The sequence below is a fragment of the Eulemur rufifrons genome, chromosome 28 (assembly GCF_041146395.1).
Source record: "Eulemur rufifrons isolate Redbay chromosome 28, OSU_ERuf_1, whole genome shotgun sequence".
Classification (NCBI taxonomy): Eukaryota; Metazoa; Chordata; class Mammalia; order Primates; family Lemuridae; genus Eulemur; species Eulemur rufifrons.
The window spans coordinates 55,901,490-56,022,312 of NC_091010.1; the positions used below are offsets into that span (position 1 = coordinate 55,901,490).

At 44.7% G+C, this 120,823-nt stretch overlaps 1 protein-coding gene across 5 annotated transcripts; it reads right to left on the reverse strand.

The window, feature by feature from the left end:
* Positions 1-26,935: 26,935 nt before the first annotated feature.
* Positions 26,936-86,353, reverse strand: GPAM (glycerol-3-phosphate acyltransferase, mitochondrial). 5 transcript variants are annotated; one of them, XR_011231659.1, is made up of 23 exons: positions 86,138-86,353; positions 57,230-57,329; positions 55,819-55,949; positions 54,367-54,489; positions 51,226-51,299; positions 48,788-48,901; positions 47,719-47,865; positions 46,997-47,093; positions 46,278-46,414; positions 43,486-43,585; positions 42,967-43,179; positions 41,043-41,156; positions 39,543-39,628; positions 38,700-38,815; positions 36,670-36,740; positions 35,598-35,862; positions 34,911-35,053; positions 33,652-33,729; positions 32,890-33,030; positions 31,378-31,567; positions 30,245-30,303; positions 28,918-29,275; positions 26,936-28,684 (listed from the first exon to the last, which is right to left on the reverse strand). XR_011231659.1 is itself a non-coding variant. In XM_069460629.1 (22 exons), exons 3-22 carry the CDS (start codon positions 55,918-55,920, stop codon positions 29,159-29,161), a joined length of 2,487 nt encoding a protein of 828 aa, XP_069316730.1. In that variant the 5' UTR covers positions 55,921-55,949; positions 57,230-57,329; positions 86,138-86,353; the 3' UTR covers positions 26,936-29,158. The 5 variants fall into 5 exon arrangements, 4 of the variants coding, with proteins under 4 accessions (XP_069316730.1, XP_069316733.1, XP_069316732.1 ...); XM_069460629.1 differs by having other exon boundaries at positions 26,936-29,275; XM_069460632.1 differs by lacking the exon at positions 86,138-86,353 and adding an exon at positions 62,524-62,611 and having other exon boundaries at positions 26,936-29,275.
* Positions 86,354-120,823: the final 34,470 nt, after the last annotated feature.

The following is a 120,823-nucleotide window of genomic DNA, read 5'->3' on the forward strand; positions in this document are numbered from 1 at the left end:
TTCCCTCTTGCTGTTTCCCTGACTGAGCTGTAAGACTACAGAGGGTTAACACTGGAAGCTGCTTTAGGCACTGACACATCCCTTTGCCAAGTTCCAGAAATGCACGCAGGAGACTGGGGGTGAGGAGGGCAGGGGGATGTAATCAATGCCAAAGCCAGAAGGGCTCTGTAACCACTCAGTCCACCCCCTTCTTTTTGCAAAGGAGGATAAGAGGGAAAAAACTCACACTTGGCAAAACTCCAGAGTCAGTTACTATTGTGTTTTGCTTTTTGACTTTTTTGTTATCTTAATCAAAAGCACACAAAGAGAGAAGTGGGAGGAAAGCTGTATGGAAGGAGGGGAAGGTGAAGGCCCCGGTAGCTGGACAGGTGAGGCTAATATGCCTTCCTCCATCGCTGGGGGCGGGGGGGATGTGGCAAGAGGAGAAATTTTAGGCTCTGAACTCCCAGCAGTGAATGACAAGCCTTTGACCCCTTCCTGCGTGATCTCAAAGCACCCGTGGCTCCTGCATAGTTCACTGGCCTGAAGGAACTGCAGCTGGCAGGGCCACCAGTCATGAGAAACCAGGAAAATGTCATTGGCTATGTTCTACCCTTCATTTTAAAAAGGAAAAACAAAAGTGTTATTTGCTTGGATTATCACACGAAAGGGCAGATATATTTTATATGTCTTTTACTCAGCAAGACCACCACCCAGGCAAAAGAACATATATTCCAGACATGCACACAGAGACACATACATACATACACGTTCACACACACAGAGGCATGCAGACACACACATACATATATACATACACACTAGCACACACATGCGTGCACACAACCACACATGCACACAAACACATACATGTGCAGTCCTGCTAAAGACATGGAAAGGGCCAGACGTGGCATCTCTAACACAACCCATAAGGCTTGCTGGAAATAGAAATCACAGTCTCTGCCCTCAAGAGATTTTAAATCTGGGAAGACGGGAGTGCAGTCTCCATGAGGAAGACATAAGTATCTCTAAACATAAGGACAAAGCCACATGAAATAAAGGTGGACAAGATGCTATGTGCGTTGGGTATCTGTGTAAGGAGGGCCACCCTTTATTTCTCTTCCTCTTTCCAGCCTTCCTGACCCACCGGGGCTTTAAGTGAGTCCCAGAGCTCCCACCCCAGGGAGACACTGACACACTGTTAACTTTAAGGAACCCAGAAAGATTCATTCCCTCTTCCTGTGCCCACTCCTCCACACCAATACCCCAGATGCCTTCAACAGGGGGACACTGTCCTTGCAAGCCACAGCCAGAGCCTGGATTAGACTATAATCATCCCTGGGAAAGGGAAACTTTGAATTGAAATTTACTCTTCTTAAGAAGGCGGCAGCATATTCCACTCCACGTGAGTGCTCTGCCAAAGTGGAACAGGTCCATAGGGGAGGATGGAGTAATTTCCCTGTCACCAGAGGGGCTCTGGGTCCACCAGATTGACCGCGTGCCCAGAAGACATATGGCGGAAGTGTTCACACAGTGCTACAGCAGCAACCGGGAGAACCATGGGCTTTGGAGTCAATTAGAATCTGGTTCAAATTCTGTCACTTGCCACTTAATAGTTGTAAGAAATTATTCCCATTATTTAAAGTCACTGAAGTAGATACCTGCCTTCTTGGTTTCTTGACCTGTACAGCATCCTTTTTCTCTTCTCCAGGTAACAACAGAACGATGATTTTCCTCCAAGCTGAGTGTACCCAACTGCACACCCCTGCTCTAGAGGTGGCATGTGGCCCAAGAGTACAACCGGCATATTCCATCCTCTCAACCACAGCAGCTAATCAGCATGGCCCGTGACTCACACTAGACCAGAGAGACGCAATCCTGGGATTTGAGCTGGGAGCCCCAAGAAGGAAAAGCTCTCTAGTGCACTTGAAACTGAGAAGGTATAAACCTGAAACTGGCGGAGCTTCTTACACCAAGGAAGTTCCGCAACACAGTGAAAAACAGAACCAAGGGAATCTTGATGACATCATTAAGACCCTAGATCTAGCTGTTCCCGAAGCCCTAAAATTTCTGTTTACTGACTCAATTCCCCTTTTTTGAATTTGTGATTCTTTTCTTAATTTCATTTTTATGGATATATAATAGATGTACCTATTTTCAGAGCACATGTATAATTTAATACATTCATATAATTTATAAATATCAAACCAGTGTGACTAGAATATCCATCACCTTAAATATTTGTCTTTTCTTCATGGCAGAAACATTCAAATTATTCTCTTCTAGCTATTTTTAAATATACAATAGATTATTGTAAACTGTAGCCACCCTACTGATCTATCAAAGATTAAGGCCTGAATTCTTAACACTTGCAACCACAAGTCCCAAATCACATGTTCTCCAAGTCTGTTTCTTCAGAGTAAATGGAGATAATATTAGTATTTACCTCATAGAGTTATGGAAAAGCTTAACCAAGATAGGGAGACAAGCATAAAGTGCCGGCCTAAATGCCAGTTTCTCTTAAGGTAAGCTATTGGACTAGAATTTAGAAATAATGGATATCAGATGTGGCAGACATCATGCTCACCTACATTTCCATGAGCTCACCTACATTTCCCAGCCCTCTCCCATTTAAGTACGGCTGAGTGACCAAGGGGCTGTGCCCAGCCAACATGGAAGTGTGGAGCTTCGTCCTCCATCTGGCTCTTCTCTTGCCACAGTGACCCAGGAGCCTCAGGAAGAAACGGTGGCACCATGAGATCAACACAGCCATAATTGCTGAGTCACTGCACGGAGGACAGCTGCCCTGGAGCACTGCGAGACTCCTCTGCTGGGTTAATCCGCTGAGATTTGGAGGTTGTTAGTGACTATGGCATGGTTTATCCCGTGCTGGCTAATACAGATGTTTTGCCAAGAACGGCTTCCACAGCCAGGCCAATGAGTGCAGTGAGCATTTGCGCCCCCGTGGAGGGCAGCTCATCCACGTGGGTAGAAGCTCCACCCCCCGAGACAGACTTCACCCACGTCCTGACTTCTCAGAGGGGCTGCCCATCCCAGCTCCCAAGGCTCTACCTCAAATTTCTGAAGTGCTAGGGCAGGCCAGGCCGGGATGCACCCAGAGAGAAGCCACAACTGGGAGGAAGGCCCAGCGCGGGCCATGCTCTGCCAGTGCTCCTGGTGTTAAATGTCAGACACGCTGGGAAGCCCACTGTGACCTGGCTCCTGTAGACTCTGCGCTGCGTCCCCACCCAGGCCCCCCAGCCACCATAGCCCCACCCCGCTGGCCTCCAACAACTCCGGGAGCACGCCTACCTCATTGCTTCCTCCGGGGTCATGCACGTGCCGCTCCCTCTGTTTAATGCACTCTTCAAGCGGTCGGCTCCTTTTCGGTTTTCAGCTCTCAACTTTCATGGCAGGGCCTTAGAGGGGCCTTCTTGACCTCCATCAAAATCAAGGCCCCTCACTACTGTCCCTCTCCACTTCCTACCTGTTTGCTCCTCCTCCTTCCCTCCCCCATACCATCTTCCTCTTCCTCCTCCTCCACCTTCTCTTCCTCCTTATTCGTCTCAACCTTAACACAGCTGACCCTGATCTGTTGTTCCCAACGTGCTGGGTGGAACTCCCAGTTTTCTACATGGATTATCATATTTGATCTGTCAAGAACCCAATTGTCTGATATGCACCAATCAGGATTTTTGATTTCACACAACAGAAATCAGAATGGTTTAAGCAGAAAGTACATTGGAAGGATATTGAGTAGCTCCCAAAATCGTTGGAACAGCTAAAACCAATCAAGACTGGATGTCCTGAATCTCAGCAGGTCGAACCATAGGCAAGACCTGGCTAAGAACAGCTGCCACCCTGGACATGGGTCACCACTGTCTTCACCACCACCGCTAGGCCACTCACTGCTGCCTATACCAGCCCTGAGGGTCCCTGCATCTCTGAGGCACTTAATCAAGCCAAAGTCTCAGGCAGAAGCTAAGGCCAAACGTCCTTCCAAGGCTGCCGGAGATGTCACGTGGCAGGAGGCCACATGCTGAAATGGGCACAGTGGCCACTTCCTGAAGCATAAGAAAGAGCTTACGACACTGTCCAGCTCCAAAAGTGACAAATGCCCAAGGGACATTCAAGTCACAAGTTTTAAAACATTTGAGCGGCCAATACCAATGCCACTCCTACTAAAGAAAAGTTGAACAGATATTTAAAGACCGTGGATTCGAAGAGAGGCCAGACTGTCAGGCTGACTGGAGCACTGACACGTCCCAGTGTCATTCTGCTGATGGCGGTGGGCCCAGAAGTTTCCCGACGGAGGTCTGCAGCCGGAGTGTCTCTCGGACTTGCAGTTTGTGACCGCAGAGCCAGAAGCCTGAGCCTCCCAAGTCCCGCTGCACAGCGTTGGCAGGGGGCCAGCAGCGGCTGCACCAGGGAGCTTGTCAGACGTGCTGAGTCTCGGGCCCCACTGCTGCCCTCCTGAATCCGAATCTGCATTTTCACAAGATCCCCGGTGCTGTATGTGCCCGTGGAAACTCGAGACGCGCTGTTCTAGAGCTGTCGTTCTCCACCTCCTCCTCACACTGAAATCACATGGGCAGCGTTTACAGAGTATGGATGCCTCCGCAGCCCACTCCCAGAAAGTCTGCTGCAGTTGTTCCTAGGTGTGGCCTGGGCATCAAAATTTTGAAAATCCCCCCAGACAACTCTAATGAGAAACCAAGGTCTTACTCAGAAAGACGTGATTACAGGCAGTCCAGAACACCCTTGGAGTGAAAGAATATTCCTATAAAAACTGTCAATCCAGGGAGTCATTTCTCAACACTGTCTCTCCGAAGGGGTCACAGAGCTCCGTCACTCACTCAAGGTCTATTTCTGGAGAAGTAATTTTTAAAAACCAAAGGACATTGACTGGTCACCACCATTCTGAGCTGCTTACCATAGATCTTAGCTGTTTTATTTTTTCCTACAAGCATTCAAGTCTGATAAAGCAGCAAAAGGGGTCCAGGAGGTTGTAGGGTCTAATCCTCTCGTTTTACAGATGAGGAAACTGAGGCAGAGAGGAGCTGAGCGTTCAAGCATAATCAAGGACCTGAACGCCAAGCTGTCTGCCACACGCTGCCTCGCAGATGAAGAGTGCTTGCGAGGAAAGCATCCTGGGTGAGTGCGTGGTCAAAAGCCCATCACCAAAATGTTTAGTATTAAGAATGAGCTTAAAGCTTCAAAGCCAATCCAGCCGTGCCAGTGGCTCCCATGAAAGCCATTTTTTCAGTTTGTTCTCATCTAATTATGGGTAGGTACAGTAATTGGAAACAGACTATCTCCGACGGGCAGGGTTTCAGGAAGTGGAAACCTCTAATACAATTCTGCCTGGGTAGAGTCAGCTCCACCATGTGCAGCTGGGAGGAGGGAAAGGGAGCACATTCCAGAAGTGGGAAAAAGAGGCTTAAAAGACAAGACCACCAAGGTTTGGGAGAGTTATGGCCCCACCTGGGTAGCCGAGCACTGGTCCCTCTGTGACGCACCAGTGCTCCAAGGGCTCTTGCTATGACAGGGGTTGTTATGCGAGACCCACATGGGCACGGTGGTCTTGAAGTTACCTCCCTGAGTAGGTACTGGGTACTAGGTGCCAGGTACTGCACTAAGTACTCTGTTTACATTATCCTATTTAATCCTTAAAACCATTCTATGAAGTGGGTACCCCCATTTGACAGAGTAGGAAACTGAGGCTTAAAGTGGTTTGAGTTACTTGCACATAACCCTACCGAGAGGGGAGGAGCCAGCAGCAGGGTGCAAGACCATCTGAGCCCAGAGCTCTCCTAACCATGATGCCTACCCCTTCCCATTGCAACAGCCTCAGTTCCTAATAAGGACCAGCCCCATCCTGGCAGGTGGAGGTAAGCAGAAGACCAGGCCCCATTGCAGAAGGGCGGATGCTGGTCAGAGGAAGGTGGATGCCGGAAGGAAGGAAATGGACACACAGAATGAGCAGATGCCACTCTTGACTGCTCGGGGAGTGCCAGCAACAGGAGTTCAGTTGCCCCCAGAGCTGCAAACCCAGGCATCTGCTGCAACGCGTGTTCCCTGTGATGGGGCCCTGGGCCCATCACCGCTATTTGCACCATCTGGCCTTCCAGTTGCAGAGATTCCACCACCACGTGCACCACTTGCAGATGAGCATGAGCGGAGCCGGTCTCCAGCGGCTACCATTTAACAAGTTCATGGCTCAGTGGCTCCCGAGATGGATTACTCGAAGCCTCAGGCTCTGGTGCCAGGTTTTCTGCAAAGTCGGCTGCAGGTGGCTCCTCATGGTTGGCATCAGCCTTGTTAATAGAACCTGATCTATAGATCATCGTTTTCCCATCTGAGCCCACCAGCTGGGCTGCTGGAGATTAGGGGATCGATTTCTCTCTCTCTCTGCCCCTCCTTCTCTCTCTTTCCCTCCCTCTCTTGCTCCTTCTCCACTTCTGCATTTTATTCTGAAGCAACTTTCTCATCAGTTCAATATTCCCTTTGCCCCCATTTTTAAGCCCAACCTCACATTTGCTCTACCCTCTACCACATAAAAATGACATTAACGAAGGGTGAACGTTCTCTTCGTTGTCTGATCAGAGTGGGGGAGCTACATCAGCCAATTCAGGTCCACCCTCCTTTTCCCCTGAGGTTGCCTAGAAGGTTCAGGAAGGCCAATGCCATGCCGGGGTTTGGTGGGGGCAGAGAGATGACAAGGCCATCTGGACTCCGATGCCCTGTGCCCATGCTGGTCACTGGACTCTGAGCCAGCCCCATTCCTGCCCCTGAGGCCCCCTGTGGCCTCACAGCCTTTTGGGAGTCACCTGCCATGCCTTTTTCATGTTGGGTAAACTGAGGCTATCCAGGAAATTCTTTACCAGGACTCACTAGGAAGCCATTCTTTCCCTAAAGTCCTGCTGGAACTGGTCCTGTCTGGACACAGGCACAGTCTCCTCTGCCCTCAGCTCCCACAGACATGTCTGGGGGTGTCTCAGGGCTTAGCCCGGGGAGCAGGGAGCCAAGCTGCTCCCTGGGGTCTCTCCGTGTCTTCATCGTCCCTGCTTTCCTTGGACGCATATCCCTGCCTGCAGACCTGAGAATCATGTTCTGGTCAAAGAGAGGGAAGACAGTCCTTCTGTCCTCCTGAGGGTCTAAACTATGGAAACTCCAAAGCCAACAGGAGAGTTCCTTTTCCACTCCTTTCTGCTATCACAGGGAGGGACTGGGAGAGAGGCCAGGCTCTCACCAATGAATGGAAGGAAGGGCTCTAAGAGGGAAAAAGCAATAGTGAGAATATCAGCTAATATTTTAAAAGTATGATTCTGCCACGGTTAGGAGGCTAGGGCTCAGAGACGTGAGGCATCCTGCCCAAAGACACACAGCAAATGCTTGTGGAAGAACTTGAACCAGAAATCAGCCTCAGGGATGGGAGACATGGGAGAGAATTTAGTTGGGTGGGTCCAGTGTGAATCAGAATCACCTAGTCTCACATGGGGGCTCTGACTTTAACAAGAGGCCCAGGAAATTGTACTTTCTAGAAAGTATAGATGAAGAAGCTGAGGCCAGAGAGCGTGCACTCTCACAGTTAGTTATAATTTAGAATCCACCTACTTCCAGAAATTGAGGCCTTTGTAACAAGTCCGTGGTGTCAAGACTAGAAGAGATGCCCAGCTCAGGGTCCTTCTTCCAGAAACCAGCCTGATGTTCATTCTCCACCCTGCCCACCCTGTCAAGGGAAAGGTTTTATCCATTTTTAAACACTTGTAACCAATTCGTTCATGCTCCAAAATCTATCCAGAAGGCCAGTATGGTTGGGAGAGAAATAGACAAAGAACCTGTGCCCAGGTGAGACTGCATGAGCAGGAAGTGATATAAACACATGGTGGACATTCATCTGTCTGGCCCAGGGTGTGTGTGTGTGTGTATGTGTGTTTGGGGCAAACAGGCCAAGCAAGGATAATCCCAAAATACCAACCTGGCGAGTAATTACTCTGTTAGTCCTAGGAAAGTATTGGACATAACATCATGATTTTTTTTTTTTATCGACACCTAGAGGCTGGAGATACAGTTGGGGATGTCATAGAAGGCTATACCCTCAGGAATTTACATTTTCACGGGAAGACATCCAAAAAAAAAATAATAAAATATAGAAAATAATTACATGTGAAAAATGGCATGAGGAAAGCAAACAAGAGGCTGGGCTAGGACAGAGGTTGGCAAACTTTTTCTAAGAAGGGCCAGATAGTAAATATTTCAGGCTCTGTCAACCATACGGTCTCTGTCACAGTTACTCAGCTCTGCCAGGGTCACCCAACAGCAGCCAAAGTCCACAGGTAAAGTAATGAATACCGCCGTGTTCCAATAGCTTTATTTACAAAATCAGGCTGTGGCCAGATTTGGCCTGCAGTTTGCCGGAATTCAGAGCTACAGTATAACATGTGTGTGGAGGGGGCAGGTGACCTGCGTTACAGGGGTGGCCGCAGAGGACATCCCTGAGGAGCTGCCGTGCCAGCTGAGTCTTGAAGGGTGAGGAGATGCACCACGTGAAGCCAGGGCGAGAGCCTCCCGGCCCAGGGAGCATCCAAGGCGGGGACGAGCTTAGCCAGGCTGGGCACCGGGCGGCAGGACAGAGGGCAGGGCCTGGTGAGCGAGGGGTGCTGAAGTGGCTGTGGGAAGTGGCAGGGACCCAAGCGCTCGCACAGCCCGTGGCCCTGCAAAGAATCCGAATTTTATTCCAAGTGCAACGGAAAGCTAAGGACAGTCTCAAGCAGGGGATGGGCAGAATGTGGGTGACTTTTGTCTTAAAAGTCTGTCCCCTCTGAAAGCTGCTGTGTAAAATATGGACTGCCTGGGAGACGAGGGTGACCGCGAGGGCCAGTCATCAGGCCCTATGCAGCAGCTGGGCAGGTAGCAGCCTGATGACTGAGGGGTGGCAGGGGAGGTGGCCTTTAAGCCATGGCAGAGGTCAAGCCACAGCTCCTGCAGAGGACGGGGTGGGGTGGGGGAGGGGAGACTCCAGATGATCGTGGGGTTTTCGGGCTGAGCAGGTGGGTGGGCTGGGGAGGGGACACAGTTCTATGAGTGAGGAGAGACTCCCATGCCACCATGCCATGGCAGATGGGGCAAGTCACAAAAAGGGTGGGCCCAATGTCAGGCACTGAAACAATCTGTGGGTGTTCATTGCATCAATCAGCCTTAATTAATTAAGCACCAAGTGGGTGCCCAGCACAAAGCCGGGTTGCAAGGCCCCGCTTGAATGGCGTGGACGGTCCAATGAGGAGTCCCGGCAGGTAAAGGAGGTCACAAGCCTCCTCTCCATCCTCACCGCCATTCCCCCTCCCACCCCCAGGCTGTCGCAGGCTCCCAGACACCACAGAATCCGGAGGGCGGAGAGGGCAGTGGTGAGGCCGCAGAGACAGCAGTGACTTATCCTGCACTGGCGGAGTTGTTGAAAAAGCTGGAAAGTTTTCAAAAGTTTAACTTTTCAATAAAGTAGAACTGTCACCTTCATGAGCTTTGAGTAAAAGCTGAGCCAGATGACGTTATTGATATGTCAGACAGCCAGGAGCGGGAGGTGAGGTTCTCTGCTCAGTTTCTGCTGTTTTTCTGGAGGAAAAGCCTGGGGGGAGGCATGAACAACCCAAGGATTCGGGCCCTGCACGGGAAAGACCCCCATGGTGGCCCCGGGCAAGTCTCGTGCCCCCAGGGCCCCAGGGGGCCCACCTGTAAGCTCAGAGCCGAGGCACCTGCTCCCTGAGGCCTTTCTTACCCCGACACCCACCTCTGGGTGGTAAATTCGCACTGTTGGGTGATGTCATTCACCACAGTTGTGGCCCGGAGGGTCTGTGGCCCTTGTAAATCATGCTCAGCTGCCCTCTGCTTGGGAACCATGAATCACAGCACGGAGAGCGCAAAGGCCTTTCCTGCTCAAATTCAGGGCCTCTTTTCCAGCGAGCAGAGCCACGTCCTGCCCGTTTGGCAGAGGAATCTGGCACATGGTGACAGCAGTCAGCACCCCCAAGTTTACAAAGAGACACAGGGAGCTGGCACTGACCCCCAGGGACATGGATGGCATCATTTCTGATCTCCCCTCTTCCCCGTGTCCCACCAACCCTGCATGGGACCCTCTGTGCAGCCTCAACCCAGGAAATATTTTCACTTGCGTATATGTTGAGTTCCTCTATTCTGCACCTACCATGTGCCAGACATGGCATGAAGAGCTGTGGGTACAGGATGGGCAAGACAGAGACACCCGTGCCCGCAAAAAGCCCATGATCTGGAAACAGGCCTCACGATTTATTAAAAATGAAAACTTGTAAGAAGTGCTATCCAGGAAGTTAAAAACAGATCGATGGGAGGGAGAATCCAGGGGGACCTGGTTTTGATTAGAGCAGAGCCAGGGAAGGCCTCTCTGGGGGACCCGCAGGGGCAGTAGGAGGACAAATGGGGACGTGAGCACAGGGAGAGGAGAATGCTGGATCCTCGGGCCTCTTAAGGGTCCCGACAGCAAAGACCCCAAACTCAAAATGTGAGCGACAGAAGGAGGCAGCAGGAGGAAACCAAAGTGAGACGTCCACAGGAACTTTGTTCTCACTGAAGGCTTCTTTAAAGCAGTTCCCGTGTACTAAGTTGACGGCAGGGGCACTTTCTATGTGCTCCCTGCATGCTCTCTGACACGTAGACTTGAAGCGGATTTGTAACCTTGAGGGGAGCCTGTGGCCGCCGGAGAGTGGACAGCAGTGGCTTCTGGACAGTGGCCAAAGGGAGAAGAGAACAGCCCACAGGCACATGTACATGCGTGTGCACACACATGGCGCACACATACACGTGACACACACACGCACACCACTCGGCAGGCTGCCTTTTGGTTTGTGCTTTGAATTCTGGTGCTACAAAAACTCAAACCTGAGTGTGCCCAAGCCTCCAGATTCAAGTTCCAGGTTGCAGGAAGGACAGGGACAGAGGAACATGTTAAACAGGGCCCCCGGGCCGCAAACAGCAAGTGCCAGGCGTAGGAAACCACCACAGAAGAGATGACCGGATGTCTTAAACAAATACATCGCAGTGAAAAAAAAGAGGGAGAAAGAGATTGCATCTCAAAGGAAACTTAAAAGACTTAACTACATACAACGTGTGGATCTTATTTGGATCCTGACTTGAACAAACCAACTGTCAAAAAAAAAAAAAAAAATTGAGGCAATTGAACATAGAACACTGACTAGAACTACTGCTGATGTTTTTAGGTGTGATGATGAGATTGTGATTATGTTTTTTTAAAAAGAGTCATTATCCTTTAGAGCTGCCTGCTGAAATATTTATGCAGGAAATGATGTGATGTCAGAGATTTTCTCTGAATTAATCCAGTGGTGGGGAGTGGAGGGGGCGTAGATGGAACGACATTGGCCTTGGGTTGGCAATTGCTGAAGCCGGGTGATGAGAGCGTGGGATTCTGCTGTGCTGTTCTCTCCACTTTCGTACCTGTTTGGAATTTTCCATGATGAACAGGAATCAAAAAAACAAAAAATACCTCTGCCCAGCAGACTCCCAGCTCTACCCCTGCCCGGCTGGGGCCCCCGGGACATTCCTGACTCTGCTCAGGGATAAAGGTTGCAAGGACTTGTGTCTAGCAAGAGCCCATCACTGTTATTTCTGTCATTTATTTGTTTGCTTATTAGCGTTTACTGTTTCTCTTGAGACATTCTCAGTGGGGCATCAAATTGGTGGGTTATCCTCCAACAAGGCTTGGCTACTTTATGCTTCCTCCGGGAAGGCTTCCTTGGTAGCCCCCCTCAGCTGAAATGGGCCCCCCTCTGGATCGCCCTGCACACTGGCTGGGCACCCCCCAGTAGAGGCCGAGCTGTCCTCAGCACCTAGCATGCAGTAAGCACTCAGTAAATGTATTTGACCCACCAAAGGAATGAACTCTGGACTCCAGGCATTTCAGGGTCCCCTTTTGGAGAAAGAACCCAAAAAATGTGATGCAGAAATTTGCCTTCTGAGCTTCAGGATGTCTCAGGTTTGCTGTGTGGCCCTGGGCAAGAATCTCAACCTCTCTGAGCCTCTCCTCCTCTCTAAATCACACGACTTATGGTCACGCTGTGATACAGACTGGATGGAAGTCTGGCCTTGCCCACTGCTCCCCAGTTTTGGGTGAACCTTCCCTGTTTGGGGCTGATGCCAGTACTGACAGGACCCACCCAAATACCAGCCCAAAGCAGCCCCCACCACCTGCACTTCAGGGGCGCTCACGCCCAGCCGCCAGTCCTGCCTCTCTGGGAGATCCCGCCAAGCCCCACACTGATGCTGCACAAAGTCCCAGGCTCTGGACAGCTTTCATCACAAAGGCTCTCGGCATGATAGAAATCACCCACCAGTGGCATTTAGGAACAAATATATTAACATATCAGGTAAGCCCATGACACAACTAACCCAATGTCGTATTCAGACCAGAGAACTGGCTGCCAGAGACCAAGTAAGCAGTGTCCTCTGGCAGCCGGAATAGCAGCTTTAGCCACTGGGAGAAGACAATGTTTTGCAAGCAGTCCCGCATGCCTATAACCCATGTTAGTAATGCTGAAAACCCACATGCGAACTTTGGGCAGCCCATAGCCAGGTGAGCAACATTCAGAGACCTTGGCAGTGACAATCACAGCAACGGTGAGCTCTGCAGAACCTGACACCTGCACCTGCGGCTGTCAAGACCTTCATGGGGCCCGAGGGGCACAAAGGCCCAGCAGCTCTGGTCCTTGGCCCAGGACCCAGAGGAAAGGCCCGAACAGCATGTGGACAGAGAGTCACAGCTATTGGGAAATTTGACAGTCACTGGTCCCCTGGCTCCTCCAGAGAGCTTGGCAGGTGACACCACAGCTGAAAGTCAGGACGGGATACAGGAAACATTCCCCTTGGTTCCCTGGCCCAGCACAGCTCAGAGGAGAGGGCTTTGGAAGCCAGGAGTAGAGCTGGCCACATGATTGGGTTCCTAGTTCTGGAACAGAGCAGCCCAGGTAACTAGCAGGCCAAACCCTTCTCTAATGTGACTCCTCTCTGCCTGTCTGAATCCTCCCCCATGCTGCCAAGAACTACCTGCTGTTCACCCTTCCTCCTCCTCCTCACCCTCCTCTCCCTTCCCCCAACCCTGCACCCCAGCCTTCCAGTCCCATTTCTGGGTGCCTTCTGCATACCAGCCGAGCTTCATTGTCCCCAAGGTGCCCCCCGCCCCCCTGCTGCCATGCTGGCCAGCAGGTGGACAGAACCAACACCCAGCAGGCACAAAGGCCCAGTGGATTTGGGGAGCTCCTACGGAGCACAGGATCCAGCTAGGACTAGGGGGACAGGGAAAGGAAGAAATATGCAAAGACAAGTTCCCTTCCCCTGGGAAACTCCCCCTCTAGGAGGGCGGCCACAGGGACCTGCAGGCTCCTGGGCAGGCAGACCCAGCTACACACATTGGGACCAGCTTTGGGGCTCCCTCTGGAGTACATCACGGCTGCCCAAAGCCCCCAGACCCTAGCCAAAGGTCCTACTCCCCACCCAGAGCTCATGCTGGCAATGTGGGGCCTGAGCTGGTCTGTAAGATGCCCAAGGAAACAGCAGCCACATAGGAGCAGCAGAGGGCAAAAGGGGGTGCAGGGGGTGCAAGGCAGGAGGTTGCAGGCATATGTTACTACAGAGGTCTCTGAGACACCCCAAACCTCTCCCACTCTCAGCTGCCTTTGGAGCCAGCGCCAGCCACTCCAGGTTGCATTGCAGGGTGCGGGCGCCCTCTCGTGGACACAACTGCTCATCTCCACGGACTCCGCGTGGAGCTGTCAGCCTTAGCTCCTCTTCCTGCGCAGAGGGGAGGGTTCAAGTCCCCCCCGCCCCCCCACTCCGTTCTCCTCTCCGCCCCCCCCCCACCCCCAGGCACCAGCCCGGGGCAAAACCGTGCAGTGCAGGACACCTGCCTCCATCCCCAGCGTCCCTCCCCTTCCACCTCCTCAGCGTTTGCCCCTCCCAGGCGCGAAGTTACACGTTCTCCCTCCCGCCCTTCCCCAGCTGGCTCTGCTGGTCTCATTCCCACCAATGTGCAAAATGTACACTGTAAATGAAAACACGACTTAACGTGGTAGCCTTACCAGGAGGAAGTCAGCTTATAGCTGGCAATGACTTTACTAGACGTGAAGTTCTGATGTGGTGATCTGGGCATCTAGGAGGCATTTCCGGGTGGCATGGGAGGCACCCACTCTCCCCTGTGCAAGGAAGAAGGACTGTGTACCGTACGGCGTGAAAGCAGCAGCAGCCCACTTCTCAGAGGGAAAGAGGCATCCGGTGCACCCAGGAAGCCAGAGGGACCCTGAGCTCACTGCCTCCACGACAGCTGTGAGGACCACGTGGGTCGAGTCCCCTGGACACAGTGCAGCGGAGGGCAGAGGAGAGCAACGACCACCAGCATTGCTAAGTGCTCCTACGACGCAGCCATCTCACACTGCCCCTCCTGGGCCTGCACTAGAGCTGGCTGCTCAGTGGCATCTCTCTGCCTCTAGACTGCACGTGGCCCCAGAGCCCCTCCCTCCCATGCCCCAGGAGGCAGCGCCCCCACCCCACCCCACGCCATTGGCATTTACCTTGACAGTCCACCTCATTCCCGTGTGATGGGGAAGACCTGCCCGTCAGAATGCCCAGATCTGCCCACGTCTCCGTCTCCCCGCCCAAGCATCTCTTTCTGAACTGTGATTTCCTTTCTTCCCCTTCCCCCAGGCCGTTGTGCACAGATCAGCAAAGATACTCTTTAGAAAGCCTAAACCTCGATGCCTTCCCTTCCGCGGCTTCCCTGCCTGGGGGGCCCTGGCTCCCCTCTCGGCTCAGACGCGGCTTCATTCTCCTCTGGTCCCAGCCCAGCCTCTTCCCGCCGTAGGCCCACTCGTGCCCTTCCCTCCCCTCCCCCAGGAACTGCCCGCGCCTGCCCCACCCTTCGCAAAGTGGGCTCTGTCTCAGCCTTGGGCTCAGCCTCAATGTCACCTTGCTCAGAGAAGCTTCCCCAGCCCACGGCCCCGATGACACTCTCCACAGCACCCATCGGTTCCGTGCGCCGCACTTACCGCAGTCTGTGGTTTTATTTTCACTCCTGCTTCCTTTTAGGCCCATCTCAGCGGCGGCACGTTAGCTCCAGCAGGGCCGAGATGTTGGTATCGACCACCAGCGTGTGCCCAGCACCTTGCCGCACGTAGTAGGTGCTCAGTGAACACTGGGATGGATGAATAAAGGGAAGGGCCAGCGCCACAGGAGGGCGCAGCGAGGTTCAGAAGAGGAAGCGATCACTTCCAGGTGACCTGGGGGAGGACGGTGGGCGGATAAGATTTGCACGTGCAGAGGTGATGGGACCAGAACCGCAGAAACAAAGGCACAGAGGAGGAGGGAAGCGTGAGTGCAGCGAGCAGCAAGAGCCAGGGCAAGGGAGGTGGCCCTCTAGGATCTGAGGGCAAGTGAGTCCCAGAGGAGCAGGAGGGCTCATGAAGATGCAAGACGGACGGAGGAGGAAGACCCAAGAGGAGCTAATAAAATCGTGCAGGAGAGAGTGACGCAGAGTGCCCAGAGCCTGACCGGCATAGGGCGATGCCAAGGAGCATCCCAGGAGGCACCTCCCTAGTGCCCTGGCACTTTTTTCCCAGCCCTGGGCCAAGCACCCCCGATGAGGGCCTAGCGCCACCTAGTGGGCAGAGCTGGTGTGCGCGGCGCGGCTGCACCGGCGTTCTGGTCCAGGTGGGGCCTGGTTCAAGCAAATCAGCACCTAAAAATTCACGACCATCAGGATGGCCGAGGAGGCGGGTGAACCCCAAAGCACTAGTCCTGTACGCGATGCCCCTGTTCCCCCGGGGGCTTGAATACGCCGGCTGAGGGAGCCAGTGGGTGGTCGTAGAGAAAACAGAGGCTCTTGCAGAAAGTTTGCTGAATCATCTGGAAAGGGGCAGAGCCCTTAGCAGACCTAACGTTTAAGAAGCATTTACTGTGTGCCAGGCCGGTGCTCAGTGCTTCAGGCACGTGCGTCACTCCATTTTATCCCCTGCCAGGTGGAGGGAGTTAACCAAGAACCAGGCGCAAGGCCCGCGTGGCGGGTAAGTGCAGAGCCAGGATTCGAACCCAGGCAGCCTTGGCCAGGTTCTGGACGCTGAATCATAAAGCTATAAACGCCTGGGCAGCAGTCACATCCCAACAGTTCAGCCAGAGCCTTCTTGGACATGAAGCTGCTCCCACACCGTGCGCTTGTTCAGAACGCTAGTTCGTTGGCAGTTCGGGGCTCTGGACCGGAAGACAGCGGTGAAAAGACTCGCGTCGCCTTCCAAGTCGTGGCCTTCTGATCCCGAGGCCCCAGCGTGACATTGGCCCACCCATCAAACTGAAGGCAGTGTGGACTTAACACCCCACCCCACCCCCGCCGCCACAGCTGCAGCCCCTTTGTCCTGGAGTGGGTGGACGGGTTCAACTCCTGAGGCAGACACATGTCCTGGGCTTTACATTTTCTTGGCAATAATAAAGTCCCACTTCCCAGGGCAGGCCTTCTCCCTCCCCTACCGCCATCCCTGTCCCACACCCACCTGTGGTGACAGGGGACTCAGCACCGCCACGCATGAAATCCGACATCCAGGAAGGTTTTGAAAGCCAAGCAAACCCAGGTGCAGTGGGAAGACCCGGCGTTTGAGGCCCACGGACCACGCTTCTCTGAGGACCTCGTGGAGTTCCCCACGACTTTCTCATTTCGCTTCTTCATCTGTGGAGCGGGAAGCGGCTGGCCGGGCCTGTGAAGCCGTTAGCTCCATGACTGGCAATGGGTTCTGGCTCAATATGTCATACTCTTCTTCTCCCCTAAACAAAATCAAATTGCCCATCTGCAGACCCAAATGGCTTTTTCCCATTTTAAAGAAAGACGCACATTCAGCGACATTTCTGTTTTGGAAAAACAAAGCTGTGTAAGTCCAGTGAGTAAATGACCCCTGACCCTTGGCCTCAGAGCCCAGTGGGGAGTGTGGCTGGTGAAAAGGCGGATGCCCAACCAAATGGACTCCGCTCACTTCCAACCCCTCACTCCATGCGGAAAGGCAGACCCAGGGCTGCCAGATCTTCTCATAGCCTTAACAAAAGCTAGAATTTTACAGAAAAATCTTCTGACATCTGAAACATTGACTCCATTTATTTGAAAATTCAGACTTACCTAAGTAGGCTGGTTTGCCTGCAGCCCACCAGTCACCAGTGTGTGTGGCCATCGCGGGGTCCGCTGGAGGGGCCATGGAAGGTTCCCTGAAAAACGAACTCACAAGAGGCAGGTTAGTTGGAGAAAAGACAGGCACATTTATTTAACATGTATACACCACGGCAGCCACTGATACAGGGAAATTGTCTATTTTTATGCTGAGATCCAACAAAGTGTGGACAGCCATGTAGAAATACGACTGGACAAGAAGGGTATGACCTACTGCTCGCAGACTGAGTGGGGAAACCCAGCAAGGCCTGTCTGTCTAGATTCTTCCTGGCCTCTCTGAGCCACATTCTTCCTTCCGGCTCTGTGCTCTCTGGAATGGGAGTCTTATGACCCACAGTCAAACAAGGTAGGCCAGATAATTTCTTTATGGCCAGTCTTTACACAGAAAGGCAGAGGGAAAGTTAAGAGTAATATTTTTAGACTTTACGGCTGGCTTTGGAGAAAAAAGGTTCTGGTTTCTACGACCCGCCTAGGGGAAAAGGGATTCTAGTTTCTGTGGCTAACCTCAGGGGAGACTGGGACCAAGAGACAGGAGGACAGGAGAAGGTCAGAGGAAAACTTTTGCTCCTGAGGCCTTCATTTTGGGGTATTGCTTTCTTGTTTTGTTTTGTTTTGTTGTTGTTGTTGTTAAGACAGAGTCTTGCTCTGTCACCTGAGCTAGAGTGCAGTGGGATCAGCCTAGCTCACAGAAACCTCAAACTCCTGGGCTCAAGCGATCCTCTTGCCTCAGCCTCCTGAGTAGCTGAGACTACAGGTATGTGCCACCATGCCCAGCTAATTTTTAGTAGAGATGTAGTTTCACTCTTGCTCAGGCTGGTCCCGAACTCCTGACCTCAAGCGATCCTCCCGCCTCAGCCTCCCAGAGTACTAGGATTACAGGTGTGAGCCACCGCGCCCGACCTTGGGTATTTCTTCTGAACCCCAACACCATGCACGGGTCTTGCATGTGAGCAATTAATAGTTTTGTTAAATTTAACTGCCAGGTGAGCTTTTGAAGACAGTCCTGTTCCCACTATCTGGTTCTTGCCCTTCCTTCAAGGATCAATTAAGGCTGACTCTGCCATGAGACCCCGTTGGCCACCACCCAGATCTCCCACAGCAGGCTCTGTATCGGCCCAACCAACTACGATACTGCAGGTAACTTTTCTTGGAAACGGTCATGTGTTGCCTAAGAGACAAAGGGCTGCTCCAGGTGAGGAACACATTTTGTACCCTCTCCCCTGCCTACTCTAGGCTCTGTCAATACTGGTTATTGGTAATAATAACACTCCCTGAACATTTACCACCCTGGATTCTAAATTCTCTAACCACAGATGTCAATGATCCTTTTTACTGGCCACAAGCAAAGGAGCCAGGACAATGTTTACAGATCATTCCTTATCACCATCTTCTAACAGATTGCAAATTGGGAATTAGAAATGTCAGGTTCTCTCTGTCTCTCTCTAACTGCTCTGCAACCTGGTGTGACACTGCATTGGTGAGTCCAACCGAACAGTCTTTGGAAACACTAGCTGTTGACATGGCTTTGCAGCTCAGCGTCTAGTCTAACGAGTGGTCATAAGGACTGTCTTAGTTGGGTTTTCCTAAAAGCAGCGCCAGAGAACAGAGTTTGGCTACAAGGCATTTACATGTGAGTTGTCACCAGGAAGGCCCGGGAAGGGACAGGCAAAGGCAGACAGAGAAGGGAAAGGCCTAGAAAGGGGTGTTGATGAGGGTCACTGCTGTGGGCAACTGGAGCATAACCCCTGGGACCCTCCACATTGTTCCACTGGGGGCAAAGAAGATGGGCTATTGATCCCCTCTGTTCCCACTCTGGGGTGTTGGCTCCAGAACAATCTCCACAGAGAGATCCAGGAAAAGGAGAGATGCAGGAACATCCACGGGTGACCTCCAGGGTGGCCGAGGGCGTACAGGTAGGGACCAACAGAACCTACTGTGAAATACTGCCTTGAGAAAATGCAACACAAAGGCCGAAGCCCATCTTTGCACTTAATCACCCTCCAAAGCACTTCCCACTGGCTCAGCTGGTTTTCCCAACACTCCCGTGATAGACGTGGAGTCATTATTATTGGCCCTAATTTACAAAAGGGAGAAAGCAAGTGTGTGCCCAAAGTCATATAGCCAATGACTAACTCTCACTTTCAGACCTGATGAACTTCATGTTGTTAAAGACCTTGCCAGGGGGCTACTTTAAATAGCAAAGCATTTAATCCTTTAAAATTATTTTGTAACTTTTGAAGTTGATTTTTCTTACAGCTTTTGGGGAATTCATCTGGGGTGTGGCATCTCCTGTCTTTGCATGCTTGGCTTGGCTACAGAAACCCCATACTCAGCATCCACCACGTTTCTGACAATTACTCTTTCAACCTCCACATTTCACTTTTACGTGAAATAATTTCCTGAGCACTAAGATTTTATTGTTAACAACAATGAATAAAAGCAGCAAACAATCCCCAGTTACTGGAAAGGCTGGGGTGGGAGGATCACTTGAGCCCAGCCTGGGCAACATAGCGAGATCCTATCTCTTAAAAAATAAAATAAAATGAACATTTCTTTAGAAAAGATGACCAAAAAAAAAAAAAAAAAAAACCCCAGCAACCACAGACACACCATTTAAGTTGACCCTCCTGGCTCAATAGCTCAGAGAGGTACAATGAATTTTTATAGAGAAAGACCTCTTGCTGCTTGAGCCTCAAATTGAAATAAAAAAAAAAAAAAAAAAGAAAGACCTCAATGCAAGGTTGTTGCCAATAAAAATTAAGTTTCATCCGGACCAAAAAGAAAGATTGTGTTCCATTGCCCATTTTAGATATACTTTCCAAATTAATTCTCCTGCTTTGTGCCTGCGGTGAGAGGGAACGTCTACAGGGGAAAGTTAAGGAGGGTGGACGGCTCCTACCAAACAGTTTCTGTAAAAATTCCCAAACTGGAGGTGGAAACAAACTTTCTGTAAAAAATGGCTTGCCGTTTAGAGCCTTAGAGCATTGTGTGCCTGTGGCCCTGGGAATACCATTGTTACAGCCTTACCAGGTTCATTGCCCATTGCTCAAGAGGAAGCCAATGCTCTGAGATAGCAGGGGTTACAGTGGACAAAGAGTTTAACATCACAGGAGCCATTCAAGGAGACAGGAGGAAGTTCTCAAATCTGTCTCCCTGAGAATTTGGGAGAATGGGTTTTTAAAGATAGTTTGGCAGGCAAAGGGCCAGGCAATTGGGTCTGCTAATTGGCTGGGTTCAGGGTGGAACCATGGAGGTGTAGAAATTGTCTTCTTGCTGAGTTACTTCTTGGATGGGGTAGCAAGACTAGTTGAGTCAGTTCCTTGGTATGGGCCACTGGTCTGGGTGGGCTGGTCATTCCACTGGAATGCAGAGCCTGGAAAATATCTCAAAAACTAGCCTTAGGTTTCACAACGGTGTCATTATCTATGGGAGCAATGAAGAAAGCTAAGAATCTTTATGACCATCAGCTACACAACTCCTGAGTAGTGAGCAATTATAGGAAAGCAAGGGAACAAGGGCTGGTTATATTAATATATATATATATATATATATATTTCCCCTATCACCGTTCCCACCTTGTGGCCCTTTATTAATTTCATAAAGGGTGCTTTCACCATTACTGTCCCAGGATTACAGGTTTGGAGGTGATTCACTCAGTGCCTTGGAGGGGAGAGGTCACTCCTGACTGCAGACAGAGGGGCCAGGACTGCAGCCTGCATGGTGTGGGAGAAAGGGGTGGAACTGCCACCTCTTCCCTTAACTACAAGAGACAGTGAATTTTCCAGCCCAGTGAGCACAGTGGGAGACTTCAAAGTGAGCCCAGCTCAAGCCTGCCTTGTGCTCAGAGCACCTCCCAAATGAATGCCATCTCCAGATTCTGTTCGCATGTTAATGTTCTCCCTTCCAGACACGGACCCACCAGGGATGACGAGTGACTCCACTGAGCCTTTGTTAAACACAATGGAAGATCAGGTCAGCATGACCTTGAGTAATTGCTCACATTCCGTTTCCTCCTAGGGTTGTGTAGCAGCATCATCAAGTCATCAGCATGGTGCCTGGCACCTAGGATAATAAAAATATGATCCCGTGCTAATTGTTGAGTTTGGCTCTGTGCCATCACAAACGCAATAAATGGTAGCATGTTCTAGCCTTTTTCAACCTCAGACTCTCCTCCTGCTCAACTCTGCAAGGAGCACAGTCTAAGAGAGCCTCTGCTTTTCCTCCTGTCCTGAGGCGTACTGCTTTCCACCCTCATGCTCACTGTGCTTCCGGCAATCGCTCCAAGATGGAGGCAGAGTTTGCAAACCCCAGGAAGCAGCATGTCACAGTGATGGAGAGCAAATATGAACTGTGCCTTACCAGCCTTCAGCAAACTACTCCACCCCTGAGCCTCAGTTGCATCACTTTAAGATGGGGCTAATGGTACCCATCCCAGGGGCTTGAGACGAAACCTATGGAGAGCTTAGCACAGTGCTGACTACAGAAGCACAAGTAAGTCCTAGATAGGAGTATGTCTGGCACATTGTTTTGCTGGAGCCAATTAACTTCCTTCCAGTTCCACATCGTTATGTAATTTGGCGAGCTCCACATCAAACTCATGAGCCATCTTGCCTTCGCTGCATAAGACCTCAGTCATTTTGCTTACTTGTTCACGTTCTGTTTGGCTGGCGTTCACTAAACTGAGTCAAACGATGCTGCTTCTGGCCTAGATTCTATTAACTCACTGTGTGACCATGGCAATTTTCTCTTCTGTAAAACTTGGGGGCTGAATACTAGGTGACCCTTAATTTCCCCTTCCAAGCTGAATTTTTCTGTCCCATGATTCTTTGGCATCTTAAAAAGGCTTTCTGGCTGGAGAGGGACTGTCCTTCTCAGCCCTCGCCAATTCTTAGGGACAGCCAAGGGCTCAGCCTGGAGTGTGCCTTTGATACACACACTAACCAGTCCAGAGCCACATTCTCCATCTGGCCCATGCACCCCAGGAAGCAATATTTCTCTGCCATAATCATCCCAGGGACCTGTACCAGACAACTTGAGACCTCCCTATAGCTAGGGCCCAGTGACGTTACTCAGCCTAGGTGGTCCTAAACAGTTCATCCCGCCCTGCCTTCTTTTCCCATGGAACCCCCTATAAAGGCTCTGACCTGAACCTACCTCTCACTCCTGGTCATCTGCCTCCCAGCCACCCCTGTGTCTTTCCCATGTGGCCTGTGTGGTGCGTCCATGCCTCCTGTCTCCAGGATCTGTGAGTGTAAAAAACTGTGTCTCTTCTGTGGCCACACCTGACTGACCACCACGTAAAAGGATACAAAGCAAGCACCTGGTTGTGTAACACTTTCAAGCCTACAGAACACTTCCACTCTCATTACCCCTAATTTCATCTTCAAAGCCCCATTGTGAGGTTGTCCCTGTGCCATATAAAGAACCATGCTCACTGAAGTGTCGCGACCAGGTCAAACTCTTCTGCATGTGCCCGACAAAGCCAGACTCAGTCCAGGGATTGCCAACCCCTAAAGGAATCAGTAAAGGTTCTTTCTGCTGTATTCCTTTTATTAGAAATAAAAACTGATTTGAAAGACTATGTAAACTCACACACAGAACTAAACTTGGGCAAGCCTTCCTTTGCGTAGATTGAGGGCTGAGAAGTAGCCAGATGACAAGCCTTGTGGTATAAGTTGCCCCAAAATACAGGAGCTTTGCTGTCATCTACAGAGATGTCTAAGCAATGACGAGGCTCACAGCCACCATTGCCCATTGTAGAAACGTCTCAATGTGCAGAGGGTCCAAGCAGTTCCCTGAAAGCCCAGTTCTGTCGAGTTTCTTGGCAGCAGTAATACTACCTAGAGGAGAAGCCACTTTGGAAAGACGCAGCAGTTAGATGTTTATAGTTTATAAACATTCCTTTTGAGTAAACTTAAAGATTGCTAAAATTCTCAGGTGATAAAAGTTTGAGTATATTTTTCTAAGCTAGCTTTCTCAATTCCAGTCGGATCCCCCGTCACTGGCAGCTCCATGTCCAATGGATACGGCAGCCATATAACCTGCTATGCACACTGGACTCTTCCAAGACTCTTGCAAGGGGGCATTATTAATAATTACAAAGGGGCTGCTGGCAGCAAAGGGTATGGGTATAGAATCGGCCAGTAAGAACCCAGGAGCAAGGGGACACCCTGGTATGGCACACTGCTCTCACCTTATGTTGCCACCTCACTTCTAGTGAGTCCTGTGTCTTGGCCATGTAAGTTGAGAACTTTTGGCAGGTATTTGAGGGTGTGTCTGTGTTTTCTTTCCCTTCTAATCTTTAACCAACCTGCAAGATGAAGGTGGCAAGATGTTTTCCCAGAAGGCTGGGAGTTGAGCTTGTTTACTCGCTTACTCTAATCACTTCATGCCATAGTGATAGGTAGCTTTTACACTCGTGCCAAGCCCACTGCCAGCGGCCAACACCAGCTTGTTTCCACAAGTACTTTGTCTGACATGGGCAAAGCAGCGAGTCAGACATCAACGGCTGACTCAGATGCCCATTGACTGGTTAAACATCACCAGTGTCATCCAAGACTTGCCTCAAGCCTCCATTCCTGTCTAAGTCAGACGACCAAAGCTAAACTTCCCCCGCTGTCGATTGCCTTCTGGCTCCTAGAAGGGGTACCTTGGACTGGTCCTTTCCGGCCTTTTTCCCAGGCCAAATATGTGAACCGGCAGCTGGCAAGATAGAAATGGCTCAGAAAGGCAATTTATTATATTTGATCCCTAGGTGTTGTTGGACCAATTTGTAAAAATTGAGTATTTTCACATAAAAAATACAAATCTCAGATAAAATTGTAAATTTTTTTTTTTAAAAAAATCAGAGAAACTGGAACCACCACCAGGACTGTCTTGTCAAGGACTGGACAAGGAAGAGCTGGAGGAGAATGGAGTCGTGGAAATAGACAGGAAACTCACGGAGCAAGCAGGGTCTTGGTGAGAGAGGCCAGGCAGCCGTGCTGACGCCACAGACGCCGTGGAGGGCTTAAGAAAATGCCTTTTATTTGTCAAGGAGGTGTGTTAGGATTTTACTAGCTAGGTGTGTAGAAGGCAGCAATGGGTTAAAAGGGAATGAACAGGACTAAAATTAGTGAGTACACTAAACATCAAGAGATTAGGCTTCAAAATTATCGTCTACTTACCGAGTGGCTATAAAAGTTAGAATTCAGCTACTATAAAGGGAAGGTAACGTGTGGCTGCAGCAAGAGAGCTGCTGGTGCAAAGGAAAAAGATGAATGTGCCGAAGAGTGGGGACATCGTCACAGCAACAACATCCCAGAGGAGATCAGAGATTCAAGTAGAAAGCTCCGGTCGAGGGGCTGGCTGGACAGCGATGGGATGGTCGTGGGGATCAGTTCCTCTCGCAGCCACATCAAGCATCCAAAGGGCACGGATGTCATCAGCAGGCGCACGTTTGCCACCATGTCAGGGCGCACACTCCGGAGGTCAGGCTGTATTTGAGGTTTTCAAAGGATCCACAAAATATAGCTGTGCTCTGATAAAATATTAATACTTATTTGTCAAAAAAGTAAACTACTATTGTTTGAGCATTTATGATAAACTACTAGGGAAAACCTAACACTTCAGTGCACACTTTTTATTAACTTAAATATATGAAAATAAGGTCAGGCGCGGTGGCTCATGCCTGTAATTCTAGCACACTGGGAGGCCAAGGCAGGAGGATCACTTGAGGCCAGGAGTTCAAGATCACCCTAAGCAAGAGTAAGACCTGGTCTCTACAAAAAAAAAAAAAAACAGAAAAAATTAGCCGGATGTGGTGGCTCAAGCCTGTAGTCCCAGCTACTGGGGAGGCTGAGGCAGGAAGATCCCTTGAGCCCAGGAGTTCGCGGTTGCAGTGAGCTGTGATGAGGCCACCGCACTGTAGCCTAGGCAACAGAGCGAGACCCGGTCTCAAAACAATATATACATACATATACACACACACATAAAAATATGACAAAGCACCAAGCTTAAAGGAATGTTTACATAAACCAAAGAATATCTCTGTGATGTGAATATTCACTAAATAAAAGCAATTGCTAACATGTAGATCCACATCTTAAAATGCTTGATCAAATTTGAAGAGATGTGGTTCAGTACAAAATCATGAACTGTAGGTTCATAAATTTATGAAAGATTGTATCTTTAACCATTTAAGTAAGGTTCTATGTAAAATCAAACAAGAACAATTGTTTGTATAAGGAATTATGTAGGAAAACTTAACTACAAATCCAAGACAACAAAGAATATGTTCATTTTTTGGTTTATTAAAACGAAACTACATTTCTGTGCTTCTTGCAGTACATTAACAGGCATAAAAATCAATCAACATTTCCACGTAAGTTTCGGTCACAAAATCACACAGTGTTATTTTACAGTACTTTATAGTAATTCTTTTTATAACAATCTTAACATTTCTTTGTACCACCGGCAAATAGTGTAACACTTCCCATCAAGACATCTCAGAGCTTTAGATGTTTAGAAATAAGGTCAAGAGTCTCTTTCAAATGCAATCATTAGTTTGTATTAAACTAAAATGCCAGATGGCAAGTCTCAGATTCCTAAAAAGAGTATTTTAAAAAACAGATTTACATCCCATAGTAAGTTTTATAAACCTCAGTGATAGGTCTTATCATTTCTAAACACTAGTGCTATCTATGGATAAAAATTCGCACACAGTTGTGCAATGTTTCCTTCTAGATTTCAATAAAGACCCTTTTTACCCCAATTAATCTTGGTATGAATTCTGCTACTTTCAGTGAAGAAGCCAGGATCATTGACAACTGAGCTTTTCCATCAGAGGAAAGAGCTCCGACCACCTCTATTACAGTTTTCTGTGCTTATTCTCTCCGGGGATGAAATATACATCTATTCAATGCAATATGTGATAGTAGAAAATGCATGCACTGCCATCTGTTCCTTACTGTTTTGTCTCCTTAAAGAACTACTTAACAGTGTTTCCCAAAATGTTTCCCCTGGGACACTAGTGAGAGATACATAGGTGTCCCAAAGGGAGAAAAGGTCCTGGGGTCAAAATAGTGTGGGCAACGCTGAGTTAAACGGGTTTTCACTGCCAGACGCTGAGCCCCTACCGTGCTACAGTGCGCTGTAAGTTTCCATGTGCAAACTTCATTTGTCAGCAACACTTTTTCTACAACATACCGCTGAGCATCTCACAGAGCACTCCTAATGCATGGAGCACTATGGGAAATGCTTTTTCCCCTCCAGGTTACCGAAAATTCCAGAATCTGAGCTTACATTCATTGTAATCCCGGAAATAGTTTCTCCACTCACCCTCATGACTTCATGAGACTTAATCGATCTGAAAAGGAAGACTCAATGCTTTCTCAGTTCTATACACGTCACACTAGCTTTTGCCTTTATTTTTCTTGAAACTTTAAGAGAGCAAAAAATTCCTTCCTCTCTTCTGAATTACTTAGCACATTATTTTAAAAAACAGAGTGCAGTTTTATATTGCTTATTATTGTTTGTTTGTTTTTTAACGTGACTCACAGTCTTCCCCCGGAAGGCATGCATTTCATTTTATAGAAATGCAATAGAGTAAACTGTAATAAATTATTTACAAGCACCTAGTTTCTTTCACCTTACATGGAAGCCATGGCTGTTGGAAAACAATGAGAATGTATCTTTTAGCAAAATAGTGTTATCTGGAAGCCTTATTGTGATGATGCATTTTCAGTCATGAGGCACTGAAGAATGAGTTGTGCTGAAATTAACTCAAAGGTCAGCTTGTCTGGATGAGCGTAACTTTGGTTGAGATTTTTCTTCCTTAAAAAAGATTTTCAAAGCACCAGTTAATTACAAAAAGCATGCATATTTATACTCACAGTGAGTTAAGTGGCGAGAGAGCTAGCGAATCATACATTGCATTCCGCAAAGCATCTGACTGAACGTCTGGAAAGCAAACCAACCAAGATGGAAAATAAAGCAAGAGACGCTATAGCGTCTCTGCCCAGGCTGGCAAAGCAGCAGCTCTTTGCAGGGGTGGCAGGCAGGGCAGCAGTGTCCACTGGGAAGTCGGGGCCAACCTTGACTTTCCAGCTAAGACTTTGAGTAATCCTTAAACTACAATTTAGAGGATGAAAAAAACGAGATTAGTGAAATGTTTGATCCCCAATAAGGAACACCCGAGGAAATAAATAAGACTCTCTGGGTACTTCCCAAATGCAGCCAAGAAGTGTTCTTCTGCCCTAGTTAGTAAAATGGAATGCTAGAAAGTGACATCTCATTCCACACCAGAGCCCCCACAACTGACAATGACTTAATGGTATGTGAGTTCCTATAAAGACAAAGAAAAAATATATTTTAAATGCAGAATTTGAGAAGAGTGAACATAGCATTATTGCTATGAGTTTCAAACAAGATATTTCATACAACATGAAATACCAATCAGTATCCCTCCCTCTCCCAAAACACATATATTATTCACGAGACACTAGTAGTGTTTAAAATCCAAGTTTATGAAAGTACAAACTTAATTCTCAGTACTTTTATACTAAATTCAAAAAATCTACGCAATACTCATCTGGAAAAATTCCTGATTCCACAATATCATGGAGATAAGGGACAGTAAATTGTTAGAAAATATTTTAACTACATGATCTTTAAGAAATCGCCATAATTACCACAATGAACTAACAACTATGCTCCCTGCTCACAAAAAGGCACCTACCCATGAGAACAGACAATTCTTCATAATTACTGGCCACTATGTGGCATCAGGGTTTAGGTATATAGCCATGAAAATTTTTAAAGAACCGTGGTTTTTCCTCAAAGCTAAAAATCCATAAATGCCTCTGACCACTTACCAGTCAGGAGGGCCACCACGTATATCGCACAGGTTGTACACAGCACAACTCCAGTGGGTACCTGTCACCCAGACAAGGGGTCTGGTGTGCAACCTGTGTGCAGTACATGAAAGCCCTGGGCCAGCAGTCTGCAGCCAGAGCACCGTATGAGTCTGTCAGGCCAAGCTAATCGAGTGAGGACAGTTGCTAACGGGTTCGAGGATTTCCAAGAAACAGCTGTACCTGTGAGAAGCAGGTCCCACCTGAGGGGTAAGAAGGGATAGAGACATAAACAGGAGGAGTTTCTAAATACTTGCTGGTCATTTAAAACTCAATGGCACTTTTTTTATACAAGCATAAGTTTTCAATGCCAAGTTTTCTTGGCAGTCTACCTCGAATTTTGCCAGCCAAATGAACTTCCTGATGTTAGCTCTTTAGTCATAATATCTCAATTTCTGAACTAAACTAATATTATGTGTTTTCATGTAGCTCTTAAAAATACTTTTTAAATCTGACTGCGAAGGACAGCACAGTAATACCTGGGTATGATGTATATCTGCCCGTTCATTTGTAAAGCACTTTGGGGTGAAAGGTGCTCCCATTTAAAATGTAGCTACTATTGACAAAGATAAAACTGAAAGAGAGAGAATAGATGACTCAATTACTCTTAAAGAAAGGATTACCCATGAATCAGAAAATATACCATTGAATTACCCGACAGCATTAAGTATAGCATACGAGATTCGGTTCTAGAATACAACTACATGTCTGTGTCTATCACAGTAATTAGTCCTTAAAAGTTGTACTTAAAATGTAAATCTTTAATAAACTGCAAAATAATTTATTGAGATTCATCTTGTAACCTACTGATTATGAATTGCAAACAGAGGCTGAGGTCCCCCCAAGTGTTTTCTGTAGGCCGCTGTGCCGTCTCGGAGTCAGGAAAACCACAGCTGCGCGGAGGGGAGAAGGCACTTGTCTTCCGGGAGATCACCTGGGGACAGGGCAGGCCTGACCACGCGACGGCACCTTCAACTCTCGAGCCAGAGCCTGGAGCCCAGGAGGGACTCATCTCATCCCTTCACTTGCCAGAGGTGCCACTCGTGACCTACAGCACCACAAAACTCAGAATATATTCTAGGAGTTTTTGCCGGTTGCCTTGAGGTAGAAAAGTGCTGCTCAGTTCTAAAACGGACACTCTCTTTTGTTTGGTCTCTTTGAAAACCTGAAGAGAAAGTTTAGGTGAAATTAAATGCAAAAAAAAAAAACAAAAAAAAAACAAACCCAAAGAAGATATTTCTGTCAACCCTGACCTGTGTCCTAGACCCCAAAAGGCAGTAAGGGCACGTAGAACCGTACCCTGGCGTTAAGCAAATGCACACGTGGGTGTGTGTGAGGTGGGAGGTCATGGGTGCCAGCATGGTGTTTTGGGGGAGGAGGTCCACCCAGTGCACTATACTGTAACACTTGTGTTAGAATAAAGTCACAGATAGTCCCTTACGAAAGGCACTCATATCTCCATGGAACTCAAGTTCCACATGACATGTGAAGGTAAAGGACACCTGAGGACACTTCTAGCAATACTGGTAAAAATACAAGAAAATAACTGAAAATCATATGGAATCATTAACAGCCAAGACTGTGGTACATTGGCAGGGGAATTTTATTAAAAAAAAAAAAAAAAAAAAAAAAAGACTGTGGTACAAGATGAGCATCCCTAATGCAAAAATCCAAAATCCAAAATGCTCCAAAATCTAAAATTTTTTGAGTGCTGACATGAAGCTCAAAGGAAATTGTTCATTAGAGTATTTAGGATTTTGGATTTCAAATGTTCAGATTAGGAATACTCAACCGGTGAGTATAATGCAAATATTCCAAAAATCTGAAAAAATCTTGAAATCCAAAATATTTCTGGTCCTAACATTTCAGATAAGAGATACTCAACCTGTAGTATTTTAAAACATACTGATGGCCTGTTATATAAAAGCAGTTTGGGAATGAATGTGAAATGAGCAAAATTCTGGAACATTCAAAAAATCTACTGATGGGCCTCACCTTCAACATATCCCTGCCCACTCCCACCCCCATTCCCAGAAACTCCTTCTCTAGGGTCCACTCCACCACAAAGGTTGTCTAGATCTAAAGAGAACAGAAGTTGACACAAGCTTTTATATCATAAACGGGAGACACTTACTCCAATATCCTTAAACATTTTCACAGCATTCTTCACAAGACAGTATGTGGCACTCTCAGCTGTAGAGAAAGAATAAAACCCTGTCAAATGTTCATGCCCAGCAAAACATGCAAACCCCAGCATCCACAGTAAGAAAGTATGGGAGCTAGAAAGAGGGCTCGGGCGAGTCAGCTGACTGGGGCAGGCTCCATTTCTGCCACTGGCAACCTGCGAGGTCTCAAATGATTTGCTTTAACCCTATTTTGTCATCTGTTAAGGGAGCGGGGAGAGAAAGGGGGATAGAGAGAGAAATAAAGAAGGAAGGAAGAAAGGAGGAAGGGAACGAAAGAGAGAAGGGAGGGGAAATACCCCAAACACCCATCTTGCAGGATTTCTGTGAGAATCAAACAGGATAGTGTGCAAATATTCCTTTAAACTACACATGATGCACAGATGATTCCTACATCCCTGCACCCAGAAAAAGCACAATCCTAGAGGTCACAAAACAAGCATTCTAAACCTAGGTTGACCCATTAACTATCTTTGTAATCTTGGGTAGTTTTCTCAGCTATAAGGGAGGTGATTGGATCAGATTATCTCTAGATCCCTCTGGCTCTAAAAATTGATTCAAAGCAGTTTCAGTTCCAAACCATAACTGTGTAAAATGCTACTCCCACCCCAATCACATCTCTTATAAAAAGATGACATAGCAAACAATACCAAGTGCTGGCCAGGGCGTGGAGCAACTGAAACACACTGTTGGTGGGAGTGCGAGCTGGCACAACCACTCAGAAACTTGCCGGTACTGACCAAAGCTGAATATACCTAGAACTGAAATTCGAACAACCCAAATATCCACCAACAGCAGAACGAATAAATAAAATGTAGTAAATAGTTATACAATGGAACACTACACAACAAGAACTACTACACGCAACACGTATGAATGTCACAAATGGTAAGTGAAAAAAGCCCGCCATAAGAACATACACATTGTAACATTCAATGTATATAACATACCAAAGCAGTTAATAATAGTACTTTATAGAGGTCAGGATAAATTTGCATTTTTCCAATTTTCTACAATTAGCAGACTTCTTAATCCAAAAAAACATAGTTTTTAAAAGAAGGCCAAATAGTAAAACTAAACATACCATATACTGCAACATTTCTTTCTGTTCTGGTTATTAGGTATTTGTGCAACTTTTGCAGGTATTCAGGCTCTGGAATAGGACCGCTGAAGTTGTGAACGAAGATGGCGGCAGAGCTATAGGCCTCCAGCAAAGGCCCGAGGAGTCTCTGTAAGAAGGTGATGAACTGCTGGTGCTCCTTGGATTGGCTCACCTGAGAGTGCAAGAGACGAAGCCATGGGGAAGGGACAAGAGACACAGAGAACTTTCTTTGAAGAACCAGTAACTTAAGAAGATGGCCACTCACACTAACATGACACGAAAGCAGCCCACTGCGCTCCTCAGGCAGCGAATCTCTGCTAGAAGCAACTGCTGGTTTTGAAATGCATGCTTTATTGTAATCACTCACTTTTACAGTATTTGAGGGTTGTGTTCATTGAACAGCAGCCTAGGAGAAACCTTCATAACTATGACATATTGCCATCACTGAAAATGGCTGGTCCTGAGGCTGGGCCCTCCAGGGTCTGAAGCCTGAGTTCAACAATTATTCAAGCGCCAAAAAGGCTATAATGTGAGACCACCAAGATCATCGCAGTCCTTCCTTGGCCCCCCACTTCCTGCTTTCCCGACATGGCCTTCACCCACACACAGCACTGTGGGGAGCTTTGGCCACGGCGAAGGGTGCTTCGTGGCAAGGGAGGCTCTAACTATATCTACCGAAAACACACAGGTTTAGTTGAGCCCCTCTGGAGTATGAAAGCAAGATCACTGCCCAATCTTGAAACTACTATCAAAAAACAGAGGATTTTTGAATATCATGTGGAATCTTCAGAAGCTACACCTCTTAACTGACTCTGTGTGTGTGTGTGTGTGTGTGTGTGTGTGTGTACTAAGAGTGCTATCCCACTGCAAAGAGAATAATCCACTTAGGGTATTCAGAAAAGATAGGTCATTATTACTAATTTCTAAAATTATAAATTAGACAAAATTGATTTTTCTAAATCAGGAATAATCTTTTAAAAATCCAAATTTTCTCCTTTAATAGGATTTCTCTGAACTGAAGGCAAAGAGCTGAATGCATGAAATTTGGAGAGGGATGCAAGAGTGACTCTCAAAAATAAAAACCAGGCCAATGACAGCTCAGAATTAACTTCCCTACCATACCTGCCACGTACTGCCTTACTTTGGTGATGGCTGAACAAAAATGCTACCTCATGAGGAGTAGGTACCCACGTGTGCAAACAGGTATGTACCTGTGTATGTCCTGAGGGTAGCAAATGGTATCCATCACCTATCATGTCCACCTTCCGAACTTTTCACATTCTTGTTTCCTTTTCCACTTACTCATACCCAAACTAAACAACGTATTAACTCAACTCGAACAGTTTGAGTAGTATCTTTACTATGTAGAAGGTACCAGAGCTAGTTAGTGGGTGCTTCAGATACAAGTAAGTCATCAGAGTCCCAGTTTATCTAGTTGCAACCTAACCCTTAACATATCACTGTAACGTCCACCAGAATCCTTCACCAAAGTACCTTCAGGTAGCAGTCTCGCTGCTCCTCACCAAAATCACTGTCTTCATCTTCCTCGTCACTTCTCCAGGATAAAGGTTCAGGAAGCTTCTTATCCCACTGCTGCTCAGCAAGACCTGGACTTATATCTTCCTGGTCATCTTGCTAGGCCAAGGAGACAACCAACGGTGAATAAGTATGCACAGGCACACGAACAACTGCCCGGCTGGAGCCCAGACAGAACAGTCCTCTTCAAAGTCCCTTCCCGACTCTTTGTTCAGCCATTCATCACGTCAATCCATTTCCCTTCCAAACTCAATTCGCTCAGGAGACAGCAGAGGAGAAAAGAAAGGGAGGATGGGAAGCGAGAGCTACCACACAGATCAAATAAAAACACCCTCACGTGGTCTAAATGGATATCCACTTTCCTAAGCCACACCCTTTACACTAAATCTACCAAAATTAAAACAAAATCTCCAAAAAGAAAAATTCAGATGTGCAAACTATAAGCACACCGATACATACAACATCACTTCTCAGAATCAAACTTCTGGACATCACGGAATCAAGTGAAGGTGTGTTTTAGGCAACGCCACTTACACAAAAGGAGCCAAAATAGTAAATAAACTCAAAAGACATTTATTCTTCCCTTTCTTATTTTTCTCTTCATCTGAATGTGACTATATAGCAAATGTAATTATTGGTTTAAATAACTGGCAGAAAAGATAAGGAAATAAAGAGTAAGTAACTAAATAAAGACAAATCCAATAAAGCTCTTCCTCTTACCTCTGCCACTGTAAGAATGCCATACTTGATAAACTTTCCTACAGTTTCATGGCAGACTTGGTAAAATGTCTGGCAGGGCTGAAAAGAAAAGTCATTCAATTGTAAATGTCACTGTCTTTGTACTTCTTTTTTTAAAGGCAAAAAAATGCTATACAAGGTAGCTGCCAGACTACCATTCTTTCACCTACCTCCCAAGCAATTGATCAAAGGGCTACTGCTCCTTTGATCTCTGACGCCCACCCCGATAATCGCAAGATCGTGGGCAAAGTCCAAGAAGAGGCCTCTTGCACCTGACTGCCAGAGCACCAATGTGACACAGCCCGCAAAGGGCGCTCCTGAGCTCACTTCTCGGCCCAGCGGAGCAAGCCCGCGGAAGGGCTGCTTGCCAGGCCACCACCCCTGCTCCTCTTTCTTCATAAGACAATTGCAGAAGCTATCTTACAATGAAAATTGCACCCAAAGTGGTGAATGAGGAGACACAACATACGAATAACTCAAGAAAGCCCCAGGAATGAACAAGGTCAATCCTAGGAGCCTTATTTGCCCCCAACCCCTCCCCTCCCGCCACCCAAAGTTCATACAAAACAGATTCCCCAGTAGCGCCACTGATGCACCCCACGCAAAGAAGGACATGCGCAAGGGCTGTACTCTGAACACATGTACTCATAAATGTCTCAAGACATAGCCAGTAAAAGAGAATATCTGAATTCAAATAAAATATGAATTCTATTTGTTTATGATTTCAAGGGGGGAAATCCTTTTATTGCTTAATACATATGCCTCATTATAAATGTCTGAAAGTGCTTAGATAATATAAACGCTCATTAGTACTGCTGGGCCTTAAATGCCTCCTTTGTAAATCGAGAGGGTTGAGCAGATGATTTTTAAGGCTGTTTCTGGCCCTTATCATCTGTGGTTCCTTCATCTGCGGGTGGGTGCATTAATTATTTACGAACCGCTGACCCAGCGCCGTATGCGCAATAGTGCCGAGCGGCTTTGGATCTGACAGTCTGAGAACACCGAGCAGTCTGTCCCATCATGCCCCGTAGCTGCACGAAGGATTCGCCAGAGCAGCGAGCCAGAGAGCAAACCGAGAGAGTAAACAACATATTGGTTTGGCGGTCACTAAAACCCAAGAGTGGGATATAAAGCATCAATGATAGGCCAAAAATTCTCTAAGAGAAAAACATAAGTGGGTTATGTCGTCGTGAAAATGCTCAAGAAAAAGAGAACAGGAACTCGGAAGAGTCTTCACTCACCAGCGAGATGGTGCCTTCGAAGGAGAGCAGGTAGCACAGGCTGGCCGCCTTCCGCACCAGCTGCTCCTGGCTGATCAAGTTGGGGGGGCTGCCGGCCGGGCCCCCCGAGCCCCTCTTGTTCAGAACTGCATAAAGGCTGCAGGCTGAGAAAGGAAAGCAACAATGAAGTTGCCAGCTCTAAGTCTCCAAGAAAAACTTCACCTAGCTTGGATACTTTGGATTACCTTAAGAGATTGTTAATATATCAAAAATAATAGCCTGTATTTGCTGAAGAAATTGAAATAAATCCCACAAGTTTCAAATTTTAGGATTCCATGCAACCCTGACTCTATCAAAAGCCTTCGTTCCCCTTCCTTACTGTTTTCTCTACTCACAAATGAGGCCCACCCCCCTCACTTTACTGCCCTGTGTATGTGTCGCCTCATTAAATTTTCAGCTCCTGGCTAGCAAGACACCTCATCTCTCCTTAGTAGTAAGCATAATACGATGCAGACGGTAATTCAGTAACTACTCATTGTAGTTATAAATAGTGATATAACAGCAGATTACATTTTCATTTGAAAACTATAAACATAGCCATGCATTCCCTCAAACGGGGGACTATCACCCAAATTAGGTACCGCTAATGTGTTCTGGCCCTTTTACTTTCCATGAAAATCTCTGAAAATATTCCAGGCCCTGACATACCTATGACGGCCTCCATGATGAAGACGTGGAGGACCCCATTGCTGTAGAAGTTGAGTTCAAAGACTGACGGGACAGTTGTGCTGGGAGTAATGAAAAACTCATCGTTCCTGCTGGTGTGGGTGATCGTGACACAATTTCCCAGCAGCTGTATGGCATGCATGACTACATCTTCTGAATTTCCTGAGAACCCCAGGTCAAAATCACGAGCCAGGACTTCCTCCTTCATCACAAAGAAGTCTTCCACCAATGTAGAGAGATCAATTCCCTAAAAAAAGAGACAGAAATGGTCTCGTGATAAACGAAAACCTCCTTTCCAAAGGCCGAGAGGCCACTATTCCAAGATTTTCTCCTTGCTTTGGCTTTGCTGCAGCTCACTGTTGGCACAGACAGAAACGGAGCCAGGACAGCAATGCAGAGCAAGTCAGACAGCGGCTTAAAAAGCTGGTTCCCCGGGAATGTCAAGGTATTCCACAGGCCGGAGAACACTCAAACAAGGACATGTGATGTGAGCGTGTAAGATCACAAAGGGAAAGGAAAGCCACCTGAAAGTAAGAAGTGCTTCTTTTTCAGCAAGAATTTCCTGCATTCTAAATATTTCCCTGACAAATATTAATATTTGCTTGGTGCCTATATATTGACACCACGTCTGGTTTGAGAACACAACTGTGAACAAGACACACATGGTCTCTCCCCTCATAGAGCTTAGATAGGTATATTGTGAGAGGGTAGAGGGTGGCTTCTAAAATACAAATCAATTCCCTCGGAAAGTGTTCATTGCCTACATACATACTGCATGTCAATGAAATGTACCTTATTTACATTAACAATATTGATCAAAGAATGTCTTATTACTACATATATTAAGCAATCTGAGCAGTTTGGTGGGTTTTCACGCAAAATTTTCCCCCATCAGGTTGATAAGCTCCTTTGGACAGGGTCCTCAGCTTATTTTACTGCTTACCTCATAGTACTAGCCAGGAGGAGGCCAAATCTATCCCTGAACAGGTATTTAAACAGCTGACAAAACATTCCCCTGCTTCCTACTTCACCGCAGGCGACACTGTAGACATACCTGCCTGTGTCTGTAGAGGAGCAGGCAGGCCACAATGTGTGTTGACATAATGGCACAGGACTTGCTAGCAGCTGGAAGGCAAACACAAAACCTTAGTTGCGCTTTTCTTCAATACAGCTGAAACTTTTTAAAAGTACCTAAATTTTAAACAGAATATTTAAAACTATAAAAGTCCCCTACCACATTCCCATAAGTGTGATGTACCGAAAATAACATTACCCGATGTTGTCTACACTGGTACAATGGAACTTCATTAGAAATCACTATTAATCATATAACAGGCTAAGACAGGTCCATCTTCAATCCAAGCCAATGGAATTGAGTTAATGCATGAACAAGACACCTTCATTAAAATACCAAGACCCAAAATACAAGCCTGTTTTAGTTTCACAGGATATCCCATTTTCATATTCCTGGACTTGTTCCTGGCTGCAGTCTTCTCTCACTACAACTCTACTTCACTCTTCTTAAAGGTTTGCCACATTAAAATGAAGGCGGAGTGGGGTGGGGAGAGAGTGGATTTGAAGTCAGAAAAATCTAGGCTCAAATCCTAACTTCTTCACTAATTTCATAACTTGGGGAAATTACTTAAATCCCTGAGCCTCAGTTTCCTCATTGGTAAAATAGAAATACTACCTAGCTCACTAGGCTGTGTGAGCATAACATGATTGGGCTGACACAAGGCCCATGGTAATGGACACCCAGTACATTTGCATTTCCTCTTCCAATCTGGCCAGAGCGGGGAGAAAGGGCACAGAAATACATTGGAGAATGACTGTCATGCATAACCTAACACTTTGAATTTGCAGAAAGTTATATAAATCAAATCTAAGAATATTCATGGAATGATCTGAAATAAAGATAACATTTCTGAGTTTTCTGAGATGATAATGGACTCATGAACAGTTCATAACTCACAACTGAAGTTGTCTCCAGTGTTTACAAAAAAAGTACTCAGTACTATATGGCCATTTAAAAGGATATTTATAGAGAGTTTTTAAAAACATGAATAAATGTTTGTGTTATAAGTGGCAAACAGCACAACACAAAACTTTAAAAAAAAATATTTTTAGAGCCTACACAGTAACACCACTGGTTATTTGGGTCATGGGTTTTTGCTATCTATGTTATCTTTATTTTCCAACTTTTCAACAGTAAGAATGTATTATATTTTGTGTCCAGAGTTGAAGCAAGGGAGAGACACAATCAAATGTGCTTCAGAAAGAATCCTCTGGCCCAAAGTCAAGTAGGAATGGAAGTGGCCAGAGTGGAAGGAGCGAGATGAGGGGAGAAATCCTCCCCCACAGCACTGGCAGAAAGTGCTGAGAAGCTGGCCAGGATTCTGGCCCAGAGAACAGTGACAAGGAAATCCCAACAGGGCTGAGCACCAAGGGACACGGTGCTGCCTCAGGATTTTAAAGCAGCCTCTGCAAAAGTGCACAACTCTGCAACCCGTAACTTAAGGAAGGCCAGTTCTGCAGTCAACTCACGCTCCACTCCGGGTTCACTCCCGCTTGAATTATTTGTGTACAACCATCCCACTGGGAAGGGCGTAAGCTCTTTGAGTACAGAACCATTAATTATTCAATTTTTATTCTCCACAGCCAAAACAAAGCTTTGTACATAATGGCCACTCAATATTTGCCGAATTAAAAAAACTCATGGGGTCCAAGGAGGAAGGGACATGCAACTATAAACCTAGACGTCATATCACAAATTAGTTAAAAAAAAAAAAAAACCACTTTCATAAGCAAAAGAGGCAACAAATCATTTTAACAATGCTATTTTTTAAAAAGCACAAGAGCTACCACATGAACACCTACTAATTACCAGACACTGTGTGAGCTGTTTTACTGATATTATCTCAAGTCCCCACAGGATTACTTCCTTTCTAATAACTGACCCACAGCCACCTGTGAATTGGAACCAGAAGTGGAAACTAACCTCAGCAGATTCTAAAACCTGTATGGTTTGCCCCACACCATGCTGAATCTAAATTGTAGAATTAAAGAGTTTGGCATTTTACTTACTGAACAGAATATGCTCGGCCAGATTTGTAATCACCCTTCTTCGCAGGGATTCATCTGTTGCATTTCTGGACTCATTAATGGACGTGTCTCTATCTTTGTCAGCAGCATCACTGGGTCTGAAAAGTTTTTTGAAAATCAACCTACAACCCTACTCTTTTACAAGGCAAACTATGCGGGACTAACCTATAAATGAATTGGATACTTGAAATTACTATCTATTTGAAATTTAAACCACAAATAGAGTATTTCTCTGGGGTTTTTGTCCTCTATAACGTACTTTATGTCTAATACACTCCCTTGGCCAAGACATGTTATTCAGTTATGACTAAATAATCTGTTGGTACATCACTTCCAAAACCCACTGGCAAAAAGAATGCATAAAGCAAGATGCTTCATTTTAAAACATTTCTGAAAATTCAACACTTCCACATACTAAAGGAAGGGCTTCATATTCAATTTCCCTAAGTTACAGTTCAATTTGAATTCTACAAAATTCAAATAGCAAAACTTTTTTATATATTTCACTTATGTACAATATGCATAACCTAATCTACCAAAACAGATTCAGCTCAAACATTCAAAAAGCACAAATCAAGTAAGAATTCCTCCATGATTCACAAAATCAAAAAGATTTTATATGCAAATAATCAAAAACCTCCAAACTAATATGAAAACATGCCCTTTCAATATCCTTTATTAGACCAAGAGAAAAGTTACTGGAGTGAGGAAATGAAAACAGGAAGCTGGACATTCTTAATAAAGTTAACCTACTTTTCTATGCAATATAAGAAATAACAGATATTTGATAGTTTAGTTAGTATAAAAAATTTCCACAAATCTTACCTTGAAGGAAGTATAGCTGGTAACAATGCTTGCTCCAGAGAAAGTGGAGCGGACACAGGTTTTTGACTTTGGCTTTCTAAATATTCCTGGTGGGGGAGAAAGAAACAATAGGATCATTTACTCTCACTTTCACATCAATATATAAAGTATAATTTGATCTTCCAAAGGTTAAGAGGGAGGTGTTCATAAAATGAGCCCCCCTGTGGAGCATGGGAAATACTTCCTACATCCTAAACCATCCTCAGAAGTTGAGAATGGTTCATAGAATGTTGTTAAGCATGAAATTTAAGAACTAAAGATGCAAAGAACAGAAGTGATGCTTAAGTTCTGCCTCGGGGGGGATGGGGGTGGGGGGAGGGGATGGGTGCACACCTACATGATGAGTGTGATGAGCACTGTCTAGGGAATGGACACACTTGAAGCTCAGACTCGGGGGGATGGGGAGGCAATGGGCAATATATATAACCTGAACTTTTGTACCCCCATAATGAGCTGAAATTAAAAAAAAAAAAAATTACAAAATACAATGTAGAAACAATGGTCATGAATGTTTACATACTAAATCACATAGTAAAAACAAAGCAAATTTTAAGACAAATAAGAGGAAAATTAAAATAATAGAGAATTTGAAAGTTAAAAAAAAATTAAGGGAAAATTTTTAACTCTTCTCACATCTTCATAAAATTATTTGACATTCCCAATACTAATAATACCTGATACAATCATACTTTTTAAAGAAATCTGGCAACCCAAGGGTTACATAATGTTCAAAAGAACCTCAATCCAAAAGCAAATCATAGCAAGATAGAGAAGCTGTGCAGCAGTTTAAAAATAAAGTGAAAGAAAAGTGGTAAGAAATGATGAGGTTCCCAAAAGCCGAAAGCCAGAAAGCATCTGGCACCGCAGTTAGAATCTTTTAAAGTTAAGCCAAGAAGTGAAACATAAGAAGAAGCAGGACTTCTGGTCCTTATCTCTGGGTTCCCTACTTCCTCACCCAACCTTCTCTTTCTCCTTTACTAATTTGAAAATCTCAAGCATTTAAAACAGCAAAAAACTCGAGGACCTGCCAGTCCCAGACTTTCGATGAAGGTGGCGCTAACCCTCGGCACGTGTGGATGCTGGACTCCACTCGACAGGACACAGCATCATCCTGTCAAGTTTACCCAGTTTTGAGGGGAGACGTTTTGAAAATTTTCCCCTAATGTCAATTGTAAAACAAAATATAAAATACCAATACATATTATAAAGCACCATGTAAGACTCCCATGAATTTTCTTAAAAATAGCAATAAATATTGAGCCTGATATCTCCCCAAAATAAATATTCATTCTGCTTTGTCAATAGGAAAACTTGGTAGAAAAAATTTAGGAAACACTACTCTTGTCATAGTCCTCATTTTATAGGAGAGGAAACTGTGGCCCCACACAGAGAGGTGCCAGGAGAGCCAGCACTAGAGCCCAAATCTTCTGACTCCAGGCCAATGATTTATTTCACACTCACCTTTAGGGAAAACGGCTGTGCAAAATCCACTCTGACACACCCATAGTTTTTTCGTAACATTCTAATAACGCCTCTTGCTATACTCCAAAGGCTCTCATTCTTCTTAGGTTTGCCCTAAATTATGATAGTGAGAACGACATGGTAAGAAATAAAGCTAGCACATACACAAACATTCTGTTACCCAAAGAATAACTTTTTTTAATGGAAACTCGAGGTTCATCTTGAAAAAGACAACATTGAATGAAGAAGGAAAGTAAGTATTCATCAACTGAGACCTGCCAAAAAATGTTTAGTATTCAAAGATGTTAAAAGATATAATCATATCATTAGGAGAGGTAATTCAGTCAATGGAAAACAAAACACAACACTGTTTCATTTAGTACAATATTCATATAGTTCACAAAAACAACTGTAAACTAGTGACTGATAAAAGGGCATAACGGCCTGAAAAACGGTTCTGTGGTTCTCAGATAAAAATAAGACATCAAAGGGGCCACTTACTGAGGTCTGCTGATCACCAGAGTCTAAATACCAAACATTAGGCAACTGAATGCCAAATCCTGCCTCATGGTGGCCTTTGAGCCGATTATTCATTTGGTAAGCACTACTATTTATTATACACGAGGCACAATGACAAGCCTAACGGACACAAGGACCCAGATATGACCTTTGAGACACAGGATGAGTAGGGTACACGTAGAGGACGGACTCACAGCACAAGGAGAAGAGTGCCATGCAGAGAGAATCCAACATTTAATTCTAAAGCCTTAGGATGGCAAGTGTCTTTGACCTTCTGACATGTTTAGAGGCATAAACTTGAAACCAGTTTCTTGCCCAAGACTTCCACCCTAAGTAAGAACAAAACTAAATTCCTCTGGAACTGTCAGACTGCTGATAAGAATTACAGTAGATTGGTAAAACCATTTTGATAAACTATCTGACAGTATCAACTAAAGCTTAACATACATTTTCTTTATGACCCATCAGTTCCACTCCTAGGTACATACACAACAAAATGAATATATATGGTCATTAAGAGAAATGTACAAGAATGATCATAGCCAAACTTTGTTTCAACAGAATAAATTGTGGTATATTGATATACTAGAATGCTACACAGCCATGAGAATGAACCAACTATAACATAACTACATGTAATAACATGGATGAATCTCACAAACCACTGCTTGAACAAAGGAAACCAGATGCAAAAAGACCACATACTATATTCTCCCATTTACATAAAGTTCAAAAACAGGCGAAACTAGTCTGTTCTGTAAAAAGTCAAGATAAGTGGTTATCCTTGAGGAGACCGTGGCAGGGGAGACCAAAGGGGGTTTCTAGGTCCTGGTAATGTTATTCCCTGATCTGGATGCTGGTTACTTGGGTATGTTCACTTTGTGATCATTTAAGATGCATGCTTATGATTTATGAACTCTTTTGTAGGTATTACACTTGTATAAAAAGTTTTCTGAAAAAATTACCACCACTTCTCATATTAACTTGTAGTTGCTTGCCAACATGACCCTACCTGTTCTTCAGACCTACCTTAAAATCTGCACATAAGCAGTAAACCGCGGAGAGAACCAATCACAGATAACCTCCCACAGTAGAAATGGCAACTCAGGAGCAAGTGTTCTCTCATTTCCCAATCCCATGACCAAGGTCTGCACTGACAAATCTAACCATATCATTTCCATCGAGCACAGGAAAACAGCTTATGTGCACTACCAATCAAGTTGACACAGAATATGAAAGCTACTCACTTTGCCTACCCAGCCATGTTTCATACAGTGCTTTAAAATTAGGGAGTATCAGAAAAATATTCTTCGTTAACTCTAAATGCAAATCTAAATTCTAAAGGTTAAATCAAAAAGCAAGACTTGAAAAGTGAAGACAACTTTTGTGAAGGCAGTTCCCTTACCAGTTGTTCGCCACTGTAGTGACCCTCGATAATCCGATCATAGGAGATTCCAACAGGTATTATCAAGATGTCGGGGATGGTATTGGTAGACAGGGTATCTACCACAACTGACAAAAGTCCCGCCCGAGCACAGGAGGTTTTTCCACTCCTAGAGCGTGTGCCTTCCAGAAAAATCTCCAAGAATTGCTGCTGGCGAAGTAGTTCGACTATATGCTGGGATATAAAGGAAAGTAACACATGAATTCAAGACCACCCAACTTAGAATGAGCTTAGAAAAACTAAATCTTACAAAACAAAAACTCTAACTTCACTACTGACAAAATATTTTATTCACACCAATAATAGCAAAACAGCTCCTCCAAGGCAACATTTTGGTGATAAAAAAAAAATCATCAAATTCATACCCAAGCAATAATCACTCTGCAACTCTTTAAAAATGTCAGGTCAATCAAATATCTTTTTCCTTCCACTTTGATAACTGACATAATGGCTTTAAGGATAATTAGAGATCATACATACCCCATTAAGCAAAGCTCTATAGAGAATATCTTTCCGTCCATCTGGTGTTTCATCTAGCCTCCGTCGTATGAAAAAGCCCCCAAGATTATGGATCAGGGTACTATAAATTCAAAAATGCATGAATTATTTACAAAGAAAAATGTAAAAAGAATATTCAAATTCCAAGTTACTTAAAAACATTTGCCAAGTGGATGTAAGCCGCATGTGCTGTTTGAGCCACTAACAATAAAAATGCAGACATTTTTTCATTTTCCATTGTATTGTCATATTTTAGTCATTTACATTATTCATCAGCCTTTGGAATATCACTGTATATGATGAAGCTCTATTACAGCTGTTCTAAGCCAAAGAAGTTTGTGTGATATATCCTCTGTAAAAGTGATAGTATAGATTTTAAGAGGATATGGAACACTTTTAAATTTTAAAACCCTGCACAGGGTCTCAAGACACTGACCCTTAGCCATCCTGAAATCTTCCCGTAGCATGTTTACTACAAAATGAATGTGATGTTACAAAAGCTTCTCAGGGGAAATTTTCTTAAATAACTATTTCTTAGAGAAGGTCCCTGTGAGACAAAGATAATTTTATCCAACTAAAACCAAGCAAAACCATTTTTCTAAAACATGAAACAAAAATCTGCAATATTTGCACATACATAGGCTGGAAACAATTCTTTTTCCAATCTCATGTCTCTTTCTACAACACTAATGAATTCTGATACGAAGTTGAAATTTTCCAGGTCAACATTTCCAAACTCACAGCCTCTTCCTATTCTTTTCCAATAGAATAATACTGACATTAATATATATTTTTGGTATCCTCTAGTCAGTACAAGGAGGCCACAGGAAGATGTTACCAAAGCTTAATATTACTCTTTCAGAGTAAAACTCTGCAGAATAAATTCATGAGTGAGATGAGCCGTCTGCAAAAATAACATGCCCTGAGAAGTGGGGTATGAATGTGTAGGCTGGGATGTAACAAAAGAAAGCTGCAAATAAATAAGTGAGGTTATCTACAGTCTGCTGCGTCTCAAGGAAAGATGAGCTATGCAATAACTGGCATAGAGCTCATGAAAAGGAAAGTTGGATTATAAGAAATTATCAGTGTGTATTAAGCACTTCCAAGAGATCCTAGTTGAGGACCAGACATGGAAGGAGTGAGTACACGAGTTATTTTGATTACAAGAAAGGCAAACTATTCAGTTTACAAGAGGCAAGCTCTCTCTAGAGCCCCAGTGGAATGAATAGTCCTCCTTGCTCTAAGTCTATCCTCACCAGAAACTTTCCCCTGACTTTCTAATTCAGCTTCCGAGGTTCTTTGATCCGTAGCGAGTAAACATAGTCTAATCCCTGGAAAAGCATGTCTACCCTGTAGGGTCACATCACACTGTATTACAGCTAGCTCTTTGTCTGCCTTCCCCATTAGATCATAAGCTACTTGAAGGCAAGGACTATGTATCTTGTTCACTCTTGTCTAAAGCAAAACTGGGTAAATATCACTGACTACATGAATGAATGGCTTCTCTGCAGTTGGCCACATGAGGCTAGTTAGCTATAGAACTCTGAACCAAGAGAATAGGAAAGAGCTCCTTGGGTTGTGAGGCTGAAGACCAGACTTCACAGGACGAATGCCATCTTGCGAGACTCTACCTGCACAAGCTGCCAGGCCAATTCCCTTCCAGTCTCTTTCCAAATTCATCCTCCTCTTACCCACTCACAGAGCTGACCTCAGAGATGCTTTGTGCTTTGAAATTTGAAACTTCAATTTCCCAAAGCAACTCAACCGACTCCTCACCAATTCCTTGTTATTGATCAGATCCACCAACTACCCAGTTTTTTAGGTGGTGAACACCTGCGAGTCTTCCTCCCTCCTCCCCTCTCTGTTGAGCCCTATTAAGCTAGACTAGCACTGGGTCTTGTAAGTTCAACCTACTAAATATTTTTCAAATCTATACCCTCCTCTCCAAGAGCACTACTACACTTTTAGTTTAAGCCTTCATTAACTTTTGCCTGAACTACTGTAATAGAATCAGAATTGATCTAACTCTTTCTAACCTAGAATAACCTTTCAAAATACAAATCCAAACATGTCATTTCTCAAGTACAGGATAGATTATAAACTATCAGCTTAGAAATTGTTTTGATCTAACTCTCACTCCCTAGGCAGCTACCACCTCCAGTCTCTGACCCTTCCTCATGTATCCTATATTCTAACCTCACCTAATTGTCCACCACTTCCTGACCATACCATGCTGTTGAATCTCTTTGCCTTTGTACATACTATTTCCTCTGAATGGATTGCACTGCATTCCCCTGAAAACCTCCAAAAGATACCTTTCACATTATATTGTACTTCTTACATGGGTCTAGCTCCACTAAATCATGAGGTCAAAGTGACAGGTATGGTTATTCGTATTTACCTTTATACCATACCACAACCGCCATGCCCACCTCACCCCCCAAAAAATACAACTCCCTACTGCTGAGCCTGGTAAGATAATTTGCTATCTTGCCTTTCTAATTGCCTTTTATCCATTTGATAAACATTGCTCATAAAGTCTAGGTATTCACAGTTCACCAAGCATTCCATATAAAATACATAAATAATAGCGATAGTCTCAATGCTTTTTTGTATTCTCCAAATTTTAAACAATAAACATGTATTACTTTTATAATAAAAGAAAAATGCCAATGTCATTTTACAATGACATGTATCAAAAGGTATAACAAAAAACCAAAAATTCAAAACACAATCTTTTTAATACCTTATATGTCAAAATCAGCTGATCTTACCTGAAGATTGGGATGTTGAGATTATTGCCTGAAGCAATGTATGGCGCTTTGATGTTATGGCAGAAGAGAACGAAAGTGAGCAGCAGATAGTCAATATGGGATCTATGAACTGGTAGAAATATAAGCGGCAAATTCGTCTAGCAAAGGGAAAAATGCCACATTTAAAATCCGAATGTAAAGTTCAATCACACTTTGTAACTGCATGTTTGGTTAGAGTCACTCAAACACTGGCTAATCATTGCCTCGATCTTTAAAAACATTTTCCAATAGTATGAACTTCTTTCAATTTAACACTTAGCTAAAAACAAGAACAACTATGACAACAGAAATAAATTGGGGAAAAAGAATAATCCATAGTAATCAAGTTGACCCTATAAATATGCATATATATATCCCTTCCATGAGGCAGACCTACTCTCGTAAAAAGAGCATAGGTTTTGGAGTCAAGATTGGTTTGGTTTGAAATCTGTGGCAAGTTACTTTTTATCTGGGACCAGACAATTTATTTCTCTACCTGTGCCTCTATTTTCTCATCTATGAAATAAAGATTATTCTACCAAATTTTTAGGGTTGCTGCAGGTAACTTACAACAGGAATCCTGTTTATTGCTGGCAGATCCTCCCTTACTCCACTTCTCCCCAGATACACAGTTACCCAAGTTATAAAATCACTCTACAAATGTGAGAAAAATGAAAGGACAGATTCACAGAAATTCTTGCCTCGGTTGCCGCTTTAACCATCTCAAGTTGACCCTTGTGAATTTGAATGTTCCAAAAGAAGCTGTTGAACAGTTTTAGCAGCACCCACCCAGACAGTCTGAAAGTAAAAAGAAAAAAATTTTTGATGTGCATACATATATTTACATATACAAATATATATATAGTTGACTTTTGTCTACTTAAGTTTCTGAACAACCTAAGAGTACTTATAAATTACTTTGTGTGTGCACGCACACATGTGTACTCATGTATCTGAAGTACAGAATTAGAGAACTTTATATATGTGCTACTTACAGAAGTATCCATTCATTATGGACTAAAATCACATTTCACACTAATAACACTTTATACTTCAGAGGTGAATGATCAAGGCGAATGAGTATTTAGTGAGCAGAATGACCCCTCTAATGCACACAAACCACTCCCTTTAGGACGTGGATACGTGAGACTCTATTCACAACTGTCTAGGAGAGCAGATGTCGGCAGTAATACACTGGCTGCTATCAACTGGCAGAGAGGGAGACACCTTCAAGCCTACACGGTGCTACTCACATGGAAGTTGAATAAGAACATAAAGAAGAGTTGAATTCAACATCGGAATATATTAAAACATCTTTTGGACAAAGAGCACTGTGCTAGGAGAGGAAGATCCAATGATTCAGTTCCATTTGTTCAAAATGGGATGACTCTTATTGAAAGCTTTATGCCTCGCCTTTTAATACCTGATCATTAACGGTGAGACAGTGGCAACCATTTCTTGAAGGATCCTTTTGGCTTTCTTTTTCACTTTATTGATGGCTTTTGACTGCTGCTGGGGAGAACCATCAGGGTTTAATTCAGCAGCCACTTCTGCAATTGCCTCTTGTACTCTGGTTTGAAAAGGTAAAGACAGACAATGTGACTGGCTCTATTCTACGGTCTGTATTAAGCATTTCCCAAACCACAGCTGTGAATCACAAAACAAAATGCACATTCTCTTTAATATGTGATGAGAGAATGAGCTCAAGTTAGAAGTGCTCTTTCTGGCTGTCTATTAAATATTAAGGATATTATATTCCTAAATCAATGAATCTCTGAGGAATCTGGACAGCAGACTCAAGAATTTAATTCAAATTCACTGGGTGTCAACTATGTGAATTTCTATGTTTCAGTTATGCTGTGAGGAACACAAAGTTGAACTGTAGCAGAAGAAAGAAAAATAAGGTTATCCCCTTAGGCATATAATTCAGAAGTATCAAAAAGCCCACTGCCAAAGTAATGTGTGACAATTTTTTTTTTTGAAGACCTAATTTACTATTGATTTTATTGTGACCCCATTAGTAGAATTATATATAAAACTCTCTGGGTGGGATCAAAGAGAGACATAAATATTTATAAATTTTTTTCAAATCAAACCAGTAATTTTAAAAAGACACAGTTCAAGATCAAAACATCACAGCATAGAGCAAAAAACAGTGAAAGGAAAAATTTAATCCAGTTTCATAAATCTTCCACTCAATTTATGGGAGAAAGGATGAGGTTAAACCCCCTTAAACCACTCATGTTTTAGAAACTCATTCAATATTAATCCATAAAACAAGACTGCTATTCCCACAGGGCACAGTTCACCAAAACCATCTGTTCCCCTGCCTTTCCTTGGTTTCCTTTGGAGCTTTAATGTGTGGAAATGCAAACACTTACTGAGACAGGGTCCCAGACAAACTACAAGTTACTAAAGGGAATTACTCCCCCTCCCACTCCCACCACCCACCCCTGCCTCTGCCCACCGTCACCCCAGTGCCCAGCCCTCACCTACTGCTATTCAGCACGTTTTCGACCACATTGGTGGCAAACATGCCCTTATGGGCATCTCGCTCCTGAACAAAAAGAACATACGAAAGGCGTCTCGCAAGCCATCCCCGGTGCCTGCAACGTGAAAACGAGTTAGCAGAGAAGTACCCTAGGCACACCTAAAACAAGTTGCTTACATTAAACACTGGTTTTCTGCCCATAAAAACAAAGCTTAATGTCATCTATTCCTAAGATTTAGGGTTCTCCCATAGCATATCATCCTTAGTAGTTCAGGATGCTGTGCAGCCAATTTTATTCATAATTTCTTACATGTACTCTCAGCTAAAAGTAAAACTTGGAATTTGTGTATTAATGCTTCAATAGTGCTAACTGTGATGAAGAATAACCCTACTATAAAAACAAAAGAAACAAAACACCTGACTTTATTAATATCATTAAAAAGGCAAATATGTTGAATGGTATATATATATTAGATATAAATAAGCTACATAGCTTAGAGTTATAGCTATGGGCTATAAAAAGATAAATTTGGAAGTCTTTCCTTACCATGAAGGACTAATTATTTTATTATTATAGTTTTTTTCCTAGATAATCACTCACTCTCCAATTGAATTGACAAGGCTGATCATTTGAGAGAAGTCAAGCATAATTGGTCTATGATCTAAATATTTGTACTTTGGGCTCACAAAGCCAGAAGTTCTTTTTTTCTTCTTCACACTTTTAATATACCTAAGGGATAAGATGTACTCCTGTCAGTGAGAGTGACTATGTGGTGTTTAAATGAGGGGATAGAGAGATGGAGTTCAGAATAAGAAATAAGAATGATACAAGCCTTCATTACGTAATGATTTGAAACCATTTGTAATGCTTACATAATGCTGCATTGTCATTTCCTCCATAATGATATAGACAGTAGCAGATTTCAAATATAAATCCCCTAACTCTGAAAAGATCCAAAAAGCCCTCAACTGACAAAAACTAATTTAAGAAAGAGCTGTTTATGAATCACCTGTTCCTTCATCTCTCCTTCCTGCCATTCTCTTTTTCTTCCTCCTTTCTTTTATCTCAATCTTCTAAAAATGTGCCGAATATGTTGTGTTAATTCCTTCAGCGAACATTTTCAGAAGTATTACTGTAATGTACAAAGTCCAAGTTCTCTATGAAATCCCTTTGCAATTGACTGAAAGCATTGTTTTTATGAGTGTGTGTATGTGTGAGCATGAGTGAGTAGAAATATTTAGGCTTTGCTTCATATATCACGTAGGAGGGCTAGACAGCTACACAGGAAGCTTATTTCATGGAATAGTTTCACATGGCCTAGTCAATACAGCAAATGCTCTTTCTCTTAACTGCCTCTAACTGACAGGAACAAACAAACCTTTTGGCTTTGTATATAAAACGTCTACTTACACAAAGAAGAGACTCTAGGAGATCCTCTTTCTTAGGATCTTAATCACATCAACCAAGAAAAGGAAAAAAAAAAAAAAAATCAATGGACCAGAGTCTCATCTCTCTCCTTTAAAATGAAAAGAGAGAGAGAACAGTAGCCTGGGATTGAGAAAAATATGTCCCATGTCTTTGACTTTAGTTCTTTGTTAAAAAAATTTACCACATATGCAGGCATTATCATTGTCATATGTGATCTCATCATCAAATTATGAGAAGTAACAGAAAAGTTTCAGCTTTAAGTATTTGACTTCTTAGATCAATTTTTCATAGAATTTCAAGTATTTCTCATCAGCTGAGCCTACCCGCTTGCCCACTCCAGGCATCTACTCTCCGAATTACAAGGACTGGCAGCATTTTTGGCTACTGCTTCTCCTGCCTCACAGACATTCCCACAGCCTTACAACCCTCCTTTCTTGTCCCCTAGCCTGGATTCAGATAAAACAAAGGCCCTTTTCTCTCACTCTGGTACCTACTAGTCCATCCCCATATGCCTGGAATTTGGAAGTAAGAATTCTAAGAAAAGTCTTGGGTGAATAATAAATCAAAGAACATTTGCTCAATAGAGAAAAATACCTTCTAATACCCTTAGGTATTAGATTTTAGGCAGATTTTAATCGGGCATACTTTTTTCAAGTATAAAATAGTCATAATAGATCCTAAGACACTGAAACCTGCATGTCCCTTCAGATAAATATTTTCCACATTTTGACACACTTCATATGCAAAATCAGTATATGAATAAGTCAAAGAGCACTACAAGTGACATCTACACTCCCATGAAAATATTTATAATTACAGCGTGGTAACAATAATAATAGGTCTCTCTGGTGGCTGTACTGCTTCCAATTTTTAGATAAAGCCTCTTATGCAGAAGCTCATATTCTATTAACTGTCAAAAACATAAAGAAATTCATCTTAAAGTGTGTTAATTGATTATCATGGAGTCTTCTTTTTTAGATTTATTAGAAGCAGAAGAAATTTCTTTTTACCTTGTGTGAGTTTCATTGATATAAATAACATTCCGCAAACCCAGAGACGGAATACTGGGGTTGAAAAATTTATCCTATATAAAACAAAGTAAATGTAGACATAAATACACAACTGGATTGATGGTGACGATCTCACATTATTAGTTCTCAACGACTTTTAAAATTCAAGCATAAAGTTAGGCATTGCTTCAAAAATCTAAGTGATGAAGAAAAAATACACTTCGTTGAAAAATACTTTTCAGCCTTCTAAGAAAGTTATAAACTCAAAATTCATCCTTAAAACCTTAAAATCAAAGGAAATATATGAAGGAAATTGAGGAGGAAAGAGATTTAAAAAAAAAAATCAGAGGAAATAGTGCTTCTCCTCTTCCCACCCCACTCCTCATCTCCACAGTGAAGGAGCTGAAGCTATAGAACTGTCAGAGATTTCAGTATTCCCAAAATACAAAAAGACTATGCTAAGTACCATGTAATTATTGTTAAATTACTAAATCTTCCAATAATCCTGACACATAAGAATTATCCTCATTCTATAGGTGAGAAAATTGAGGCTGACAGGGGTTTAGGAGTCCATCTCAGATCTTGCTCCAAAGAGTATGGTCTTTCTATTCCCCTAAAATAACTGTCCACTTAATGAGAAAAGGTACAGGTCCCCCTCTTTACAGGTGATCTTGAAGGATAATGCAGAGAACAGAGAAAATCTATAGCTTTATCCATGTGGGCAAAAGGTAACTGTTCCACAAATACATGCTGGAAAAAATATAATGTATCCTCAACAAAAGATGTAAAAATTCTTTTTTTTTTTTTTTCTGGAGACAGAGTCTCACTCCGTTGCCCTGAGTAGAGTGCCGTGGCATCAGCCTAGCTCACAGCAACCTCAAACTCCTGGGCTCAAGCGATCCTCCTGCCTCAGCCTCCTGAGTAGCTGGGACTACAGGTGCTGGCCACCACGCCTGGCTAATTTTTTGTTTCTATTTTTAGTTGCTCGGCTAATTTTTCTGTTTTTGGTAGAGACAGGGTCTCGCTCTTGCTCAGGCTCGTCTTGAGCTCCTGAGCTCAAGCAATCCTCCCAACTTGTCCTCCCAGAGTGCTAGGATTACAGGCATGAGCCATTGCGCCCAGCCTAATGTAAAAATACTTAAGTGAAATCTCCTTAAAGAAAAGGAAAATAGGATTTCAGAGAAAGGATAACAAATATCAAAAAGTTACTATAAAACTATTTTTAAACAAATTTTTTTTTTTTGTAGCAACAGGATTGTTTTGGCTGGTCTCAAATTCCTAGCCTCAAGTGATTCTCCAGCCTCAGCCTCCCAAAGTGCTGGGATTACAGGCATGAGCCATCATACCCAGTGGAAACAAATTATTTTAATGAACATGCCATGGAAGAAATTCAAAATCAAGTTCAGCTTCATCAGGTACTATATTTAAGCAAAAATCAATTATCTGTTACTCTATCTATCACTCCAAACCATCACAATCACCACATAATTTTCTATGTCCTCTGACTTAAGAATACATTGTAGTTAAGGTATTATTTTGATAAGCATCCAAAAATTAGAATTAGATGAGATGCCAGATCTAAAAAGAAAAGCCACATGACCTTCTAATTAAATATTTATTTCTGCTAACCTATTAATCTGAACTGGCCTTACTCCTAGACTAGAAATTTCCACAATCCTTCAATTTTATTAATACCAAATTCTCGCAACAAGGCACTTGTGGTTTAAGAGAAGCAGTATTAATGACAAAAACGTTCTTGAGCAGACCTGAACATTTAACATAAACTGCTTGGATTCCACTATATTTTCTCCCATGTTAAAAAATCCCTTTGTATCAGACTCAGAATTCTACTTCCTGCCAAGCCAACCAAGAGTAAAAAATTCACACAGTACAGTTAACTATTCACACGGGTTTTAAGCAACCTCTATAAATGCCAAGCACTTCAATGGCAGAATTTCTACATCCTAGTAACTAGTCCATCTCAGGGAGAGTTTAACATCCAGATATACCTTTTAAAAGGTAACTCTACTGCCTTAGGACACAGCCACATGAAATTCGACATTCCTGTGCTCATTCATCCCTCACTCCCATGGCCGTCAGAAGCATACCTCTCACCTAATCAACTCTCTTAAATACTAACTACACCATAATATGGAAGATACTGCAAGGCTTGTGTTTCTTCACCAAAATACAAATAACAAACCCATACACTCTCATTCTTAAATCCTCATTTAACATGGACATTTCAGTGACCATCCTTCACTATCACAAAGTCAAAACACCCCAGGAACAGAAATTTAGCAAAAGCTAAGAGTAAAGTCACAGCTTTAACTTCTTATTTTGAACTACTCTCTCTCTCTCTCTCTCTCTCTCTCTCTCATCTTGCTAGGATTTTAATTTTAAGTGCTAAACTTCAACACCCAGAAGGTACACAAAAGTTCCCACCAACTCTTTCGAAGAGTTAACTGAAAGTAAGATCTACTATCCTGCTAAAATCATATTAAAACTACAAAAGAACTATCAATTGATACTAAGAAAGTATCGATTGTGGGACCAATATTTACTGAATAAATGAATGAAAAGAAAAATTGAGTTGACATCTTTATTTGGAATATTTGGTTTATAAACATGGGCCTCAGTTCTAAAAGTGAATTAAGTCCATTAATACTACCTGCTCTGGGCATGGTGGCTCACTCCTGTAACCCTAGCAGCACTCTGGGACGCCGAAGTGGGAGGATTCTTGAGCTCAGGAGTTCAAGACCAGCCTGAGCAAGAGCCAGACCCTGTCTCTACTAAAAAGAGAAAAATTAGCCAAGCAACTAAAAGTAGAAACAAAAAATTAGCCGGACATGGTGACGTGCACCTATACTCCCAGCTACTAAGGAGGCTGAGGCAGGAGGATCACTTGACCCCAGGAGTTTGAGGTTGCTGTGAACTAGGCTGACAACATGGCACTCTACTCTGGGCCATGGAGTGAGACTGTATCAAAAAAAAAAAAAAAAAGACTACCTGCTATATTCTTTCAGAGTAAAGGAGGGGAAAGGGGGAACAAAACTACATACTACAAATTCACACAAAGTTGGAAATCTATGTCACATATTTCACTGTTTATGAAAGGTCAACAAGCAGTAATGTTCTCACCCAGCTCTGGGGAGTGCAGGAATAACAACATCTTCCAACAAATGGCCTTTTCCTGCTCATTAGGCTTTCTTTCCATTTTAAAGTGGCAGATCTGAAGATGGTAGGTCCAAAACCACACTCACCCTAATAAATGTTAAGGAAAAAACAGTGTATAAATGGCAAGAGAATCAGACTTGTCTACTTGATCTCTAAAACTAAGATATTTCAGATAGAAGAGAAACCTATGGCATATTTTTCTTTTGGAAGTGTATCTATGTGTGTCTCACATAGTGGTTTTCATTTAAGTGTTCCCTCCATGGCCAACACTTGGAAAAAAGCTTGGCACATAAGCAAAAGTTGAGCATTTAAGAATAGTAATAGCTAATAATGATTGCTACATACTAAAGGCAGCAAAGGTTTTAAAACTAAGGTGCAAAGGTTTAAACTAAGTTGTAGAAGGTCAAAGGTCAAATGGACTTCTGACAGAGCAAGAGGATTAAGTTCAGGCTCCTGGATCCCTGTGCTAACAGTTAACTTTACTCCCTTTTAAATCACACACTTCCACAATAGAACGCTAGAGGCCTTATATAGTGAGCAAGTTGTTACACTACAGCTTAAAATATTTTACTTTAAATAAAAATAAGGTAAACATACAAAATCCCTTTATCTTATCAAGACAGTTTAAAGCCTGGAATTTAAATTACAGCCAGACTGAAGTAGGGTCAAACCTTGCTCTTCCGCTCTAAAAAATTTTTCTTAACTCATCAGTTGCTCAAATTTCACAGATATAATGTTCTCAAAACTAAGTGCAATAATACCATTTTTATATAAAGCAGATAGTGTTTGAGATAATTTTTTTTTGTCTTTTTTACAGAGAAGAGTATTTCATCTTTTTCTCTTTTTTTTGTATTTCAGAATATTACAGGGGTACAAACATTTTAGTTACACAATTTACTTTTGTACAGTTTAACATTTAAAACATATTGTGTCATATTGAAACATTTAAAACATACTGTGTTATATTGAAACAGGGAAAACAACACAAGAAAAATCCATGTTATTTGGATTGAATTTATACTATAATTTCCTATTTTAATTTTTTAAAAGTTTACTTCCATTATAAAATTCATGCTCTTTAATTATGGGAAATGGATACCAAGAGAAAGGAAAACACAATCTCTTACACCACCCAAAACTACTAGGGGTTTTTTTCTATGCAAAAATGTCTTTGCTTTTTAACATAATCACCGTAACTACATTTTCTACCCAGTTTTTTGCTTCCTAATTAAAATGATACCATAAAATGTTTAAAAACATTATTACACTTAAGAAACACACCTTCTAACAGAGGCAGTTTCTGCAGCTATTAACCTCTAGTTGGCATTATGTTGCTGCCAGCATTTCTACCTTCATAAACAACACTGAAATGAATATTTTTAGGTTGAATGCTTTTAACACTTATCTTAAACTTACCCATTCCTCACTTGTGTGCTTACATCGACCAACACTGTATTCTGATGAATTTGGTAGACAAGAAACATCTATTGTGCCAAGGGTCACTGCAGATTCATCCATGTCACCAAGTGTAACTCCCAAATCATGTGCTATAAAAAATATATGTCATTTCAGTTCACGAGAAATCCAGAGAGTACATACCAAAACTTAAAATTCTGACTTCTACATAATTTTGCTCTATAATGGAATATCAAAGGAACTACTGGTAGACTTCTACCCTGTTAAGTCACAGTGTAAAAAGTGGCTTTGATGTGTTTATATGAACTCAGGCTGCCTTGATGGAAAAAAAACAAAAAACCCAACATTTGTATCCTAAGACTTCCTAAATATGTAAGAATACAACATTTGTATCCTTATGCTTTCCAAACAAAACAGCTATGAATAGTCATTTGCAAGTGTAAGTAAGAGCTTATTTCAGGTATTTTTGTTAATAATTGAACAGCTTAAAAATGAAGGCATGCATTTAATGAAATATATGTTATATGGAAGCATACAAATAGATAATTTTTTAAGTTATATACTGGAAATATTTGCTCATACATACTTGTGCAATGTAAAATACACAGAGGCAACTAGGGTACCCCTAAAGTTTCACACTTAAACTGAATTAAACCTTTAATTTTCTTGTGATGCCCTAAATGATATTTGCACTTTTAATACATCTACAATGCTCTAAAAGAAAAGTACGCTACTTTGAAATATCTGTTATGTTTTCATCCTTTTCGATAAGCCTTTTTCAGGCCAGGTGTGGTGGCTAACACCTGTAATCCCAGCACTCTGGGAGGCAGAGGCGGGAGGATCACTTGAGCTCAGGAGTTGAGACCAGCCTGAGGAAGAGTGAGGGATCCTGTCTCTACAAAAAAAATAAAAAAATTAGCTGAGTGTTGTGGCTCATGCCTGTAGTCCCAGCTACTCGGGAGGCTGAGGCAAGAGCATCACTCGAACCCAGGAGTTTGAGGTTGCTGTGAGCTAGGCTGAGGCCACAGCACCCTAGCCTGGGCAACAGAGCGAGACTCTGTCTCAAAATAATAATAATAATAATTTTTCTACCCTAAGGGAAAATAAGAGTGAACTCCTATAATAGATATTAATCTAAAATATAAAGACTTTCTAACATAATCTCTAGTCTCAAATTATTTTTGCTTTTGGCTATGTCTCACTTGGCCTTAAATTATTCCTTTAAAATCCTGAAAGGTCATGTCCAAATTAACAGTGTTCCTTGGAGGGTATATTGTGATTTCTTTACAATCCCCATATGGGTTTCCTGCAGTAACTGCTACCCTCAGCATAACTACGTAAGTCCTTAACAATTTCACATAAGTAACAATCTAACATAAAGGCCAGAGGAGAGAATAGTAAAGCAATGCACCTGGGATGAAAGTTCTTCCGTGTTACAAAATAAAACTTCAGCACTCAGCTGTCAGTTTCGGGTGTAGAATGTCCATACAACAGGGGGAGCCCGCTGCCGCCTGCGAAAACGAAGGGGATTAGGGGATGAGAAGAGGAAAAAGAGAACTCGTGCCAATGCGAAGTCCACGTTTTGCTCCTCCTCCCTCCCCATAGAGTTTGCTCAAGGTCAAGAAGTGTTCTTTTAAAAAAAAAAAAAAAAAAAAAAGGAAAGAAAGATTCCCAAAGGCACCAGGCAGCACCAGCTGAGGGTAGCCGACTGTGGGACCTGAAACGGACAGAGCCAGGAGGGCCAGCTTTGAGATTTAAATCCTCCACTGCTTACCATGTCTTTTTACAAATTGTGAACTTCTATGCCTCAGTTTCCCCATCTGAAAAATGAGCATCACATGATAGCTCTTACCCGCTGGGTTGCTGGGGAGGACTTAATAATAAATACAAAGCGTCTAGCACAATGTGTGACACACAGTGAGTGCTCAGTCCAATCAATGGTGGCTGCTGTCATTGGATTATCCCCAGCATCTGCTGCTCTCAGAGCACACCTGCTGCCTCGATAACCCCCCATGCACCTGGGCGGGCGGGCTAGTGGCGCCCCCGCCCCGACAGGTGCTTGGAGAACTGAGTCCATCAGAGCTCCCTCCTCCCCGGAGGAACCCCGGCGGCAGCCTGATCTCCCCCGGAGAGAACAATCCCGACCCCCACCCCTGCACGAGCCTGGCCCTTTACTCAGGGGAAACCCCCGAGCTCGGGGAAGGGGAAAAGGGAAACACGATGGCCCCAGCAACTTGCAGGAGTCGCTCCCGGTCCACGCACCTATCCCGGCGCTCCCGGCCGGAGCAGCCTTCCGCAGCCCACACCCGCCTTGCGGCTCGCACCCCTGCAGCTCCGGCTCGGGCTGCGGCTGCTGCCGGCACTTCAAGTCCCGGGCCGTGCCTACTGCAATGGCGCGCCCTGATGACGCAGCCGGCGCGCCGGAGTGACGTGCCCGGGCCGCCCCTCAGCTACTACGGGGCAGGGTCGGGCGCGTGGTGCTGGCCTGGTGGCCTTGTGCCACGTGCGTGGACCTAGAGTGTGTGCACGGGAGTGTCTGTGGGGGCTAAGGACGGTATGTGAGTGCCTAAACGAATGGCTGCGCCGCCTGGGCCAGGCGATGCACCTGTGAGAGTAGGTGTATACCTAAACCTGCATTGTGCGAACTCACTTTATCTGGGAGCTTGTATCTCTGCAGGCTCTGTTGGGAGTGTTTAAGACTATGCAGAACTTATTAAGGATGGACGAGACAGGGATTGCAAGTGTGCATGTTGTGTAATTTCTGTAACAATGGCTGAGTGCCTGTCCTTTAAGGAGGAAAATGAGGAATGAAAAGAGAAGCAAATAGGGCTTGGAAGGATACAAAGCCTCAATTAGACAGGTGAAATAAGGGAGTTTTTTTTCTTTGAAATATATTGCATAGCATCGTGAATATAGTATAATAATGTAGTGTGCATTTCAAAATTGCTAAGAGTACATTTCAAATGTTCCCACCACAAGAAATAAGTATTTGAGGTGGTGGATATGTTAATTAGCTTGATTTAATTATTCCACATTGTATTCATAAATCACAATAACGTTTGGTACCCACCCTGAATATATACAACTATGATTTTTCAATTTACAATTTAAAAAATTAAAATTAAAAAAAAAAAGGCTTGAAGGAGTCCAAAAAGGCTTGAAGGTAGGCTAAAGTTGTCTACTTTTAGCCCTTCAAACAAAATAACACTGGGCATGAAGAGGTTCTTTCACAATATTTGTCATGCCATTGACAAGGCCAATGGTTATCAAGAGCGTTAGCAATTTAGAAGGAAAAAGATAACCTTTTATGTGCATTCAAGCAATAAGCATTAAGTATGAGCTAGGATCTGGGAACACAAATATGACTAAGACATAACTTCTGCCCTCAAGCCTCTGTCACCAGTCCTTGTCCCTTCTGCACATACTAACCCTAATCCCCTATTCAAAACAAATTTTCGTGCACGTCCACCCCTGTAAAAACCTTCATAGGCCAAATGCTTGTGCCTGGCACGTACAACCTCCACAGAGAGGCCTCTACTATTTCCATTCTTTTCCAGCAGGAGACCCTCACTTCTCTGACTGTCTCCAGACAAGCCATGGGCACACTCGTCCTCCTAATTGTGCTATGGTACTCCCTGAAATTCTATAGTTCTTTCCTAAAATAGTTCTCCAAGCCTCCCCTAATCTCGCTGTCCCTTGACAATCACACTCTCCTGTGAAATCTCACAGATTTACTATAGTACCACACCTTGGCTCTTTCTCAATTGTGTCACTCTTCTACAAGTTTACACACTCATCATGTCAGTCACTTGTCTCAGTCTCTTAGTTAACACCACAGTGTCTTGTTATAGTAAGCCCTCAGTAAATACTTATTGAAGGTGAGAAACAGTAAGAAAAACAAGAATTCTTTCTCTTGAACTTTCTACTTCTGTTTATAAATCCATCCCAAAATGCAAATGTTCTCCTCTTTTGAAACAATCCAATTGTACAGATTGGCCCCAGACAAAAGGGGCCAGGGGAAAACAGGGGTGAGAGTCTTGGGGCTTGAAGTCACAGCTAAAGAGAAAGTAACAACAAATGAACTAAAGTATATCACAGGAATTTTAAAATGTAAACCAGAGGGAAAGATTCCATTGTCTTACATAAAGTTCATTTGTAGGCAATTCTTCTGTAACACCCGTTGATTGCAGGAGATGTGGATTACAATGCCAGCTGTTTCAGGTTACTTAATGAGAATTGTTTTGGAAACAAGTGACACCCTTGACAATCTGTTTTATCAACAGAACCACAATAATTTATGGTAATCCAATCTAGCCAGCCAAGGTGGAGCAACAGGACTGAATTTACTCCCCTGACTAAAACAACTAAGAACAAAAACAAACAGGCAAGCAATGGCTCTCAGACACTGGACATTGTGTAGCAGTGCTAGACAGTGGTCCACGAGAGAGTAAAACCAAATGAGGTGACCCCTATGATTGCCTCAGTTTGCAGCCCAGAAAGAGTTGGCAGGCTTCAGCACTAAGAGGGGGAATCCAGGAAGAGCTAGTCAGACTCCCTGAATTGAAGAGTTATTAACAGAACTGGGAGACCAGGGATGCCAAAGAATTTGGAGCTGGAGTAGAATACCAGAAAGGAGAAAGCTACACAGGGAAAGGAGCAGCTATGGAAATCTGCAGAAGATCTCACTCCAGTATTCATGTATGTGAGCAAGCTACACAAGGATAAGGAAGAACCACATATAGAGAAAAGAGAGAACAATAACAAAAGCTTTCACAGGGCAGGGAATTATCCCTGTTCCCAAAAGCCAGAGTGGAAAGGTACCCAGTGATCATGCAGCACCAGGAATAGTGTCTGATCCTGGTACCCAGACTGGAAAACCTCATAATTCATGGCTCAAATGGCCTTGCCACGGTAGCGGGAGCAAAATTAGCCCTAGGGTAAATGCTACTCTGGTCTTACCTAACAAATCTTAAAAGCCAGCCCCAAAAGGACTAAATTATTTTTAAGAACAAAGTGTCCCAGTGTGGGGAGAAAAAATAAATAAATAAATAAATAAATAATAAAAAAATAAAGAACAAAGTGTCCCAGAAGAAAGCACAAGAATATTTAGAGGAAATCAAAAATATCCAGCACCCATCAAGGTAAAATTTACAATGTCTGGCATCCAATCAATATTATCAGACATGCAAAAAGAAACAGGAAAGTAAGGAGGAAAAAAATCCATCTGTAGATTGATTTCTTTCAATCAATTGAAAGAATCCTAGAAATAATAGATGATAAAATTAGAGGATAAGGACGTTAAGAAAGTAATTATAACTATATTTAATGTGTTCAAAAAATAGAAGAAAGAGATTGAGCATATTAAGTAGAGATGTGGAAAACCTTTTAAAAATAAAAATTCCAAACCAAACATCTAGAAATTATAAAACCATTTAAGATTTTTAACACACATACACATAGAATTAACAGCAAATTAAACATTACTAAAACAAACTAAAGAACTTGAAAACATTGAGATAGAAACTATCCAAAATGAAACACTGTTTGAAGACAAAGACTAAAAATAAAAATGAACAGAGTACCAGTGAATTTGGGACACATGCAATTGGACTCACTGAAAAGAAGGAGAAATCTGAGGTGAGAACATATCAGGGGGACAGAAAAAAAAATATTTGAAGAAATAATGGATGGAAACTTTCCAAATTTGATAAAAACTGTAAACACACAAATCCATAAAGCTCAACAGACTAAGTAGAAACGTGAAGAAAACTATAGCAAGGAACATCGCAATCAAAAAAATGCCTAAAACCAGTGATAAAGAGAAACTTTCAAAAGCTGTCAGAGAGAAAAAAGACATTACTGTAAAAGAATAAAGATAAGAATGACAGCAGACTTCTCATCAGAAATATGTAAACCAGAAGATGGTGGAGCAGCATCTAAAGTACTGAATGGAAAAACTGGTAATCTAGGATTCTTATATATATGTATATATATTTCAAAACAAGACAAAATAAAGACATAATTCTGACATATAAACACTGAAAGACTTCATCACCAGCAGACTGACACTTTAAGAAATGTTAAAGTCCTTCAGGCAAAAGGAAAATGCTACCAGATGGAAATCTGAATCAGCACAATGGAATTAAGAACTTAAGAAACCACAAATATGTAGGTAAATAATGTTTTTCTTATTTTTAAAATTCTTGTTAAAGGTAATTGATTGCTTAGTGCAAAAACAGAAACAATATTTTGTGGGGTTTATAACACATAGAAATAAAATGTATGACAACAACAGCACAAAGTCCAGGAAGGGAGAAGTATTGTGTTGCAAGATTCTTCTGCTAAGCATAAAGTGGTATAATATACTTGAAGGTAAACTGTAATAAGTCAAAGATATGCACTTTTACTTCTAAATCAATTATTATAAAAGCAAAACAAAGAGTTATAGTTAATTTACCTCATCCAAGAAGATAAGTAGAGTCATTTAAAAAATGCTCAATGAGTCCAAAAGAAGGAATTAAATGAGGCAAAGAAGGGAAAAATAGATGGGATAAAGAGAAAATACATAGTGGCAGGACATGGTTGCTCACACCTGTAATCCTAGCACTCTGGGAAGCTAAGGTGGGAGGATCACTTGAGGTCAGGAGTTCAAGACCAGCCTGAGCAAGAGTGAAACCCTGTCTCTACTAAAAATAGAAAAATTACCCGGGTATGGTGGCTCGTGCCTGTAGTCCCAGCTACTGGTGAGACTGAGGTAGGAGAATCCCTTGAGCCTGGGAGTTGGAGGTTGCAGTGAGCTATGATGATGCCACCACACTCTACCTGGGGTGACAGAGCAAGACTCTGTCTCAAAAAAAAAGAAAGAAAAGAAAATACATAGCAAGATGGTAGACTTAAACTCAACCATGTAAGTAATCATCCTAATTAAAAGGCAGAGATTGTCATATTGGAGAAAAAAGCAAGAGCCAACTACATACCACCTACAAAAAACCCACTTTAAAGACAAGTTAAAAGTAAAAGGTTGGAAAACAAAATGCTATGCAAATGTTAATCAAAAGAAACATAGGTGGCTGTATTCATATCAAAGTAGATTGTAATAGAATATTACCAGAAATATAGAGGATCATTTCATAATAATAAAGATGTCAATCCATCAAGAGGATAAAACAGTTCTAAACCTTTATGCATCTAATACAGTTTCAAAATATATTAATAAAAAACTGACAGAATTGCAGGAAGAAATATAAAATCTACAATTATAGTCAGCAATTTCAAGACCCCTCTTATAACTGATGGAACAAGTAGGTAGAAAATCAGTAAAGACATACAAAGCTTGTACCATACTATCAACTAACTTTCCCTAATTGATGTTGACAGAACACTCTACCCAATAACAGGAGAATACAGTCTTTTCAAGTGCACGCAGAACGATTGCCAAAATGGACCCTATTCTGGACCATAAAACAAGTCAATGCATTTATAAGGATTCAAATCACATAAAACATATACTCTGACAACAGTGGAAATTAGAAATCACTAACTTAAAGGTACCTAGAAAATCCTTAAATATTTGGAAACTAACACACTTCTAAAAAACCATGGTGTAAACGAGAAATAAAAACAAAAATTAGAAAGTAAACTAAACAATAATGAAAACACAACATATCATAATTTGAGGAATGTAACTGGAACAGTACTTGGAAAGAAATGTATAGCACCAAAACACCTACATCCGAAAAGAAGAAAGGTCTCACATCAGGGATCTCAGCTTCAGCCTTAAGGAAGAAGAACAAATTAAAACCAACATAAGCAAAATAAAAACAGTAAATAATAAAGGGCAGAAATTAATGAAAACAAAATTTTAAAAATGGAAAAATAATAAAGAAAATCATTGAAAGTTGATTCTTTGAGAAAATAAATAAAATGGATAAACCTCCAACCAGACTGATGAGGAAAAAAGAGAGGGAGGATATGCATTATCAATATCAGGAATGAGAAAAGTAACATCACTATAAATTCTGCATAAATAGTAATCCAGCCTTCCCATTGGCCAGACTAGTTGCCTTTTGTTTTCAGGATGATATTTCAAGATGTCAGATCCCCTACCTTCACAAGGGGTGTCTGATTAGATCCTATAGAAAACTGGTCCCATCCATTGTACCCGCAGAGAAGCTCTTTCTTTTCTAGCTCTATTATTAGATAGGGACTAGATATCTTTTCCCTCCCTCTAATTTTGTTTAGGGTGGGAATAGATAGGGATCTCTTGCCCAACTCTGAAAGAAGAGTGAATCACTGCCTCTGTGCACATCGCATTTTGCTTTGTTTGTCCATTTTCCAATTTTAAATATTTTTTCTGCCATCCTACGTATTGGCATACCTGCTAATATGTTAACATGGCTCATCCCCCTGATGATCCTGCAAGATATTATAATCTTTAATTTGCAGAAAAGAAAAAAGAGGCTCAGAGAAATTAAATACATTGCCAAAATCATCCAAATAAAAGGTAGTAGAGAAGGGATTTAAACTTAAGCCTTTCTCACACTATACCCCATATTCTTGCCACTTACTCATGCTTCCTGCTCAAAAGGCTTCCCTCCGGACCGATGCAGATTCATTGATCAAAACGTACTTGAATGCATTTGTTCAAGTCGCTATAGACCCACCTATGTATAATATTAATAGCATTTCTCTGCTATTGTGAGGACACTGTCTTCCGACTTACCAAATTGAATGAATGATAAAGTATCTATGCCATTCCCTGATCTAAAATATAACAATCACTCTATTGAAAACTTTTAAAGGAAATAGTTTGGTATGATTTATTCTTACTGGAGCCATGCTTTTCTGATCATCTACTTTTCTCCAGGCTCCTTCTGTTTATTCATTTATGCAGCAAATATTTACAAAACATCTGCTTCATGCCAGGCACTCTGCTGTAGATACAGCATTGAACAAGACAGCACAATTTCTCCTCCCTTCAAGCTTACGGTCTAGAATACTTACAATACTCCTGTTTAATCGCTGTTTCCAGAAGGCCTCAAAAATCAGCATCAAGTTCACTGACCTGTGGCTTCCAGAATTCACTTCCCCAATTCTGGTTGATTTGGGGCAGTCACTGGGATCTGCCTGTCCCTATATCTATTCCCTCCCTCTAGTTTTATTCAGGGTGATCTCTTATCCAACTCTTAAGAAGAGAATGAATCAAGGTAGCTAAGCCAATTATAATCTTGTTCCCTAATATTGCAACTGTCCCTGCAGCCAACATGGTCATGTGATCCAGTTCTGGGCAATGCAAACTAAGTGAAAGGCAAACTTGAAGATTTCTGAATAAGCTTTTTTTCCCTAGTAAAAGGGAACAGACAGCTGGCACTGCTTCTTTTTCACTTTTTCCCCCATTTGCTGTGTCATTTAATATCCAAACCCAACCACAACCTCTGGATTCCCAAATCTCTACCTACATGAGCCACTAGAATCCTGTCTCTTGTTACTCTCAGGTAAATGCATTCCTGTTTCATATTTAATTTTGAGCATGAATCTCATTGCTCAAACATATGAAAAATAAAATAAAAGAGAGAGTGAGTCTAGAAATAGTCCCTGCCTGTGATTCATGCTGACGGATGGCAGTGGAAGTGACCTTAGACTCTGCCTTTTAGAAAGGACCTTAGGCCAGAAGAGAATGGAACCCCTCTGACTCCCTTTTACCACATTTGTGGAATCATAAGGACTTCATTTTGACTGAAACCTGCTTCATCAGGAAGTTAACCAATAGATTAAGCTTCAAATAAGAGACATCAAAGGATGAGCAGACTAGTAAGGGTGGTGCTGGCTGGAAATGTCTATAACTGCGCCCCACATTTGGACAGCTAATTGCGTTACCCATCATATGGAATATTGGCTTATGGAATCATAATTCAAAGTTGAACAATTCAGAGCAGTAAATAATGAATATTCTGCCTTCTTTTAGAAAAAGCAGAACGCACCGAGAAAAGCGGGCCCGGCCGACAGGTACAGACAACTATTTCCTTAGTTCCAAGTTGTTGCTCCCAAGCTAAAATATTTGGGCTATATTCTCTTACATAGACACTTGCTTCCAAGTCTTAAAGAAGACCGAACTGTGGCCAAGCTCCATGGCTTATAATGGTGTAAACTTCCTGGGCTCAGGCATAACGCATGCCTCATCTAAGGGGCAGAGTGAGGAGGGCAGAACCAACAGAATGGAAGATGAAGAAATTTCTCCAGATACCAAAACCAGGTATAGCGAGATGTTGTGTCCAAAGAATGCACCAAGCCCAGATCTGACTTGGATAGCCACTGGGATGGTAAAGATCCATATGACAAGGCAGGGTAGAGGGACAGGTTCTCAAGATGTTTATCAGATACACCTGAGCCAAGCAGGAAGCAATCAGGCTTCTGGAAGATCTCTCCCAGCATCTCCTACCAAAGAGGGTACATGATAAAACTCAAGCCCCCAGGGAGGAAGCTGGGTGGGAGCTAGGCAGGAGTCCAAGCTTCCAGCTGTGCCTGTGGGCAGGGCACAAATTCTAGAGAGAAACTAGGGCACTGGATGGGAAAACTAGCAGAGCAGGATAATTAAGAAATTAGCTTGTATGTTTTTTGTTTTTTTTTTTAAACAACTGTTACCTCATTCTTAAGGAATGGAAGGTATTTTTCCTTTCTCTCAGGAGTGTAGCCAGGTTCTGTGATTTAAGTCCTGAGGTTCCCTAAGCCCTCGAGGGAGGCTCAGTCATGGCAAGTGGGTAAAGAAATGTAATCCTATCACGTGTCCCAAACCAGGTAACTAAACCATTGTGAACAGCCCTAAGGACCATCAGAAGCATCTCAGTGACGCCTCTCGTTTGGCTGAGATAAAGCAAAGGTCCTAATGTGGCATGAAGAGATAAAGATTTCGGAGCTTCTAACAAGCCAAGCCACCCTATACAACATCATCAAAGCTTGTCTTTGTTGTGCTCAGAATTGCACGTCTGAAGATAATACATCTTTTAGGAAAATCTTCTGTTCCTAAAATTCACTGTTGATTCTTGGGAGATATTGTCCAAGATGGCTTGTGGAGCTGAGATGCTGGTAGGAATGGTATGAAAACAAGGTGTCTCATTCTCTGGAACAGGGATCCTACCATGAACTAGGTTGTGCGTGCCCAGACCCATCCAGAGCTTTTCTACTGTTATATAACCTGATGTCAGATCGCTGGGGACTGACAGCTTGTTGAGCAAGTCCTAGCTGAGGGTGTAAGGAACAAGGCCTTTCCTTGGCTTTCACAACCCCAAGCTCACCTGCATTTCTTTCTCCCTTCCTCAGTGTTGTCTCTTGGCATCTTTTGCTGGCTCGAGTCCCTCCTTCCTTCTCACCCCACACTGTCTCCTTAGCAGACCAAGGGCCTAGGAATTATGCTTGACTTCTTCCCACATTTCATCTGACACTCCCTCCTAGCAACTTCACCTTCTAAGTAGCTTTAAACCCATCACCCATTATCTCCCTGTCTGCCTGTGCTACCCTAATCCAGACCAGCACCATCTTTCCTGGGAGGCATGACGACTTACCGCCTGGACTCCGAGTGGCTACATCTGCCAGCTGCTGCCCTTTCAAACATCCTCCACGTGTCAGCCAGAATGAACATTTGAAAATGCAACACTGACCATGACAAATACCCCCATCTCTCTCCTCATCATCCCACTCCAACTGATTAAAATCTTTCCAATTATTCCTTTCTTACAGATTTTAGGACAAAAAGTGAAGTCTTTAACATAGCCTCTAATGCCTGGCCCAGTCTGCCCTCGATCATCTCACTACCCTGTTCACCTTCCACGTACCTGTTTTCTCTCCAACTCCAGCCACCCTGGCTTCTTTCATGTCCTCAAGAAAGCCAGCCTCTGGTCTCCCTTGTATGTGCTCCAGCTGCACTGGTCTCCCCACGCCCCCTTCTCCCCAACTCACGCTTCATAACACAGCTCAAGTCTCACTTCCTCGGGAAAATATTTATTGACCCTCAGACTAAGTTGGGCCCTATGCTTATGTTTCTCCCTGTGGGACTTCCCACAATTATAATGAAGTGATTGTTTGTAGAAGTCATGTTTTAATAGCTGCCTCTCCCTCTTCAGTGTTATTCTTGACCTTTCCCCTGCATTCCCAGCATCTAACAAACAGCACCTTGGACAAAGCAGACGCCCAATGTCCATTTGTTGAATGTCTAAATACGAGACATGATTTAGACATTCTTATAAAAGGAAAGTGTGCATGGCTGTGACAACTGTCAGTAGTCCCGGACAAGGATAGGCCTGGGAAGAGAAGTATTCAAAGAGGGATGTGTGAACCACAGAGGTTTGCAGGCTGGGGACGTTATGGGTCTTGGGCAGGCGTGTTTATGGGCTTGATAGAAAGGCAGGCAGCAGATTTCCCATCTCCCCGCCCCTACCCCACTCTCTGGGTCATAGTAGAGGGAACAACATAGCTACAAAGAAGAATAGGGGCCCAGGTCTCCGGTGGTGACCAGCAGCACGACAGGTGGTGCTCCACCATGGAATGGACACCACAGGCCAGAACTAGGCCGAAGCAGGGGCCAGGCAGTGAACACAACACACGCAATGGACTTGAAGGAGGGAATCTGAAAATACTTGAAAGGGAAAGCTAGACCAGGCTAGAAACAGACTTATTTTTATCTTTCCTCCCTCAGAACCAATCTTTGTCAAAAAAAAAAAAAAAGAAAAAAAAGAATTGCCATGAAGAGGAGCAGCAGAACTACTTTACATTTAGATTATTCTCTAATGAGTTCAAAGTAAACTAGAACTTCACTCATTAAGTCTAATTGGGAGGAAGATCACTCTAAGTTCAACTTAAGCTCATTTCTAGAAGACTTATAAAGAAATTTAGTTTTATTATTTCTAAGGACATATAAAAGCTCAGAGATTTTCTTTTGGAAAATTTATGCTCTTGGGTGTTCTAAACATACCCTGTGTGACTGTCTTTAGCTTTTAACTTACAGAATTAAAAGAAAAGTTTTCCAAAGTAAAGAGCGTTATCAACCCAGTTTCCAGTTATCTAAATTACATTATATAAAGCAAAACTTGAGTAAGCGTAACAGGCTCCACTGCGGTTTTGACCACATCTTATCTAACTGGCAGTCATCATCCTATTACTCCATAAAATATTTGAATTTTATTGCAAAGATGATCTCCAACATCAAAGTGAGATAGCAGAGGGTAGGCTTTTCATAATCCAGGGTCACAAGGTAGAATTTCCTCTTCTAGCCCCATACTGCTGGTTGAATGGCTCATGGACCCCAAAACTTCACTCACTTAGAGTAAATCATACATCACCCCATTCTTGTTGCACAACCAATTCTGCTTATGAGATGGAAGAACATTTTTCCCTTTTATCAATTATGTTATGGTTACTTTTTCCAGAGGCTCTCACTTCTGGTCGAGTGTTCCTACTTTACCTCCATAAATCATTGGAAACATACGTAAATTAAGCATACTTATATGAATTGTAGAATTCTTAGTAATCACTATAGGTAATGAATGGGTTAAATAAATTTTAGTATTGATACTGTTGGCTTTTCTCTAGGTTATTTATAAGTGATATTCTTAGAGGACAGCTCATCTAGATTTCTAGGTCACCTGCTCATTAACTGTTAAATAAATACAATCTAGGTAAAGGGTGAATTATATCTAAAGCGTCATCAATTGATCAAATTCTGGAATGAATGAAATTTTAACCTCCCAGAGATAAAGTTAAGTTGACTTTAAGCTCCACAGAATTGTGGCATGCCTTACGTACAAGGTGTGAATTTGTTTTTCATACTGGTAATAGTTACAAAAATAGTTACTTACTTGGTTAGTAAGCCCATTTAATTAAGCAAAGCAGTCAACTGGTTCTCTTCTGCACGTGACCTGGTAAACTATTCTTATTCACAAGACCAGAGGTGGCACATATAGGAATCCTGCTATTAATTAGGCATGTACTTCAAGATTACACCATGGCTGCCATTTAGACATGTCCAAAATGGTAATTATTCTGAACCATTAATTACATCTCAGCAAACTACATTATACACAATTGTGAAGGGTCTTGGAATGTTGAAAGTAAACTCAATTTGTGGTTTTTATCTCTCTATGCTTAATTTTCCTCATCTGTAAAACAAAGCTAATAATAGTCCCTACGTTATAGTGTTGTAAGGACTAAGGGTTAAAATATGCAAGGCACTGAGACAGAGGCACATAGTGGGTCCTCTGTAATGTCTGTGATTATCCTAAGTGTTCCTAGGAAAATGTCTGATCCTTTCAAAGAAAGGTTTCGTTGGATCCGGGTATCAGTCCCATTTGCTTTCACAGATCATAACTGACAAAGCGGGGAGTGTTTCAGAATTACAGGCTTCCCCAGCTTCAACTCCAGCACATTTTCCTCTGACACCTGTACTCCTGACTGAGTCACTGAAGTCTTAAAGCAGGAGTTCCTCACTTTTTGGCACCTAGAAACATTTGAGAATCTGATGAAACTGCAGACTCCCCCATATGTACATGTTAAAGTTTGCATTCCGTTTCAGTGGGCTCATAATCCCTCTCCAAGGTCATTCATGGACCTCAGATTAAGAATTTGAGTAGCAGTTTGTGGTGTAGCCATTATGGAAAACACTACGACGGTTTCTCAAAAAACTAAAACTAGAACTACCCTACGATCCAGCAAGCCCACTTCTGGGTTCATCTCCAAAGGAATTGAAATCTCTATCAAAGAGCTACCTGCACTTCCCTGTTCATTGCAGCATTATTGCTCTTCTCCAAGATATGGAAGCAAACTTAGTGTCCACTGATAGATGAATGGATAAAGAACACATGGTATGTACACACAACGGAATCCTATTCAGCCTTAAAGAAGAAGGAAACCCAATCATTTGCAAGAACAAGGGTGAACCAAGAGGACATTACTATGTTAAGTGAAAAAAAGCCAGATGCAGAAAGACAAATACCTAATAATTTTGCTTATATGTGGAATCTAAAAATGTTGAACTCATAAAGCAGAGAGTAGAATGGCGGTTGCCAGTAGCTGAGGGAGGGGGTGGGAAATGGGGAGATGTTGGTCACAGGGTTCCAAGTTTCAGTTAGGCAGGAAGCATAAGTTCCTGGAGCTCTACTACACAGCATGGGACCTACAGTTAAGAATAATGTATTGTGGCCGGGCATGATGGGTCATGCCTGTAATCCTAGCACTCTGGGAGGCCGAGGTGGGCGGATCGTTTGAGCTCAGGAGTTCGAGACCAGCCTGAGCAAGAGCGAGACCCCATCTCTACTAAAAATAGAAAGAAATTATATGGACAGCTAAAAATATATATAGAAAAATTAACCGATGGCCGGGCGCGGTGGCTCACGCCTGTAATCCTAGCTCTCTGGGAGGCCGAGGTGGGCGGATCGTTTGAGCTCAGGAGTTCGAGACCAGCCTGAGTAAGAGCGAGACCCCATCTCTACTAAAAATAGAAAGAATTATATGGACAGCTAAAAATATATATAGAAAAAATTAGCCGGGCATGGTGGTGCATGCCTGTAGTCCCAGCTACTTGGGAGGCTGAGACAGGAGGATCGCTTGAGCCCAGGAGTTTGAGGTTGCTGTGAGCTAGGCTGACGCCACGGCACTCACTCTAGCCCGGGCAACAGAGTGAGACTCTGTCTCAAAAAAAAAAAAAAAAAAAAAAAAGAAAAGAAAAATTAACCGGGCATGGTGGCGCATGCCTGTAGTCCCAGCTACCTGGGAGGCTGAGGCAGGAGAATCACTTGAGCCCAGGAGTTTGAGGTTGCTGTGAGCGAGGCTGATGCCACGGCACTCTAGCCCAGGCAACAGAGTGACACTCTGTCTCAAAAAAAAAAAAAAAAAAAAAAAGAATAATGTATTGTATACTAGAAAGTAGATTTTTAAATGTTCTCACCACAAAAAAATATCAAGTATGTGAGGTGATGGATATGTTAATTAGCTTGATTCAGTCATTTCACAATGTACACATATATCAAAACATCACATTGTACACCATAAATATGACAGTTTTTGTCAAATAAAAAAAAAGAATCAATGTTTGAAAGCCTGACTTAGAAGATAGCCACATTTGGATCTTGTTCTTTTAACAATGTCTAAAACGCATGTTTGTATATTGTAAGGAAAGTATTTATTATATTAGTGAGCTAAGTACTTTCAATAAAAGTTTTTTGGGGTTTTTTTGTTTGTTTGTTTTTGAGACAGAGTCTCACTCTGTTGCCCGGGCTAGAGTGCCATGGCATCAGCCTAGCTCATAGCAACCTCAAACTCCTGGGCTCAAGGGATCCTCCTGCCTCAGCCTCCTGAGTAGCTGGGACTACAGGAACACACCACCACGCCCAGCTAATTTTTTGTTTCTATTTTTAGTTGCCCTGTTAATTTTTCTATTTTTAGTAGAAAAAGGGTCTCACTCTTGCTCAGGCTGGTCTCAAACTCCTGAGCTCAAGAATCCTCCCACCTCGGCCTCCCAGAGTGCTAGGATTACAGGCGTGACCCACCGTGCCCGGCCCCAGTAAAAGGTTTTGATGATGATGAAGATGATGGAGAAGGAGGATGAAGAAGAGAACAAAAAGAGAAGGAGGAGATATACAAAATGGATAAAGGTAGGTAAACCACAGGCATACTCTTACCTCTGAGTGGGCCGAGTATGCAGTAGTGCTTTGCTCCTGTGAGTACTGCATGGCTATTATTAGCAAATCTGGGGGCAGGTTGAGTAACTGATTATATCTAAAGCCTTCTTTTAAACCCCCAACAGGTAAAATATTATCACTGGAGCTCTTCATGTCTGTTTGGTGATTTAGGCATAAAAGAAATGCTAATTACGGGACCTGAGCTGTGAAGTCTGAGTGACCCTGGGGACAAAATGCTTATCTGGTGGTCTTATGTTGCTGGAAATGTATTAGCGTTTTGAGACTACATTAACTGGTTTTCACCTTAAGTGCTCTACCTGGAGAAGCATTAAAAGCTTCTGATAAGGAATGATTCCAAAGAGCTCACGGCATTGGCCAGATCTGTGCGGTGAGTCAGGGGCACCATGAGGAGAAAAGCCCAAGTGAGATGTGATGGGCTTATCACAACCAACACCTGCCACTGGGACCCTACTCATTCCTGCTTCCAACAGGCACCAATGCCACAGACGAAAGAGGGAGAATAATGCTGACAACAAAGATCACAGAATGAGGCCATGGACCTGGTTACATTTCTGCCCCATCATGGTCTCAGATTGCACCTCTGCCTCTGAGCCAAACGTCTTCCCCAGGCCTACAAGCTGTGACACGGCCTCACCTCTCCCTGCCTCTCCTTCCTCATCCTCTACCACTCTCCACTCCCCCACTCTGCCCTGATCTCCAAGGCCATCTCTCTGTTCCTGGACCACCCCAAGCTCATCCCAGGCTCAGTGTCTATGGTCCCTTCTGCCAGGAACATTCCTTCTCTACATATTTCCACGGCTAATTCTTATTTTTAGATCTTGGCTCTGTTAGCAACTGTCCCTTGCCTTGTCACTTTCTTCCATATCATCCTATTTTATTTTATTTATAGCACTTACCACTCTCTAAAAATAACCTGTTGGTTTATTTTCTTGATCATTGTCTGTCTTCCCCCTTGGAAAGTGAGGAAGTTAGTTCCATGAGAGCAGGGACTCCCTATGTCTTGATCCCTGCTGTAGCCCCCAGGCCTAGCACAGAGAAAGCATTGAACGCATGTTTGTTGGATAAAGGCATGAATGACCATCATCATAGCTACCATTTATTGGGCATCTACTCTGGGCCAGGCACAGGGCTATAGGTTTGTACAAATACTGTCTCTCTGAATTCTCACAGCAATGCTCCAAGATAGGAATTTATTATCCCCATTACCTATTCTAGGTTTCACAGAGAGGTTATGCGACTTTCCCAGCGTCACAGCGAGCAAGGAACCAAGACCTGATTTGAACCCAGACATGTTTGACTCCAACACTCATATTCTAAGTCAGGAATCAGCACATTTTTTCTATAAAAGGACAGATAGTAAATTATTTTTTAGGCTTTGTGGGCTATGCGGTCTCTGTCACAACTACTGACTCCTGAGGTAGTGTAAGAGCAGCCACAGACAATACATAAGCAATGATGTGACCCTGCACCAGTAAAATTTTATTTACCAAGCAGGTGGTAGGTAGGGGGCCATAGTTTGCCAAACTCTCCTTTAACATCATTCTATACATGCTATGCTAGAAAAGGATTAAAAGGTGGGGGGGTGAAGTAAAAGAAAAGCATTAAAATGTGTGCTTGGTGCATGCCCAGACCTCTTCAAAGAAGGAAGACAGCAGGTGGATAAACTGTTAAGTTTAAAAAGTCAAAATAGGAGATGGAGTTCTGATAGGAATTGTGACTCTACTGATTCAACCTTTTGACTGAATTATAACCATCACTTAAGACTACAATAGAGTTTAATCCAAATAATCTATCCATTTTAAACCAAGTTCCATTCCTATTGTAATTACACATGGTTTCACATGCCAACACCCTAACAACCCTACATAAATTTTCATTCCAAGCAGGTATAAAATAGTCAATATTGAAGGGAAAAGTCCTGAGTCACTCCATTCAACACTTTCCTCTTTCAACCAGTGAGCCTGAACACTTCAGTCTTTTCTTCTCAAGCAAATTTTTGAGCTATAGGCCAGAGGTGAAAGACAAGATATGAATCACGGGTCTGACCCAGTGCAGAGAAATCTCTTCAGATCTCACTGGGAAGGTGACCATTCTTCGTGCTCCATCGTTTAGTGATTCGGAGTGGCCCTTGAGACTGAATGTCAGCATTAAAGCAAAATATCAATTCACCAGTCCCTTGGGTCTGGGCTGGGAGGCAAGGGCTGAACTTTGAGAAGGTGGGAGGCCAAAGGACAAAGGGGATAGTTTCAGCGATGCTGGGTTGTACATTAGCAACGGGCTAGTGTGGGCTGGAGCGGGGAGGATGGGGCTTCCTCTCAGCACTCTGCTCTGAAAGGGACACTGAATTTCCTCTGTGTGTGTGTGTGTGTGTGTGTGTGTGTCTGAGAGAGAGAGAGAGAAACACTCAGTCTACTCTTCCTGCTCCGTGTAGCTAAGATAGAAAATTGAAACTCCCTCCTTTAGGGTAGCTCTAGGTAATTCGAAACATATTAGACAAACTATTCATTTCCCTCTTACTCTGAAGAAAGAGTCCCTCAAGAAACAGCCTACAAGAAAGATCCCCTCTGCAAAAAGCACATGGTTCTTTTTTCTTTCTTTCTTTCTTTTTTTTTTATGAGGCAGAACCTCACTCTATCACCCTGGGCTAGAGTGCAGTAACGTCATCATAGCTCACTGCAATCTCAAACTCCTGGGCTCAAGTGATCCTCCTGCCTAGTTTCCCTAGTAGCTGGGACTGCAGGCATGAGCCACCATGCCTGGCTAATTTTTTTATTTTTAGTAGAGACCAGATCTCAAACACCTGAGCTCAAGAATCCTCCCACCTCAGCCTCCCAGACTGCTAGGATTATAGGTGTGAGCCACTGTGCCCAGCCCTTTTAAACTTATTTTCCTCAATTTTTGTGCAATTTTATTTTATTTTATTTTATTTTATTTTTTCAGCTCATTATGGGGGTACAAAAGTTCAGGTCATATATATTGCCCATGCCTCCCCATCCCTCCGAGTCTGAGCTTCGAGTGTGTCCATTCCCTAGACAGTGCACATCGCACTCATCATGTAGGTATACACCCATCCCCTCCCCCACCCCCATGCCCCCTTGTCAGAACTTCAAGCGTGTCCATTGCCCAGACAGTGCACATCGCACTCATCAAGTAGGTATACACCCATCCCTTCCCCCCAGCCCCAACCTCTGTCCGATACCCAATTGGTGTTGTTCCCAAATGTGCACTTAGGTGATGATCAGGGAAACCAGTTTGCTGGTGAGTACATGTGGTGCTTATTTTTCCATTCTTGGGATACTTCACTTAATAGAATGGGTTCCAACTCTCTCCAGGAGAACCAAAGAGATATCATATCGCCATTATTTCTAATAGCTGAATAATATTCCATGGTATACCTATACCACATTTTGCTAATCCATTCATGAATTGATGGGCATTTGGGTTGTTTCCACATCTTTGCGATTGTGAATTGTCCTGCTATAAACATTCGGGTGCAGGTGTCTTTTTTATAGAATGACTTTTGTTCTTCTGGGTAGATGCCCAATAATGGGATTGCTGGATCAAATGGTAGGTCTACTTGTATCTGTTTAAGGTATCTCCACATTGCTTTCCACAGGGGTTGCACTAGTTTACAGTCCCACCAGCAGTGTATGAGTGTTCCTGTCTCTCCGCATCCACGCCAACATGTATTGTTTTGGGACTTTTTGATAAAGGCCATTCTCACTGGAGTTAAGTGATATCTCATTGTGGTTTTGATTTGCATTTCCCTGATGATTAGAGATGTTGAACACTTTTTCATATGTTTGTTAGCCATTTTTATATCTTCTTTTGAAAAATTTCTATTCATGTCCTTTGCCCACTTTTTGATAGGGTTGTTCGATTTTTTCTTACTGATTTTCCTGAGTTCTAAATAGATTCTTGTTATCAGTCCTTTATCTGATGTGTAGTATGCGAAAATTTTTTCCCATTCTGTAGGTTGTCTGTTTAGTCTCGTGACTGTTTCTTTGGCTGTGCAGAAGCTTTTTAATTTGATCAGGTCCCATTTATTTATTTTTGTTGCTGCTGTGATTGCCTTAGGGGTCTTCTTCATAAATTCTTTGCCTAGGCCAATGTCTGTAAGAGTCTTTCCTACGTTTTCTTCTAGAATTCTAATAGTTTCCGACCAAAGGTATAAGTCTGTTATCTACCGTGATTTGATTTTTGTGAGAGGTGAAAGCTGTGTGTCCTGTTTTAGTCTTCTACATGTGGCTAAAAAAAAGATGGCGGAGCAGTGGTGACCTCCTGGATTCGTGCTCCCGGAGAGGAAGGCATGGATCTCGGCCTGCCACAACGCTTTTGTGCAACTTTCTAAGCACAGGCTTTAAATGTTTGAGCAGGAAAGCGGTCCCCAGCATGGTGGAACCAGCATCTGCAGGGGACTTGAGATGTGGTACATGCCCCAGCTCTCCCGTGAGCCAGCACGGAGGGCCTGGCTACCCCTCCCCACTCTGTGTGCCTTTGTGAGCCTATTTTCTTATCAATAACAGAATGAATCAACCTCAAGCCTTTTTCATTCACCCAAACTTCCACTTTTCATTGTCTATTTCACATCTACTATATTTATTATTATTATTGTTTATAGTTACCATTTAAGATGATACATAGTATCTATAATAATGACTTTCTATTGAACACTTAGTATTTATCAGAATGTGCCACGTGCTTCCCGTGAATTCTGTAATTTAATTCTCACACCTGCCCAGTGAGGGAAGGACCCTCGTGATGACAGACTTCTCAGGCGTGACAGAAAGCTGGAGTTCGGGAAGGAGACATACATTTCCCCAGGTCACACAGGGAGTTGGTGGCAGAGTTGGGATTTGAGCCTGAGCCTACTTTTTCAAGAGCTACACTTTCTCCATGTTCCCTGTAGGCCCAGGCCAGAGTCTGACCAGGAGGAGGATGCAGCTTCAAACTCCCTCACCCTGAACTCCCAACCACTGCGCCACGGTGCCTCTCCCCATGCCAGGCTACCGGGTACCAAGACGTTTTCCCGGGAGATGTCCAAGTGTCCTCAAGACACTGAGAACCCAGGGGAGGTGATAAGACCCCAGTCAACACCCCAGGTGGAGCAGTGCTGGTAACACACATTGTAGGACTTCCCTTGTCCTCGATTCCTATTGTCATTATCCCACACAAGCAAACAAATGACAATGGTGTTTGCAAATTTCTGGTTATTGAAGAATCTTTTTTTTTTTTTTTGGATAAAGAGAGGTAACCCCTGCAAAGGTGGCCCAGATCAATAATCTGGTGATCTGGTGATCTAACAGATTGGGGGACTCTTCATGAAATAAACTTTTGGGGATTTTTAAAATGACATATCATGCTGGCCTGACCAGGGAGGGGCCTGGGGGACAGGTGGAGAGCAAAGGGTACATTTGTGGAAATAGTGGAGCAATACTGGCAAAGTTAATGGCCTTTGCAGATCTGACCCCCTCAGAGATAAGAGAGCCGAAAGGGAGCAAGTTTAATTATTGCATGTCAGCTACAATCTAGTTGCTTTCCTACACACTGAGCATTAGGTCCTGACAGCAATGTGAAAAGCTGGTGTTTTACAGTTGAGAAAACTGAGGCTACATGGCTAGTAAGACCCTCAACAGGAATTCTATCTCTTTTTTCCACTCTACTTCCATGCCCATGCAAATGCCACCTTAGCTCTAATTCAGATTTTCATGAAGTAGATGGATTTTCTCAATAGAATATCTGGAAACAGATGTTTAAGCAGCAAAGCCTAATACGGTGCCTAGCACTTAGAAGCTCAATAAAATAGGGTGCATTCCCAACTCTTCATGTGGCTTCTCAAACTCAGGTAGATAGCATCTGATCCAATGGTTCTCAGCTGGGAGTGACTGTGCCCCCCGCCCCCAGGGGACATTTGGAAACGTCTGGAGATATTTTTTGGTTGTCACAGATGAAGGGAGGGGTACTATTGGCATCCAGTGGCTCGAGACCAGAACACTGCTCAACATCCTACAATGCACAAGACAGTCCCCACAATAAAGAATGATCTAACCCATAACGTCCATAGTGCTGAGGTGGAGAAATTCTGATCTAATACAACACATTCTACAGATAAGGAAAGCAAACCCAGAGAGATAAAGAGACTTTCCCAGGGCCACACAGCTGGCAGAGCCTTGATGAGAAACATCCCCTGAAACCTTCTACAATGTTCTCGCCATGACCTCAAGCTGATGACCTGCCTACTGCAAGAGGAGCGTGTTCAGTAGGAAAGTTGGCAGGAGAGCCCAGACAAGCCAAGCACAATTATGTAAGTTCAAGTGGACCACACCTGTTGCTTTTCAGCCTGGAGCAGCCCCCGAATAAGCAGCTAGAGCCAAGTTCCAGAGGATTCGGAGACAGAGACCGGGAACACAGAATGCTCCCCTGGAGGCCTTTGCTGCTCATGTTCCCGCTCCTTTCCTTTTCTAAGAAATGCAAACCAAACACAATGATCTAGCCAAAGAAAGGTTTCTTTTAATAACTAAATAGTCAAGGTAAAAATATTAATAACTAAGGTCAAGGTAGAAACTGATTCTCTATACAATGTATTAATTACTTGAATTCTCATTGTCACCAGCAACCATTTTTTGGCCTCCTATGTGCCAGGAGAGGTGTTGGGTCCCAAGGGAGAGACAGGCAGAGGGAAAAGGGGGTGTCCACCAATATCACACACAGAGCATATCCCTGACCTCAGGAAGCACTCCGTCCAAGCACGAGAGTCCCCTTTGCAGTTGCTGCCACAGAATGAAGCCAACATTGCAAACAGATATAAAGCAACCTCCCCCCCTTGTGGCTGAATATCTAAGCCTAGCATGACTTGCTTATTTTAAACAACTTTTAACACAGAAACATTCAAATATAGCCCAAAAACTTGGACTCCACCACCTGCATTCTTGGGATTTGGCTTGCTTAGTAGACATTTTCTTCTATCCATCAAGCTTTCTGGGAGACTTCCAATGCCCTGGACCATATCTAAAATGTCAGGATAGCCAGATGCATTAGGGGATTCATTTAACCAGAGCGGATCTGATGATCCTGAGATCCTCTAACCTGAGCCGGTGAATAAAGGACCCCTAAAATCTGGCTACCCCAAGCCAGGGTTACTGGCATCTTTTGCAGCAGTCTCTAAGCTGCATCTAAGTGGAAGCTGGTGACCTGAGTTCATGCAACCCTGAAGATCAACTTTTATCTTGAAATATCAATGAAAAATTAAACATCCTGATAACACTGAGTACTGATGGCTTTTATTTCCATTACAACTGCTTTCTGAGACGGATAATTCCCCTTTAGATTTTCATGAGTTTGGCCCAGAAAGCAGATACTTGGGGCATTAAACATACAAGAGCCTGAGACGCCAAGAAAACAGTAGTTTCTATTTAAGGATTTGGCTGCCACAGTTAGCTAAGTGTCTTGGGGCGGCGAGTGGAATCTGAATGTATCAACTCTGCCACTTTGCTACACACTGGGAAGTCGAAAACTAAGAAGGACATACCAGGGCTCCTGCTTGGGTTTGGCCTTGGGTGTTAGAGCAGCTTGTTGGACAGTGCTTCCCAGACTGGGAACTATCACAGTGCAGTAAACAAAGGGATACTAACTTCTTTGTTCTGCCCAGTCACAACACAGAAATTAGACTAAACATAAATTGTCAATCAACCAACACCATTGCTTGATCATCCCAGCAAGCAGGAAGGATAGACTCTCAGAACAAAGGGAATTTTCTCAAATTAAATACATTTATCTGTATTAAAGACTTGCTACTTTGTCCTTGGTTCTTATGTCACCCTAGACTAGAAAAAACACCCTAGACAGCACCCATCTACAGTGTAGAATGTGGTACCGTGAGTGTTAAGGAACCAGTGGAGTTGGCTGGAGAAGAACTAGGCTGGGGACGCAGCTTGAAAGGGACAGGTGTTCAGGGTGAGGGCAGGGAGGGGTGTGGGGAGAACTGGGGAGACACGATTACACTGTGAACACGTTGCACCGCTCTATGGTGGGGTCCCATTTTCCACTCTGCAATACTACACTGAACTGCCTGTTAATCACCCATCTCTTCCACTGGGCTGTGAGTTCCTTGAGAGCAGCCACTATGCCTTGTTGCCCTGAGTCAAGAAGCTGGTGTGACACGGGGCAGGGATGGCGGCATAGCAAGGCATTGAAGGAGCGATGGCAACACACCAGGGATGCACAGTGCTGCCTCACAGTCCTGTGCAGTCTGAGGATCGCAGGGCACCCTTCGCCTGGTGTGGTGGAAGGGGCCCCACACCCCCCCTCACCTAGCAGGCTCACCCTGAGCTGCATCCCACAAGATCCTTAAAATGTGCCCCCAAGAGGTGCTCAGTGGGGGTTAGGACAGCTGCAGTTCCCACAACGCGCCTGAGGACCTCGGAGCAAAGGCGCAGCTCCTCTCGCGTGGTGCCTGCAAATGTCCGGTGCAAGCTGGGCTGGGGGTGGGGAGAAGCCAACCTCCTGCCTACTGCAGCCACTCACTTGGTTCCCTGGCTTCCCATTGTCAAGTCCTAGAGAGCTCTCAGGCCCAGAGGTTTTAATTTTCCCAGGCCCTTGTTCCTCATAGTCACTTTCTGGAATTGACTCAAAAAAAAAAGAAAAAAAGAAAAAAAAATCTACGCTGTGACCAGCAGCCCTCAGGGTTAAGTTCCACAGCAACCATCTCTTCCCTTCAGAGAAAGTCCAGCCCACAGGCAAATGGATGTCACTTTCTTTCAAGACTCATTCTGGGTGTTTTTTTGGCCAGCCTGATTTCTGGCAGGATGCTGAAGCCCAGCACACAGCTACGCTGCCCGCCAGCCCCACGGGGCACTGGGTGGGGTAGGGGGGCTGAATGTGAAGCTCTCTAAGCAATCGCACCGCTGAGGAGGAGGACAGCAGCAGCAGCGGGCCGGAAAAGGCTTCTGCTGGCCTGTGGCTGGGGAGCCTGTGATGGAGTATTTTAATTAGTGCCAGCTCAGCACGACACCCGGGATCCTCAATGTGCCTCTGACATGCTGCTAGCAGTTGGAGAACTGGTCCCACCGTGGGGAGTGCAGAGTGGTGGGTTGGGGGTGAGCAAGGCTGTGAGTTCTGGAAACTGAACAATGAAGGTAAACTTTCCATTGCAAACACATTGTCATTTTCCTCTTAGGACCTGTTGGGGGTAATCTGCCGTGGGGTACAAGCTGCTATTCAAAGTCACTTTGGAAATGCTCCTGGTGTAGTGTTTGCATAGCATCTCTGTTCCCTTCTCAATGAGTCCCCCCCATACAGGGAGTTTTCACATCCTGAATTCATGTGAAGAGGAGCTGTGTGCCTTGGAGTTTCCGCTCCTACCCTCCTTCCCACTATTATAGCTCAGGCATCCGTGGCCAAGGCACCAGTGCCCCTGGGAGGTCCCAGTAAGCCCTGTGGCCAGCAAGCAATGAGCCAGGATTGACTAACAGACAGCTGGGGCAAGAGTGAGGCCCCAGGTAGGGACCAGGAGATGGAGGGAGAATTGATGTGTTTCTGAAGGCCAAGGGGGCAGCCCCCACCCCCAGGAAAGGTGGGAGAGGATTGAAGATGGTGACATTCCCTTTGTTTCAGGAGCCTGGGGCTAATCATTTCCTTTCATCACTCTCTGCAGGCTTAGCCTTCCCACCACCTCCCAGAGCTTCTGGCTTCGTCTGGAAAAAATGCTAACTAGCTCTTTGCAAGAGCCTCACTCATGCCCGGGCCTGAGAGCTCACAATAGACACTGTGTAAGCGCAAAAGGAACACGGTGCTCCTGGGGGGAGGCTGAGTGGGCAGCCTTGGGAGCACTCATGGGCAGCATGGAACAGACGTGGGCCCATCCCCAAATCCTCAACCCCCACCCGCCCCGTGGCCTTCCTGTTCTCAGAACTCCACCATGGAAGAACACCAGCCAGGTGGGTTAATGGCCCAGCATGGCTAGACATGTGGTTACTTGAGGAGGAAGGACATAGGGAACTGCATCCACAGGAAGGACACAGTTCCTTGGAAGGGACTTAGGAGTTTCCCTCTGAAAGCAGTGACCCCAGGGGAGGGAGGGTTCTGGATTCTAGCTGGGGGGCGGGGGGTGGAGGGGAGGAGGTGGAGGGTGGCGGCGGAAGGAGATGCTGGTAGAAAGGGGATTCTAGGAGACAGAACTGGCCACTTCTCCCTCCCTCCTTCCTTGAATCTGGGCCTGGCCTGTCTCCATCAGCAGAGGCAGCTGGGGAACAAGAGCCCTGGACAGGGAGTCAGAGGCCCCCGTTTCATCTGGCTCTATCCTGCCATCGAATTGTTAACATGCCAGAGATGCCACTCAGCCTTAGGAAGCAGAGACTCTGAGCCGCAGGCAGAAGCAGGTCCTTGGCCAGGGAGGCACATGCTGAGCACCTACTGCATCCTGGTCGAGGCAGGTATTAATGCTCAAATGCTATGACCCTTTCCAACTTGTTCCCGCCCCATCTAAATTAGGTCCTTTGTCCTTTTTCTCATCACAGATGGAAATGGCCTATTTATTTTTGTGATTTTTTTTTTTTAATGCCTGTCACCTCCATTTGACTGTAACTTCCACGAGGGCAGCAGCTTTCTCTGCCTCATTCTGCCCCCCACCCCCGGGTCACACGCAGTGAGCCTGCAGCTGACGTCGTTGAGCACGGAATCTCTATTCGCAAAGTAACCCCCTGGGAAAAGTATTATACTCATTTGAAAAATGAGGAAATGAGAGCTTAGACAATTTAAATAAGAAGCGGAGGAAACAAGATTCAGCTGTGGCTACGAATGACCCTTTTGTTTAGCTGTACTTTTCCAGCAAAACATTAACAGACTTACGAGAGTGCCTTAAGCTGGAGGCCTTGGCTTAGACTTTTTCCAATGAGATGTTCTAGGACCAGGTGCCCCAGAGCCACTCCCTGAGAGAGGAGGAGAGGGGAAGGGGTCACTTTAGGACTCAGGGCAGCTCAAAGCTGGGGTCCCCGGGCAGGTGCCTATCTTGCCAAGTCAGGCACAAGTGTGGGCCCACAAGCTCCCGCGCTCAGAGCCGGTGCCAGGGCAGGGGTCCAGGCAAGGAAGAGGGGGCTGAGGACCCAAAGCAGGGAGAGAGTCCTCACCCAGCAAGCAGGGATGCAGGTGGAGAGACAGGACTGTTCAAGGGAACCAGGCACCAGGATGTGGTGAGCCCAGCGCTGAGGGTCTAGGGAAAGCCCCTGGTACATGATACTTAAGCTCTCTCAGCCTTGGTTTGTTCATCTGAAACACAGGGTGGTGCTAACCCCTCTACCTCATAAGGAGGCTAAACGAGCCCAGCACAGTGCCTGAGATACAGTGAGCACCCAGGCAGCACTGGCTTCCCCAAGCGCATCCTTCAGGGCTGGACCAAATTCCAAGTCTCTCCAGGTCTGTAGAAGGGAGCCCATACGTGGTGACACCCGGCTACCAAGGCAGGGAAGAGGCTGACAGGACAGCAGATGCCAATAAAGACGACAGAACAGAGCTCGGAACAGAAAGCATCTCAGTTCAGGGTCTATGCCGCTATTCACCATGTCCTCAAAGACCTGCTCCCAGCCTGGACGTGGCAGGTGCTCGGTGGGCACAGCTGAGTGAACAGGTCCCCCCGAGCATGTGAAAGAGTCACCGTGTTCTCACCGATAGCCTGCTATCATTCGTTCATTCTTGTTTTTTTAATTTCAGCATATTATATTATTTTTAATCATTCATTCTTCACTGGCTCATTTAGCACAGGAGTAAAAGCATGGCTCCAAAGTCTACCATTTACTGTGCTAACTTGGATATTTTCCCTAACTCACAGTCTGCTCATCTGTCAAATGGGTTGACACCCACCTCGCCGGCTTGCGGAGATGAGTTAATAAGCATAAAGCTCTTGGAGGAGTGCTGGGCAGAGGGAAGCCACTCTGCAACGTTAGCTGTTAGTGCCAGTAAGCACCTACTGGGTGCCAGACGTTGCCGGACTCTGGGGCCTGGCCGGGAGCGAGACCGGTACAGATCCTGCCTTCACACAGCTGTCGGTCTGGTGGCGGCAATGGCAATGCATCGGGAACAAGCAGTCGTAGGACAGTATGGTTAGCCGGCCAGGAAGGGGAAGTTCAGGGAACCCTAACCTCCCAGCAAAGGGGGTGGCTGACTCAGAGGGAGCCCTGACTAATCTGTTCACTAGGCCAGACCTGGGGGCAGGGTAGAGTGGAGAACGCTGCAAGCAGAAAAGATAAAATGTGATAACCTTGACCGTGGTGGGTGTGAAGGACTGAAAGAGCATCCACATGGCAAGACAGAGACAGAGAAGGGTAGGAAAAGAGGCCAAGAGGCATGTAGGACACAGAGCATCCGGACAGTGGCAAAGGAAGGACGTGCTCCCAACAGAGCAAAGAAGAATCAGGTCCAGGAAGCATAAACCCCTGCACTGGGCTCGTCCTCCACCGCTTGGCATTTCCTTTAAATTACGAAGAAGAGCAGGATTCGCTATGACAAACCTCTCGGACCTATGACTCTGAACAGACTCAGGAAATCCAATGAGCCCCAGCAGAGAAAGCTCCAGAGGGGACCATAGCAGTCAGTAGGGAGAATGTCCTGCATCCTGTGGAACACAGCCGTGGTGTCATTCCACCGCAGCTAAGAAAGTAGGACACCCTGGATACAAACACTTGAGAGTGAAGACAACACAGATGGAAACACGTGGGAATAAAGACAGCCACCCAGACTGGAGAAGGGAAATGCAGTTGGCAAGGCTATTTCTTAACCTACAATGCACACAGGGAGAAATCAGTTTCAGGAATCCCTAGGTACCCTAAGAGCGTTGGTTTTGCATCACATCCTGTCCTCCTCGGCCACCTCCAGCCAAACCTGACAATTAAAGAAGATGAAATCTGTCCTTCCCTCTGTCTTCCATCTTCGTTCCAGGTGGTTCAATCCCTGTCAGCCCCACACGGAGCCCAGCTTTCATCTGCAGTGAGGGAGTCCTCCGTCCGCCCAACCCAGTCTCAGAAAACACCACTGAGATGCGACCACGGTGGGGATGAGAATGGATGTAGCACATCCCACACAGATCTCGGACAAAGTGGGAAACGAACTCTCATAACTGAGGCGCTCAGCCCCACTCATCTTCCTTCTGCAGCCCACATCACAAGGATTTGTGCAAGGATTTGCACCACCAAGCAGAGCCTTGGAAGGCCACGTCCCGTTCGCAAATCAGATTTGACGATGTCCCAAGCTAGAGCAATGGGATTTTTCATAAAATGTCCGAAACCCTCTCAGGACTTTGGGGTTCTGAGCCAGGGTGAGGGATTACACAGAGGCCAAGAGGGTGGCTAGACCTCAGGAAGGATTCCAGGGGGAGCAAACTCCTGCAGGCGTGGATGCTACATCACAAACGTGCTCGCACCCCGTTCCAGCCGCGCACAGCTCGCACCCAGGAGCCTCACTCCGCCTCTGCACGGCATCCTGAGATCCCAAGTTCTCTTTTCTTCCACCTCCTTCTTTCCACTGTTTGCCTCTCACGTGTCCCACTTTGCTGCCCCAGCCCCCATCCCACCCCTGCGTCTCCTGGCATGACATCCCAAGAAATCACACCCACCCCCACCACCCCCCACCCCAAAGTGTGTAAATACCTGCGTCCTTGACTCTGAGGTGTCTGAGGAATTGTTTCCAACCAGTTGATTCGAAGAGCTGATCGGACCCTGCAGAAGGCAGCCCCAGGCTATGGCTGAATAAAAAGGGAGGTCTGGCTGCTCTGGGTGCCTGTTTGTCCAGCTGAAGGACTTTGGGTGCTCGGCAGTAACCTCAGGAAAAGTCCCCCTGGCAGCAGCAAACTCTCCCAGTGCAATTTTGAAACCCACAGGAGGAGGAAGGCTCTTTAATCAAATAATAACCAGGCAGAGATAAGGCCTGCTAGGCCGAGCTTGGCCAGCCAATCACACGCTTCCTTCCGACTGCAAGGACAAACAGACCCGGGTTTCTGGAGTGAGTTTCAGAGCTTGTTATAATTTAATGATGCAGTGGGTGGTGTCTTCCTCGTGTTGCCTGGTGGGGATTTTCTACCTGGGGAGGGGAGCCCTGAACTCAGTAAGGTTCTCGGTGGAGGCTCCCAGCCCAGGGGCTGCAGCTCAGCATTCTGAGTAGTCACGTGGAGCCCCCGGGCTCCAGGCCTGGCTGCTTCTAACTTGCCAAGAGGGGAAGTGACATTTGAGTGGGGCTGAGCAGGGCTGGGGTCACCAGCGGGGAAGCCTATTTGATACCAGCTGTGCAGCTCACTATGACCCTGGGGAGGTGGTGGGAATCCCGGTGACTCACTCTTCCATGTTGGAGATGCTTTACATGCATTTCCTGTCTTTCAGTGATTTGTCATGACTTTGGGCTTCTCCATGTTTTCATCCTTTGCAGCTGCTGCTGACCTCCCCTTCCAAAGCTCTCCCTGTTCTGCTAGGCTAGAAGAGGACTTGTAAGGAGGGCGGGGTCTGGGGGCTAAGCAGGCCTGGGGGTGACTAACGGCCTCTGTCCTGTTAGGCCTATGATGTGACTTTGAACGGGGCAATCAGTCCCTTCCCGGCCTAGTTGCTGCAAAGACTAAACTTTACATGAGAACAGGAGCCCTGTAAGGCTCCACAGGCCCTGAGATAGAAACAAACCCTTAGATGGTCTTGATGTATTAGAGCTCAACACTTAAAGGAACTTAAAGGGAACCCTTTTGTTATGTAAATAATCAATCATTCAACAAATATTCATTTTGCATCTACTATACTGGAGACATGACAATGACACGGGGGCACCAAGATGAACCAGACCCTTCACAGGTCCCTGACCTCATGAAACGATGTCACGGCACAGGAAGTAGGCACTTGTGAGAGAAGTCCCTGGCGCAATAGAATAATGACAGGGACCAGCAAAGGGGGGCTTGTCCCAAAGCACATGGGCCTGTCCAAAGGGCACAAGGAGAAAACCTGTCATGATGGACAGGAAGTCAAAGGGTCAAGTGCAGCCAAACAGCCTCCAAGGGGAACCCCTGCAGGGCTCCTGTTAGGTGGAAAAAGGTGAAAATCAAAGTTGTATCTCCACTTCTTCTCTTTTGGTTTTTTTAGAGATGAGGTCTCACCCTGTCACCCAGGCTGGAGTGCAGTGGTGTGATCATAGATCACTGCAGCTTCAAACTCCTGGGCTCAAGTGATCCTCCTTCCTCAGCATCTTGAGTAGCTGGGACTACAGGTGTGCACCACCACCCCTGGCTAATTTTTCTATTGTTTTGTAGAGGTGGTGTCTTACTATATTGCCCAGGCTGGTCTCTAACTCCTGGCCTCAAGCAATCCTCCCACCTCAGCCTCCAAAAGTGCTGGGATTACAGGTGTGAGCCAACCCACCTGGCCTCCACTCCTTTTTTAAAATATGTAACAGCTTCATTGAAATACAATTCACACACCATTTAATTTACCCATTTAAAGTGCATAATTCAATGATTTCTACTATCTATGTTCACAGAATTGTACAATAATCAGCAGAATCAATTTTAGAACATTCCATCACCCCCCAAAGAAACCCCTTCCCATCAGCAGTCACTCCCCAAGCCCCACAAAACCTCCACTGGCTCTAGGCAACTACTGATCTACTTTGTGTCTCCTCTGGATTTGCCTGTTCTGGACATTTCATATAAATGGAATCTTACAAGATGTGACCTTTTTCACTGGATTCTTTCATTTAGCATAAAGTTTTCAAGGTTTGTTTCATTCCTTTATATTGCTGAATAATATTCCATTGTATGAATATACCTCAACTTATGTATCCATTCATCTGTTGATGGACACTTGGCTTGTTGCCACTGTTTTTGGCTATCGTGAATAATGCTGCTATAGACATCCATGTACAGGTCTTCACTCTCTTTTATCCACATATCCACAACCCCAGGGAAACAGGAAGGAAACAAAGCAGGTGCAAGAACTAGTCATTAAAGGGCTTCTCTCCAGCCGGAGGTTGTAATATCATAGCAGTAGCCAAGTCCAACATTTGCACAAATTTTCCCAGTGCATAGATCACAATTGCACCTTCTCTCTCCTGTAATCCTCCCCAAACCCTAAGCTTGAGGAAGGTAGTATTTTTATTGCCATTGTAATGATGAGGTCATGGAGAATCAGAAAGTTTGAGTAACTTGCTGAAAGCTACCCAGCCAGGAACTGAAGCCAGAATTAATTAAGTCCTATGTTCTTTCTACTCCAGCGCTTCATACACAAAACAGGTCTTTATGCCTCTCCTACATATTCAGTCTTGGCTTCCAGGATGCTTAGTTCAAGGAGAAAAAAGAGGAAGAAATCAAAAAGGGCTTTGTCATTATTTACAAAGGAAATGGCAATTAGGCCAACAAATAGTTGTTATTGTTGCATTTAAAAAATGTTTTACCTAAGGCTCAGAAAGATCAGCTATCTTATCTAAAGGCACAGAGCTAACAAGCCAGCACAGATGATGCAAAGGCAGATAGAGATTTGATTCCCAGACGGGGCTAGACCAGCCCGCTTTCTTCCTGGTAGCTGACTGAGAGCAGTGCGTCTGCAGCTGTCTTGGCTCAAGTGAGAGGAAGAGAACTTCAAATGGAGACGGTGTAGGGAGTGTGGGCCTGGGAGACAAGGACGCCACACATAGCAGGGCTGTGCAGAAGGGATGAGGGACTGTGAAAGTCTCAAGATGCAGGGGAAGATGGCTATGAAGGAGAGAAAACAGGCCATGGAGAGTGCTCCACTGAAGCCCAGCCAAATTCTCAGTTTGACTCATGGCCAGGAACGTTTACTCCAAACTCTTGAGGTTACTTGATAAACAGTCTGAGCAGATGTGCTGGGTGGAATCGGCGGGGCGGGAGGGTGGGAGAAAAATCAGCCAGGGACAGCAAGCCCGGTGACTGGTACCCGCCCAGATTCTCAGCACCTGTAAGTCCCAACCAAAGTCTACAGCCCTGGCAGAGCACCACCAGACAGCAGGGCAAAGCTCTCCAAGGAGGCAGAGAAGAGCTGAGCAGGCCAGGTGAGCACAGGTGACAGGGCATGGCTACAGGTCACCTCTGAGTTGGGGATTCCAGTGCAAAATGCTTCTCACCTGGGAGTAGAGATAATGAGATGGACAGCAGGGGTGCGGGAGTATGGGAGGTCTGGAATCAGCCACTCATGGCCCCTAGATCTTGATTCAGTGCATCAAGATCATGCCAACTTCATTTGATTTCCTTTCTATTAGTTTGGGCCCATTACTTGCAGAACTGAGTACACATCAGGAAAGCCACTGTCAGACTGACTCCAAAGCCCATGATCTTTCTGTTGATTCATGCTACTACTAATAAGAGAGTTCTTAGATTCATTTTCTTGCAGTCTCTCACAAGCTGTCACTTATTCCCAGTGAGTGATTTTTCTACCACTACCAAAATCATGCGTGTTTGTTAATATAAAACATATATGTATTTAATGCTCATTTATGCCTATGAGAATATGTCACTCTATGCACATATAGTCGTGTGTGTGTCTCTTTGCTTTTAGTTATGTGTGCTTTGTAGCCTTCGGAGAAGGGTATGAGTAGCCTTCATTTTAATTTCCTCAAGGCTGGGTAAAAGTCTGTCCTTGGGTGGTTGGTTTGTGGAGGTCTTCCTATTATACATCATCACCTGAGTAGAGAAAGGGACTGCTGTGACCAGAACAGTTGCCTTGCTGCAAGCATCTTCTGAGTACCTTTTTCTGGGATGGGTCTTTCATCCCAGAGGATATTTGTAGAAACTTCCATTAATGGGAGTACCCATGCTGGGTACCATTGATATACATGTCATGACCAAACTAAACCCTTCTTTGATTTGGCCTTAATCTGCACTGCCAAGGACAGATCACACACACACACACACACACACACACACACACTCCTCAACTGGATGAGGAGATCATGTCACAAATTCAAAAGCATCTTAGCACCAGGCAGCCAATGTAAATGAGAAAAACAGGTTAGATGTGATTAATGGGAAGTATTGGGAACTAGGGCCAAACTGAGGACATATATCCCACCCAAGGACATCTTCCACCATCAGCCAAATACTGCCATGGGAAAATGTAGGCCCAGTGTGCTCAGATCTTTTTAGCAGACTGAAAACTACAGATTTTAATCATAAATTTTTTACATTTGGCAACCGTTCAAAGAAATTGAATACCGTGCAGGCCAAAAGCCCACACAGATTTGCAAGATTAATTCCACCTGTGGCTGCCAGTTTTTGCCCCCTGGTGTGGACAAAAATCTGCATTTGCATACAGGTACTTAACTAATTTTTGCACAGTGACCCAAAGTTCTAAATAGACTATGAGAACCAGTCTTCCAGGGGCAGCTGTGGGTTTCTTTCTCTCTCTCTCTTTCTCTCTCTCTGTCTCTATCTCGTAGTCCCCTAGTCTAAAGTCACCAAAGTGTGGTCCTGGTATCAAAAGTCTCCAGAAATTTAATAAACATACAGATTCCTAGGCACCACCCTGGAAGCCCTAGGTACAGAACCTGGGCATAGGCATTTTAACTGGATGCCCAGGTAATTCGGATGCACACTGAAATTTGAGAATCGCTGGCTCTAGGTCCTGAAGAGCCTTGGGTATTAAGATAAGGCATTTGAGTGTATCCCGAAAGCTCTGGAAAACCACTGAAAATGACATGATTCAATTTATGTTTTAAAAAGATGGTTCCAATTAATCATTATATACCCCAGAACAGTGTGTCTCAACATGGGTCGTGGCCACACCTGCATCAGAACCACTTTGATATCGTGTTGAAATGCAGATTTCTAGGCCCTTCTGATTCACAATTTCTCATATGTGTTACAATCACAATAGGCAGCATGACTGTGGCAGGGCGCTGGGATAAGCACTTTGTACGAAATATAGCTAATAACCCTGCAGAATAGATCACATTATGTCCATTTTATAAATAAGAAAATGAAGCTCAGAAAGGTAGAATATGTGTAGCAGTATTAGGGATATGTTTTAAAAGAAAAACAGCTTCCCTACCCTTCAGAGAGATGTACCAAAATATTCATCAGTGAAATTATATGTCTGGGGATTTGCTTCAAAATAATACAAGAAGAGGGGTATGTGGGTGAGGCTAAAGACGAAACAAAAGTTGCTATGAGTTAATAATTATTGAAACTGGGTGATGGGTATATTTGGGCCCTTCATATGATTTGTTATTCCATGTTTTTATTATTCTTCTATATGTAGTTTTTTTCTAGTTTTTTCATAATGAACAGAAGTAAGACTTCCTGTCACTGCATCAAGCATTATAGAGCTTGACAAACATATAGTTGCAATGGCTTTGCCCATTGTTTGCACCTCACCTGAATATTAGCAGGCGTCTAGTCATTAAGAGCCCCACACAAACCCATGTGTATGTCTATAAATTTGTGTTTTTTTAACGATTCATCATTGTCCATAGTCCCCTGAATAGCATAAGCTTGTGTATGGCCGGGAGCCTACATAATCACAGCAGCTGGCATGGAGCCTTTGGACTTGCTCGGTATTCAAAGAATGCCAAGTGCATGGCGGCAACCTGTGGGCGTGGAGAAGGCGGAAATGATCCAAAACACCGGGCACACATATCTGTCATTATGCCAAATGGGAACATCCCAAGCTTTCCTCCCGGGATCCCTCTTTGAAGCACCAGCACACGCTGTTCCTGACGATCTCAGACCACGCCATCACACACTCCTTTGTTACTACCTTGGCCCTAATTTTAATGCATATTTTCTTGATCAGGTGTGCATGTCTGGTCATCCCAGCTAGACCACGAGCTCCTCGGGGATGGGAATAATGTTCCTCAGATCTCTGTCGCCTCCAGGCCTAGCATGGAGCCTGTCCCAGGGTGCGTGGGAAAATACTGCGTGTGGTGCCAGCCACAGAGGAGCCGGGCTCAGATTTCCCCTCGACGAGAACCTGCTCAGGTGCACAGTTGACTGCCAGCTTCTCGGTGAAGCTGCCCCTTTGGATCCACCGCGGCATTCCTGCCAAGGCCACGCCGCCCCCAGGCCACGCCTGGTCAATGGCTGAGCACGATGGGGGCATGGGAGCCAGTCTCCCCCGCCCCACGTGGCATTCTGCCACCATGCTGGCAGACACTCTCTCAGAGCTGCCCTGTGGTCTGAGGCTCCTCCAACACAGTCCTTCCTTTGCCCGCTCGTTTCCCAGGGCTCGGACCTGCACCACAGCCCAGGGCCTGCCTGATCCTTCTTCCTTCCCTTTATCCCTCACCAGCACCCCCCGCCCCATAAGTCTCTTTCATGTCTGCTCCAGTTTTGGCATCTGCTTCTCAGAGGACCCAAACTGCTGAACATGTGAGGTGCCTGAGCTCCGCCAGTAAGCAGGGATTTTGAGCTCCCTTTCTTGTACATTTGTCACTTTACATCTAAAGACTTGGTGGGAAATTCTTATCCTAAAACAAACTCATTCAATTCTTCTGCACCAAAGTAGAACATTCCATTTTGAAGTCACATGCTGCAGTGGCGTGAATGAGGGGCCTGGGGGACCTGTACAGCAACACCTGCCACTGTGACCTTGAGCAAATCACTTCTCCTGGGGCTGGGTTCTCTTTCTTTATTCGTGAAACGAGGCTAGTAAGACCTTCCTTCCTCCTTCATGGAGACGTTGGATATATAGTTGTAAAAATGGGAGTGGCGCTAAACTGCCCTAAAACAGAGTTGGCAGACTCTTTCTTATACATGGCCCAACAGTACATATTTTAGGCTTTGTGGGCCATATGGTCTCTGTCACAACTACTCAGTTCTGCCATGTAGCACAAAAGCTACCAAACAATAGCACATAGGCTGGGCGTGGTGGCTCACGCCTGTAATCCTAGCACTCTGGGAGGCCGAGGCGGGTGGATCGCTCAAGGTCAGGAGTTCGAGACCAGCCTGAGCAAGAGCGAGACCCCGTCTCTATTAAAAATAGAAAGACATTATATGGACAACTAAACATCTATATAGAAAAAATTAGCCGGGCATAGTGGCGCATGCCTGTAGTCCCAGCTACTCGGGAGGCTGAGGCAGTAGGATCGCTTAAGCCGAGGAGTCTGAGGTTGCTGTGAGCTAGGCTGACGCCACGGCACTCACTCTAGCCTGGGCAACAAAGTGAAACTCTGTCTCAACAACAAAAAAAAAAAAAAAGAAAAAAAAGAAAAAAAAAATAGCACATAAACAAAAGAGTGCGATTGCGTTTCAACAAAACTCGAATTAAATAAAAACTGGTGGTGGGCTGAATTTGGTCTGAGGGCTGTCCTTTGCTGACTCTTACCCTAGAGTCATGGAATGTTATGGTTGGAAAAGATAACAGGTATCACAAGGTTCCAAGTAACCAGACCCTTCCTTCTCATTCCTGGCAGACAGGACTAATCCATCGGGAAGCAGCTTCCTGCGCAACTCAGAAGTAGCCTCAGAATCCTTCTTAACACAGAGATATAGACCAGGCTGAGCCGGCATGTGTAGTGATGTCCATGATTTTCCCCGATCTTATCCCATTCCCACAACTCCCAACTGAGAAAACTGAGGCCAGTGATTCAGTAACAATGAATATAAAAGTATTTTGAAATGTATAAAGCAATTCTTTAACGTAAAATATGCTGACCTGGAGCTAAAAACCAGCCATTTAAACTAAAATTTAAATAATAAGTTAAATTATTTCATACAAAGTAATCATGCTTATTTTCTACAACAGGAACAATTAGGCCCAAAGTGCCTTTTCCCATCTCCTGAAAGGCAGGCATTCATCCTTCTAGTATGAACAGACAAATGTCTGCTCTGTTTTCCTACTGGCTGAAAACGGGCTGGGCTTCCTGGCCCTGGGCTGGAGGCCTGGAGGCCAGGAGTCCAGGTCTACCCTTCCTCCCCTGCAGGACAACACAGGTGCCAAGAGAGGGTCGCAGGCTATCTTAGGTTCCCTCCAAACAAGTGTCTGTGTCAAAGCAAAGCCCTCCATAGAGAGGACACACAGCTCTCCCTTAGCCTCTCTCCCCCTTAAAGCCATTTGTCCTTGCAATTTGGGAGGGCAACCTTGACATTTCCTTTTTCTTCTTAACTTGTTCATCAGAAAGAGCAATGTCTTCTGTAAAATATGCAAGTACTCAGGACTGAAAACGTACTTTCCTACCCCTAAGAAGCCAAGTTCCCTCACAAATTCTAAATAGATGAATCATTGCCATGTGGAGGTCAACCACCCTTTTTGGAATCTGATGATAGCCGGGGAGCATCTTTGCAGGAAAGGCACATGTACCACAGTCACCCCAAGTTCTCCAGCCTCCGGGATCACGTCTTTATTTATATCCAAACAACAATGGTCCCAGATCAGTTGATATAATCATTTCTATATGCATATAGCCCTTCTCATTATTAGGCAGAACACTTAACATCTCGGCTTGAAGCACATGTCTTAGGATGATTTTGCGTGGTTACGGCCTCCCCAGTGATCCTGTGTGGGGAACCACATCGCTGCCTAACTAGGAAGTCTCCCAGGGACCCTGCTCTGAACGGGGTGGATGCTGTCCCGGAACGGATTTCGGCTTCCAGCCTAGAAGGCAGCACGTGCTGCATTTTCACAATATGGCACTATCCAGGTTCCCCCACTACACACACAGGAACACATTTTCTCACAATGTCGGAATCCCAGAGGGGAGCCCAGCATCGGATAAGCCCTTCTACCAACCTCTCCCGACAGCCATCGGCTCCTGGGGAGAAGAGTCCTGAGGGTGGGGACTGTTGGGTCAAGTCCTGGAAAGCCAGGCACTGAAGTTCAAAGCTTCAGGGTACCGGGCACCTGGCCCAGGTATGACCGCCACACCTTTCCAACCCACAGTTCCACCTTGCCACCTATGCAAGCCAGCCAGCCAGCCTGATTTCACTACCAGGATGTTTATGTGGGGAAGCAAAGGGAAAACAATGTTCTGGAGAGTGAGAGTAGTAGGGTGGGGGAGGGGGCCTGAGTGGGATCCCCTGGCACTATGATCTGTTATAAAGCGGGTCACAGTGCCCTTTCCATAAGCAAAGCCCTTCTGACCTCCCCACATAAAAGGCCAGCTTCCTCCCCAGTCCTCTCCACCACCCAGCACCTCCCATCTTCCTTCATTTTCCTCCATTGCTGAATCACCATAAACCCTAGACAGTTCATTGCCTGATACCTGTCCCCCTCCACCAGATGTCAGCTTCTTAATGGCAAGGATTTCTCATTTTGTTTTGCTCACTGAGGTGTGCCCATCATCTAGAAGAATGCCTGGCACCATAAATATTTATTAAATCAATTTCATGAATAAGCAAAGGAATCAGAAGTACCCATGTTGCTGAAGCCTAGCTCAGGCTTCACCTCCTCTGGGAGCCTCCTCCAGCGGCTCTAAGGATCACACCATTTCTCCTGTGGTGCTCGCTCATTGTTTTCAACAAGCTCGTATTGAGCACCTACTATGTGCCAGATCCCATGCTAGGCCCTGGGTTTACAGCAGGGACTAAGCAAAGTCCTTGCCCCCTAATAGCTTGCAGTGTCGTTTAGCACATAAAAAGAAAAAGCTTCCAGTTGGGGTTTCCAGTTGCTTCCTGGTGATAGATTTTTCTCTCCAAGGAGCAAGGAGATGCTGAGAAAGGGAAAAGGCCGACAATGCCTGAGCACCTCTCCGTTCCCAGCCAGGGGTATGTGATCTTCGGGAGCTGGGTGGTTTCCCCCTGGAAGGAGGGTCCTCAGTGGGAGAGGGTGGGAGGGGAAGGACAGGGAACTTGCAGAGCAGGGCGGGGGCAGAATGCAGAGGCTGAGACATTCCTTAATGGGCACAGAGTCCGTCACTCCAGTGATGGACACTAAAAGTCACCCTAAAAGCTCTGACTTCACCACTACACGATCTATCCATGTAACTAAATTACATCTATACCCCATAAACTTATACAAATAGAAAAGAGAACACAGAGGCTGAGGGGAGTGGACCCATTTCCCGCTGGCAATATGAAAGGTGGCTCAGACAGCCGTGGGGAGGCCGGGCATGAAGCCACCCAGCCGCACCTTGAACTCGTGTGACCTTGGGCACACCAAGATCTCTCTCTTGGCTGTTTCTACATCAGTAAAGGACAACTGGTGGCCTAACTGGCCTCTAAGGCTCATTACGTGCAAATATCTGAGACCCTTTGTAGTCCACACAGCATTTTTCTCCGTTACTGCCTGTGGACCCTGTCCCGAAACCTCCATATAGAAAATGACTAATGGTGTTTGTTGTGGTCTTTCCACAACGGAGGGTCCATTAAACCTTAACCTTGACTTCTTAGGCAAAATAGTATGGGGGATAAAGGAGTATAAAAGAGGTTTCTCTGTTCCATTCTTTCCAACTAACCTTAGAGCCCTCTCTCCTCCCCTGAGACCTCTCCATCCTGGAGCCCAGCCATAGGCTGCCCTGGTTCTTCTCTTGCTCAAGTGACTCCCCTGATGGGCTGGAAGGTCCAAAGCCCATCAGGCTTTGACTTCTGGAGGCCTTGGCTTCTGGCCTGTAGCCTCCCACAGGACAGGAGCCACTGGCCTCCCCTCATCATGCCAGTTGCCACCACTAAAAGAGATGGATTGAGCCAGGCAGAAGAACACACAAGCCGAAGTCACACATTGAGCAGTTGGCTCTCATCTTGCTGCTGTGAGTGGACAGGCAGAGGTCAAGGTTCCCTGCCCCAACCTCCTACCATTGCTCAACTGCTCACAAGGAAAACCACATGGCAAGGACCTGATGGAACCTCAAACATTCCAGATCAATTTGTTCCAAAGGCTCATTGGGCAACCACACTGCCCTCTTTCCTCTTTGTCTGCCTGACCATGAGGCTCCCTGCTGACCCACAGCCTACCCGGACAGGCAAGGACACCAGCCTGGGAATTACAAGGGTCTGGGACGCACAGAGCATAGTTCAACTAATTGACCACATCCCATCGGCAGTCACGACAAAATATCATGAGCAGAATCCTAGTCTCCTCACTAATCATTTCTAGGTCTTTCCAAACACAACCTTTCTTTCAGAAGTGTTACCTAACCACCAGACAGAGACATGTTGCTAGTGACAATAATTAAGTGATGGATGACAGGAAGCTAAAAATATTCTTTAAACCAAAGAACATGACAGTTGATGTCATTTTTGACAGCTCTATTTAGCATTTTGAAAAACAAATAACATTCGTGTTTGTGGGTTCTGTAAAGATGTCTAAATCAATAGTCTCAGAAATCTTTACACATTCTGTAATTAAGAAATCAGAGAGTTAAAATCAAACAATTAAGCCACTAATATTTGTTGCGCATCTGCCATTCGCAAGGCACTGTGCTTCTGTGACACACAGAAATATAAAGCTCAGTCCTTGACTTGGAGCTGGTGAGTTGGTCACTCAAGGGGGTTTGAGGACAGAAAAGTTTAAAACCTACATAAATGAGAGTAAAAACTCAGCCAGATGTCACAAACTCAGACTGAAATGAATACCTGAGACAGGCTGGATTAGCCATATCAATGTGAACATGGCCTTTCCAAGTTCTAATTTTAGAGTTGATAATTCAGCATGCATCATGGAGAGATAAAAGACATATGTGAGTAATGCTAGATTTGATCAAATGTCATGCATCTTGAAACAGTTTAGAGAATATTCAACTGCAAGTAACAGCAAACCCACATGTAGTGGCTTAAACAAGTATAGAACATATTTTTCCCACTCATCAAGAATTCCAAAGGTTGAAAGCTCATAGCTGGAGAAGTTTCCATGAAAATTACTAATAGTTTCCACGATTTTCCTGTCACATGTCTTCTGCTTGTGAGTTTTGTCCTCATGTTTTCTAAATAGCTGCAGCATTCCAGGCATCACATCCGCATTCCAGGCATCATATCCACATTCCAAAAAGAAAAAAGAGAAGTGTAAAGGGTAAAAGTCTTCTCTTTTTAAGTCATTGCCTTTTAATTTGAGAAGAGAAGCATCCTCAGCAATCTACTTTCATCTCATTGGCCAGAACAAATTGCATGGCCACCCCCAATTACAAGGGAACTGGGTATTTTTTTACTTTGTAACCTCCATAGTAAAGTAAGGCAAGGTGATTCAAATAGGCTTCACTGGACCAATATATATTTATCATATAATAATCATGTAATATATGAAATTTACTTGATTTTACATAGTCATAAGAAAACTTTTTCGTGCCTCACTGAATGTACAACATGACCCTATCTTTATCATTTTAAAAATAGATTTTAAATTTAATTATGTTTCTAAGAACATATATATGTATATATATGTATTTTTATTTTTATGACAGGGTCTTGCTATGTTGATCAGGCTGGACTCAAACTTTTGGGATCAAAGGATTCTCCTCGTCTTAGCCTCTCGAGTAGCTGGGACTATAGACACACACCACCACACCTGACTCTAAGCATATATTGTTAAAATAGTTGAATTTATATTTTGTAGTGATTATCTGAGGAGCGAAGTTATGGGTATTTTTTTTTATTTCTCTGTGCTATCTAGTCTTATTTTGTTTTTAAATTTTCCATAATAAAAATGTATTCTTTCATAATAAGATAGCGAAACAAATTTTTTACATAAGAATGTTCATAATTCTTTATGATATGTTGTCAGATGGAAATGCAGTATATATGCTGTGTTCCCAATTACCATAAATATATCTGAGAGAAGCAGAAGCCTAAAGAGCTGTCTCTGAATGCTGGGAATATAGATTGCTTCATCTTCTTCCTCTGCTTTTTGCTATTTCCCAAATTGATCACCATAAAAAATATTAAAAACAAATAGAGATCATGGGTTAAGCAACTTTCCACCTAAACTTGGAGGAAACAGAGATTTCTGAGCATAAACTGAAAAACAGGCTTTGGGAATAAAACTTGCAGCAAAAAAGAGAAAGAAAGGAAAAGAAGCAAAAAGAATGAAGAAAAGAACACTCTACTGAGGAACAGGCCTTGTTTGTTCAGACCCAGAAGGATGCAGTAAAATGCTTTCCTCCTTCCCTTTTCCTTTCTCCATGAGCAGTTTCTGCAGAGAAACATTAAACCCCCAAGGCTAGGAGCCCGAGAGATAGAGGGGTGTTTGTTCCTTTCTGGGGAGTCAGCTGGGAAGCGTGGCTCTTCGTTGCAGCAAATACTGTAGAACAGGAATTGATAGTAGGAAAATGTGTGCTCTCTTTGACTCTAACTGATGCTATTCGCTTCTGTGACTGTGCTTGCTTTTAGTTTTTTGATAAAAATAGTTAATCAGAATGAAAAACAGGTATAAGAGCAAGGGTAACTCCATGATAGGCTAGGCTTCCTGGACGTGAGAAGCTAACAGCCTAGTTCTGCTTCTGTATATATGGCTTGCTGGCTTGGTGCTTAGCGTAAGTGGAGCCATGGCAGGCTTCACTAAAGTAAAGGAAAACAAGGCCCCGGGGAGGTAACCGCAAGTTACTTCCTGATAAAGGGCTGGAGAGTCCAGGGGCCCTCCAACCAACTAAGTAGATAAGAAGAGCAAGACATGATCAGCGCATGAATGGCTCGTGCAGGGCGTGTGTTTCCAGTATCGCTTGTAACCAAAAACTAGAAGGTATGCAACAACAGCCCCCCTCCCCCGTCAGAGACCCTCCTCTTCCCCTAAATGACGTTAACTACAACTGGGGCCAGCACAAAAAGCCCGAAGCTTAGAGTCAACCAATCAGGAGCCAACGCGATCAGCCACTTCTAAAAGAACAAATAAACTAAAGGGGGATGGAGTGCAGACCACCATGTCGTGTGCAGACTAGTGTGTCGTGTGCAGACTAGTGTGTCGTGTGCAGACTAGTGTGTGGTGTGCAGACTAACGTGTCGTGTGAAAACTAGCATACAGAAAAGTATAAAAGCTTAACCTTTACCCCAGGGCAGGGTCCTAGTTCGTGGAGAGGCCACTGCATTGGTGCTCTGGGACTTGGACCCTAGCTCGAGCTAGCCAATAAACTCCTTTGCCTTTTTGCAGCCTCAATGACTCTGCCTCTCTGTTCCTGGGGCCAAGGGGAACCGGCTCTAACAATACGGCCACAGGAAGGGCCCTTTTGTGGCCTCCTTTCTTTCCAGGAGGCTGGGAGGGGGCCCAGTCCACACAGAAATCCAGCAGCCATTTCCTTTCTCTTATGTGTGTTTTTCTTTCCAGTAAACACTCTGCTTCTCTCAGAAAGCAAAAGGCCATCTCCTGAATTGGCAGAGCCAAAGGCCATAATCACAAAGACCTGGGAAATTAAACAATCTGGGAAAAGCATCCTCCTGGATCAATCTCAAAAAAAAGACAGCCCATTCCTTAGGCCTCCATTCATTCCTTCATTCACCCATCCACTCAGCCACAGCACCTGGCCTGGGGGTACAATGAGAACAAGGTAGACTAAACTCAGCCTTCGGGAAGCTTATTTTGGGTTGACAGGGGGGTAGGGGAAGACAGGAAGACAGAGAATAAGAAAAAAAGGAACACAGCAATCAATTTCAGGAAGTGGGAATGTGATTTAAAGAATATAAAGCTAGCCGGGCGCGGTGGCTCACGCCTGTAATCCTAGCACTCTGGGAGGCCGAGGTGGGCGGATCGTTTGAGCTCGGGAGTTCGAGACCAGCCTGAGCAAGAGCGAGACCCCATCTCTACTAAAAATAGAAAGAAATTATATGGACAGCTAAAAATATATATAGAAAAAATTAGCCGGGCATGGTGGTGCATGCCTGTAGTCCCAGCTACTCGGGAGGCTGAGACAGGAGGATCCCTTGAGCTCAGGAGTTTGAGGTTGCTGTGAGCTAGGCTGACGCCACGGCACTCACTCTAGCCTGGGCAACAGAGTGAGACTCTGTCTCAAAAAAAAAAAAAAAAAAAGAATATAAAGCTAGGTAAGGTTCCAGAGTGACACAAAGGAGTAGGCAGGTGGTCAGGAAAGGGTCATTGAGAAGGTGACTCTTGAATTGTGACTTGAAGGATTTGGAGCAGGAGCCGTGAGAAGCTCAGGCGGGGCACAGGCACCAGCAGAGTGCTGGAGGGTGTGAGGTAGGAGTGAGCCCAGGGGGGCTGTAGGGGGGTGTGGATTCAAGAACAAGTGGCTGTCTTCAGGGTACTGGGGGCCAAAGCAAAGGGCTGCAGGCAGCCTCCAGCCATCAGCAACTGTTTTCTAGTTTTGCTCTATGGGAACACAGAGGAGTGGATTAAAAGGTTTCTGTTTTCCCAGAGCTTCCAGCCTCGGCCAGGAGACAAAAATGCGGCCTAATGCAATTACAGAACAATTCAGGGCCAAGTCGTGTGGCTCTGACCGTACACAAAGGCACCTGGGGAAGGTGAGATCAGTGTGAGCAGGGGCAGTCTGCCCTGCACCGGCGAGGAGCGGGAAGGGGAAGTTCTGCCTCAGGCGTGGCAAAGCGGAGCTGCACAGGCCCACTCCTTCCACCACCAACACTCTGACCGTTCCCAGCTCTCTTTCCCACTAGCCTGGGCCTCAGAAACCTTCTTAAACCAGCATTCCAGGCAAATGCCCCCAATTAATCAGAGTTGGCACAGAAGGAGAAATCTCAGCCCAAGCCAGACAGGCTGGGGCAGGGGAATTTGGGGGAGAAAGTGCCTCCCAAATGGAGAGGCCTAAAGATTGAATGGAGCTACCTAAGTGCAGATGGCAAAGACGGTGGTTCCTTCCAGAAGAACAGTGTGTGGAGGGGGCTGGGGGAGGGGAAGGGGGGGCAAGTCATTCAGCATGGCTGGGGTTAAAGGGCAGGAGAGAGGATCACAGAGGGCAGAGGGAGCCTGGCAAGGAGTTTGGACTCCATGGGACAGGGACAGAGCAGCTTTGAAGGGCTTATGCAGGGGAGGTGAGATCAGTGGAGGGGGTGATCCTAGTCAGCTCCCTGCAAACCCGGGAGCATGGAGCTTAGGAGGCTGGTGCAGGAACACAGCCCAGCCCCTCCCCGACTCTACTTCTCCTCCCATCCCTAACTGGCTTTGAATAACTGGAGAAAGGCAGAGTGGGGCATGCCCAGATTCTGAAACAGACATGTCAACAGCACATCACTCCCGAGAGTGAGCTGTAAGGTGAAGGCAGCACCTGGACCCCCTCAGCAGATACCTGAGCACCTACTGTGCGCCAAGCATGGCTGCCAGTACTGCACGTCTGTTATCTACATGCACTTCTGCTTAGGGATCTGATAAGCACTTTATGCAGAACTGGAAAAAAAGATTTTTTAATGCTTGCCCTCTCCTGAACTCTAGGCCCTTCTGGACTGACCTCTTTGTGTTGGGTATGCAAATTCCAAGGAGCTGAGTCATTGTGTGAAAGTCCCTGATAAGCCATCTAGAGACCTAGCGACAGAAAAGAGGAGAGGGGGAGGGGGACAATAGAGCTTCCGTGGCTGGGAAGGCCCAAGACAGGAAACCCCCACTGGGCCGGGCCCAGAAGACAGACAGTGGATGTGACGAGGTGGACAATATAGGTCCCCTCCACGCCCCGCATCTACATTCATTCATTCAACATTCATTCAACAAACAGCTACTAAGCACCTTCTAAAGTGTTCTGGGTGCTAGGACCGTAGCAGCAAACTCAACAGACCCAAATCTGTTCTCCTACAGCTGATAATTGCACTGGGGAGACAGATGGCCAACATGGATATCAAGTGTTACGTAGCGATGCAGGGAGGGAGGCCTGGGCAGTGGGTGGCGGGTGACAGGGGAGGAGAAGTGGTGCTGGGGAGGCCAGGGAAGGCTGCATGGAGGAGATGAGTCTTCATTAAGCACTGAGGGGAATGAAGGAACTAGCCTTGCAGATACCGGGGGGAAGAGCGTATACATCTATTAGGCAGAGGAACAGAAAATGCAAAGTTCCCAGGGTGGGAACAGGCTTGGAGTATAAGAGAAACATCAAGTCCATGGGCGTGGGGGGCAGCGCATGACAGCAGGGTGGGCTGAGGTTGGAGAGGTGGCTGTCCAAAAAACAAAATTGATACCTGCCTAGTTTTCTTTATTGTTGTTGATGTCAGAACAGGCTCAACCCATAGGAACGAGGGGGCCAGCAGCCCTTGGGGGAAGATGCACAATGTATCTGGTCTCCCCCATCACACTACAGATAAGGCGAGGGAGGCTCTCAGGAGGGGGAAAGGAATAGTCCAAGATGACACGGTTAGGAAGCTGGATTCGACCCTGCGACTAATGGACGGAGCCTCTGCTCCACCCACTGTAGTTAGCTAAAAAGCGGGCAGTTGGGGAGCAGAAAGACAGTCAGGCACAGAAGTGCTTGTAGATAACAGATGTGCGGTGCTGACAGAGTGCCTGGTGCACTGTAGGTGCTCAGGTGTCTGCTGAAGGGAACCAGGATGAAAGATGAGATACAGGTGCCATCTCACCTCCAGGCTCCTCCCAGGAGTGAGGTGCTGTTCACATGCCATGTTCCAGGATCCGAACACGCCCAGCTCCACCTTCTCGGAGTTACTCAAAGCTAGTTAAGGATGGGAGAAGTAGAGTCCAGCAGGAATGGGATGGATCCCTGCCCATCCATCTATTTCTCCAGGGCCAAACCCCCACCTAACTGTGGGATCCAAGAGGAGAGGGGACCAACATCTCAGATGAACACATTTCCCTCTTTGCACAGACAGTCCCAGTTTGTTCCTTGTCTATGCTAAGTGAAGGACGCCAGACACAAAAGACACTTCTATGAAGCGTCCAGAATAGGCAAGTCAGTGGAGACAGAAAATAGATCAGTGGTTGCCAGGGGATGGGGGGAAATTGGGGGCACATGAGAAGTGACTGCTAATAGGTACAGGGTTTTTGGGGGGATAATGAAAATGTTCTAAAATTGATTGTGGTGATTGTTGCACAATTCTGTAAATTTACTAAAAACCACTGAGTTACTTACACTTTAAATGGGTGAATTAAATGGTATGTGAATTGTTTTTGTTTTTTTGAGATAGAGTCTCACTCTATTGCCCTGGGTAGAGTGCAGTGGCATCATCATAGCTCACAGCAACCTCAAACTCCTAGGTTCAAGTGATCCTCCTGCCTCAGCCTACTGAGTAGCTGGGACTACAGGCATGCACCACCATGCCTGGCTAATTTTTCTATTTTTTAGTAAAGACAGGATCTCACTCTTGCTCAGACTAGTCTCGAACTCCTGAGCTCAAGAATCCTCCCACCTCAGCCTCCTAGAGTGCTAGGATCACAGGCATGAGCCACCGTGCCCAGGCGGTATGTGAACTGTATCTCAAAAAAAAGCTGTTAAAAAAGAGCATTAAAATTTACATTTTTAAAATTAATTAAATTAAAATTAACAGAAGTAGAGATTTAAAGCTTAATAGATACAATAGTTACTCACTAAATGACAACTGTCATTATCTTCACATATTTGTTTTGATGCAATTAATACTTCTAGTGAACCATCCAAAATGCAAAAGTAAATGAAGCATTAGAAGCATCAGCCAACCCAGGCTGGGCTCATTGAGCTCAAGCTAAAATTGAGGAGGCTGCAAAAAAAAAAAAAAAAAAAAAGCAGTGTGGATTTTCTGGGGCTTTCATTGCTTCACCCTGTTCAGTTTCCATTAGTAGAGAGAGGTAAAGTAAGCAGGTCAGGTGGGATTTCCTGGACCTGGACCTGTTAAAAAAGGTCTTTCCAATATTATATGGGTGCTGGCGTGACTTCACTTAGCTGCCAGGAAACAGAGCCTGAAACGAGCACTTGGAAGCAGGTAGTTTCTTGTGAAAATATCCAGAAAGCAGGACTGAGGCACTGGGGAGAGAGAGACCGGGAGGGAGAGCCAGTCAATCAGGCATTATTGAGCTGGTCCCCACCTTGGGAAATGGAGCCCAAACCCTCCAGGAACTGTCTGAGGCACGGTGTAGATTGTGACTCAGAAGTGTCCTTCTGAAGGACAGGAGACTGAGGCATTCACCCCTCTGGGCTGAGGGTTTCTCCAAGGGCATTAACTGCCCCCAGCTCCAGGTTACACCTACATCAGGGCTCAGCAGATTCCCACAGCTTCGTAGAAAACTCTGGGGTAGAATCTGGTAGGTGAGGTAGGACGCTGGCAGTGGGCAAAGGACTGCCCACCACTGCTGCCCTGCAATTAGAGGGGGCCCCAGGGGTCATGCTATGGGATATAAAGAGTCTGTTTCACAGATGTGGGATCCTGGGTGGGATCCTAGGAAAGATACAGGTGTGAGGAAGCTGGGTGTGGGTGGGGCTGACAGCTGGATAAGCACCCTCTGAACATGCCCAAGCCCCCGTGGAAGGAAGGCAGCACATTCTAGACACCGCCCATGCACCGCCTCATTCTCTGCTTGCAATCGGTCCTAAAAACGTAAAAGGGATGCTTTCCTGTTTTAGCAGAGGAGAAAGCTCAGAGAAGTTAAGTAAGCGTCCCAAAGTCACTCTGCAAGAATAAGGCAAGATAGGGATCCAAATTTGGAGTTCCACCCAGTCACAAAAGCTCATCTAACGATTTTCTAACTTCTCTGAAGATGACACATTACAGCACATATTTTACATAGGGACTCAGGTCACACTCACGCACAGAACCGCCCTCCTATACACACTGCACTCTGATATTTGATTCTATTCCACTTTATTTTTTAAATGCCAGTCATGACTATTAAATTGATTTCCAATCCACTAATGGGCCACATCCCATGGCATGGAAAGTACACTGGATTACTTTATCTATCCAATTACTTGTCAGACACATATAGTGTCCACCCCAGCCACTCCTCCATTAATAATTGGCACATTATTTTTGGTATCCCTCTCCCTCAGTCTTGGCCAGTTCCCAGTAAATGCTCTTAAAACTAGGTCAGTTTTCTTTAGAACTCTAAGCTTAGTTTGAACTTATATATCCCATTTGTGTGGTTATTGGATTTGTACTTGTCCTCCACGGACTGTCAAGTCCGCTCATGGTCAAGTCTACCCTAACCCACCTGTCTCCCTAGCACGAACAAAATGCCTTATACACAGCAGGCGCTCAGCATTTGTTTAAGGAATTCGTTTTACTAAAAGTGACTGTTTGGGGGCCACTACCCTCAGGTATATTCTTACTTCCTTTCTTCACAGCAACATGAGTGGATACAGGGAGGGGAGTCAGCTGCTTGGGTTCAAATCCTGCCTCCACATCCTACAAGCTGTATGACCTTAGAAAGTTTCTCATCTGCAAAAAAGAGATAATAATGACCTTCTTCATGGAATTATTGTGATAATTAATTGATAAAATTTCAATGAACAAAAATATGGGGTGCGCAGCAAGGAATAAAGAAAGTTTATGGTAAAAAGCCCTGAAATAAAATATGATCAAGGGAGGCAGGTGTTATGGGTAATTGTGCCCCCTTCCAAAAAGAAAGATTAAAGTCCTACCCGCCCCCCGCCCCGGACACCAAAATGTGACTTCATTAGGAAATTGAATTATTGAAGAAATAATTAAGTGAAGATGAGGTTGTACTGGAGTGGGATGGGTCATTAATCTAAAATGACTGATGTCCTTTTAAGACAATGGGCACGTGAAGACTGAGACACGCAGTGAGCATGCCATGTGACAACAAAGGCAGGATTGGAGTGATGCAGCCACAAGCCAAGAAATGCCACGGACCTGGAGCAAACCACGAGAAGCCAGGAAGAGGCAAAGTAGGATCCTCCTATGGGTTTCAGAGGGAGCTCAGCTCTGCTGACACCTGAATTCCAGACTTCTAGCTTCCAGAACTATAAGACAATGAAGTTCTGTTGTTTTAAGCCAAAATAATAATAATATTCTCCATGACTATTAATTATTATTATTGTCTTTCTACAGATAAGGACAAAGCCGCATCTTTCAAACCCGCATGAATTAACTAACAGTCCTCATTTAGGGCCAAGGGCTGACTTCTGGGCTAGACCTCTCGCATATTTCAAATGCACACTCTACCAATAAACTCAATTCAGAATTTTAATCATTTGAACCCTTCCCTCAGGTACCAAAACCCAAGGGCTAGCAATTATTGCATCACCCCAATTTAAGGGCATATTAACAGCATGTAAATATTCCATTCTCAACAACACATCTTTTAAATCATCTCTTCCACGTGATCTCTTTGCAATTATCAGGGCTACTAAATTGTTCTCCTTAAACTTGTCACCTGGAAAACTTAAAAGCTTTTGGTTAGCGAGAAGCAGGCCTGACTGAGAGAGGGGTTGTGGGGGGATTCACAAAGACTCGAAGGTGGCCTGCAAGTGCCTGAAATTGGGGGAGCATTGTCCTTCGTCATTCAGACCTTAGATTTTCAGCAGAGACAATCATGACTCTTAGGGTCTAGGGTTGAGCCCCGTTGAGTGTGTGTTTGACCTTGCAGTCGGGTCTCACCCGGAATAGCTGAGGAGTCCTCCCTGCAAGAGGACCCCCACGGCTGTCCTGAGTGGTTACTAGACTGGGCACCTCCCACCGTGTCAGGCAGACGCAGCCCAGGTCATCCTGGCCTGACCATGTGGTGGTGTGGGCTGTGCTGCGGGACCCAGAGTGCGACTCAGACAGACTCCACGTTGGCTCCCAGCCCACCCCTTACCAGTGCCTCATGCCTCACAGCTTCGGTTTCCTCCTCTATGAAAAGGGGTGGTGGGAGCTCCTGCCTCACAGGATTGCTGTGAGGAGAAACACAGATGATGGACGGACGTGCTCACACAGCGCAGGGCACGGAGAAGCATTTTTAAAGTTTGTCTTCCCTTCCCTTCCTATATTATCATTGCAGTTATCATTAAGATTAGTGTTGAAACCTCAGGTTGCCTTTGATGTCTTTGGTTCCCAAATGCAATCATTTTCCAGGTGCTATTGGCTCCCTCTCTGCAGAGTCCCCACCGCCCGCTCCTAATTGTTCCATCCCTTTCATTACCTTTCACCTGAATGAGGTCAAGGCCTCATCATTTCTCATGTGGTCCATCTCAGCCTCCTGCTGGGAATAATACCACCTTGAACCAGTGGTTCTTTAACTTTCCTGCTTATTAGAACCACCTGGGGAGCCCCTAAACTCCCCATGTTCGGGCACACCATGGACCAGTTATAACAGAGTGTGTGGGCCTAGAACCCAAGCAGCAGCATGACCCAGGCCATTCCGAGGACCTTGCAAGGCTGAGATGCTCTGCTCAGTCCCCGGCTCACACCACCCCCAGAGTGACCTCTCTAGAAGGCAGCTCCACCCAGGACTCTCCCCTTCTGAAAAAACCAGGTCTTCTCCTTCCTCTTTAGTTTGAAAGGAATCCTATTGCTGGGAAGATCTATCCACCCTAAAGGTTCCAAATCCCATTTTAAAAATAAGCTCACTGAATCTCCCTATGTTAGTAGTTTTCTATTTGCAGAGGCTCTGGACTGACAAATGGTGATTATGAATTCAGTAACATTTTTAAATGAACGAATAGTGCTTCATCACTACAGAACCTCCATATGCATGAGAAATAGCACATATTGAGAGCGACTCTGTGATGTGTCTGTACATAGATTCATTCATTTACAAGAACCCCACAGGCCCCAGGGACCACAGCTCATGGAAACTGCTGATTAAAGTCAGGGTGAAAACTTTATCGAGCAGCAAGCTGAGACGATAGAATGATTGGATGGATTTTCCAAGGCCAAACAACAGGAGGTGGAACAGGGATTTGAGCCCCCATCTGTGATGCCCGAGTCAGTGCTCTTTCCACTGCAAAAGACACTCAAGACTCTTAGTAACTGTCCCAACCCACATCTTGTGATTTATGTGGCACCACCTCCCAGCAAGCACCAGTAGGCCTAATAAATTAGATCCCTCACACCATAACCCCTCGTGGTAGCAAGAATTATGGCCCCCAAAGATGTCCACGTCCTAATCCCCAGAACATGAGAAAATGTTACTTTATGTGGCAAAGGGGCTTTGCAGATACGATCAGATTATGAATTTTAAGATAGGGAGGTTATCCTGAATTATCCAGATGGGCCTAACGTAATCAAAAGGGTCCTTGTAAGGAGAGAAATAGGAGAGTCAGCGAAGGAGCTGTGTCAATGGAAGCAAAGGTCAGAGTGACGCAGGGCTCCGAGCCAAGGAGCTCAGGCAGACCCTAGAACCTGGCAGAGACAAGGGAGAGACAAGGTGAGAGCCTCAGGAAGAAGGCAGCCCTGCCACACCTTGATGTTAGCCCACCGAGACTGATTTTGGACTTCTGACTTCCAGAAGTGAAAAACAATACATCTGTGTTGTTTTAGACCACTGAGTTTACAGTAACTTGTTAATCACATCTACAGTAACAACAGGAAACTAATACACCCTTGCATACATGCTCAGTCTCTACCTCTGTGTTTACAAATGTGCTCTGCCTCTTCCCAGGGGCCCCTCACATCTCCACTTGTTAAAATGCTACCCCTGCTCCACAATGAAGATGAAAAACTTACAAAGAAAAAAATACTCAAAGGCCAGTATATGTATAAAAGTATTACAACATCATTCACAATCCACGAAATGCAAATCAAATCCAAAAGGGAGTGTAGTGGTCAATAACACTGAGGTCTCCAAAATCAGAGCTGCATTTTAGTTCCGGCTCTGCCACTTTAACAGCTACATGATCGGAGATGAGTGACTTAACCTCTCTTGGGTCCTTGTGATGGTCTTTTGATGTGTCAACTTAGCTAGGCTATGGTCCCCGGTCATCCCATCCAACACCAATCTAGGCGTTGCAATGAAGGTATTTTGTAGATGTGATTAAAGTTCATAATCAGTTGACTTTAAGTAAGAGAAATTATCCTACATCATCTGGGTGAGCTTGATTCGATCAGTCAAAATGCCTTAAGAGCAGAACTGAGGCTTCCCTGATGAAGAAGAAATTCCACCTGTGGACTGCATCGTCAACCTATGCCTGAAAGTTCCAGCCTGCACTTCCAAGGGCTGCCCTATACATTTTGAACTTGCCTAGCCAGCCCCCTAGCCAGCTGTATACAATCGTATACAGCCAATTCCTTGCAATAAACCTCTTAGTGTCTATCTCATACTTGCTCTGCTTCTCTGGTTGAACTCCAACCCATGCAAGCTCTAAGATGGAGGTAACAGTCCTCACCCACAAAACAGTTATAAGGATTCAATGAGATAATGCACGGAAAGTGTTTGGCACACAATTGCTCAACAAATATTTGGTCGTGTTCTGTTTTGTTTGTAACAACCTTGGCAGATTGCCACAAACAAGTTCCTTCCCTCTTTCTATTCATACCTCCTTACTACTGAATAGCAAAGAGTATGCTCCCATGCCGACATCATGTGACCTGCTTTAGCCGGTGCGATGTTAGCAGATGTGATGCAAGCAGAGACTTGAAAAGTATTTGCACGTTAGGTTTGTCCTCTCTTGATGTGCTCAGAACCCTTTCCCGACCACATAAAGAAGCCCCGGCTAACCTGGTGGACAACAAGAGGCACATTTCCCAATCACATACTTCCCTGCCTTTGCCGCCAATAAGCAGCAAAATCCCCAGGAGTAGAGCCTCTTAACTGATAGCACCTCATTGCAGATGCATGAGTGACCCCAGCTCCAGACCTAATTTCAGACCCACAGATCATTAACTAAATAAATCATTGTGTAAGCCACTATTTTGGGGGTGATTTGTTATGCAGCAAAAACAAACTGATACAGGAATGAAATGAGATTCTTTTTAAACCTTTCAAATTTGGAAATTTCTTTTTAAGTAACAATGACCATTAGTAATTTGGGTAGAGTGAAACACGTCTTCACCTAGATTTCTTTTGGGCATATAAATTGTTACAACTTTTTGAAAGGCAATTGATTGATAGGCACAATATTTTCAAGAACATTGTGTACATAATCTTTGATCCAGCTCAATAATCTATTATAAGGAATTAATTAGAAATATGCACAAATATTTATGAATAAGGACGTTCGGTGAGGTGTGCATTTTGAATGGTAATGTGACGCTATCTATATAATAGTAAAGAAAAGAAAACAATGAATTTCCAACAATAGAAGATTATTGAATCACTCCTAGTGCGACATAATTGAATACTAGGCAATAAGTAAATTAGCATTTCAAAGATTTTGTAGTCTTAGAAAATGTTTCCATTAGTTAATAATATAAATCTGTGAAATAGTTTGATCCAAGTTTTGTAGTGTGTGTGATTGTGTATATAGGAGAAAGAAAAAGAAAATACATCAAAATATTAATAGTGATTATCTCTGGGTGTGGGATTATTGGTGGTTATTTTATACTTGCATTCTTCTATATTTTACATTTTTAGTGAACATATATTTATTATCAGAACAATAAAAAGACTTGAGAAACCCTATCAATTCTTGAAAACCCATCTCAAATGCCAAATCAGCAAAGCTTTTTGCTATCCCTGACCCAGAACAAAAGAGACTTCTCTTAGTGATTTGCTCTTCTCTTTGGTGCTTATCTGACACTGCCTTGTGTTGCAGTTATTTCTTTACCCTTCTTATCACTCCATCTTTACAGTGAGTGTTCCAGAGTTGTGTTATATTTGCCTTGAATGTAGAAAGCACGCACTGCATATTTGTTAAATGAAACCACATTGCATGAATTGTTGTGATATCACCTTCACAATACACCCAGTATCAGACAACTTCTCCACCTCACCCCTGGACCCTGGCACCATGCTGACCTCATGTCCTGTGAATTCTCTCTAACTCATAGTCTAGACATACTGGCCTCCTTGCTACTCTTCCGTCTCCCCAGGCAGTCTCCTGCCTCTAGAACTTTGTGCTTCTTGTTCCTTCTGCCTGAAACCACCCCTCCCCAGCCGCCGGCGTGGCTCACTCTCTCATCCTCCTTCGAGTCTTTGCTCAAATGTCCCCTTCTCCTCCTCCAGCTCAATAGCAAAACATCAAACAACCCAATTTAAAAATGGGCAAAAGACTTGAACAGGCATTTCTCCAAAGACAACATACAAATGGCCAACAGGTATGTTCAACACCATGAATCATCAGTAAAATGTAAATCAAAACTGCAAGAAGATATCATCTCGCACTTATTAGGATGGCTACCAAGAAAAAAACAGAAGGTTAGTGTGGGTGAGGATGTGGAGAAATTAGAAACTTGTGCCCACGGGAATTTAAATGGTGTAGCTGCTATGGAACACAGTATGGAGGTTTCTCAAAAAACTTAAAAATAGAACTACCATATGATCCAGCAATCCCACTGCTGGGTATATGTCCAAAGGAAATGAAATCAGTATGTTGAAAAGGTATCTGCACTCCCGTGTTCATTGCAGCATTATTCACCATAGCCAAGACAAAGAAACAACCTACATGTCCATCACTGGATGAATGGATAAAACAAATGTGGTCTACACTTACACTGAAATATTATTCAGCCGTAGAAAAGGAAATCCTGCCATATATAGCAACATGGATGAGCCTGGAGGACATTACACTAGATGAAATAAGCCAGACACAGAAGGACAAATACTACATGATTCCCCTTACCTGAGGTATCTAAAATTGTCAAACTCATAGAAACAAAGGGTTGAATGGTGAATGCCAGGGGCTGGTGGACATGGGGAGTTGCTGTTCAACGTGTATAAAGTTTCAGTTACACAAAATGAGTAAGCTCTAGAGGTCTGCTGGACACTGTGCTTATAGTGAACAATACAATATTGTACACTTCAAGTATGTTAAGGGGACAGATCTCATGTTAACTGTTCTTATCTCCATTATCTATGTCTATCTCTTCCCTTCTCAGTGAGGCCTACTTTGGACCCCCACTCTCCACCCCTGGAACTTCCTGCCTTGTTTATCTCCACAATTGTTATCACCTTTGTATATTTTACTTATTTGTTGTGGTCCACCTCCCTCCATCAGAAAGGTCTACGGTAGAGCCCAGGGCAGAGGAAGGGCAGGCACTTGGTTAATATGTACTGAATAATTCATGTCACGCGAGCCACTATATCTAGACTGCACTTTACTCCTCATGCCTGACTATTAGGACATAGCTCCAGTTCCAGTTTTAACTTGAACTCTGAGGTCAGGCAGCATCTTTCAAAACTAATAACATTTCAAAGTTCAGTTGCAGCAAGGCATTCTTTGCTCATGTGGACATCAAGTTTTCCAGAACCTACCTGACCCTGTCTTCCCAAGACCCAGAAAGATAAGTCCTTGACATCAAAGCAACCCATTAAGTGCTACTCATAATCATTCCAGTGATGCCAAAAAAAAAAAAAATCTAATGTTTTCAGTGACCCTGGACCTCCCACTTGAGCGATGAACTCAAAAGTGATTTTCCTTAGACACACAGGCACACAGGGAAGTATGGAATAGTGATACAGTGGACCGAGGCTGGACTGAGGTCTCAGAGAGCTAACTTCTAATCTAGCCCCCTCTGCCTCATAGCTGTGAGTCTGGGTGAGTCCCCTCCTATCTGAGCTTCAGTTTCCTCATTTTACAAAGAAAATTTAAGCACACAGTTTAATAAGTTTTCATAAACTAAACATACCTGTGTAACCAACACAGCTGAAGAAGTGAAAAGTTGACAGCAATCTAAAAGCACACTTCTACTCTCTGTCAGTCACTGTTTCAAAACATAGGCACTATGCTGACTTCCAACAGCATAGATCGTGTTGCCTGTTTGTAATTTGTAATTTTATGTAAATGGGACTGGAGAGTATACGTTCTTATTCGTCTGTTTTCTGGGCTGACGTCAAGGTGTCATTAGCAGGCTGCGTTCTTCCTCTGGCTCCCGGTTCCCCCGCCCCACTCTGCAATTCTTTCTAGTAATGTTAGTTGTTGGGCCCCAGGGGTGAGAGTTCATCGCCCACATTATCTGAGGCCCTGCCCTGCTCAGAATCCTGCTCACCCCGTCCGTGTCACAGGAACGGACAGCAGGACTGGCCTCCTCCCCTCACCTGAGTCCCACCTGAGCCCACCGCGTGCCCTCCCGGCTCCACACGCCTCTGGTCCTCAGGAGCTGTCCCACTCACGGAGACTTAAAGTTGCCATATTTTGTATCGCTCTCCACACTTCCTAGTGGACAAGGGACACCTCCAGGGCAGAGTGTGTGTGGTGTGTGTCTTGGTGTCCCCCACGGCACCTGGCATAAAGCCTTTCTCATGAAAGCTTGAGAACAGGTGGATTCGCACTCACTGCTGTGGGAACTGCAATGCCACGCACACTGTGCTTCATGAACATGTTCGTCAATCTTCACATGGAAGGGGCTATGCAAGTTAAGGGCTGAGCGGCAAGTAACCAGGTCGTGAGCAATTTGCAAACAGGAATGACGTCTGATTCAAGGTCTAATGCTTAGGCCAAAGGCCCTTCCCTTGGGGTTCGTGGCCTCAGCGGACAGACTTCAGCAGGTCTAATAGCCCCCCAAAAGTGTATGTAAATGTGTTTGAGGATGTGCATCTGTCTGTCACAAGGACCCATAACTGTCATCAGATTCACAAACAATGTTACGACTCACTCCCCAAGTACGTAGCCTCCAATTGAAGAGCAAATCTCAGCTTCATTTCTCGGCTGTCACCCTGGAATGTTAGATGACTCTGAGCCTGAGCCTCAGTTTCTTCATCTGAAAAATGGGGACGATACCCACTATCTCACAGGGTTGTGAGGATTTAACAAGGCATAGCATGAAAAGGGCTTTGTAACCTGTACCCACCCCATGGCAATCAATTTTAGTGCCCTTTGCCTCCTAATGAGTCTCTCTGGGCCTCAGGTTTCTGGCCATCAGGGTGAGAAGGTCACGTTAGATCTATGCTGGCTGGACCTATATTGGTCTCACTCACCTGATTTCAGAATGGCTGCCAGCTACCTCGGGAGAGAGCCTATAGTAAGATGGAGACAGGAGATAGAAATCCTGTTAGCAAAACAATGCATCAAAGATGTGCTACATAAGAGTTGGCCAATATTACCAAGGGAAACTTCTTCACAGACGCTTCTCTCTGAAGGACAGGAAAGGTCACCTTCCCCCCATCACAGCAACCACACAGGGAAAACTGAAGGGAGTAGGCTGTCCTGACCTTCCAGATGCTACAGGTGGGTACAAAGCCTTGCTTCCCAGACTGAGGGACAGGTATCCTTGCAGAAATGCAGCAGGAGCCAGGGACGCCCAAAGACACCAGGGAAGCCAGCTCATCTTACTGAGACACCGGTTGTACTCCAATTATTTTTAATTTATTTTTTATTTTTTATGCTAAGTTTTTTAAATGGCAATACAAAACATTAATTTTTGTTTTTTATTAAAATAAACACAGAAATATTATGGTGACACAGTTTTTATGGATGTTTAAGACCAGGGGAAGGGGCATACTCCATTCATATACTCTTGTGAGGTAGAAAAGTTCAAGAAACAGGAAGCAGGATGGTCTCCCTAAAATCTCACGTGCTTGTGTATCTGTGCCAGCTCCAGGTCTGAGTCTCCAAACAAGACTGTCAAAACTTACCAAAAAGAAATAGCTTAATTAAAATATAAAACTGGGGCAGAACATTGGAGTTCACCTTGAAAAGAATTAGCTCAAAAAGCAAGCAGGCCAGGGATAACCAACAAAGTACTCCCCACTACATGGTCCTGGGGGAGCATTTCCACTCTGTGCCCAGGACAAAAGTCCTTCATGGACATCACATGGGCTGAGGCAGACACCCTTGTGATGTTGCAGGCAGATAGGGAATGGGCTGGTCAGTCTTACCATGAGTAAAAGGAAATTCAGAAGCTGTAAATGCTCCCATGGAAAGAAAGGTCACAAATCAACTAAACATCAAGGATAACAACATTTTTATCATTTCTTGGCAATGCCTATGTGTTGAAATCAATTCATTTTATTGCATAAAATTTGAGAAGTGCAAGAAAGCATAAACCAGAAGTACAAATTATCCATAATCCTCTCTCTCTCCCAGAGATAATAACTATTAGCATTTTGGTGCAACTTTTGACAGACAGATATATGTATGTGTATGTGTGTGTGTGTGTGTGTGTGTGTGTATAAATAATTTAAATTTGGGATCATACTATACACAACGTTTTTTACCTATTTTTTTCACTTAACGTTAAATTATGAGCATTTTCCCATGTACTTATTCAGCAGAAATTATTGTTCCTAATAGTTTAGTGTACTTATTGCATTGTATTTTGTATATATAATATATATTCAATACCTATATAGTGAATTATATATATTTCAATTATACAGTTATACATCCATTTCAATATGTATGTGTGCATGTATATATAATTTTTTAACCAATATTATTAGAAATTTATTCCCAACTTTTCACTATTATAAATAGCGGCAGCAAAAATAACTAATGTTTATTGTGGTAAGCACTTTATAAGAATGATTTCATTTAAGTTTCATAATAATGCCACAAGATGGGAATTGTTACTGTCTCCATTTTACAGATGAAGAAACAGAGGCAGCGTAAAATTAAGTAACTTGCCCAAAGTCACAGAGCTCGTGGGGGACATGAACCCATACATTCTCTCAACCCCTCGGAAATCTAAGTCTCAGTTTCTTCACCAGTAAAAAGAGCCTCTTGGGCCCACTGATCTAGAAGGGTCCCTTCCAACTACACATTCCATTTAAGCCAGTTCATCACTTAGAAAGACACGACAGAGAACCTTTATTCCAAACTCCTCATTTGGCAAATGACACATCTGAGACCGGAGAGAAGTGACTTGCTCCGGGTCAGGCATGGATGTGGTGACCAGGAAAGGCAGGTGGCGCCTACACCCAAAGAACACGCTCCCTCAGCCATAGCTGAGGAGGCCGGAGCTGTGACAAGGGGTCTGGCAAAGCTCAGGCATCCTTCACTGCCACCCCACTCCCCAAGAGGTTTTAAAAAAAAAACGTATTTTAATTTCCAAAAGGGCATTACAAATTCAGAACTACATTGGATTCCTGACGTCTAGTTTGCCATTTAGTGTTTATGTTTTGAATTATAAATAGAAGACGGGGCAACATGAGCCTTGCTCCCCGCCACCTGCCCAAGCCCCCAGCTCCCATCTCGAATGCCTTCCCCGCCCCAAGCACTCACATGACAGCCCCCTCGGGTGGCACGTGGACTTTCTTTGGCCTCTTCCCCTTTGGAGAGGCTGCCCTGGACACTGCAGTGGACCTTCAGCTTCAGGGCAGTGGGAGAAGAGGAAGACACATGCCTTTCCCCTGGTGGCCCTGGCTGGGGGGCGGTTGGAAGTTTCTACACGAAGAGAAAGGAAGGTGTGGCCAGGATCCCACCATACCAGGGGTAGCGTTCTAGCATTGCACACACGAGGGAACCGAAACTGGAAGAATGACTCAGATCACCTGCAGGCCAAGCTGGGGCCATCCAGGCCTCTCTGAGTCTAGACTAGCGAGCCCACCTCAAATCCCGGGCGTTTGAATAGAATACCCGCCCCATGGACCCGAAAAGCCTTCAAAAGGTAAGGCCTGTAGTTATCGCTAAGGAATGGGTTTAGGGTAGAAATTTCAGACTCCAACACACACACACAGAGAGAGAGAGAGAGAGACACACACATTAAGAGGCCAGACGGCCAGTGGAGCCCCTCTGATCACACCGTTGAGAATGTTGGGTAGAGGCCAGAGAGTGTCCACCAGAATTTTCTAGGGGCTCTTCCCCCACCCTTTTCCTCTGACCTTCCCTAGGTGGGGAAGGAAAACTCTTCCACGTGGTTCTGATACATAAAGCCCCTTCTCCCATGATGGTGGTGAGAACCAACAAGCCACACCCCTCAGGCCCCTCCATGCCCCCCACCCAGTGCTGGGAAAGTTTCTTGTAAACAAAACCACCAGGAAAAGTCACTCAAAAGAATGACTGAAATGGCATGTCTGGAGGCCTCTTAAAGGTGGTCATCTTATTAGCTGGTTACATTCAGCCAAGGCACAGCTTAACGTCCCTCCAAGCTGAGAGCCAGACCCCTTGTTCAGCCAGAGCTGCCTCTGAAACGTGGAGAACTGGAGCCTTTGGGTTCAAACTCACATAAGATGCAGGTGGGAGGAGCAGAGGGAGGTGAAGAAATGAGAACCTCAAAATGGGGACAAGCTCTTGGCTGACACTGGTTGGATGAAAGGTGCAAGAAGGCACTGACCTCACTTAGATGACAACCAGAAACCTGCCATGGCTTGAGCAAAAAGAAATAATTACAGAAAATGCAGAGTAACTGTCATCACATTTCTATAATAAAATGTTATGATCTCCATAGAGGTCGTGAGATGCTTTGTGGACAACAGAATACATTCACCCAAGCACACAAACGTGTGTCATGCATTTTGATACTTCCAGTTCAGTGCTCATATCAGACATCACTAATCAATCAGCATTTTGTCAAAACACTGCCCAGTTGGTCTGAGAATCCTTCTCAACACAGCTTTCTAGATAGGTACTGCCGACTAGTGTTAGCACTGGAGAGGAAGCCCGTCTGCTATCTCTGCTCTTGCTAAGGGGCTAGGAGAACAAGAGTCCACCTTTCCCAGTCTCTTCCCCTCTAACTGAATTTGATTTTTTGACTTAGCCAATAGGCCTCTAATCACTATTTTGATTTCTTGTTCCCTGGATTTGGTATAACATCCCCAGAATGTGGTTCCTGGGCTGAGAGGAACGAAGGAGAAGCCTTTTTTGACCACTCTGGGCCCCAGTGTTGAAAGGGGAAGACGACCCTGGAGTTGGGGGCAGGCAGACACAGGGGTTGGGACCCAAGGCTTGATCAGGGCTGCTAGCATTGCTGAGGCCTCCCTCCCACTGTCTCACTCAAGCCGGCAGGTTTCTGCTTGTCACGTAAGGGAGGCCAGTGCCTCTCTTAAGTAATCACATGAATTACTTTCATGTAATTCTCAATGCCTCCGTCACTGAAGTATAACCTTTTCCCACATTACGACAGACCATGGAGCCTAGGCCCTTCCGTTGGTTCTCTTTCTGGACCGGAAAAATCTCATCCTGTCCACTGTGACTGGCTTACCTGTGACAATGGTCCCACTGAACAAGCCCTCTCCCCACTCCAGCTAGCACCACTGACATTTTTCTTTTCTTTTTTTTTTTTTTTTGAGACAGAGTCTCACTCTGTTGCCCAGGCTAGAGTGAGTGCCATGGCGTCAGCCTAGCTCACAGCAACCTCAAACTCCTGGGCTTAAGCAATCCTCCTGCCTCAGCCTCCCGAGTAGCTGGGACTACAGGCATGTGCCACCATGTCCGGCTAATTTTTTTCTATATATATTTTTAACTGTCCAGATCATTTCTTTCTATTTTTAGTAGAGATGGGGTCTCGCTCTTACTCAGGCTGGTCTCGAACTCCTGACCTCGAGTGATCCTCCCGCCTCAGCCTCTCAGAGTGCTAGGATTACAGGCGTGAGCCACCTCGCCCGGCCACCACTGACATCTTTCTTGGTAAACAGGTCTTTGATGAACTCACACAAATATCTTCCTCCTCCCCTAATGGATCTCAGGGGCTGATTTCCACAGTTAGGAAGACATTATTCGTGTCCCAGAAACCCATGAGCCAGCAGGGGAAGCCAGGTCGGGCCATGGTCCGCAGTCCATACCTGGGAGTCAGGCTGACTCTTCAGCCACATGGCAAATCTCTTCACCTTTCTTGGAGTCAATGTGTTAAGTGTGTTTAACATGTGATAAAAGTCACATGTATGAAATGGGTGAGCTGGAAATCTTCTGTTTGTCCTCCCAAATCTCATTTCCAGCCTGTCTTCTGCCCCAGAAGGTGATCTCCGGGAACCACCTCCGTGCGCTCCCGTACCCTCTGGCTTCCCATTGGTTAGCTCTGGAGAGACCACCATGAGATTAGAGCAGAAAATAAGGTGAGGATATTTAATGCCCCCCTGCCACCTGGCCCCTCCATGCCACCCGGTGGCACTGGTAGCTGGGTATGCACCGCCCCAATGAAGCAAAGCTAACCCCAAAGCCCTCTTGGTCACCAGGTTCCCTCACATGTCCCCTTCCCTCATATCCTCTGTCCCTATAGTCACTGGCCCCAGGGTGCTGCACCCTGCCCTGGGTTTCCCTCCCTCTCGCCCATACCTGGGAAAATAGTCCCTTTATTAATCCCTCTCAAACTGTTCTGAGTGTGCCATCATATTCCTCCACAGCTCCTCACTGACACAGCTGGGTCGGACAAGCCTACCGGGAAGAATAAAATAACGTAACTAACTCCAGGAGCACGTGTCCTCCTGCACGCTCAACATTTGCACTTGGACGTTGCATTCGTTTCCTAGGGCTGCTGCGACAAAGTACCACTAACTGAGTAGCTCAAAACTACAGAAATTGACTTTCTCACAGTCCTGAAAGCTGTAAGTCCAAAATCAAGGTATAGGCAAGGCCATGCTTTCTCAAACCTGCAGGGAGAATCCGGCCTTACCTCTTCAAGCATCTGGTGGTGGCCAGCAGGTGTATCC

Excerpts from the sequence above, each read along its gene's own strand:
- GPAM (XM_069460629.1), bottom strand. The coding sequence starts at position 55,920 with ATGGATGAATCTGCAGTGACCCTTGGCACAATAGATGTTTCTTGTCTA. Across the intron at positions 48,902-51,225 it reads ATCAATGAAACTCACACAAG|GCACCGGGGATGGCTTGCGA; the intron begins GTAAAAAGAAAT and ends TTCACGTTGCAG. Across the intron at positions 33,031-33,651 it reads GCATTCTTACAGTGGCAGAG|CAAGATGACCAGGAAGATAT; the intron begins GTAAGAGGAAGA and ends TCCTTGGCCTAG.